The sequence below is a fragment of the Odocoileus virginianus genome, chromosome 3 (genome assembly GCF_023699985.2).
Source record: "Odocoileus virginianus isolate 20LAN1187 ecotype Illinois chromosome 3, Ovbor_1.2, whole genome shotgun sequence".
Classification (NCBI taxonomy): domain Eukaryota; kingdom Metazoa; phylum Chordata; class Mammalia; order Artiodactyla; family Cervidae; genus Odocoileus; species Odocoileus virginianus.
Window position 1 is genome coordinate 64,651,363 of NC_069676.1, and position 135,994 is coordinate 64,787,356.

The window sequence follows — 135,994 nt, forward strand, 5'->3', positions numbered from 1 at the left end:
AACAGAGGCACAAAACCAAGTTTTTCTTAAGTGTCTTTACAATCTTATGGATTCATATCTATTTGTATTGTTTCAAGTCCATTGAATTTTGCAAATTGGTCCTCAGATTGCCCCCTCTTTGGCCAGTGGAAGCTGCCTCAAGTTGGTCCTTTGACACAGCCTTGGCAGTCATAGATAAATAGCTGCTTCTAGGCCTTTCTTTGGGGTCACAGAGAGTTGGACACAACTGAGCAACTGACCTGAACTGAACTGAGGCCTCTCTCTTTTTTTTAATTGAGATATGGTTGCTTTACAAACGCTGTGTTAGTTTCTGCTGTACAAGGAAGCGGATCAGCCATGTATTTACATGTATCTTCTCCCTCTTCAACCTCCCTCTCACAACCCCCCATCCCACCCATCTAGGCTTTTCTTTTGTAGGACAAACCTAAGTTCCAAGCCCAGCTCCACCACTTGCCAGCACTTGACCTTTTAATATAATCTAAATTCTGAGCTTCTGTTTGCTCATCTGTAAAATGGGAATAATCATAGTATTAATACTTACCTTTATAGGGTTGATGCAAGATTAAAATAGTCAAGTGCTTGGCAGTGAAGAGTAAGGGCTTAAAATGTTAGCTTTATTATTATTTGAATTAATGAAGAGAGTTATTGGGGTTTTGGAGCTTATAGATCATTGCATGCTAAGCTGCTTCAGTCGTGTCCGACTCCTTGCGACCCTATGGACTGCAGCCTGCAAGGGATTCTCCAGGCAAGAACACTGGAGTGGGTTGCCATGCCCTCCTCCAGGGGATCTTCTCAACCCAGAGATCAAACCCGCATCTCTTAAATCTCTTGCATTGGGCAGGCAGGTTCTTTACCACCAGTGCTACCTGGGAAGATCATATAGATAAGAAGGCATACAGATCATTATACCCTGAAAAATCCTGCAAAATGAACCTCACATTAATGTAAGAAAGAAGACAGTCTTTTCTGTGGACTGGCAGATGGATGGTTTGGCCGTAGAGCTGAAGACCACACTTAGAATTCAGGGCAGAAAAGAGAGTGGAGAAAGAAGCATTGGTGTGGAGAAGGCCAGAGACCACCCACCCCCGTGAGGCCAGGCACCTGCTGAGGGCAGAGGGGGAAGTCCCTTCTGAGGTCCCCGCGCCCTCCCTGGATGGGACCTTCACTGTTGCCGGAGCACATGACAGGGAGGTGAGTTGAGAGCTCAGAGAGGCGTGAAGCAGTTCTCAGCAGTTCAGCCCCGCCTGCCCTCCCACCAGGCCTCAGGAGGACGCTGGGGCAGCCGCGTCAGCCGGTCACAGCCTGGCCCAGCTCTGCGGTCGCTGGTCCTTTTCCACCCTGGTCTCTCGTTTCCTAATGAGCAAGGCGGGTCCTCTGACACTGAGACTCCAGCCCTGATGCGGGTCTCAAGCTTCCCTGGGCTTGGGGGTGGGGAGGAGAGGGGCACTCACAGGAGCAACAGTCAGCCTTCCCGGAGTTTCCTTATTGGAAATGCCAACCCACTCCAGCACTCTTGCCTGGTGAATCCCATGGACAGAGGAGCCTGGTGGGCTACAGTCCAGGGGGGTCACAAAGAGTCAGACAGGACTGAAGTGACTTTGCACACAAAGGATTAGCAGCAGCGGCTTCTTCTTCTTCATCATCTTTTTATAAAATTCAGTTTTTCAATTTTTGTTCACCTAGTCGACTGTTATTTTTGTTTTATTTGTTTTTTGCTTCGTATAGTTCTGCTTTTGTAGGTAGTAATCCCTGCACTCTCATTTCTTCAAGTTGATTTTTATCTTTCTTTAGGTTTTTGAGCAGAAAATTCAATTCATGTAATTCTGCTTTCTTAGTTTCTGTGAAATGCATCGAGACATTTATTCATGCTCTCTACCTTTCACTTCTAAATATTTTATAATTTCTATTTGAATTCCTCTTTAGCTATGAATAACCTGAGAGATATGTTTTTATAAATTTTCGCAGGCTTGGGTTATTTTCTTTGCGATAAGTTGTGTTATTGATTTCTAATTTTATGGCACGTAGTCAGTGAATATGACTTCTAGAAGGTCATATTTGGGGGAGCTTGTGAGAACTTGTTGTATGCCCTAAATCATGATCATGTTTTATTAATGTTTTGTATAGGCTTTAAAAAATGAGTTTTCTGTTTGCTGAGTGCTGAGTTCTTAAAATAGCAGTTAGCTCCAGATAGGTAAGTGCTGTTTAGAACCTCTTCAACTTCAGTGTCTGGCAAAGTTCTCATCAAAGCCGCTGTACTCTGCCAGGGTTTGAGACACAGAAATGTCCATCTCAGGCTTATTTGCTTGATGTAGCTGACAAAGAATACCATACTTCTAGGCCAAGGAAGACAATGGCGCTAATGTTTTTGCAAATCAGGTTAAATTCTCTGGAGTCTGAATTCTCTGACCCCCAGTTTAACTTCAAACTCTGGTTTCAAGTTGATAATCTTTGGCACTCTTGATAATGGATATTTGTGTTATGCAAGAATTGAAGAGTGGAACTGATAAATATCTCCTCGAATAGCAAAAACTGGAGGTTGACTTTGAGCCATGTCTCAGGGTCAGGCATGTCTTGAGGTCCTTTACTGCTGGTCTCTGTGGTCGCATGGGCATCACGTAACTTCCCTGAGCCTTGGTCTTCCATCGATTATGTGGATGTGATACCACTAGCCATGAGAGGATTGTGGTGTGAGTTTCAGTTGAGGCAACAGACATAAAAAAGTACTTTGTAAATGTAAAGGGGGCTTCCCTGCTGGCTCAAACAGTAAAGAATCTACCTGCAATGTGGGAGACCTGGGTTTGGTCCCTGGGTCGGGAAGATCCCCTGGAGAAGGGAATGGCCACCCGTTCCAGTATTCTTGCCTGGAGAATTCTGTGGAAGTGGAGCTTGACAAGCCTCAGTCCATGGGGTCCCAAAGAGTCAGACGTGACTGAGCAACTAACGCACACACACAAACTGTAAGGACATCCTCAGATATCCCACACAGGTTGAGTGCATCTGTGAAAAAGTAGCAAGGGGAAGTGGTCCCAGTGCATGTCACTTACCTCCCTGGATGCCCTGGAAGAAGCCTGGACTGGGGGGGCCTGGGAGGAATGTTTGGAGGCCCCTGAAACTCTCCGTTTCCTTCTCTTGTATCCCCTCAGCGCGGGCAACGAAACTGCAGCCATGACCACCCACGTCACCCTGGAAGATGCCCTGTCCAACGTGGACCTGCTGGAAGAGCTGCCCCTCCCTGATCAGCAGCCGTGCATCGAGCCCCCACCTTCCTCCATCATGTACCAGGTAAGTCCTCCCAGAGCACCGGGACCAGGATGAGGGGCTCAGGAATTCTGGGGACCCCCTGAGAGGGTTTGCCCTGCAGGCGGTGGGGGGGGGGTTGCTGCCTGAATCTAGAAGGTGAAAGGTGTGAACTGATGGAGTCCCCGGTGCAGTGGTGGAGCTGAGTGTAAGAAATAGATTAGCTAGTAAACGTCTACCAGCGCTATTTCTCTTCCCAGGGGAAGGCTTGTTGATCTGTTCTGACCCCAAATACCTTCCTGGCTGTTCTTGCTGTGGCACCAACCAAGGTCTTGGCAGCTCTGACCTCATGAATTAAATATCACCATTAAAAAACCCCTAGAGCCTGCCTGGGTAATTACTTTTTCTTCATGTATGTGAGAAGAGATCTTCAACTCCCCACAGCCAATAATGGCTTGGGGAAGCTAGTCACAGTTGTTTACTTTTGCCCAAAAGAGGCAAGCTCGTGACAAATTGTGATCAGATTGCTCAAACTGATCCCCACTGGGCATGGTGGGAAGGGTATTGGTGCAGCTGGAGTCAGCCTTGCAAATAGCACCTTGTCTGAGTGTGCTGGGCGAGTGTACCATGTTAAGGAAGAGTAAGTTAATTGTAAATTTTTAGCTTTTTTGCTGTATTTGACCTTTTGAAAGTTCTGGAACTGCTAAATGAGACTAAGAATAAATGCATAGTATATTTTTAATTTCATTCAATGGCTTGATTTATTAAGCACATGCCTGAAGGTTCAACTCATCAAGTTGGTTTATTCACATTGTCTAACCCACAGTAAGTTTTTAATTATGTAGATATCTTTTTATTATAAGCAATACAGCAAAGTATAACAAATAAAAATTTCCCTGAAACTATGTCTGTATATACATGCATATACACACACACATCTTTTTACCATGTAGATATATAACTTTTTTTTTTTTACCAAAAGAGGATGGTAAAAGCCTCTATGATTTGACTTTTTTAACTTAAAATTTATTCTGGGTATTTTTCCTGACAATACTACAATGCTGCCATACTATTTTTAACCAGCACATAGTACCTATGAGCCCATTTTATGGATATGCTATTATTTATTTAGCCTTTGGCTGTTAATGGACATTTGGATGGTTTCCAGTTTTTTTATTACAAAAAATTAGTGCAGTTATTATTCTTGTACAGAGGTATCTGCACCCTCAGGCAAATATTTTTGCAACAACGAAATGAAAACAGTGTATACCTTTCCTTTTCTTTAGTATCTTCACCTTTAAAAACATCTTTAAATTTGTAATGCAATTTTTAAAGGTTACATTTCATTTACAATTATTGCAAAATATTGGCTGTATTCCCAGTGTTATACAATACAACTTTGAGCCTATCTTACACCCACTAGTGTGTACCTCCCACCCCACCATTTTGCTCTTCCCCTTCTAGAAAAAAACCACTAGTTGTTCCTCTATATCTGTGAGTCTGCTTCTCTTAAAAAAAAAAAAAAAAAAAACTCCATTTTTAACAAGCTATTTAGGCTTGTATAGTTTAAGTTTTTACTTGTGAGGCTCTCTGGGTGAACCTGATTACCCATGGGAAGCAGATGCAGCCCCTGTCTGTGGCCAGCTTCTGCCCAGGGGAATGCAGGGTGGGATTTCTCAATGGAAGATGAGAGGGTGGTGTGGAGATAGATTTCCCCGGAGAACTTGGGCATTTGTTGGCAGCAGTTTATTTCCCGGACACCCAGCCATCTTGAACCTGTTTTCCAACCACTAAGTATTCCTATCCTTTAATTCCTGCAGGCTAACTTTGACACAAACTTCGAGGACAGGAATGCATTTGTCACAGGCATTGCAAGGTACATTGAGCAGGCTACAGTGCACTCCAGCATGGTAAGTCTCCGTGACCCTCAGGCACACACACAGCCCTTCCTGGTGGGGGCAGGGCTGTGGGCAGCTTCTCTTGCCAGGGCCAGGGGCTCAGCTATTCCAAGAACCCACTGCCTCAGAAGGATCCATCTCCTCAAGCCCTTTTTCAGGCCCCAACCATCCCCTGTCCATGCCTGAGCTACACTGGTCTGTATCCTCCAGCCTTGCAAATCCTGCTCACCTTTGGGGCCCAACTCTATTCCCACTGTTTGCTTTCCTGAACTTCTCTCTATCTTTGGGGTTAACAGTTGATTAGATCTTGCCTTGTTTTGTACTTTATAGATTACTGGCTGTGTGGAATTTTCGCTCTTGACCAAAGCACAAAGTTTCTCAAAGTTTTGGAGTAACACATTCTTGACTGGAGGAAGCTGGTGGCCTAAATCATTCACAGACAAGGGCCAGTGGTTTGATGGGTCTGTGTCTGACCCACCTGTGTGGGTACCTTCCTCCCTTTGGCTTTCATGATTTCACCCTCATGCATCACTGACATTTAAAGAATTCAGGGACTTCCCTGGCGGTCCAGTGGTTAAGACTGCCCTCCCAGTGCAGAGGGCACAAGTTCAATTGCTGGTTAGGGAACTAAGATCTCACATGCTGCGCACATCCTGACCTAAGACATAAAGTAAAAAGTTTAAAGTTTCTTTAAAAAGAATAAAGAACAGAAGAATTCCACAATTCCTCATTCACAGTCTCTGACTGCAGCTCGGAGGACCTTTCTCACTATATCATCGATAGGCTAAACCCTTGTCTCACCACACCCTGCCCATTCACTCAATAAATATTGTGTGCCTGCTACTTGATCAGATCCTGCTGAATGCTGAAGGGCTGAGGGGCGGAGGTGGGGGAGCACGGCGTGTATGCAGGGACAGGTGGGGTCTTAGTTCTCAATGAATCAAATGGGAAATAGACAAACTTAGCATTTATTGAACATTTTCTGTGCAGGTATTTCAAATGCAGTATCAATTAATTGTCACCTCAACCCTGGGAAGAATGTCTTATTACAATACCCACTTTATGGATGGGGAAAATGAAAGTCCAGAAAAGTGAAGTAACTTACTCAGGGTCCTGCCACTGCCAAATGACAGAGCTAAACCCATATCTGTTTGACTATAAAACATGCTCTAGACAAGTCTTTGCAGACAAAAATGTACAATGTTGAAGATAAAAGACATGGTGAAAGTTCAGAATTTTTAAGTGACCTTGAGAGGGTCAGAGAAAGCTTGTTGCAAGAAGTAGCTTTTGAGTATAGCTTTGTATATTTTGCACACATACACACATTATAACTATATATATATATACTTACATATATATATATTGTACTTTAAACTCTGTAAAATTTTCTCATACATAATATCATTGGAACCTTATTACAGCCTGTGATTTGCAAAGAGATCATTATACACATTTTCGGAATGAGAAAACTGAGACCTAGAGAAGTTAATAAGCAGGTTGCTCACAATCACACAATTAGTAAATCACAGGGCTGAACCTAGAATACTGGACTTATGATTCCCAGCTCTGACCTCCGCTGACCCACCCAATTAGAATTTTATGTCAGAGAGGAGATGGGGAGGGCATACAGCTGGTGGAAGAAGCGTAAGGAGAGGCTCAGAGGAAAAGTCTTCAGAGTTTCCCTGGATTGGAACTGTGAAGTCCATGTAGGGAAACTCTTGGGGATATTCATAACGAATTAGGTGCATAGAGGGTGTCTTAGTTTGCTAGAGCTGCCATAACAAAATGCCACTGACTGGGTGACCTAAATAACAAATTTATTTTGTCCTGTTGCTGGAGACAAGAAATCCAGTATCAAGGTGTCAGCAGGGTTGGTTTCTCCTGAGGCCTGTCTGTGCCTTCTGGCTGTGTCTTCACGTGGTCTTTTGTCTGTGTAGACACATGTAAGGTGTCTCTCTGTGTCCAAATTCAGTCAGGCTGGATAATGGCCTCATGTTAACTTAATCATCTCTCTAAAGGCCCTGTCTCCAAATATAGTCACATTCTGAGGTCCCAAGGCTAGGACTTCAACATATGAATTTGGGGTTGGGGGGTGACACAAGTCAGTTCATGACAGAGGGCTTTCCTTCATTTAATTAAAAAAAAAAGATCAGTAGCAATAGACAGTTTTCATTAATGAGGAAAATGTGAACAGAACTATACTTGAGGAATAAATTTCGCTTGTTAGTTTTGTGCAGAACGAGTAGTAAGGAGGCATGAGAGAAGCAAATACATCAGTTGAGATAAGGTTATCTACCCTGGATGTGTCAAGGGCCGGATGAGGGCAGTGGCCTGAGGAGTGGCTGAGGGGTCAGGGATGTAAGAGGCTCGGGGGGGCGACTCTGCCTGGCTTCACAGTCTGCTGGGGGCTGGGGCCGAGGGGAGCTGGAACAGTGCTGACTGAGGTTTCCTGGAAAAACCAGGCCAGGGGCACCAGTAGGGATGTCAGAGGAGGGGCCAGTGTGGAGAGGGACTGTATTCCTTTTCTATTGCTGCTGTAACCATTATCACAGATTTGGTGACCTAACATAACACAGATTCCCTTGCTTACAGTTCTTTTGGTCGAAGTCTGACATGGGATCTTACAGGATTAAATCCAGGTGTTGGCAGGGCTGCATTTGCTTTTGAAGGCACTGGAGGAGAATCTGTGGCCTTGTTTTTCCAGGTTGTAGAGGCTGTCTGCATTCTTTGGCTCAGCCCCCTTCCAGCTAGCAGTCACACCACTTCAGTCTCCATCCTCACATCTCCTGCTCTGACTGTCTCATCTCCCTTAGGACCCTTGCTATCACACTGGGTCCACCCAATAACCCAGGACAACCTCCCCATCTCGGTGTTGCTAGCTTCATTCCATCCTTTTGCCATGTAAGGAATTGTTTCCATAGGTCCTACGTTTTAGGTTGCAGACATCTTTCTGGGGGCCACTATTCTACTGACACAGGGATAGTGTTGATAAGGTTTTAGGCAAAGTCCAAAATAGGGTGCACTGCTGATGTTCATGGATAATACCCAAACCTCACCTCCTCAACAGTTTCATCCTTGTACCCTGTTCAGACTTTGTCTAGAGTAGCTTGTCAGCAGCAAGAGGCTTCATGAGATGTTCATCTTCTTGTCCTATTCCTGCCCACACTGGGGCAAGGTGGATCTCTCAAAGGGCAGGATAGCCAGAGGAAAGGGGAAGAGGAGGAGACAGTGTGTAAACCATGTAACTGACCAGCTACAAGGAACAGTCAAGGGTTCTTTTCTGGGAGTGAGGTGGGGACCTAGTGTCCAAAGTTAAGTGCTGAGAGGTACAGTCTGCCGGAATCTGAAACTTGAAGTGAATTCACATTGGGTTAAATTACGGACCTACAGGATCTTAAAAATGTAAAGAACATGAGAGAGCCTTAATCCTGCAACTATAAACCTGGGCTGCACATTGAAATCACCTAGAAAGCATTAAAAAAAAAAAAAAAAAAACCACTCATGCCTGGACCCCTCCCCCAGAGATAAAGATTTCATTCCATTGGAGTCCAGCCTGGGCATCAGGAGTTACCCAGGTGACTCATGGGTAGCCAGGTTGTGAACCAGTGATTTAGGCCAGAGATCTCCAACTTCTGGGTTCTAATGCCTGGAGATCTGAGGTGGAACTGATGTAATAATAATAGAAAGAAAGAAAGAAATATAAGAAATATAGAAATAAAATGTGCAATAAATGTAATGCACTTGAATCATCCTGAAACCACCTTCACCCCCCACCTTGGTCCGTGGAAAAATTGTCTTCCCTGAAACCAGTTTCTGGTGCCAAAAAGGTTGGGGACTGCTGATTTAGGCCAATTCTCTGCCTCCAAATGATGAAACCATGACCTTTTCCAGGTAAAAGGTGGGTCCAAGCAGAGCCAAGAGCAGAACTCATATTCCCTGAGGCTCTATCCACCACACCATCTTGACCTCTATATTCCAGGCATGATTATACAACAAACCTAACTGATGGTCAGCTGAACTGCCCACAGGGCAGAGTCCACAGCATTCTTGTGCCCTGGCCTGTTCCTAGGAGGGAGCAATGAGCGCGGATTGCGTGAGTGCTCGGTGAAAGGTTCAGTGGGTGAGTGAGTGGGATCCTAACACCTGCCAGTGGGCAGCTTGATGCTCATAATTAGACACATGTTCCCTACATGTTACTGTCACTTCCCTTTTCTGACACATGTTCTGAAGCAAAGGCAGCAGAAGACCCACAGACTTGATCTTGGTTCTTTCCGGTCTCAAGGACAACATGTTACTGATTTAAAGAGTTCTCTAAATTAAGAATTGAAAGTGTGACTCGTCAGTGACATTTGCTGTTGAAAACAAAACTATAAAAAGGAATAAGCTCCAAATTAAATCTGATCTTGTGCTAGGAAGGTATTATGAAATAGATATGATGTGTGGGATAAAAAATAATTGAGTAAAGGCTCGTTTTTGTATCAGTATGAACATTTACAAAAGAGATGGCCTAGTAATACTATTTTTTAGTTTATTTTTTGAGATGTCCTTCATATAACAGGATTCACCATTTAAAGTGTACAGTTCACTGTTTTTATGGTAGATTCACAATGTTGTACAATCATTGCCCCTGTCTAATTTCTATCACCACAAAGAGAAACCCCAAACCCTTTAGCAGTCCTTCCCAATTCTGCTGTCCCCCAACCACTAATCTGGTTTCTGTTTCTATGGATTTGATTATTCTGAACAGTTCGTCTAAATAGATCGCATAATAGTGGTCTTATGTGTCTGCCTTCTTTCACTTAGCATAAAGTTTTCAAAGTTCACCCATGTTGTAGCATGGATCAGTACTTCATTCCTTTTTACAGATGCGTACTACTCTGCTTGGCTACATCACATTTTATTTATCCGTTCATCCATCGATGGACAGTTGGGTTGTTTCTGTTTTTTTGACTATTAGAATAATGTTGCTGTGAGCAAGTGTGGAGTTTCAGTGTGGACATATGCTTTCATTTCTCTTGAGTATATACCTTAGAGTGAAATTGTTGGATCATATGGTAACTCTGTGATTTAACTTTTTGAGGAACTGCCAGACTATCTTCTCCCTAGTAATACTCCAAGCTCTCTTACAGATTGCCTAGCGTATATGTGTGCTTGTGGGCTTTGCCACTGGTGGCTCAGTGGCAAAGAATCTGCCTGCAGTGCAGGAGACATGAGTTTGATCCCTGAGTCAGGAAGATCCCTTGGAGAAGGAAATGACAACCCACTCCAGTGTTCTTGCCTAGGAAATCCCGTGGACGGAGAAGCCTGGTGGGCTATAATCCATGGGGTCACAAAGAGTCGGACACGACTAAACCACCACTGTGTTATGTTTGTATTCTATTCAGTTCTCACAAAATTCTCTGAGGTTGTTACTGTCATCATCATTATACAGATGACTGGATGGAGAATTTTAGGTTAAGTGACTTCCTGAAGGCCAAAGGGCTAAGAAGTGATGAAGCTGGGACTTCAGCCCAGATATTTAGACCCTGAGTTTAGGGTTCTTTCCACTGAAGCAGTTACTAGGTGAGGTGAGTAATCAGGTTCATTTTTCATGCTGTTGTTAATTTTACCATCTGCTCTGTATTATTTTTAAAAATCTTAATCTTGATCTTAACCATCTTCCTGAGTATGAAATAGCAGCATGGGCTCTTATTAAAATGCAAACATTATAGCACTATGTGAAACGAAAAGTGAAAGCTCCCATTTATCCAGCCCCACAGAGAGCTTGCTCCTCATAGTCTTGATATGTATTCCACCAAGATATTTTTCAATACACAATAATATTGTGGTTACTCTTGAAATCATGTCCAACTCTTTGTGACCTCATGGACTGTAGCCCAACAGGTTCCTCTGTCCATGGGATTTCCCAGTCAAGAATACTGGAATGGGTTGCCATTTCTACCTCCAGGGGATCTTCCCAACCCAGGGATTGAACTCACATTGGCAGGTGTATTCTTTACCACTGGGCTACCAGGGAAGTCCACACAATAATATATTATACTTTCACAATTTTTACTCTTTTTTTTTAAACCTACCTGCTGTGCATTCTGTTTGGCTGCTTGCTTATTTTCTTGCTATCTGGGACAACTTTTGCCGTTGGAACTAGTGGATCTGCTCCACCTTTCTGAGGTAGCTATCTGTCTTTGAAAAGTGTGTCCAGCTGATAGAGCCCTGGGGTGACTGATGAGGATAATTTAGGCCAGTGCTTCTCAAACTTATTTTGCACCAGGGAATGTGAGTTCCCTGGGGATTTTATTGAAATGCAGATTCAGATTCCAAAGGCCCAGGGAGGGGCCTGAGACTCTGCATTTCTAATAAGCAACCCCCGTCAGGCAATGCTGATACTGCTGGTCTGGAGACCGCACTGTGAGTCCAAGGATGTGGCGGCAAGGGGAGCTGTGGAGAAGTCTTCTGGCCCTGGAGTAGTTTCTCTCTGCTGAGCTCGTTTTGCTTTTCAGAATGAAATGCTGGAGGAAGGGCACGAGTATGCGGTCATGCTATACACCTGGCGCAGCTGCTCCCGAGCCATCCCCCAGGTGAGACGGTCCTGCCCCGCAAGCGGTGTCTCCACCCTCCACCCACCCCGCCCAGGTTCCAGACCTTCTCCCAGCGCCAGGGAGTGAAGCGGAGTCTCCTACCCAGGGGGGCTCACTGAACACGTGCAGAGAGCATCCCATAAAACTGACGCCAACTTCAAAAAATTCATTATCCTTTTATTTTGAAAGCAATATACGCTAACTGTACAATACCCAAACCACTGCAGAAAGATGTAAAGTAGAAAGCAAGACAGCCTCACCCCCTCCCTCCACCACCCAAATCCCTTCCTCCCACCAAAGCGTAATCACTATGGACCCTTTGCTGCATGTTCATCTGACTCTCTTTCCTCCAACAACATGAATATTTCTGATTATTATTTTGTAAATTATTGTCATTTACAAAAGCGTGTTGTTCTTATTTATATGGTTCAGCCACTTGCTTTTTTACACTTCATTCTTTATAGCTGACTTTTTTCATGTTGACACAGATAGTATTTTTATCATTATCATATTATATTCATGGGTCCCAGCATCACCAAAGCAACAAACCCCAAGTGTGTAAACAGAAACCATTCCTCTCCCTTGCTCCCAGTCCTAACCCCCAGAGGGAACTGCTTACTAGCAGCTTGGTTCACACCCTTTCAGAGTCTCTGTACCTGTATTATATATGGGCACACCAGCACATGCACTGTTTTGTGTTTTATTCAATAAAAACAGGATTAAATTACCCGTACTTTCCTGCAGCTATTTCCACCCAGATTAATGGTAGCAATCTTTCCATGTCAGGTCAGAGACCTGTCTCATCGCCCCCAACAGTTACATTAATGGTAGTGCATCATATTAATACTTTATCCATTTAATCATCGACCGGTGGATGTTTAGCTTGTGCTACCATTTTCACAATTTCTAAACAATAGTATGAAGAATGTCCTTGTGCTTATTACCCTTTGCTGACTCTTCAGTGTCGATGACCTGTTAGCAGCCTTGTGTGCACATGCTGTGAACACACCCACCACGTGGTTCTGATGTGCCGAAAACCCCTGGGCAGAGAAAACGGGCTCCTCACTGGGCCCAGGTGCGGACACGGGCTTTGCCCCAAGTGCACTCAGAGCCATGGAGAGAACATTCTTCTTTGCTTGGAAAATGGCAGAGCTCCCCGCACCCCACCCCACCTCCTCCCCACCCCAGGGTAGGACTGAGGGAAAGATGGAAGGAGGGAGACCTTGTAGATGAATACAGACGTGCGTACAGCACATGGTGGGGGCCTAGAACAGACTGTGGGGGAGGAGGGCTCCGTTCTGGGAACCAGCTGGTTTCCTTCCTGCAGCCGATGTCTAGGGAGCAGTCCTGCCTAGAAGCACTCACTCTTTATCAGGGCTGCCCCAGCCTCCTCTCACTGTGCAGCCACCATATCACTTCTCATCCTAAATGAAGTGCATTCGAGAGTGAAAACGGGCCCTGTTAATAAGACAGCAGGTGTGAACCAGGACTGCCTGGGCAAACCAGGGTGTGCGAAACCCCCTATCTCCCTGCAGGTGAAATGCAATGAGCAGCCCAACCGAGTGGAGATCTATGAGAAGACGGTAGAAGTGCTGGAGCCTGAGGTCACCAAGCTCATGAAGTTCATGTACTTTCAGGTGAGGGGTCTGGGCGGGTCTGGGCTAGGACAACTGAGAAGGCCCCCACCTTCTAGACACAAGGGTCTGGATTTCTGTGCCATGTTATTCATTCATTTGGCAAAACACTGTCTAGTGCCCCTGACCCACCCCAGGGTGAGCAAGACAGACAAGCACCCTCCCTCCATACAATTCACATCCTAGTGGGCAAAGGAGAGTATTTTGGGGGGGGGAGGAGAGACCGACCATAAACAATACACAGCAGAACATGTGCTGTGAATAAAGTGCAATTAGCAAACCTCTGGCCTGGAGAGTGTTTCCGACATGGATGAACTTTAGGGCCAGCCTCAAGGGAGGTGGCGTTTGAACTGAGATCTGTATGATGTGAAAGAGGTGGGCAGGTGATGATCCAGGGGCAGAGGGTTCCAGGCAGAAGGAACTGCAGAGGCAAAGGCCCTGCAACCTCAAGAAGCATGACGGGTTTAAGAAATGGAGCAAAACCAGGGAGGCTGCATAATGAGCTGAGGGAGTGAGAAAAGGTGAGGTTGGGGAGGTGAGCAGGGACTCAGTCATGTAGGGCATCATAGCTGTGAAAAGAACACTGATCTTCTTCAAGCATTACAGGAAGCTGTTGGAAGTTTCTGGTGACATGATCTGATCAGAGTGTTGAAACAACGTTCTTGCTGCTGTGCAGCTAGTGGGTGGGAGGTGAGGGGCAGGTGTCAAGGGCAAGGGAGCGGAGGTGAGGGGAGAAGAGTAACAGCAGGGACCAGCTGGGAGGCCAAGAAGAGCCAGTGTTTAAAGGAGGAAAAGAGAAAAGATGGCCAAAGACTCCTGTGAGGGACAGGTAAGAGGGCAAGCTGGTCATCGTGGTTTTGTTGGAAGCCATTCAGGAATGCAGGCTGAGCAGTTTAAGCCCACCCCGTGCCTGGGTGGTAGTCCTGCCATGCACTCTCTGCCCTCCATGTGTTCTACATGTATTTATGAGCCTCTTAAGTAGACATGCAAGCACTGGCCCAGGCTCAGCCCTGTGCCCAGCTCTGTGCTGGCCTCCTGGAAGTGGTGGGGAAGATTCAGATAGAGCCTTGAATACAGAGCAAGCCAAGGTTCTACCACCTTCTGGCTGTGACCTTTAAGTCATTTCAGACCTCTGACACCTTCAATATTCTCACCCTCTGGAAAGAATGCCCATTTCACATGTTTTCTTTAAGGATAAATAAGGTCCATTAGTAAAGAGCCCTATTTGTAGAGCCCTGGCTATAGAGCAGGTTTAATAACTCACAGGTGCTATTATTATCTTCATGGACCTGCCTTCAAGGGGCCTAAAAGCTCTTTGGGAAGACAGGTCCAAGATAGCAAAACTACCCAAAAATGAAGTAAGTACTAAACTTACTTGCTTTATTGAGGGCCTCCTGACAAGATGTATTTAGAGAAGGGATGCCATGGAGTAATTGGAAACTCCTCTGTCCAGGACAGTCACCAGTAGCCATGTATGGCCGTCTACATGAATTCAAATTAAATAAAATGTAAAGTGCATATCCTCCTTGGCGCTTGCATTTCCAGTGCTCGGTACTCACATGTGACGTTGTGTTGGACAGTGCAGATTCAGAACATTTCCATCATCCTGGAAAGTTTTGTTGGACTTACACTCTGGAAGGAGAAAGTGGCTTGATCTGGTCTTTGAAGGTCTCCCTATCTCCTTGCCTTGCTTCATTTTTCTCCACAGCTCATACCACATTCTGATATAGAGAATTTATTTGATATTTTGTTTTCTGTCACCCATCACTAGAGTATAAGTTCCTTTGGGTAGAGACTTTTTTTTCTGTTTTGTTCCCCGCTTTACCCCAGGGCCAAGAATGATGCTTGGCACATAGGAGATCCTCAATAAACAGCATCTATTGGATGAGTGGAGCTCTTTCTCTGACGTCCCTCTCACTGTCCATTGCTACCCCCTAATTATCCAGTGCCTGCCCCGTCCTAGGTGCTAGGATACACTCATAAACAAGACAGCATGCTTCCTCAGCAAAGACGGGGTGAATAAATTCATTGGTTTGGCTCACTTGGGGACAGGTTCTGGGCTTCCCTCTAGAAATCAGCTTAGGATTTCAGGACTCCTCCGAGGAAGACCTCTGGGCAGTTTTGCCTTTCTCTAAAAGTCCAGGCTCTGAGGAGAGCCCCCAGAGAGCCTTGACCAGCTCCCCAGCAGGGAGCTCAGCGAGCCGCCCCACCAGGCCGCCCGGTCCTGACCCGCTGCCCCTCTGCCCACAGCGCAAAGCCATCGAGCGGTTCTGCAGTGAGGTGAAGCGATTGTGTCATGCCGAGCGGCGGAAGGACTTTGTCTCCGAGGCCTACCTCCTGACCCTGGGCAAGTTCATCAACATGTTTGCAGTCTTGGACGAGCTGAAGAACATGAAGTGCAGTGTCAAGAACGACCACTCTGCCTACAAGAGGTCAGGGCTCCTCTCCCTCCCCCGCCCCGCCTTCCTGGGCAGCCGGCCTGTGGGAGAGAGAGGACAGAGCCCTCCTAACAGGCTCAGAACCAAGCTCGCCATCCCACAGACACAGCAGGGCTGGGTCTGCCTCTGTTTTTGCAGCTTAGGGAATAAGATACCGAGCTGAGCCTTGGAGAACTGGGTCTTGGCAGGGTTTTCTATCGAGGTGGAATCAAATCCTCATTTACCCCACCAATGGAGCAGCATTTTCTGTGTCCCATGCAGTCTGAGATTATATTATGATTAATATAATCCTAAAATGGTCACAGGAGTCATTCTCTGCAAGAATCAGAAAGCCAGTTCAAACTGCTCATGTGAAAGACGAAACTGGGTTGGCTCCCAGAACAGAAAAGTCCTGGTCTACCTGATCCAGGTACTCAGGTGATGCTGTTGGTCTGGTTCGCTCTGCCTCTCAGCTCATCTTTCCACCGTGTCAGCTTCATTCTAAGGCTCATTCCCCGTGTGGCCTCCAGCAGCGTCCCTCCAGTCAGCATAGCAACCCCAGTTCCTAAGGAAGGAAAAGATGCAGCTCCTTGAAAAAATTTTGCAAAAGCCCCAAGAAGGATTCTCCTTGCTCCAGCTTGGGTCCTGCGCCGATCCCTCCCTCAGACACTATGTATGAGTGTGTTGGGGTGGTGCTGATGGGAGGGGTGCTCGCCTTTGGGGTCAGTTGAGGGTCAGTGTCAGCTCACAAGAAAGAAGGACTGAGGGGGGGAGGGGTCATTCCTCTCCAAAAATTTGCATACAGCCACCCCCAAAGTGGGGGAGGGCAGGTGAAAGTAGCAAATCCACCTGTGTTGCTTGAGGCTCAGATAAGCTCCAAGGTGTCCATACATATCTCTTGGGAAGAGTTTGCTGTGTCATGATGAAGAAGGCCCCTGTCCTTGAACCATGTCCTCCTGGGGCTCCGAGGTAACTGGAGAAAGCAGACAGCAGACTGATCCTCGCTGATTTATCCTCTTGAGTGAACTGAAACCTGTCAGTACCCAGAAGGCAGAGCCCCATTCAGAAATGGCGATTTCACAGAGATCTCATAGACAGCTCATAGTACAGTGGCTTCCCCCCAAACTCTCCCCAGATGTGGTCGATTCCTGCCATCATTGTCACAGCTGACGTGCTCTGGGCACCGGCTGGGACCTTGCTGTGTCTTGTCCGTGTTCCACGGTCCCTGGTGACACGGGCTGCGCCAACTCCACCTCCAGGTCAGGCTGGAGAAGTCCCAGTGCCGTGGTTTCTTCCCTTCAAGGCCCGCCGTGTTCCCCACACCCATCATCCCTTCTGTCCCATCAGGTTAAATGGACTTTTGTTTTCCCCACAATGTTTAGAAACATTGAGATTTTCCTGTAAATAACGTAATACCCAACAAAAACAGAACATTCCGCTGCTTGTGATATTTCCCCATGACTTACTGTGTAGTTTTGCTGGAGGTCGCTATGAGGCTCAGGATGCCCGTTTCACTAGGTCCTGCTCCCTCAGGCTGGCTGATGGGATGCTAGCTACCCTTAAACTTGCCTAGTCTTTGAACTTCAGTGCATTCTTGCTTCTTAATTTCAGGCACCCTTATTACAGGGGTGCAAACAGCTACAAGTGAAATGACTCCAGAACAGGCTCTCCTTCGATATTAGAGTCACTTGTGCCATTCAGAGCCCTGCAACTTCGGGGATAGTATATCTGGGTTAGGTGGGAGCTGAGGCCTGGCTTAGGGCAACTATTCATGAGCATCCCTCTCTACACCACCCCGTCCAGGGCAGCACAGTTCCTGAGGAAGATGGCTGACCCCCAGTCCATCCAGGAGTCGCAGAACCTGTCCATGTTCCTGGCCAACCACAACAGGATTACCCAGGTGATGGCAAACCCATGTCAGTCCTGACTTGGTATCCTGGGACGCAAGCTGGGGCCTGGAGGTTGGGGGACCCACGGGCAGAGGAGCTCCGCCCAGATCATTCATTCCCTCTGCTCTACTCAAGCTTTAAGCTGCAGATTTAAGTGTCTCTTCCCAACCGCAGACGGCCACTTCACCCTCTTCAGTTTGTTCTTAGAAAACCTTATAGCCAGTGTTCTGCCCCGGTATAGGTTGGTATAGGTTGAGAGCTTGGCTTCTGGAGTTAGACTGCCTTGTTTTCTCATCTTGGACCCTCCATTGCCCTGCTGTGAGGCCTTGGGCAAGGTCTCAGCCTCAGTTTCCTCTTCTGTAAAATAGGGCTGTTTAGGATTGCAGTGAGAAATAAATGAGATACTATAGCATGTAGAGCTTAACAGACAAAGACATAAGAAGATGTGGTTATAGTTAGCGCCATGGCTTTCCCAGGATATTCCCACTCAATGGTGAAGGGGCCTGGGATGGAGACCTCAGGTCTTCTTGTATAGGAAGTGTCTTTGTATTGCTGAGTCCTGTACTGGGAGACGCCTGCTGGCCCATTTCTCCTCCACTGAGCTGGGTCTTCCCACTATCATCCTTGGAGACATTTGGGGCTCAGTCTACACACACCCTCAGAACTAAGCCGAGATGACCACAGGCCAATTGCTATAAAGCTGAACTGCTTTCTGTTCAGCCAGAGAAAGCATTTCTAACCATGAGAACTGCCAGGAAATACAGTGGAGGCCCCCTAAGGGGCAGGCCCCTGCCCCGGGTGATGTGCGGCAGTTCTGACCAACCGCTGTAGACTCTGAGAGGTTGCAGGCTCCGCTCCACCTGGTGTGGTCAGCAAGGCCGTGCCCTGCCCGGGGCCCAGCAGTGAGCCATCCCGGGTGCTCTAAGTGAGGAGGATGCAGGGCAGGGGCTAACCAGAGGGGGGCGCTGCTGTGTAGTGTCTCCACCAGCAGCTGGAAGTGATCCCAGGCTACGAGGAGCTGCTGGCCGACATTGTCAACATCTGCGTGGATTACTACGAGAACAAGATGTATCTGACCCCCAGTGAGAAGCACATGCTCCTCAAGGTACAGCTCAATCAGTCACACCCTCTCACCTCCTTCTTATTTAAAATCATTTTTAGAAGTTATTTCTTTCTTCTTGCTTCAGCATAGTGCAGATCTTGCTATACAAAAGGTTTTGTAACCAATTTTTTCCCTTTGATATGTTGTGTACACCTTTCTAGACAGCATTAAGGCTATGTCTACAATGTGACTTTTAATGGCTACCTAGTATTTCATTATATGGGGACATTGTCATTTAACAAATCCTCTATCATTTGGTATTTGTTTGCTAAAGTGCACTGAAACTCTGGGGCACTTTGTGTCCATACTCTTGTTAAGTCAGACATCCTAGAGGAAAATTGCCAACCCATGGGGAAGGCAAAACTTATAGCTTTTACTATATTTTGCCAAAACGGTACTGTTTGTTTCATCAGTTTACACGTTTCATTTTTAAATTATCAAGTGATGTTTATCATTGTAGAAATTCTGAACAGAAAAGCATTAAAAAATCAGATCTCTTATAATCTTTCCACCCAGAGATAACACTTTTAGCATTTTGATGTATGTCTTTCTCTTTTTTTCTGTGCTGATATATTTTCAACATATGCAGTTTACATAAATTATGTATGTGTATTATTTATCCCATTTCATTAAGTGCATTTGGAATAACACGCAGCCCTTAAATAATGTTATATGGATGAGTTTCCATTTCTTTAGCCATTATTCTGTCCTTAGCTGCTTAGGTTACTTCTAACTTCTCTCTGAAAGCAATAGCACTGAAATGAATAATGTTCTCCATATTCTTTATACACTGCATCACCTCTTTTGTTTTTTTCTCCCCTTTCAGAGTTCCCCTGGTGATTTGACTTTTTCTTCCTCTCTATGTCACCTCTTATTTCAAGAATACCAACCCTGTTGGTGTTCCCTTCTTTCCATAGCATCTCGAAGAAGGTTGCAGGAGAGTGTGGCTTTGTGACTCATTCATTCACTCTGGCTTCCTCTGCACAGTCAGAAGTTCAGAGAAGTCACTCAAGAGTTCAGCAGCTCTCTCACACCAGTGCTTTGTCCAGGCAATTACCACAGCTCTGCCCAGAATTGTTGCTTCCACAAGTTAGGTTACTAAACCCCGCTTCACCAAGCATCCTTACATGCTGCTATCAGATTCTCGGCTCTTCATTTCTCTTGCCTGCTTTTAATCCTCCCACATCTCGGCTTCCCAGCCTTCTCCCTCTCAATTCTCAACCTGGCCTCTTGGAGTTTTGCCGTTTCCAGGCTCTCTACGGTGTGTTAGTAAACTCAGATGCCAGCAGGGGGCGCCTTCCACCTTAAAGGGAAAAGTCTGGCACGCCCCCTGCAGCACCGCAAGTACCCATCCCCTAGCCCAGTCCCTTAGGTGTCAGGCATGACTAGTCCCCCGTCACAGAGCAACTGCGAGCCGAGGGAGCTGCTTTCAACCTAGTTGTTCAGGCTCCCTCGGGCTTGCTGTACATTTGACAAAAGGAGCGACGTAAGCCAGCATGCAGGAAACTATTGGGTTGGCCAAAACATTTGTGGTAGTTTTTCCGTTGCATTGTATGGAAAAACCCGAATGAACTTTTTGGCCAACCCCATGTTACATGGACTGGAATGTTTAGAATCAGCTTGTCAACCTGCCTATAGGGCACTGTCAGCCAAAATGTGTTCTTTTGGTTAATGAAGTCACCAATGAGATTCCTTGGGAATCTTTGTTGTAGTTTCCTTGGGGAAAGGGTGAATAGTTTCACATTCATTTACCATCTAGTGAGTATGCATCAAGTGCCCGCAGTGTTTGCCAGGGCCTGGGGATGCAGCAGCAGCATCACTCAGTCTTTCTTGAGAAGGATCTAAGTGCATGTATGTTGTTGTCAGATCCCGGTTCAGATCCTATCTCTGCAGCTTACTATCTGTGTTATCTTGGCAAGCTGTCTAACCTCTCTGTGTCTCCAGCTCCTCATCTGTAGAATAAGGTTATCATGTAGAATTTGACTCATAAGATGGTGAGAATTAAGGATAATGTCTTCTAAATCCCTAAGCATGGACTCTGGCCCATGGGGAGGACTCAAGAAGTGGCCACCGCAATAATAAATGAAAGAGTCCTCTGCTTGTCTTCACAGAAATCAAATTTCTGATTGAGATTAGCCCTACGTGTCCTCCTTTGTGCCAACACATGGGTTTTTGTCATAGAATATGTCACTACAGGGGGTGTGGGTGTGCACATGCCCACGTCTGCTTTTTTTTGGTTTTATGAAACATTTCCAGTGGATGTGACTGGCTTCTGTCTCTGCCTCTTCTCATGCTAGGTAATGGGTTTCGGTCTGTACCTGATGGATGGGAATGTCAGTAACATTTACAAATTGGATGCCAAGAAGAGAATCAACCTCAGCAAAATTGATAAGTTCTTTAAGGTCAGCACCTGGGGCTGGGGCTGGGCAGTGGGCTAGGGGATGGTCTCTCGGGGGAAAGGAATGAAATTAGGCAGCAAAGAGTGGTGCTTATTGATTGAACTGTGGCTCTGAGGATCCCAAGAGGAGGAGGAGGATAGAGACAGGGGCCCTAGCTGCCTTGGGTAGAGGAATCCACGCTATTGAAGGTGTGTGCCCCAGTCTCAGGACACAGCCAGAAGGCCTTGCAATGCTTTCCACACACTGCTTTTACCCTTTCCTGAAACCCCTTGCCATCTAAAGAAAGAGGTATGTCCCAGAAGACAGAGCCTGCTTTAATAAATCAGAGCTCACAATTGCAGGAGGATTAAAGACTGGACGTTACATTGATTCACATTCACAAGCTCACAGACTCTCCTGGTCTACCAGAGGCCTACTCTGCGCCCCGCCTCTGGGTAGAATGCCTTATGGGGTCTAGCCTGCTCTCAGTCCATTCCAGTGCCTCAGAGATTTCATCTTCTGGCCCCAAAGCTTTAACAACAAACCTTGAGGTTTGCCTTTGAGGATTTTGCAAAGGGATTTTCTACTTTGGAAGTCAGTTCCATGTCATCAGTGTATCCTAGCATCAGGCACTTCAGGTGGAATAGAGCCTCTGAGATCAGACATGGGGAAATCAGGCTTAAATTAAAAGTGGATCCCTTTGAAGATGTGGCTGGGCCTGGGTCTCACTGACTCTTGGAGGTTAGGGGGGAAGTAAGTCACCCAAGGGGCTTCCCAGATGGTGCTAGTGGTAAAGAACTCGCCTGCCAATGCAGGAGATGTAAGCGGCGCTGGTTTGATCCCTGGACAGGGAAGATCCCCTGGAGGAGGTCATAGCAACCCACTCCAGTATTCTTGCCTGGAGAATCCCATGGACAGAGGATCCTGGTGAGCTACAGTCCACGGGGTCGCAAAGAGTCAGACACAACTGAGTGACTTAGCACAGATGCACAAGTCACCAAAAGCATCCTAAGGCTTGGCTTGGCTTCTTTTTGAAGCTAGAACTTTCACTTTTCTCTAGGACTGCCCAAAATGAAAACTGGGCTTATCTGGGGGGAACTGGCAAAGTCCACCCCTTCCTTAGATCCACGTAAATGAGATGGGGGTGGAATTGAAGACCACAGTCTCACCTCACACAGACCTGGGTTTTAGTCTCTCTCTTCCACTACATAACTGGGTGATGTTGAAAAAGTCACAGAACTTCCCTGAAACTGAGTTCTCTAACCTGAAAAATAGGAATGTGAAGGGTGTCTACTTAATGGTGTTCCCTTGAGGATTCAGTGAGCGACATAGGTGTCAGAACCCTGGGTTATAATCCTGGCCCCTTGGCTTCTAGCTATCTGACTTTGTGAAAAAAAAAAAAAAAAAAAATCACTCTAGCTGAGTTGTCAAAGCTTCAATTTGTCCATCTTGTTAAACGAGAATAATAGTAGTACTGACCTCACTCCACTATTCTATGGAGTGAGATAACTATTTTCTGTTTTGCCTAATAGACTATTTTTTAGAGCAGTTTTAGGCTCATAGCAAAATTGAGCAGAACAAACAGCCATTTCCCACATAACTCCTATCCCTACTCATACCCAACCTCCCCTGTTATCACAACTCACCAGCAGAGAGGGACATCTGTTTAGTCCATAAATCTGCACTGTTGACAGATCATTATCACCCAAATCCCATAGTGTGCAGTAGGGATAACTCATGGCATTGTGCATTCTGTAAGTTTTGACAAATATATAATGACTATATCTACCATTGTTGTTGTACTTTGTTGCTAAGTTTTGTCTGACTCTTTGTGACCCCATGGACTGTAGTCCACCTGGCTCCACTATCCCTGGGATTCTCCAGGCAAGAATACTGGAGTGGGTTGCCATGCCCTCCTCCAGGGTATCTTCCTGACCTGGGGATGGAACCCAGGTCTCCAGTGTCTCCTGCATTGGCAGGAGGTTTCTTTACTGCTGATCCACCAGGGAAGCCCCTACATCTACCATTGTAGTATCATACAGAATAGTTTCACTGCCCTAAAAGTCCTCTGTTTTTGAAGGATTTAGCACTGTAGTGCCTCATGAATCAAAAGCAGACAGTGAATACCAGCCTCCCCACCATTAGTCCTCCTCTTTGGATGGCAGTCTGCCCTCTGGTGTTAGGTGTTCAAGGTTTCAACTCACCTTGTGGAGTTTCTCAAGAAGGTCACTCACTCCCAGCCAGAGGAATCCAGGCACTCACATCTAGTCCAGAGTTTGAAATAGCTAGGAGCCTTTAATGCAAGAGAAATTAGAGCAGAGAAGACCCTGCCCCGGGAGGCAGGCCATCTGGTTCTCGTTCTTCATCTGTTCTGCCTGCTAGGTAACCTTGGACAAGTCTCTTTGCCACTCTGGGCTCAGATGCTGGAACATAGAGATGGTTGGAGGCAGAGGAGGATCTGTAGGCTGGCTAAGGCTCTTTGTGGTCCCAGGGTCACATGGTAGCATCATCGGAGGCAGAACTAGGGGTCAGCCCAGAGGCACACACGGAGGCCTGGCTCTCCCAGTGGAAGGCAATGCCGGTCCCTCCCTCCGTGTCTCACAAGCTGTGTTTGCTTCCTTTGCAGCAGCTGCAGGTGGTGCCCCTTTTCGGCGACATGCAGATAGAGCTGGCCAGATACATTAAGACCAGTGCTCACTATGAAGAGAACAAGTCCAAGTGAGTGCCTGCCGTAATGTCTCTCGGCTCCCGCGAGGACGCCCAGCCCGGGCAGGGGGCCGAGGGGCCATTTCAGCCCCTCCCCTCTTCCCAGACCCTGGGCAGGTGGAGTCTGTCCATCACTGGCTCCTGACAGAGGGGAGCAGCGGATGGTGATCTGAGCCCTTTTGCACCCGCCCTTTGCTGCCAGGGTTCAAAAGCACTCAGGGCACAGCCCCGCCCCTTCTCCCCCCGCGGTGGCCCATGCCACCTGCAGGGGGACAGCAGGAGTCCTCCTGCCCCCGAGCAGGGGGAGGAGTGCTGGCCCCCGTGGCCAGATGGAGCGAGATGGCCTTGTTCTTCATCCCACTGGTTCTCTTCTCAGGTCTTGTGTCCATGCAGTAAGTATGCCGTGCAGGGTATGGTACCAACAGTTCCAGCTGTGAAGCGTTGGGTCAATGGCCTCCTCCAAGGTTGTTTTATAAACCACCCTGTAGGTGATCTGTGCTAAGATCCGGGGTGTCAGCACCTCATGGAAGTTTGGGGAACACTGGGCTACAGGCTTGGCTACCCCTTTGATCTCTGGCCTTGTTAAGGAGGCTTCTTCTGCCTACATTTCCAACAGAGGGGGACAAACCATGTTTTCATCAGGGATGAGGGTATTACGGCCTCAAAAATACATAAATGCCGAGTCCTTGAACTCCACCAGCTTTGAGCCACTGCACATGAGTCTCACCAGGGACAGCTTCGTAACCCAGTGGCTGCTGGTATGTGAGGAGGTCTTCCAGGAAAAGCCTGGAGTCCTGAATCCTGGACTTATTTCCTGTGTGAATTCTTAGCCACCTGAAGTTGGTTGGAGTAGTGATGTGCTCAGGGTGGGGGTCAAAGGCTTGAGTGATGTGTCCCCAACCCTGCACAGGGAACTCAGAATAAAGGTCATGTCAAAGTATAAGGCATGAGGTAGTGTTCGCCTTCTCAGTATTCTCTGGAGCGCCCTTTCAGAGGTCCTTCTGAAATATTAAATTTTCCCTAAATGTGCATCTGCCTTGCTTGGTGCCCATGCTTCTGTTCACTGGGTCACCCGGCACCCACCGGATGGCAGAGGACAGTGACCAGGGTTGTCTTTTGTTCTGTTGGCAAAGGAGAATAAAGACTCTCATTCATTCATTTCCCCAATTTAAGGTGTTTTCTCAAAGATCTCTTTTTTAAAAATTGACGGAAGTGTTGAGGAGAAAGAGGAGAGAGAGAGGGAGAAGATGAGGGCAAGAAAGAGCAGTGCCTCTCAGGATGGCTGCGGCTTCCTCTCGGTGAAGAGCTTCCCTGTTCCCGGCTTGCTGTTGAAAAACAGACACAACCCCTTTAGATTTTTCCAGTCCCGCCCAAAGGCCTTTGTCAATGCCAGCTTCACCCACACAACATAGTGCTGCCAGGGTCAGTTGACAGATCCAGGAGGTCACCCACCTTGCTTTTTCTTAGCTTGGATTCCAGCCCTTTGTAGCCCTAGAGAGGCTGCAAGTCCCTCCCTGCTCGTGTGACTGGTAAGTACTGTGGACTCCCGTTACCTGGGAAAGTGTGGGATTGGCCCTTAGAAGAGGCCAGCTCCAAGTAGGAGAAGCAAAGTATTTTCCATGCAGCCTGGAGTCCCTACAGTGGAACTTAGCAGGCACTGTTGCTGGTGGGTAGGACACCTCTTGGTTGTTCCCAGTGGAGCCAGTCACATTAGCTGAGCACCAAGACTAACTAGTGGATGGAAGGAGCCTGCCCCTCCCAGGGCCAGGAGCCACTCTGACCCCCTGATTTTCTGCCCAGGTGGACGTGCACCCAGAGCAGCATCAGCCCCCAGTACAATATCTGCGAGCAGATGGTTCAGATCCGCGATGACCACATCCGCTTCATCTCGGAACTCGCTCGCTACAGCAACAGTGAGGTGAGCTTGCTCTGGCTGGTGGGATGGAGGCCCATGTGGGACTAGGGTGAGAAGGGGTGAGGACCTCCAGAAAAGAAATGATCCTAGGGATCCTGGGGAGTGGATGAGCGAGAGAATACATTTGGATGCAGGAGGGCAGAATGGCCAAGAGCCAGAGCTGGAATTGATTCTGGTTCTGCTTCTGACCTTCACAAGTTATTCAGCATCCCTGAGCCTCAGTTTCCTCATCTGCAAAATGGAGCTAATAGTATCTGGAAAAGTTCATTGAGAGGATTAAACAATATGATGTATGGAAAATGCATTGCACCTAGCAGGTAGTAACAGCCCAGTAATTGTTAGTCTGTACGTGATCTAAACACCTCCACCGTGGGTGGCAAGAGAAACAAAGTTCTGGACAATCATGCTCATAACACCATCTAAATATTTTAAAACAATTATAAAAATCATTGTAATAAGCCAGAAAATACAATTAGGAACAGAAGAAGGTCGTAAAAATCTCTTGTGATCTTTCTAATTACATTTTTACTGGCACTGGATTTTCCTGTTCTTCTTTTTTAAATAGGGAAACACAATTAGTGCACAAGCCTCAGAAAAAATACAGATAGACAAAAGAAGGGAAAAACAGTCATGTAAATGCTACCATCAAGAACCCACTATTATTAACATTTGGAGGTATATATATATTATCCTTTGTGGCTTCCCTGATGGTTCAATTCCTGGGTCTGGAAGATCCGCTGGAGAAGGAACAGGCTACCCACTCCAGTGTTCTTGGGCTTCCCTTGTGGCTCAGCTGGTAAAGAATCTGCCTGCAATATAGGAGACCTGGGTTCGATCCCTGGATTGGCAAGATCCCCTGGAGAAGGAAAAGGCTACCCACTCCAGTATTCTGGCCTAGAGATAGTCCATGAGGTCACAAAGAGTTGTACACAACTGAGAAACTTTCACTTTCATATATCCTTCTATATTTCTTTCTATGAAGACCTTGTGATGAATATATATGTTGGTTTAATAAATACAGGTCTGATTTCATTCCCTGTTTTACCTTTTGAAGCTCCAGGATGACTTTGCACTACTCCATTTATGCTCACTGCCTCCACCATGTGGCTAGTAGCTGTAATTACTCTTTCCGAAACCCAAAGTAGGGAAATGTCTGATCAAAATGTCTCATCTGAAATGAGACCAAATGCAAGCAGTATGGTCATTAGATGAGTGGCCCACATTCTTAGCAGGGCTCCTGGTGGACATGGACCAGGGTCAAGCCCAAACCTTTGGCTTTCTTAACTGTATATGCCAGTGAATTGAACATAAGCTAAGCTATGGGAATAATTCAAGTGCTAGGGACACCATTCAATTCTTGTCCAGTTTTGGTGTGATCTAATGGCAATCCACTCCAGTATTCTTGCCTGGAGAATCCCATGGATGGAGGAACCTGGTAGGCTACCAGTCCACGGGTCGAAGAGACTCGGACACGACTGAGCAACTTCACTTTCACTTTCTTTCTTTCTTTCAAGAATGAGTCTGGCTCAAAGGTATTTTTAAAATTATACACATTATACGTGTATATATACAGATCATTCTCAGTATTCACAACAGTTATATTCTATAAAGTGGCCATCAACACTGAATCAGCAAGTAATCGCTCCTCCAGAAAATACAGGGTTAGGTTTCTGTGAGCCTCTGATCACAGTGTTTCTGTCAGCTGATTTTTAATATATAGCCTTGTTTTACATGTGATTCTGTTTAAAGTCACCTTATGTAATATATATTGTTGATTTGTTAACATTAAATCATACCCAACAGCACTATAATTCATGCCTGAACAAAGTTTATCTAAAACACCTATTTTCAGGACTTCCCTGGTGGTACAGTGGCTAAGGCTCCACACTCTCAATGCAGGGGGCCTGAGTTCAGTCCCTGATCAGGGAACTAGATCCCACGTACCACAACTAAGACTTTGCATGCCACAACCAAGACTTGGTGAAGCCAAGCAAATAAATAAATATTTAAAAAGTAAAATACATATTTTCTCCATAAAGCGCATCACAGCCTCCTTTTTTACAGAGGCATAGACAGAGAGTCAGCACTGTGTTTAGGGGCCATTTTAAATAGTGAAATCACCAGTAAAAAGTATAAGAAAGTGGAAAATGAGGCATTAAGTAGATCAGGAAAGAGACACTTGTTTACAGTAAGAGCTGAAACAAGGGGGCAGAGAGTTGTGTTGTTCAGCCTCAGCTGGGAACATGATTCAGATGTTTTTGCCACTCTGCACACATCTGCAAATGACCATGAAAGCACTGCAAGGATTGATTTTGAGGCAGTAAATAAATTTTAGTAAGTAGGGAAATTCACAAATTCAGAACCCACAAATAATGATGAGGACTGGCTCAGTATGTATATGTATACACACACATATATACACATGTCTGTGCATATGCACATGCATACATGCATATTATATTTTACTGTGGAACATATTACATGTTCAAATAGATGTTTGTCTTCACCAATGCTTTTCAGTCAATGAGTCATTTGTAATTGGTTGTAAAGTCAACTAAGTGAAAGAAAGTGAAGTCGCTCAGCCGTGTCCGACTCTTTGCGACCCCATGGACTGACTATAGCCTATCAGGCTCCTCTGTCCATGGGATCTTCCAGGCAAGAACACTGGAGTGGGTTGCCATTGATCTCTGATTAGCATTTTGGTATGAGACAATGGGCAATCAGAGTAGGTCTCAAGTATTAAGCACACAGCTTCTTTGTGGAAAATGTTATTTCGTGTCTGTATTGAATACCTCGGTCAGTATATAGTATACACTTCCTACTGTAAATCACAGACCCAAAAGTCTGAAAAGCCACTGCTCTGCAATTGACCGGGGTCGTTGTGAGTGGGGCTCTGGCATCACAGCACCTGAGTTTGAACCCTCAGTCATTTGCAAGCCATGTGACCAACAAGGGACTTGTCTGAGCTTCAGTTTATCGGTCAAGAGGTATAATAATAGCACCTCCCTTGCAATGTTCTTGGGGGTGGGGGGATCAGTGAAATACAATGGAAAAGTGCCAGGTTCGTTGGCAGTGAAGGTGATGGTCAGTGTTCCTCAGGTGGTGACGGGCTCCGGGCTGGACAGCCAGAAGTCAGACGAGGAGTACCGCGAGCTCTTTGACCTGGCCTTGCGGGGCCTGCAGCTCTTGTCCAAGTGGAGCGCCCACGTCATGGAGGTGGTAGGTGTCCCAGGGAAGAGGGTCTGCCTCTCCCCAGCCCCCTCCACTCTGACCTCTGGTCTCTTGAAATTTGTCTGCCCCTGCCCCTCTCCAACACTTTTAAACAGGTTTATTGAGAGAGAATTCACATACCACACCATTCACCAATTTAAAACATAAATCCATTAATTTTTAGTATATTTCCAGTGCTATGAAACTGCAGTCAAATTCAGAACAACCTAACCCTCACCTGGTACAATCAGGCCCTGTTCCCTGTCTCTACAGCCTTAAACCGTCTCCTTCTGTCTCTGTAGATTTCCCTATTTTGGGGGTGTTTCCTATGAATAGAATCATCATACACGGTTATTTGTGTCTGGCTTCAACTGCGTGTTATCAAGGTCCATCCATTGTTGCACAGATAAATGCTTCGTTTCCTTTCTTGCCTGAGTGCTGCTCCATTGCGTGGACTCTCCCGGTTTAGTTGATCCGCTCACCCACTGATGGACTCCGGGTCTCCGCTCTCTCCCCAGTACTCCTGGAAGCTGGTTCACCCCACGGACAAGTTCTGCAACAAGGACTGCCCGGGCACGGCCGAGGAGTACGAGCGAGCCACGCGCTACAACTACACCAGTGAGGAGAAGTTCGCCTTCGTCGAGGTGGGTGCGGACTCCCTGGGTCTCCTTGTCCCCCACCCGCGAGGTTGCTGCTGAGTGTCGGCCACAGGGCTTCCTGGAGGGGTGCTGGGCTGGCCGGCAGCCCTGGTCCTCGTGTGCATGCATCTGCTCGCCCCTCCGCCCACCCGAATTCATTTCTGTCCCACGTTGTTATTCAGAAATGGTGAGAAAGCCATTCTGGTCTTAAAAAATCCCAAAGAGTCACTCTGTTGGAAACAACAGAAGAGACACATGGCCAGACAAGATATGAGAAATGCCCAGACTGATGAGAGGTCAGAGAACTACAGATTGAAGCTAAGATACAGAGTGTTGATCAGTCAGGATGGTAAAGATCTAGAAGACTGGCGATGTCCGTTGCTGGTTAAAGTGGGATATAGATCTTCTCAGATACTTTGAGTGGCAAGTGTGCATTTTACAGGCTTTCTCTGAGGGCAATCTGATCATCTGTATTCAGATTTTTTTTTTCCCTCCCTTCAGACCGCTTGTATTCAGATTTTTAACGTGCATATCATTTGCCCAGAAGTTCTTCTGGGGAATATATCTCAGAAATAAGCCAACTGTGCCAATCAATACATATGTACACATTTATCACCATATTGTTTATAATGGCATAATATGTGAAACAACTGAAATGTCCTACAATATGGATCAGATAAAGTAAATGAAGGTGCAGCTGTATCATTAAATATGATGCAGCCACTAAAATGGATGTACTGATATGAAAAGATATACACAGAATATTAAGTTTAAAAAAAAAAAGGTTAAAGAGCAGCATGTAAAATGATGCCATTTCTGCTCAAATTAATATACTTTTGCACATTTGCTCAAAATGGAAGGACGTAAGTGTGTGTATTTATATATACCAAACCATTAACAGTCATTTCTGGAGACAGGATTCTGACTTCCTACCTTAGACTATATGATTTGGTTTTTTGTTTGATTACTGAAAGATATTCTATGGGAGTGAAAGGGCACGTTCATACTGGATTGTGAGTGACAGCTACTGTTTTCGCTGTTTCAGCTTTTAGACTATTATGAATAACGCTGATGCATACATTCATGTACAAGTACTTGTGTTGAAATATGTTTCATTTTCTTGGATCTATACCTAGAAGCAGAATTACTGGATCATGTGGTAACTCTTTGTTTAAAAATTTGAGAAAATGCCAAACTGTTTTCCAAAGCAGCTGGATCATTTTGCATTTTCACCAGCAGTATGTGGGAGTTGTAATTTATATTGGGTTTGATCCCTGGATATGTAAGTCATATCCTTGTCATCACTTCCTGTCTTTTTTAAAAATAAATTTGTGCTTTGAACCAAAGAACCTGAACTTTTAAAGAATTTTTTATAATTTTATTTATATATTTATTTTTGACTGTGCTGGGTCTTCATCGGGGCTGCTTCCCTGGTAGCTCAGCTGGTTAAGAATCGCCTGGAGTGCTGAAGACCCCAGTTTGATTCCTGGGTCAGGAAGATCCCCTGGAGAAGGGACAGGCTATCCACTCCAGTGTCCTGGGGCTTCCCTTGTGGCTTCATCACTGCAAGGGTTTTTCTCTAGTTGCAGCAAGTGAGGGCGATGCACTAGTTGTGGTGCACAGACTTCTCATTGCACTGGCTTCTCTTGCTGTGGAGCACGGGCCCTAGGGCAGGAGGGCTTCAGTAGCTGTGGCTCATAGCCTCAGTAGTTGCAGTTCTAGGCTCTCAAGCACAGGCTCAATAGTTTGGAGGCACAGGCTTAGTTACTCCTCGGTATGTGGGATCTTCCCTGACCAGGGATCAAACCTGTGTCTCCTACATTGGCAGGCAGATTCTTTACAACTGAGTTACCAGGGAAGCCCCACTTATTGTCTTTTTTATTTTAGCTATCCTAACTGGTGTGAAGTCATGTCTCATTGTGGTTGTGATTTGCGTATCCCTAATAACTAATGATATTGAGCATCTTACCATGTGCTTATTGGCCATCTATATAGCTTCTTTGGAGAACTATTTGTTCAGATTCTTTACCCATTTTGTTTGGGTTATTTGTCTTTTTATTTTTGAGACATGGGAGTTTTCATATATTCTGTATCAGAAAATCCTGTTAATCCACCATGATTTCCAGGAAAACAGGGCCTGTTTTCCAAATTGAAACTGAATATCTGAGCCAAAATGAAAAAGAGGAAAAAAATTTATGTTGCATCTTGTTTTCCAGAAATGATATCTTGAAAATTATATCAATATAAAAGCATCCAAAAAAATAATTTTTATATATTCTGGATACAAGCCCCTTATCAGACATATAATTTGAAAAGAAATTTTCCTCAATTCCATGGATTGTCTTTTTACTTTCTAGTTGGAATCCTTTGAAGTACAAAAGTTTTTTTATTTTGATGAAGTTCAATTTATTTTTTTCTTTTGTCACTTATGCTTTTGGTGTCAGATTTAAGAAACCATTGCCTAATCCAAGATCTCAAAGATTTACTTCTATTTTTCTTCTGAGATTTTTATAGGTTCAATTCTTACATTTAGGTCTCTGATTTATTCTGAGTTAATTTCTGTATATTGTGTAAGGGTCCAAGTTCATTCTTTGCATGTGGATGTCCAGTTGTCCAAGCACCAGTTGCTGGAAAGAGTATTCTTTCTCCATTGGATTGTCTTGGTGCCCTTGTCAAAAGTCAATTGACTATAAATGTACGGGATTATTTCTGGGCTTTCAGTTCTCTTCCATTTATATATATGCCAATTGCTCAGTCATGTGTGACTCTTTTGTGACCCCTGTGGACTGTAGCCTGCCAGGCTCTGTCCATGGGACTCTTTGGGCAAGAGTACTGGAGTGGGTTGCCATTCCTTCTCCTGGGAATCTTCCCGATCCAGGGATTGAACCCAGGTCTCCTTGCAGACAGATTCTTTACCATCTGAGTGATCAGAAAAACCCATATATGCCAATACCACACCATTTTGATTAGTATAGCTTTGTAATAAGTTTTGAAATCAAGAATTGTGAGTCAAACTTTATTCTTATTTTTTCCTCTGTAGAACTTTGTGGTCTCATCTCTTTATCACTATTTTTCTAAAGTTTCACTGTGAGGCATCGTGATGAGGGCCTTTTGTATTCTTTGGGACAGTGGCCTGTTTAGAGCCATTGCTGTATGGAAATACATGTTCTGTAGATCTGGGAGATTTTCTTGAATTTTAATTTTGGTAATTTCTCCTCTGTTTTCTCTGTCCTGTCTTTCTGGGTTTTCTACCTGGCAGATGTTGGACACCCAGGATTTAGTGTCTAGTTTCCCTATCTTTTCTCTCTTACTGCACATCACTTATTTTTGTTCTGCTTTATAGGATAGTTCCTTAAATTCAGTTTTCAACTCTGTTAGTACTTTTTTTTTTAATTTATTTTTTTTTCCATTTATTTTTATTAGTTGGAGGCTAATTACTTTACATCATTGCAGTGGTTTTTGTCATACATTGAAATGAATTAGCCATGGATTTACATGTATTCCCCATCCCGTTCCCCCCTCCCACCTCCCTCTCCACCCGATCCCTCTGGGTCTTCCCAGTGCACCAGGCCTGAGCACTTGTCTCATGCACCCAACCTGGGCTGGTGATCTGTTTCACCCTAGATAATATAGATGTTTCGATGCTGTTCTCTTGAAGCATCCCACCCTCGCCTTCTCCCAGAGTCCACAAGTCTGTTCTATACATCTGAGTCTCTTTTTCTGTTTTGCATATAGGGTTATCGTTACCATCTTTCTAAATTCCATATATATGTGTTAGTATACTGTAATGGTCTTTATCTTTCTGGGATGAGGAAGCTGTGGGACATATACACCATGGAATATTACTCAGCCATTAAAAAGAATTCATTTGAATCAGTTCTAATGAGATGGATGAAACTGGAGCCCATTATACAGAGCAAAGTAAGCCAGAAAGATAAAGACCATTACAGTATACTAACACATATATATGTTAGTACTTTTTATTTTGCCTATATTTTTAATGTTCAAAAGCTCCATCTTGATGTGTGAATGTTTCTTTTTTTTTTAATTGTATCCTGCTCTTGTGTCATGAATGTGCTATCACTATGAGGAGATCATTGTTTTTTTAATCAGCTTTATTGAGATATAATTACATTCAATAAACTGCATCCATTTAAAGTGTATAATTCGAAAAGTTTTGACAGTTGTTCACACACCTGTGAAACCCCAAACACAAGATACAGACTATTTCAGCCTCACTTTGAGACTTTTTATGCCATATGCAATCCATCCTTCTCTCTGTCCTTGGCCCTAGTCATATTTTTTGTCATCATAGATTTGTTTGCATTTTCTAGAATTTTATATAACTGGAATTATACAGAATGTATTTTGTGTGTGTAGCTTTTTTTTACTTAGTGTAATAATTTTGAGATTCATTCACATTGTTTTGTGTATCAGTAGTTTGTGCCTTTTCATTGCTGAGTATTTTTCCATTGTGTGGCTATTCTATAATTTTTGTATCTATTCAACTATTGATAAACATTGGACCATTTTCAGCTTTGGGTCAATGTAACTAAAATTGCTTTAAATATTTGAGTGTAAGTCTTTGTTTGGACACAGGTTTTCACTTCTCTTGAAATGGTCATATTGGAGGTATGTTTAACTTTTTAAGAAACTGCTGAACAGTGTCCTGAAGCAAGTATACCATTTTATATAAAATTTATATAAAATGCAAATATTTTTTCTAATTGGTGACTTTGAATTTTCATTTTCTTAGGATTGCCTTTTAAAGAGCAACTGTCTTTAATTTTAACAAAACCCAACTTACCTATCATTCCATGGTTTGTAATTTTTTGTGTTCCAGCTAAGAAATCTCTGCCTAGCCCAGAGTTGCAAAGATTTTCCCTTGGGTCTAACAGATCTGCATACTCTTCTGTGTTTGAAATTATTCTGAAACATCTTCATTATCCTGTCCTTCCTTTGTCTCTATTCTCTAGTTTCATTGCCAGTCGGAAGCCTAGATTCTTTTATGACCTCACAGTCTTTTAGAGCTTCTCTCTCATTATTTCTGCACTATAAAGGTTCTCTTCAGCAAAACCACTGCTGTTGGTTCTAGTGTAACTCCTTCCCTTCTGGTCTGTTCTCACCATTTCTCCTGCCGCAAATATTCTGTTTCTTCCTTTGCACTTTAAAAGAAGATAAAGTCTTAGCATCAAAGCACATTCATTCATGTATTCATTACGTTTTCAACAGAACTCGCTTAAGGGCCTTAGGGACCCAAGCCCTGGGATGGGGCTTACACAGCCTGCGGAGCCTCACCCCTGCAGTGCTTAGTCTGGCGCAGAGGGAGGAAATCGAATACATCAGGATGGGTGTGGCGAGTGTGGCAGCTGTCAGGAGGCGCATTTGGCAAGGCTTTCCCCTTCTGAATTCTGAGCCAATCTAGAAGTTAGCACTGAGGCTGATGGGGGCCGAATGCTCAGGTTTGGTAAAGCTAGACTAGAGAACGTGGCTTTACTCAAGGCCACACCGAGCTTCCTGTTCCTCCCCCATTCTATGAAACTTCCCACTGAGAAACAGGCAGAGCAGCTGCATAAATATCCACATCCCTTCCTTGGGCTGGAACGGGGATGATTATTGCAAGGACAGGACAGGCACCCAGAGGGGAGGACATACCCCACAGGCAGACAGATCCCAAGTGAGTGGCAAGGTCACAGTGACAATGTACACACTACAGTCAGCTGACTGTCCACCTCTGCAGAAAGATCAGTGAGCTAAGGGGCTAGTGAGGAGGCATCTGGAAGGGTAGAGTACTTTGCCTCCAAGATTTCTACAGGAATCCTACTTTATGGATTCAAGCTGCAGCTGGCCAAATTATTTCAAAAGCAAAGGTTGTGGAAATTCCGTAGAAAATTTTATGGTTAAAAAAAAAAGAGTTATATTTGTTACTGTCTGTGGATATGTGGTACGTGGAGAGGCCTCTAAAAGTCAGAGTGCTGCTCAAAACATGGTACATGGACTGGCTGCCGATTGTCACTAGTCAGCAGCGAGACCAGGAGCCAGTGCCAGGATAAAAATTCGCCGATGGTGAAGTACAGGCTGTGTGGCTGACATCTTGGCTTTGTAGCAGGACTTTCTTGAGAGGGGAGCAGAGTGCTGACTTCTTTTCTGTACACATTTCCACCCATCTGTGAGCAGGCACTCTCAGCATTGCTGGCGGGCCTCATGCTTCTGGAAGTCTCTGCCAGCACCCTCCCTGAGACATGTCGAGGGTACTGGGTGGATGGGTGTCCTGAGGCCGGTGAGCTCACCTTGATCTGTGCCTGGCCAGGTGATTGCCATGATCAAAGGCCTGCAGGTGCTCATGGGCAGGATGGAGAGCGTCTTCAACCAGGCCATCAGGAACACCATCTACGCAGCCCTGCAGGACTTTGCCCAGGTGACCCTGCGCGAGCCCCTCAGGCAGGCAGTACGGAAGAAGAAGAATGTCCTCATCAGGTGGGTCTTCAGATGGCCTTTTTTAGGGCCATGTCCAAAATCAGGGGTGCTGGGTGCAGGCCACAGAGGATGTTCCTGGCTCAGTCAGCTTCCAGGGAAGTGTCTGAACACACAGACCCTTCCAATGAGTTCCAACAAGTTCTAAGAGGCTCTTTTAGAAGATTGGACATTTGGGATAATTTATGTCCCCATCTCTTAAGTTTGAAGCCCATATCCATACTGTATAGCTGTGTGAACTTAGTTACTTACCTTCTCTGAACCTCTGTTTCTTTCATTTGTAAAACATGGGTAAGAACGATACCTACTCAATAGGCTTTTGGGATAATGCAGTGAGAGAATTCACGTATAAACCTAAGCACTCCACAGCATGGAGCGAGTATGCAACACATAGAAGCTATTATTAAAGTTTTAAATATGCCGAGATTGAAATAGGACTAATGAAACTGTTCTATAAGCAAAAAGAAGAACAGCCATCCTGCTTCACTCAGCTTCTCTCCCACTGTATGGGCTCTGAGTTGAGTTCTCAGACAGCTGGTAGGCATCAGGATCGCTGGGGCACTTGTGAAATACAGACTTCCGGACTGCACCTCGGATCTGTGAAGCCAGCATCCCTGGGGGAGGGGCCCTGGCATGAGCATGGTTCACAGGCATGTCAGGAGCTCTAAGGCACGTGATCCTGGACACTGTGGACTCTGGATCCAAGCTTGCAGCACCTCCTGATGTTCTGAATCCTGGTTCTTCCTTCCCCAGCGTTCTACAGGCGATTCGGAAAACCATCTGTGACTGGGAGGGGGGCCGTGAGCCCCCCAATGACCCATGCTTGAAAGGGGAGAAGGACCCCAAGGGTGGATTTGACATCAAGGTGCCGCGGCGAGCCGTGGGTCCCTCCAGCACACAGGTAAGCGGCTCCAGGCACAGGCCAGTCTGCTGACTCAAAGGCCAGCCAGGCTACGGTAGGTCATCCTGGCTGGACCGTGGGGCAGTGGGGTCGGGAGTCCTCAGGCAAGAGGGGCAGGGCCAAGCAGCTGTTCTCGTCTTTTTCTGTGTTGTTTTGATGTAAGAGGGAGGACCACTAGCATAAGATTCAGGAGACCTGGGTTCTAGTCCTACGTACCTGTGTGACCTCGGGCACGTTATACTATCTCTTTGTGCCTCAGTTGTCTAATCTGGCAAAAGGGGGTAATACCAAAACTGGCTCTCCTAGCCCAGTGAAGTACAGGTTCCAAAGTATAGAGGTGTTTAACGTGGAACCTGTATGCATCTCTCTTGTCCCTTTTTAATGAATCCTGACCTCCCCTCTGCCTTCCCTTGTAGTGACATCCTAGCTTAGAAATTCCCAAATTTCTGCCTCTGACTTGCTGTGTGTTCTTGGGCAAGTGCCTTGACCTCTCTGAGCTCTGATTATCTTCTCTGTTAAATGAAAACTTTGGACAAGATCATGTTACTGACTAAACATCCCTTTTGCTATTCTCTGAACACACCCCAAATCACAAATTGAAAGTCTTTGACCCCTTAGAGAAAGTCTAATGATCAGAGATACTCAGAGTTGCTAACCAGAGCTTTTTGAACAAGAGGTTGTCTGTAGCTTATCCAAAGTAGTTGTAATATTATAGGGGGAAAAAAAGTAAAGAACCTAGGCACCTTAGTTAAATCCTTGCCACCTACTTAAGGATAAATAGTTTCTGGTAGGCTTTTTGAGGTACTGAGAAAAGGCTAATGGACCCATTACAGCTTTTAAAAGTCTTACAGGGCCCACAAGCCCCAGGCTGGGAGCTCTGGCTTCACATAACCCTTATGTCTTATCCCTGAAGTCCTGAGTCCTTGAATCACCTGAGATGAGCCATCTAAGGCTCACCCTGACCCTTTTCACTGTGTGTGTGTCTGTGTCTGGGTACGGGGATGGGGCAGGGAGGTGGGACCAGGGTGAGCTGGGATCACAGCGCTGTCATTGCAGCTTCCCTCAGCCAGCAGGCCCCTTGCACTTATCCTGCCTGCTTGAGAGACGTGAAACTTCTCAAGGAAGCTTCTGCAAACAGTTCTGTGTATATGTCAGGGTCCAGAGACCTTTCCAGTCCAGAACGGCCTGGAGGGGCTGAGCAGGGCTTCTGGGTGCTTCTTCTGGGCAAGGCAAAAGAGAGAATGGAAAAGTAGCAGAGAGGGGCCAAGAGGCAGAGAATGAGAGGGCAACGGGGGACAGGGAGGGAGAAAGGAGTGCTTGTGTGATGTGAGACGAAGTGTCGCCAACAGGCCCCTACCAATGCTCCCAGGCTCTGGTAGGGTGGCGAGGACACACCTGATGGACTCCTGGATGCTCCGCTTGGAATAGCCTTTAGAAACACACTAGTCCCAAACTAGTTGCTCCCCCCATTTTGCAGATGGGGAAACTGAGGTCCAGAGAGGGAACGTGACTTGTCCAAGTCACAAGGTGAGTCTAGGTGGAGGTGGGACGAGAACCAGGTCTCCTGACTCCCACCCCGGGGCTCTGTCAGGGCCCTAGGAGCACAGTAGATGTGGCATCTAGCAGAGCTGGGAGGTGACTGTTCCGGTGAATTAAATGCTCTGCTTAATAAAAGTAGGCGGGGAAAGTGTTTCCCCCTCTTGGATTTCAGGTAGTTAGAATCCGATACAAATCGGTCAGCATCTGCACAGGCCAGATGAAAGAATCTTTTCTTGGAGGACTCCAAAGGCCATCGTGAGAACAGGGCCTCTCGAGTCTTAGGGACGGTCAGCCGTGCCCACCGACAGGGTTGCAGAGGGTGGACTATCTGATGACCCACAGCTCCATGGTTCCTTTACCACAAAGGCGGGTGCTGTGCCCGGGGTGGTGTGCCGCTCCTCTCCGTGGCCACGCTGCCCAGCCCAGCCCAGGCCAGGCGCTCGGTGGGTGAGGTGCTAGAGAAGACCAGAGGATGGACGTGGTGGCAGAGGGAGGTTGGAGTGTCTCAGAGGTGGTCGGCAGGTGGCCTCTAGCAGTCGTGGCGGCTTTCCCACCGTATACAATACCTCTTGCTTTTCTCTCTCTCTCTCTCTCTCTTCTCTCTCCCTCTTCCCTGTCTCTCCTGCCCTCCCATTCCCTCCTCCTCTCTCCCATCTATGTCTTAGGCCTGCCAGTGGTCCCCGCGGGCTTTGTTTCACCCCACTGGTGGCACACAGGGCCGAAGAGGCTGCCGATCCTTGGTATAACACCGCCTGGCTGGGTTGGTTGGGTACACTTCTCCAGGAGGCAGCAGGAATGGACTAGCCTGGCTCCTCACGGCCCCTTCCAGCCCTAAGATTCAAAGACACATGGTGTGGAATTATCTAGATTAGCCCTTGCGCCCTTTGCACTTAAGGCCCTCTGTAAGCAGGAGTTAATTGTCTAGTAGACCTCCTGTAAGTACTGACCTTCACCTGCTTTCCACCCAGCACTTCGGCCGTGCCATGCTGCTGGCGCCCCCGGAGGGTGCAGCACCGCGGCCCCTCGATATTCAGGATTGGAAACGTGAGGTGGTGGGGGGCTCGCTCTGATCCTGCCGCGTTTCACGGTTCCTCCGAATGTTAGAACTGAAAGGGACTGGTTGGAGAAAGCATCTGGTACAACCTCCTCGTGTTGGCAGATAAGAAAACTGAGGCCCAGAGTGGGACTTTGTGCCCAAGGTCACACAGCAAGCCAGTGGCAGCGCGTGGCCCTAAAGCTCCGGCTTTTGACTGTGAGTCCAGCGCTCCAAACCTGGGGCCACATGGCTGTCCAGAAGAGCAGGGAGGGACTCCAGGGTGACGTGGAATGAGGTTCTCCTCTGATGCCCACGCCCTGGTCAAGCAGAGCAGGCGAGAACCTGGGCCTTGAAAGACCTGGTAACCACAGGAGGCCCCCGGCCCCAGGCAGGGCATCCTTCAGGGCTGGCCCATCTCCTTGAAGGCTATACATGCTAAGTTTACTTCTCCAACCCTAAACTGGTGCTTCCTTAAGACAGTGCTTATTAAGGGCAGATATCTACAGGGAAAAAAAAAAAGACTAGAAATACAACACAAAACAACCTTTTCCCCTGGATGGAGGGCCAGCCCGTGACCTTCCCATCTTCCTTTCTTTTTCAAGCTGTACATGGTGCGGACCATGCTTGAATCGCTCATCGCGGACAAAAGCGGTTCCAAGAAGACCCTGCGGAGCAGCCTGGATGGACCCATCGTCCTGGCCATCGAAGACTTCCACAAGCAGTCCTTCTTCTTCACGCACCTGCTCAACATCAGCGGTGAGCATCCTGTTGGGATGGGGAGGGGAAGGGCTCCCAGGAACCAGAGCAGCTCAGGCTGTTGGGCCAGAAGTTGCAGACATGGGATCATCGACCCAAAGGGGCACGTTTTGCCACCAAAGATAAAAGGCACACTTTCCAGTGGATTCTTAGAAAGGCCAGGCTCAGTCCAGCTCTTGTGAGTCAGTTGAATTTAGGAGATATTTGTGGCCAATTTTTTGTGAAGTCTTTAGTAAAGGGGGATCACAAACAGGTAACACACACAGATGCACGTAGGGACCAGGTCAGCTTTTTGCTTTTAAACAGCATCTCTGAACTGATTTAGTGCCTGTTGCTCCTAGCAAAGGGGGCTTCCAGGCTGCACCCCATCCCTTGTTCCCCCCTCCACCTCTCCAGTGGATGGAATGCATGTGCAGATGGGATGAAGGGAAGGGAGAGTAGCATCCAAGGGTCCCAAGAGGGTGATGTGTCTGTTGGTATCGAAAAGGGTGATCTTCTAGGTAGAGAGCAGTCTTTGCTGTTGTTCACTCAGTCATGTCCAACTCATGACGACCCCATGAACTGCAGCATGCCAGGCTTCCCTGTCCTTCACTATCTCCTGCAATTTGTTCAGATCATGTCCACTGAGTCGGTGATGCCATCCAATCATCTCGTCCTCTGTCACCCCCTTCTCCTCCTGCCTTCAATCTTTTCCTGCATCAGGATCTTTTCCAATGAGTCCTCTCTTCGCATCAAGTGAACAAAGTATTGGGGCTTCAGCTTCAGCATCAGTCCTTCCAGTGCATATTCAGGGTTGATTTCCTTTCAGACTGACTGGTTAGATCTCCTTGCTGTCCAAGGGACTCTCAAGAGAGTAGTCTAGAAAGGGACTTTGAGGCCTCTGAGTAGTAAGGAATCCAGAATTATCACTAGCAAGGATCATGGGCCTGCAGTCCAGTCAGAAGTGGACACCTGTAGATCTATCTCGACACTTAACAACAAAGACACTCTGACACTTAGATGTCATGTTTTCAGGATGGCTTTGTACAGACATGATGGAAACTGTAGGGGCATCTAAATCTCTCAACCATCACTGCTCTCCCAGCCTCCACACTGGTGGGTGAACAAACACTGTCTTCTTTTTTTTTTTGCCACACCTCACAGCTTACAGGATTCTAGTTCTTCAGCTAGGGATTGAACCTGTACCCTTGGCAGTGAAAGTGCAAAATCCTAACCAGTGGACCACCAAGGAATTCCCCAAACACTGTCTTCTCAACAGATGTTAGGCTGCCCTTCAGGTCCAGGAGAGCAGGGTCTACTAATGGAGTCGTATTCTTGAGTACCTGCTCTGTACCTAGTACAATGAAAGAAGAATAAGAGGTAAAAAAATTAGAACTAGGATCTTCCAGTGCTTCTGATGTGTAACCCGGGCTCTTTCCCTCATGCTTCCAGAAGCCCTGCAGCAGTGTTGTGACCTATCCCAGCTCTGGTTCAGAGAATTCTTCCTGGAGTTGACCATGGGCCGACGAATCCAGTTCCCCATCGAGATGTCCATGCCCTGGATTCTAACGGACCATATCTTGGAAACCAAAGAACCTTCCATGATGGAGTAAGAGGCAGGGTTGGGCCAGCAAGGAGGTTCCCAGGGTGCTGGTGGAGGGCAGTTTGCTAGCCAGAGAGCCCTGTTCTTTCCAGAACTTTCCAGATGACACAGTGTGTCCCACCCAGTGTCAGGTCACCTCCACATGTGACTCAGCCTTGCAGAAAGGCTCAGACATCAACCAGCCTGACTGCCCTTGCTGGCTTTGTCAGCCTCATCCCAACCGTGTTGGTAAAATGATCATCTCTAAAAATTGGGACGCTGATGTCCTTAATGGATGCCCCACTGCTTTTAGTCCCAGACTGATTTTTTTCAGGCCTCGCATCATGGGCTTTGATCTCTGTGGGCAGACTGTAAAATAAGTCATTTCCTAAGTAGAGCCTGGAAACATCATAGCACGCTTAAAGTGCCTCTTTTTCCCAACGCTGAATCTGTTCACACAACTGTGCATGTTTCCTGAGCACGTTTAAGTCTGCCTGCCTTAAGAGAGACCGTTAGTAAGCTACTTGCCATTGTTTTTCCCTCCTCAGGTATGTCCTCTATCCTTTGGATCTGTACAACGACAGCGCCTACTATGCTCTGACCAAGTTTAAAAAGCAGTTCCTGTATGATGAGATCGAAGCCGAGGCAAGTGACTGCTTTTCCTTTTGTTCCCACCATCATGCTCTGAGAGTCTGGACTTTTCAGATCTCTAACCACGGGCCCAGAGTGGAGTGTCTGTTTGAGCTGTGATAACGAAATACCACAGACTGTGGGGCTTAAAAATTACAGAAATGTATTTCTCATAGTTCAGGAGGCTAGAAGTCTTAGGTCAGGGTAGCAGCAGTCAGGGAATGCCCTCTTCTGGGTTCCAGACTTCTCACTGTGTCCTCACGGGGTGGCCAGGGCCAGGGAGCTCTCTGGGATCTCTTTTGTAAGAGCACTGATGCCATTCACGAAGGTTCCATCCTGATGACCTCACCACTCCTAATTCCATCACACTTGGGGGTTAAGATTTCAGCACATGAGTTTAGGGGGACACAAACATTCAGACCATAGTATGAGCTATCAGTGACTTGCTTTGGCGACTGATCTTTATACATTGTGATAATCAAAGGGAACCTAGTGGAAGGGGGGTATGGTGTTTCTTTTTCAGATGTTTAGTAACGGCAAATAATAGAACTACATGGGTAAAATTAATTCTCTAATAGGTCTTTTACAGTTGGATTAATTGGTGATAACAACAACAACAGGAATACTACCAAGAATTCCCTGGTGGTCCAGTGGTTAAGACTATGTTTTTCCACTGTAGGGGGCATGGGTTTGATTCCTGGTCACAAAACTAAGATCCTACATGCCATACGGCACAGCCAAAAAAAAAAGAAAAACAGTAATACTACCTATTGATTATTATATTTATACCGTTTGCCAGGTACAAAGCACTTTATGGACATTTTAGATAATCTTTACAATGATTTAAATAAATATATACTACTATCTAGTTTAGAGTGTTCAAGTATCATTGCCCCAATATCACAGTTTACAGAGTTTCATTCTAGTACTGCTGGGACTGAAATAGCCATCTTCTCATGTGTGAAGCTGTTGAATTGTCGTTTAATGGCTTTATTTTTGCAATGGTCAGCAAAGGCTAGGATACACTGCAGTAACAAACAATCACAAATTCTTAGTAGTTTGAGACCAAAGTTTCATTTCTCTTTTATGGGTTGACTAGGAGCTCTGTTCCATGTAGTCTTTAATCTGGAACCCATCTGGGATATTCAGTAGTTGCCATAGCAGGGAGATGTGTCAGGGTGAATTTATACTCTGATACTTAAAGCTTCCAGCTGGAAGTGACACATGTCATTGGTCAAAGCAAGTCACTTGGTTATGCTTGCTTTCAAAGAGGAGTGAAAAAGTGCAGTCCTACCACAGGCCAACAAGGAGCAGAAACTGGAGATCAACAGCACTAAGGACTACAAAATATCTCAGTTTTGTCATCTGGAAATTGGAATGAGAGTCTCCACTCAAGTATGTGAAGTTATATAAACACATAATTAGACCAATTATCATTATAAGATTTTCAAATATAAGGTACAAATATAAGATATTCTTATTTATAAAGGATAGATGTGAATATTTTAGGATAAGCATTACTACCAAATTAGTTTGAAAGTTTATATATTTCAAACAAAAGCTAGTAGAGATGCTGCTTTCTTTCTAAATCTTTCAATTGCTGTGGGAGTTGAGAACCTTGGGGAAGCCCAATGCAAATCTGTCCTCTTCTGAGCAGTATGCAAACTTGGGAAGAAAGGTTCCAGCAGACAAGGTAATTGGTTGCCTCTCAACTTTAACAAGTCCATTTTCTGATAAGATTTTAGTTAATCATGTTCTCTAACAGGTTGAAAACAAAAAATCTAGGAGTATCCTATAGACAAGTGACGTTTAAAAAATAAATGGAAAGAAAGCATACAGACCAGCCCAGAATAGCATAGGTGGCCATGAAGCAGAAGTGTAAATTGTCCGCCTGTCTTTTCCCATCCTCAGACTCTGTTTTGAACCTGGAAAGGCCTCTGCGTGGTTCCCCAAGCTCCGTCTCCTACCCCTGCCCTCAAACAATGGCCGTTTGGTCAACCCTGGGCCCTCGGGGTATATATATCTGCAGTGCAGTCCACCCCCAGGGGTGAACCCAGGGCAAAGAGCACATAGGCCCTAGCAGGGGCTTGGGCTATTTGGGCAAGAATATTCAAAGCTGGTTCTAGAAGGGGAGCAGGAGTTGAGCACCCCCACCTGGACCCTATGGATTCTTTGCCTATAGGAGCCCCCCCGGGCACCCTTGAAGCTCAAAGTCCAGGGCAGAGGGCTTGGTTACTCGCATACATTGTTTTTATGTTCAAAATAGTATTTATGGTATGAAATAAAAGATATGAAAGCTCTTTGGATAAAGAGCCTCATGGAGCTGGGAGTTTGGTGCTAAAAGGATGGAAGATTAATCACCTAAATTCAGTCTGTTGCTACAAAGTTATCCCATTATTACCCTGCAACTACCACAGCCCATCTCTTTAACATCCCACCTTTGGCCATTCCCTGCTCTTGCCATCATTGGAGAATTTGGTTTCAATCCCCTGTGTCTAGGTTGAACTTTCTTCTCACCTGAACATCATGTTCTGGTACCGACACGATAAAACACTGAAAAGGCAAGATGGTCTCTTGCTCACCAAAGATTTTTAAGCAAACTTTTTAAAAAGGAGGTTTTTAAATTTTTAATGACCATCAACTTCTTTCTTTGCAATGCAAGGTAAAAATAAAATGAAAGTAAAAGAAAAGAAAGTCTATTAGGAGATGGGGAGACTGATATGTGTAATTACAGGATGTGGGCAGGTACCTTGTAACAGCCACGAGGTGGCCAGTGGGGAGGGCAATTCTTCAACAGCTTTTTGAATCTTGCCTTCTCTGTGCCTGGTTGAGGACCTTGAGAGCAAGGGACCACACTTCCCAAACGTACTCGGCCACAGAATCTTTTTTTTTTTTCTTTCCTTCAAAGCATCATGTTCCCTCTCACACTTTCAGGCAGTCCTACCCCACTGCCCTCTTCAGTTGCTGCAGTTTCTCTAATAAAGTGGGACAGACACCAGTGACATTTCCTGCTTTCTTCACCAGGTGAACCTGTGTTTTGATCAGTTTGTCTACAAGCTGGCGGACCAGATATTTGCCTACTACAAAGCCATGGCCGGCAGGTATGAGAGCTCAGCACTATGGCACCAAACTTTCCTAAGATTGCCACCTGGAAGGCAAGATCCTGTGTTACAAAACCTCCCTTCTGCTTTAGCATCTAAGGAAATCTGAATGATTCCATTAGCCTGGATTGGGTGCTAGCAAGTAGAAGAAAGAGAAATAGGCAGATATGGGGCTAGACCTCACAGAGCTTACAGTGTAGTGAGAAAAATAGACAATAATGAAAACTATTGAATGCACAGTGACAAGGGAGATTCCTATGAAAGAAAATTTATTGGGAATATATAACAGTTAAACCTGAACCAGTCTTTAGGGTGGGTAACTGGAAGGGCTATCCTGAGGTAACATTTGAGTTCACATCTGAAGTGAATAGGTGTTGATTGAGTTAAACTAGGTAAAGAATGGAAACTGCAGGTAAAACAAACGACTGTGCAAAGTCCCTTTGGCAAAAGCATAATATTAATAGCATGCATACCTCGTAGGGTTGTTGAAAGGTTTAATTAAAATTAGTGCATGTAAATATCTCATTCACAGACCGCAGAGTGGTGTGCTGTGTGGTAAAGCTGGGCAGGTAGGCAGGGCCCAGGCCCTGTGGTCTTATAGGCATTTATCCTAGGAGAAGTGGAACACTATGGGATGATTTCCAAAGTATGACAGTGACCTGGTTTGATTTTTATTTTTAGAAGTTTGATGTTTTAAAACATTAAAATGTAGGGAATGGATTGGAGTGAGCAAATACGGGGAGTGTGAAGATCAAACAGGAGACCAGGGAAGAAGTCTAGGTGTGCCAGTTCTCACAGGCTCACTGGTATTGTCAGTATGGGCTGATTTAGACCCCTATGATTTCCTGTGTTCGAGGAACCCTCGATAGTACTGGTCAGCAAAAACCTCTCTCTCTCTTTCTCTCTCTCTCTATATATAGATACATATATGTATCTATATATATACATATGTATGTATATATATAGAGAGAGAGATACATAGATACAGAGAGATACATAGATACATATACATATATGTATCTATATATATAGGGTAGTTCTCTTTTTTATTGGAAATCCAAATGTACAAACCAGAAATTTCAAGGATTGTTACATTTTTCAACAGTTAAAGACTTGCTTCCTTTTGCTTTCAACAACTGGAGTTTCTCTAATGTATTTCAGTCAAGAGTTGGTGTGGTGATGGTTTAGTCGCTAAGTAGAGTCTGACTCTTGCGAACCCATCAACCGTAGCCCGCCAGACTCCTCTGTCCATGGGATTTCCCAGGCAGGAATACTGGAGTGGGTTGCCATTTCCTTCTCCAGGGGATCTTCCCAACCCAGGAATCGAACCCATGTTTCCTGCATTGGCAGGCGGATTCTTTACTGCTGAGCCACCAGGGCTTCCCAAGAGTCGGTGTACAGCACACAAGTGTCTGTTAACACAGAGTGTGCGTTAAATGAAATGAATGACTCTTAATGATGGAAACTATAGAAAGCATATACTTAGGGTTTCAGGGAAGCATAGAGAATGCAGCCTTTCACAAAGGAATGACTTTACAAGGATCTGGATTGGATTGAATTGTATGTGGTCCTACCAGAGAGCTGGGCTTCCAGTTTCTCCAAGATAATTCCAGTTATCTTCAAAATATGCTGGTCCATTGTCTGCGTAAACAAACTCAGACTTGTCAAACCCTGAGTCCTCTATATATTTAGTTTACAAAATATCCTTATCTAAAAGAGGAATCTTGGTCTATATCCCTTCTCATAAGACCTGTGGTTTGTCAAAAATACAGGAAGTTGGGGGAGATTGTGAGAAGTTGGAAGAGTCAGAAAGTGCCAGAGGGACAGAATGATCTAGATCACTGCTGTCCATCAGAAATATAATGCAGGCACAAGTGTAATTTTAATAGTCATATTTTTAAAATTAACAATAATACATTATATAATCTATGATATCTAAAATATTACAATTTCAACATGTAATCAGTGAAAATTACTAAAGAGATAGTTTTTGTTGTTTTTTCTTAAATCTTCAACACCTCGTGTGTATTTTATACTAATAGCGCATCTCAGCGTGGACCCACCATGTTTCAGATTCTTGGGGGCTCAGCTGGTGGGTGGCTGCTGTGTTGGACAGTGTAGATTTAGATGATGTCACTTTCCTGCTTAAACCTTTCAGTGGCTTCAATTATGCTGAGAAAACATTTAACCTCTTTACTGTGGCTTGTGTCATCCCACAAGGATCTGGCCCCTAGACTAACTTGTAAATTCATTTTTGTACTATGCTCTCCAACACACCCCACCCCTTATCTACATCTTTCCTTTTTCTCAATGTACCAAGCTAATCATGCCTGAAAGATTCTTCCCCCAAATCTTTCCATTTTTAGCATTTAGGTCTCTGTCCAACAGGACCTCTTGAGAGAGACTTTCCATGACCTCCTAACACCAAATGATCCTGTTTTGTTATTTTCAGAGCACTTATTGCTCTGCAATCCATGACTCAGTGTGAAAGATCATAATAGAACATCTAATTCTTAGGGTTGTCATGAGATTAAAAATGACTGTGTGCATGTCTATATGCATGCCTGGTGAATAGTAAATACTATGCAGGTATTTACTATTGTCTACTGAAGCGACTTAGCAGCAGCAGGAGCAACATTATTTTATTCCTCTGCTTATTTATTTATTATCAGTCTCTTTTCCCTAGAACCCAAGCTCCACAAGGATGGGAACTTTGAATCCTTGGTACCTAGACTGTTTCCTGGGCTAAACTAAGCATGTACTCAATTGCTTTTATGGTAAAATAAATAAATAAATAAATAAAAGGAAAAAAGCAGCTCAACTTCTGTGTTGCCTGTCTTTAATGGAGAAATTTCATTTCACCTATTGAGCTTCTCCAGGTGAAAAAAATTTAAAGAACTTTGCTCTACAGCAGAAAAAATAATAATATTTAAAATATATAACATAGTGCTCTATGAGGAGAACCTATGGTTTGAAATACATATGGCTGAGTGATTGAACTCCATTCACTGTCATGTTTACTGGTTTACTGGCCTTATTTCACTTTTATCCTTTCCAGCGTCCTGTTGGATAAACGTTTTAGGGCCGAATGTAAGAATTACGGAGTCATCATTCCATACCCACCATCCAACCGCTATGAAACTCTGTTGAAACAGAGACACGTCCAGGTATGGAGACAGAGGGAATGGTGGGAGAGAGGGGCTGTGATGTTAGCCTAGAGATCAGAAATCAGGACCCAGTATCATCTGCCCTGGGCATTGCCCTGTGTGGGCTGCTGAGCATAGGATAACCCAGCCTGAGAATCTTACCAAGAGGCACTGGGCTTCCTTCGGTTCAAGTTCTAGGCTTCTCAGCCCATCTGCTGCTCACTTCAGTTGAAGCGGGCCACCAGAGCTTTTGAATACCCATCGTGAGCTGCCTATCAACTCTGAATATTCCCAGGAAGGATAGATGCTGAAGCTGAAACTCCAATACTTCGGCCACCTGATGTGAAGAGCTGACTTATTGGAAAAGCCCCTGATGCTGGGAAAGATTGAAGGCAGAAGCAGAAGGGGTTGGCAGAGGAGTCACCAACTCAATGGACATGAATTTGAGCAAACCCCAGGGGATTCTGGAGGACAGAGAAGCCTGAAGTGCTTATAGTCCATGGGGGTCATGAAGAGTTGAACATGACTTAGCGGCTGAACAACAACGTGAACTTCAGCCCACCTCCTCCAGTCGGGACTGATGTTCGGAAATGGGAAAGTCTATCCCTGACTTTCCCATTATGGTATGGAGTTAGTCTTCGTTAACATTTGACCCATGATGTAGAGGAAATGCTGCCAGGAGCCCAGAGACATATCCCTGCTTAACAATGTTCATGGGAGCCAGGCAGACAAAATAAGAGATGTTTTCAGTCCAGTTCAGTTCAGTTCAGTCGCTCAGTCGTGTCCAACTCTTTGCGACCCCATGAATGGCAGCACACTAGGCCTCACTGTCCATCACCAACTTCCGGAGTTTACTCAAACTCATGCCCATCGAGTCAGTGATGCCATCCAGCCATCTCATCCTCTGTCATCCCCTGCTCCTCCTGCCCCCAATCCCTCCCAGCATCAGGGTCTTTTCCAATGAGTCAGCTCTTTGCATGAGGTGTCCAAAGTATTGGAGTTTCAGCTTCAGCATCAGTCCCTCCAATGAACATCCAGGACTGATCTCCTCTAGGATGGACTGGTTGGATCTCTCTGCAGTCCAAGGGACTCTCTGACCAACCTAGATAGCATATTAAAAAGCAGAGACATGACTTTGCCAACAAAGAGATGTTTTAGCAGATCTTAAATCCTACTCCTAAGCCCTGTCAGTCACAGGCAGTGAAATGACCTTCACGCTGTGATTTCTGTGTGCTTATCCTATGGTTCACATGTTCCTGGGGAAGACTTGGGCAAAGGGGAGCAGGGCTGAGGCTGAGAAAATGCCCTGGATAGAGAGGAGAGGAATTACCCTGAAAAACCTGAAAAGTCCCACTACTCTGAGAAATCCATGCTGGAAGAATCGTAAGAGGAAAAAGCATTTGCCCATCTGTCAACATCGAAGGCTCCATGAGAGCTTCTCCTTCAGCCTCTCGGAAGTTTCCATTACCAGTGCAGCTAGAATTAGCCACAGGATGTTAATCCTGAGGGCTTTGTGTGTGCAGAAGATGGCTATAAGGAGCCTTAGTCAGTTAGTAGAAAATCTCTCCCAAAAGGGAAGCAGGAAAAAATAAAATAGTTGAGAATAATCCTTAGGCACATAGCAAAGTGCAGTGCACGCAGCAGGTACTCAATAAATGTTTATTGCTATCTACATAGCATCTGTAGTCATGCCCACATCAACCCCAGTGGAAATTAGCCTGAGCTATATTTTCCATCCTGTAATCAGCCCTTCTCCTCGTGCTTTTAAATTTATCCTCATAAAGGTACACAGTAGGCCCTTGCTGGGGTCAGGGGGACGGGGCCTCCCTGGTGTCTCTGAACTACACGATAGGATGGATGCAAGAAGAACCTCAGGGTGAGATTCAGGATGTCAGCATTGCATGGGCTGCTAGAGCGTATCACAAGCCTCTTCCTATAATCTGAATGCACCATATTTTTCCTCAACTTTTTATATTTTAAACCTACAGGATAGTTGAAACAGTAAGACAGTGAACACACATATATACTTTATATCCAGATTCATGATTATTCATGCTTAATCATATTTGCTTCATTTTATTTTTCTCGTGTATATATTATTTCTCATAAATACAGTAAATGTACTTTATGTATTTATAGAATATATAATTTATAAAAACATTTTATGTAAGTAATATATTAAAATATATATTTTAATATACATACTCTTTTCTTAGCCATTTGAGAGTAAGTTGCAGGCATCATAACACTTTACCCCTGATACCTCAGCTCATATCTCCTAAGAAAAAAGATATCCTCTTATCATCCAAATAGTACTATCATACTTGGGAAATTTAACAATACTATTTTCTGCATAGAGTCCCTATATGTCCTGGTCATGTTCTTTATATTTGTAGGACAATTTACTAAATCAGTGCATTGCATTTAGTTGTCATGTGCCTGTGTAAAATTTAAGTAACTTTCTGTCTCTTCCATGCAGCTGTTGGGTAGATCCATTGACTTGAACAGACTCATTACCCAGCGCATCTCTGCTGCCATGTATAAATCCTTGGACCAGGCCATCAGCCGCTTTGAGAGTGAGGACCTGACCTCAATCGTGGTAAGAGACGGGAGCCCTTGGGAGTTCTGTTGTGGGACTCCTCAGACTAGAAGCCTTGTTGGGGAGTTGTTGGTAGCCTGGTACTGAGCTGGTTAAAGAGAAGTGATGAGTCTCTTTCAAATCTGAATGAGCAAAGGGAAAAAAAAAAAGAGAGAGAAATTTTACCTTCCCGATTGCCTGGAGAGAGGGAGTGAAGGGAGGTCTTGAAATCTCTAGAGATGGCCTATCCCGGGACACAGCTTCTTGTCCTTTAGGATTCTACAAATACAGCAAGCAGCTGGATGGTCCTGAGAAAGGAGGGAAAATTTCTCAGTGGGGTCGGCTTCATTGGTGTGCAGTAGGTTAAAGCCCAGAGAGGCTGTTGACTAGTTTAATGCTACATTGTCACCATCTTGGAATTTATAATCATTTTCTAATGAAAACCCCCACCTTTTCATTTTGTGCTGGGACTTGGAAATTGTGTAGTTGTTCCTGATGCACAAGTATGGAACAGGTGTGCCCTCTTCTTTTATTAATCAGCTATTTGAACTACTCTCTGCTAATTATCTTCAAGAATTAGAATAAACTTGATTGGTCAGTCTTTAGGTGAATGAAAGGAAGATTTTAAAGCTTCAAGAGCAGATACATAGAAGGAATAAGAGAAATAGAAAATCACCATTAGAACACCAGAGTAATAATGGTCACAGGCAAGATCCAGTAATAGACACTGAAATTCGTGGGCAGAGCTTTGAGAAGAGTATTTTATGATTTCCTTTGTTCGGAAGTGTCCAGAGTAGTCAAATTTATAGAGACAGAAAATGGAGTGGTAGTTGCCAGGAAATAGGGAGTTCGTATTTGATGGGTACGGAGGTTCAGTTGAGGAAGATTAAAAAGCTCTGGAGGTAGACGGTGGTGATGGTTTCAAAACTGCCTGAATGTACTTAATGCCACAGAACTGTACATTTAAAAATGGTTAAAATGATAAATTTTATGTATGTTTTACCAGAATTTTTTAATTAGTCACAAATAAAATTAAAAAAACTTTTAGAAGAAACAGGATAGTTGTCTAATCTCAAACTATCTCCTTCAAGATACTTACTAATTCCAAAGGGAAGAATAATAACTTTACAGTAAGGAAACCTGGGAGGCATCCTCTTAACCAAGCCTGAAGGTCAGTATCACCAGTAAGAAAATATATTCATGTATCCCCTGAATTGGCTTCCCTGGTAGCTCAGACAGTGAAGAATCTACCTGCAATGCAGGAGACCTGGGTTTGATCCCTGGGTTGGGAACATCCCCTGGAGGAGGGCATGGCAACTCACTCCACTATTCTTGCCTGGAGAATCCCCATGGGCGGAGGAGCCTGGCGGGCTACAGTCCAAGGGGTCATAAAGAGTCGGAAATGACTGAGTGACTAAGCACATCACAGCACACATCCCCTGAATATGTATGCATAATGAAAAATGCGTAATCTCAATCTAATTGTGATTATATATCTAAATCAAATGGCATTCAAAAATGAACAATGCTTTTCAAAAGCACCCAGAACATAAAAGACAAAGAGAAAACTGAAAACTATTAGAGATTTGAAAAGACAAGGAGACATGACCACTCAGAGAAATGTGGGTTAAGACCTTCCTGGAAAAACTGGTGAAATTTGAATAAGGTCTGTCATTCAGTTCATAGAATTATATCAATTATAGTTTCCAACTTTAGGCAATTATACTATGAGTATGTAAGAGGTTAACATAGGAGAAACTAGGTCAGGAATGTGCAGGAGGTCTGCAGTTAACAGCTTTTCTGTAAGTCTAAAGTTATTTCAAAATAAAAGTTTTTTTTTTTTTTAAACGGACAAAGCAGTTTTTAAAAAAGGGTTAAGAACTAGGATTCTAGCATCAGAAAGACCGTGGGGTCCCAGTTCTGGGTGATCTTGGGTGAGTCACTTATCTTGTACAGAAACCTGCAGTACGTGGAGGAAATATTAGCATCCACCTCATAGACATGTTCAAGGATGAAATGAGATACTGCCTGGAAAGAGCTTTGCATAGTCCCTTCCACTCGATGAAAATATCTTATAAAGAAAGAGAGGAATGTAGAAATTTTGAGCTGCCACAACCAGGACCCGGTGCAGCCAAATAAATAAAATAAATATTTTTTTTTTAAAAAAAAAAAAATTTTGAGCTGCAAATGAGGCACTCTCAGGGTAGATTCTCAGCAGCATTTCCTAAGAGGACTTGACCTAGCTGCCCCAACTCTGTCCTGGGTCACGGACTTTGAGAGACTGTGATACAGCACAAGTTCTTCTGGGAGATCTACTTTGAAGACATGTTTTTCTTTGCCAAATGTTTGCAGTGATTATGTCCAAGAGGTGGGATTTTTGCTTTTCTCTTCATTGTTTATCTTTATCTTGTAGTTTTCCAGTAATGAATGAGCATACACTATGAAAAAACTGGCTTTAGTGTGTGGTGGGTGTCCATGGCCTCTTCCCAGTCCTTGAAAGGCACTGAATGTTCTTTTAGCTGGGAACAAAATCAAAACAAGCAGTGAAAGCCTGAGTTTATCAGGTGAGGGCTGCAGCCGCCAAGAGAGTAGCCACATTCCCTGAAGCCCGTGAAGAGGAGAGCCCAGGATGCTGTCTCCTGGGAGCTCAGGAGGCCCCCACCGCCTTGGCTGAGAACCTTCTGCCTCTCCTGAGAAACAAAGAAAGGAATGTGCTCCCCGCAGCCCTTCCCTCCACCTTACCAGCTCCGTCCTAAGATGGGGAGGGGGTAGCTTGATGCCCAGCTGGGAGGATTGTAGCAATTTCATCAGTTAGTCTCCCTCCTCCTATGCAGCTGAGCAAACAGATTCTCCAAGGGATCTGATGCCAGAGTTGAGAGCTGGCAGCCTGAAGTCTGTGTTTTGCTTAGGCTGCAGAACATATTTGAAAATTTGAGGCAACATTTAACATTTGGGAGAATTCGAATAAAACTGCAGAAACCCCGGCAATGTCAGACCTGCCTTCACATATGGCAACAATTGCCTAGAAATGACTAGACGCCCCATCAGCTGGGCTGTGCTCTCTGGGGCTTGCCGCAGGCCTGGTGCACTTCGTTCATGGGATGACCTAGTGCCTGAGTTTGAGATCGCTCTTCTCTGGGCCCAGGCCACAGAGAAGGTTAAAGGTCAAGTGTGCTGCCACCCGGGATTTCTGGTTCCCATGGAAACGCGCTTCCCTCTTCCTCACAGAAGTAGCCCCTCGGGTGTTTTATTTCCCGTGCTGCTTCTCTGAGTTGCCCCCCAGTAAGCCGGCTTTACTCTGTGGAGCTGACCTCCTCTCTGAAGGCACATCGACCACCCTTGGGGCCTTCTAAACCTCTGTGCCTTGAGGCACTGAGCCCTGCACCCCCCACAGGCAAGTGCCCTCTTCGGACTGAAAGGCTGGAAGAAACGGCTGATGCAAAACACCATTTGTATTGCATCCCGTGGCATGGCGGAGGAAGTGGACCTGCATTTCGAGCATCCCCACGTCAGCAGTTGAGAGCTCTCTTCTTCAGGCTCAGATGTGCATTTGTGAGGCCATTGAAATCACAGAATGGAAATTGTGTCCCAGTTTCTCATCTGCAGCTGTCTTCGTGGTAACAGGGCACCGCCATGTGCTACGGGTACTTAGTGATCTTAGAAATAAACTCATCCACATTCCTCGCATTTATTTATTTACTTACTTACTTACCCATCCTAAGTGACTGGGAACAAAGATGCCATCTGGCAAGGCAGGCCCCAAAAGATGGAAGCAGACAGCTGATTCTGTATTTCTGCCCTTCATATATTTCACAGTGCACAATCACTGGAAACTTATTCTTCCACCTACCATTCCAGAACTGAAATCCAGACTTTGGCCTTTTCCAAGAGATCAGAGGCTCTGCCATCACTTACCCCTTTCCAATGCAGTAACAAACAATTGGATACCATGGTATAGCCGCTCCACCTTTATCTGGCAATGGCTCTCCAATTTGCCATGGACAGCCCAGCCCAGGCTCCCTCCTGCCCCAGCTTGTCTCACTCCAGCCAGTTAAGTCTGCAAACTTTGATCTAGTATTTTGCCCCCAGTTTAGAGCCACCGAATCTGAATTTCAGAGAGATGAAGCTCCAAGATTAGAAGTGTGGTCTGGTTCCACCACACTCTGGACCCCAACCAGAGTCAGAGGGGTCCTGTGGCTGATGAGAATAAAACTGAATCCCTGATGCAAGGCTTCCTCCTGTGACTTTAAACAGTTGGGCTCCATGTCTCAGGTCTTACAGCTGGCCCTCTGACTGCCCCACCTCCTGGCCACACTCTGGGGAACAGTCATTGCCTATGTCCTTTTAGCTTTTATGTTGTAAAGCCTGTTCAAAGGACTTTCTCAGTAACTGCTTATTTATTCCAGGCAGCTGCATCCAAGGACCAAATACACATGATTTTATTAGAAGACCTGGGAGCACATCCTAAATCCTGTTCTATATTCCCTCTATGACCTTTATTGAGTGAGTTGTTTCTCCCTCTGAGCCTCAGTCTACCCCTCCTTGAAATGGACAATCATACCCATCACAAATAATGGCTTAACCACTGCAATTTAAGAGTGTCCTAGAGCATTACAGAGGGGGTACTTTCTTTCTCTGCACAAGTTTGTGCTTTGATTTTGATAGCAATGCAGCAAAGAACTAAACCCAGCCCAAAAGATTTTACCTTCTTTTCACTTCCAAGCAAATGCAGTGACCTGCTATGTCTGGATATTATCCACTCTGGTCCCATTCTCTGCCTGAAGGTGGCATTCCAGATGACCAGGGCCTGTAGTTCATGCAAGTCCTTGGTCCATGGCTTGCAGCCAAACTTTTGCCAACATATTTAACCAAAACCCGTGTGACTGGGGGACGCAAGAGGAGTCGAGAGGAGGAAACATTGTGCCCCCAGCTGTTTTTTAAATTCTATAGTATATAACAGTTAAGAATGTGAGTGTCAGAGCCCAACTTCCCGGATTTGAAGCCGAGTTACTGCACTTCTTAAAGCCTAGTTTCTATGTTTGTATAAAATAAGAACAGCCATCATGCTGACCTTATAAGGGGGTTTTGAGCATTAAGTGAGTTGACACATATTAAGTGCTTGGAATACTCCTTGGCATGTATTAGGTTGAACCATAAGAAATTACTAACATTGGATGGTGTTTGACATAAGAAACTAGTAGCCTCACATGGACCAACCTGGTTTTAAGTACTTACCAGGGGTTAGCTCTTTTGCTTGCTTTCTGCAGGGTAGAGATAGAACCTCAGTTATAGATGGACAGTCACAATTTTCTTTTACTTTACTTGCGTCTGTCAGGGACAGGCTTTTTCCTTACCAGCATAGAAACTGGAAAGCAAGTAGCTGTGCTTTTCTCTCCAGGGGAGTGCAGACAAGGGATTTGCACATGATCTGTGGACCCCTTCTGGGTACAGGCATGCATTCTCCCTTGGCATGGTCTGGCACTTCCTTCGCTCAAAAGAAGGGGATGTTGCCACATACCACTGCAGGAGTCCTAGTCCCCATACCAGCAGTTAGGAGGCTGTCTGAGGGGCTCTTGCCTGCATGAAAGGCATCTGTCAGGTAGCAATACTGGTGTGCAAGGCGCATATGCAAGTCCTCAGCAGCCTCGGGCTCTCTCTCCGGGCAGGAGCTGGAGTGGCTGCTGGAGATCAACCGGCTCACACACCGGCTGCTGTGTAAACACATGACCCTGGACAGCTTCGACGCCATGTTTCGGGAGGCCAACCACAATGTGTCCGCCCCCTACGGCCGAATCACCCTGCACGTCTTCTGGGAGCTCAACTTCGACTTCCTCCCCAACTACTGCTATAACGGCTCCACCAACCGGTAAGGGGGTCTCAGGGTGAAGTGGCCTGGGGTGGGGGTGCGCGTGCATGCTAAGTCCCTTCAGTCTTTGAGACTATGGACTGTAGCCGTCCAGGCTCCTCTGTCCGTGGGTTTCTCCAGGCAAGGATGCTGGAGTGGGTTGCCATGCCCTCCTCCAGGGGATCTGCCCCACCCAGGGATCTACCCTCATCTCTTACATCTCCTTAATTGGCAGGTGGCTTCTTTACCACTAGCGCCACCTGGGGGCAGGGGCAGAAGCAGCCAGCTCTCCTTTAGAGGAGGCGCTCTCAGTATCATCAGGGCCTGGCTCATGGCTAGCTTTGAATAAATATGTGCCAGATGCAGGAAAGGGCCTGGGAAGAGTCCACACACTTAGCAAGATGGGCTTCCGGTCCTCTAAAGATTTGGGAATTTCAATCCTCTTGACCAGAGATCTGCCAACTCCAGCCCACAAGCCACCTCTAGTTGTCAACCGTTTTTGTTCAACCCATGAGCTAAAAATGGTATTGATATTTTTAAATGGCTGGGGGTGAAAAATCCAAAGAAGAATTATAATTTGGTGACAGGTGGAAATTATTTGACATTCAGAAAGTTTATTGGAATTCTGCCATCCGTGCTCATTCATTTACGGTTGTTTATGGCGCTCTCATGCTACAGCAGAGCTGAGTAGTTGCGACAGAGACCATCTGGCTTGCAAAGCTGAACATATTTGCTATCTGGGGCTTTACAGAAAGAGTTTGTAGCACCCTACTCTTGAGGAAACCAAACTGGGTGAAGGGTCCTGGAAAAGGCTGTGCTCAGGCTCAATTCATTCTCAGCTTTCTTGGCCACTGTTCTCAGCAGCTGTAGGCCCAGAGTTGAGCCTGTGAACCTGGACTGCTGTGTTCCCATTTGTCCCCTTAGCGACCCCATGGACTGTAGCCCACCAGGCTCCTCTGCCCTTGGGGATTCTCTAGGCATGAATACTGGAGTGGGTAGCCATACCCTCCTCCAGGGGTCTTCCCAACCCAGGGATGGAACCCAGGTCTGCCGCACTGAAGGCAGATCTTTACCACCGGAGCCACCAGGGACGCCCTCATGAAAAGGAGACAGGGGTTAAACGGGAGTTTGTCTCAAGAACTGTATAGGCAACCGCCTAAGAAACAGTGTGGTTGCCCCTGGTCAGGAAGGGCTCCCGCTCTGTAACCCGTGAAGAATGTTAGGGCCCAGTTAACTCCTGCCGCATCTCTTTTCTCCTACTAGTTTTGTCCGGACTGCCATTCCTTTCACCCAAGAACCACAGAGAGATAAACCCGCCAACGTCCAGCCTTATTACCTCTATGGGTCCAAGGTGAGTGGTCTTGCCTGTGTCCCACTTCTGAGAGGAACTAGTGAGCAAAAGAAAATAGAAAAGTGTTCCCCGAATCAGAAAGGCAAGAAGCATGCAGATAGAGAGGCAGCAGTGAGGTCCAGGCAGAAACAACTGCAAATATATTCATCTTTATTTGTTCACAACTAGCAAGACTGGGGTGAGCGCAGACCTGGCGGGGCTGGGTTCTGGGTGGGAATGGGGAAACAGGTGAGAGGGTCTCCTTGTCTTGGAGTCCCATCTCCTCCTGTTCTCAGTTGATTCATTGTCGTATCATCCTGCGATTCTGGGATTTTGTGCTCTGTAACTATGAGGGGTTTGCAGCCAGGAAGCAGTTGGGAAGGTGGAACTTTGAAGGAAATCCCAGATGGCCAGAACTACCTCTACGAGGTCTCATCCTGTCTCTTTGCTGCTTGGTTCACAATGCTGATCCCGACACTAGTGAAGCCTCCCAGGCAGTGTCTGTTCTGGACCTTCAGTCCTTTGCCAATCATCAAACGGATATTCCTTAAGCCCTAGAACATGCTGGGCAGGGCCTCCATGCTGGAGATTTAGCAGAGATCGAAGCAGACTCATCTCCACCCTCCTCCACTTCTGTTTCCTCCCTGGGGGGTGGGCACAGGGGATCACCCTCCATAGATTCACCAACACGTTGATGTGTATAGGAGATTGTCTCTTACCGTGCGGGTTTGTGTGTGAGAATGCCATGGAAGGAGTGCAGAAACAGCTAAAAAGCCTAGGTTCTTTTTTGTGATGGGTAAAAATGGCCACTTCTGACCCCATTTTTCACAACATAAGCACAGATGGACTTAGCAGTGACCGGATAAGTGTAACATGGTTAGACAAGGCACTCCTCTAGGTATGGGAGCCCTGGTTTGGGAAGTGTAAGGAACCAAGATGAGTGCCCATCACTCGGGCCTGAAGGTGGGAAGGTGGGGCTTAGAAAGTCTCAGGCTGATGCTGAGAGACAGCAGGTGTCTCCTCCAGAGCAGCCCGTCTGGTCAAGGCTGCTCTCTCAGGGCACCCTTCCAGACAGTCTTGTGGACAGTTCACAGGCATGGCATGAATTCACAATGACTCACAAAAGGACTCCCTTTTCTATTCTTTTTTAAACCTTGCTGATGATATCAGGAGCAAGTCTTGAGTTGGTGTCAAAATGTCTTTAATAGCTCTCCAGCAATTGCTAATTTCCCTTTTTATCAAAGAGTGCAGACCCTAAGCTCAGAGTCCTTAGATGGTAATAGTATCCAAGTCAAATTTTTAATATGATTTTGTTTTCATTCCACTTATTATGTCTCTTTCCTTCTATTTATTATAGCGGAAGGGTGCTGGTTTTTCATTTGGGGAGTAACATGGGCTTTCTTTTAAAAGAAGTTTTTTAAATGACTCAATATAAAGAAAATGCATTGTTAATAATAGTACTGATAGTCTGTGGTTTAAAAAAAAAGTGAAGACGGGGTACAAGTGGTGTGCAATTGGCTGAAAGTAGCAAAATACTCTGGAGCAAAGTCTCTCACATCTTTCCAAAATAATCCCCCCACCCCTGTAAGAGCAAAGGAGCCTGGACATTTGCCTCAGCTGACTGAAAGTGTAACTAAAGAGCCTATCTTCAATTAACTCAACAATGTCCTTGAAGTGTGTTTTATTTCAGTCATGTCAGTTTCACTTTCTAATCTATAATATACTAATGGTTGTTTTAATTTTAAAATAGTGCTTTTATTTTCTAACTGAGCCCTGCTGCTCTAGATGGACCCTCCTACGAGATGCCATCTTCCTCCCCTTGCCCACCAGGGGTGTGTGTGTTTTCCAGCTTGAAAGGCTTTGTCCAAGGGCACTCATCCAACCAAGTAGCTCACAAGACCTCAGTCATTTGAGGGAAGATGAGTGGGTAGTCTACAGATGCATTTTTACAGGAGACCTATTGCATGGAGGCCTTGATCATGGAGCTACATGATGTGGGGTGCCTCCTCCCCACCCCTCACTACCCAAAACGAGGCAATGCAGCCTGACCACCTCCCTCCCTCTGCAAGGCACCCACATCAGGGGCATGCCGGCTGGCTTCCACTGCTGCTGCTTCAGCGGCTGGTCCCGCATCTTCTCCAGAGTTTTTGCGTGGCAGCTCCACCAGGGGGAGCCCCTGCAGCCCTTCTTCCCCCTGACCTAGCCCCGGGGCCTCCTCTGGCCATCTCACCAGCCCATTGGCCTCCTCCATGTGGCCAGCTCTGTAAGACCATCGAGGTTCGTGGCACCGGATACACCAGAACTGGAGGCAGATGAAGGCTAAGACTGCCGTGAAGCAGGCCAGCAGAATGGCCATCAGCACCCAGAGGGAGATCTGGGGGTCCACCAGGGAGCTTCCAGCGGCCAGTGGAGTCTTATCCAGGGTGTGGAACATGGTGCAGTAGTGCCTGTAGGGGAAGAGAATCTTCTTGCAGCTGATGCACAGGAAGTAGAGGGTGGAAGGGGTGAGGTGTTCCAGCACCACGGAGCTGATTGTTCGAGGTACCTTCTCCTCGTGGTGGAAGCTGTAGCGAAGATAGCCAGAGAAGATGCTGTTCCAATTGGGCCTATACATAATATGGTAATAGTCCTCCAGGCAGGGCTCCGAGGACGACCAGGAAATGATGGCTCCCGTATAAGAAACGTTCCCAACCTCGATGTTCATCTCGATTCTGAAACCAGAATCAAAGTGAAGAGTGACATGTCCTCATTTAAGTGTTGATTTATGATAATCACAGCTACCGTGCATTGAGTATTCAACATGGAGGCTAATATTGCCCCCGTTTTACAGACTGAGAGATGGAGGCCAAAAGGTGACAATACTCAGCTGGGCATAGCTGAGGAATGGCAGAACCACAGTTCAGATCAGGGCCATCTCATGCCAAAGCCAGGGACTTGCAGGCCTAGGAAAGATGCACCCAGATTGCCCCAGCCCCATGCTGCCCTGTCTCAGAATCCTTAAATACAACATGGTTCCCAAACCTTTTAAAAAAAAAAAGAAAGAGGGAGAAGATAAAGGAATGAAGGTGAAGCCAGCACAGCCTCAGGGTCCCTGTGTTAATCCCCATAGGCCTGTGACCTCCAAGCCAGATGATTGTTGCACCTAAATTTCCCTCTGGACCTCCTGTTTCTCCCCCAAGTGCTGTGAGTTCATTCATCTAGAATGTTCTGGCCACTGTGTTTTTAGCCTCGCAGTTCTGTTGCCCGTGGCGAGAGGCGCTTTGCGTCAGTCGCTCAGGGCCAGCTCATTTCTCCCCAAAGCCTCTGATCATGTTTTGTCCATTTGTTTGCTTTTTTCAAAGCTGTATTACCCAGGAAACTCGTTTCCCAGGTCAAGATAATCAGCTCCAAATACCAGCAGAGCTGCTCCTGTTTGATACTGCTGGTTCTGTGACTGTTAACGGTGGTAATCACCAGTCACAGTTACCAAGCAGTTGCTATGTCACAGATCATGCTAGAAGCTCAACATACTGTAACGAATATGCTTTATTCATCACGACCCCTGAACTAGATTCCCATTTTACAGATGAGCAATCTAAGAGAAGCCATCAGCTAACAAGACCCAAAGCCACGTAACCTCTGGATTTCCAGGTTTAGTAGTAGAATGTTATCACAAAATGAGGTGCAGGTACTAAGACTGGCTTGCTGCTTTTTCCAACACATCAAATGATCCCTCTTCTGGCTGCCACCCTCTCACTTTGGTTAAGAGTGTGCCATCTTCAAGCTTTTTAGTTTCTTTTTAATTCCGTGTATTTGAGAGAATTCAGTTCTTCTCTGCTGAATTGCCCTTGAGTTAAAATTCTAGAGACAGCCATAGTCAACCTGTGTATGTTCACAGATAGATATCACCCAGCCCAGTCCTCTGCCCCCACTCTCTCATATGAGACAGAGGTTTCATTTCTGACTGCAGCAGCATAGTAAAAAAACAGTTGATCAGATTTTAACCTGAATTGGATACTAAGCCAGACTGGTTCCTCATGAGCTTATTTCTCTCCTCCCTGCCTCCCTCTGACCTCCTATTCTCATGCCCTTGCTCCTAGAGAAGGTGAGCTGCAGAAAGGTGCCCAGCAATGAGTGATCCTCAGTGCTTGATTTTCTTATCTAAAGATGACAGTAAACTACAGTGCTCAGGAAGAGGAATGAGTTCCTTGCCATTTGGCTGGAAATGTTTTCCCAGAAAAATGGGGAATGAAAGGGACGAGGCAGGGGTGCTCAGATCCCTCCAGGAAGAGAGTCTTTTGCAGAGGAGCCTGAGAACCTGCGTGCCCTCCGTGGGTCTCCGTACATACACACCCGTCCCAGTACCTGCCATGACTCCACAAATATACTTCCAACCACAATGAAAAGAGCTTAATTCATTACTTGTGCTACAGAGGCAATAGCCCTCGTAAACCCCTCCATCCGAACTGATTGGGAATCCTGTTTCCTGTCATGAATCTCTCACATCTGCGCTGGCTATCTTTGCAGACTGAGTTTTCTACAGCAGACATTTTAAAAAGCTTTCTGTCAAGATGTGGCATTCACAGTTTTTAGGATTAGATGTCTCCCTGTATTTGTTTTTCTTCTTCTGTCTCTCAATCCCCCCTATTTTTAGCTACTCATATTACCATTGCCTGGCTCTCCTCCAAGCAGAGTGTGAAAGGAAAAGCCATTTCCATTCCCAAGAAGAGCCGTGTATGTCCCTTACCTGATGCTCGCAGTGATCCGGTTATTAGGCACCCTTCAGAGGCAGAGTGGATCAGAGCCCAAGGATGCTGCCTTCTCCCCTCCTCTGCTTTGGGCTCTCTGGGCTCTCCTTGATGTCTCTCTCACCACTGTCTGAGTAATTGCACTGTCGCCCCCAATGCTCACATTATTCATTTCTTCAGATCAGCATCATTCACCATGGCAACCAGCAGGCATCTGTACACACGATGTTTCAGTCTGGAAAGGCTTTTGCTCATTGAGAGGAGCTCTGATTCCTTCAGCCCAAAAAAAGGCAAACAGTCCTCTCCATGTTGATGCTCAGAATGAAACGAATTCCTCAAAGGCCCCTAAATTGTCTCTCTAATAAGCTAGTTATCATTTTTATCCCTCATCCAGACCTTTTTTTGGACAGTGGTTTCAAAGGTGAAGATGCCATTCTCTGTTTTCCCACAAGTAAAGAGATAATTACCTCCTCATCCCCTCCCAACCCAGCCCACTGCCACTCCACCTCTGTGTCCTCTTACTTCTTTATTCTTGTCTCCTGGGGCATTACCTAGTTGTATGACATTGGTCAAGATGTGTTTATTCTCTGGGGCTTAGTTCCATCATCTGTAAGGCTAATGGCTTGGGCTGGATCCAGATGTCAGATAGAAAACATGAGTACCACCCTGCCCCAGTCCTGAGCCCACATGAGGTATGCTTGCTAAACCATCAGGACACTTGTCCTGAATTGGTTTGAGTGTTCCCCACCCCCACCCTACCAAATTCAGGTCCGCCCAGAACCTCAGAATGTGACCTTTGTTGGAAGTTGAGACTTTGTGGATTTAATTAGTTAAGGACCTAGAAATGTTATCATCCTGGATTTAGGGTGATTCCAGTGATTGGTGTCTTTAAAAGAGAAAGGAAAGGGGGAGTTATACACAGATGCAAAGGGTAGAAGCCCATTGGAATGATGCTGCCATAAGCCAAGGACTGCCAGAAGCCAGAAGGAACTGGAAGATACAGGGAAGGGTTCTCCTCTGGAGCTTTCAGAGGGAGCACGGCCCTGTCGGCACCTTGATTTCAGGCCTCTGGAACTGTGAGCGATTAAATTCCTAATGTTTGAAGCCATCATGTTTCTGGTAATTTGCCACAGCAGCCCTTGCTGAGACAGATCTAGGCCTGAATCGTATAACACAATAATAAAACGCAAGCTAGGTGTTTTAAAAAGTCATCTTTCTCTGCTTGATTTTTGGCCAAAGTATCCAAGTGAACCCACGAAAGTCTCCTTTTGATTCACATCAGTGATAATCAAAGAGTTATAAAAGCTGCCCAGTGAGTCACAGACCCCGCCCAGGCCAAGGGTCTCTGTGAGACGTGGGGTGTCGGGACACCGGGTGTCCATCAGTTAGGCACTTGCTCTGTGCTTCCTGTGACATTTGGTCTGGCTTCCCTGCTTCCCAGGGGTCTGGCTGGAATCTGCTGTGATGCGTGCTAATGGTGAGTCCCTGCCGAGCCTCACAGCGTCCTCCTCAGAAAGGCCAGTGCAGTAGTGTGCAGATGCCTTTTGAAAAGGTTATTTTGAGGAGAATAAAAATACCAGAGTTAGGGGACCTGTGGAGTGACAAGATGAAGCTCAAGCCTTTGCCACCAAAAACGAGAATTGATTTTTAATGCTCCTGGATGGCATTTTTCACACTGAGCTTTTTATTTGAGGAGCTGAGACACTGGGAGAATGTGCGGTCTAGATGTCCTCTTGGTTCACAGATCCTGAGAGAAGGAAAGGTTTCCCCAGGCCGGGGGACTGATGAGTGGCAGAGCCAAGAGGGGAATCCGGGTCCAAGGAACCCTGACTCCAAGGCCAGGGCTCATCCTGCTCCCTTGGGTCATCACCATTCCCCAGCAGCACCCAGAGCGCCCAGCGAGCCCTTCCGCAGTCACCCGAATGGCGGCCTCTTCAGCTGTCAGGCCTGGGGGCCTCTGGTTGGTTTACACCAGCAGTAAGTCAGAGGAGACCAGCCAAAAGCGGGGTCCCCGCTCCCTCCCTGAAGGTGGCAGTGAACGGACAGTTGCGAGGGCATGCCCTGGCCCCAAAACTGATTGCCACCCAGCAGCTGAAGACCCCGGACTGGGTTCAAATCCTGCCTCTATGGCCTTGGACAAATTTTCTGACTGTCCCAGGCCTTGGTTAACTCTTCTGTAAAAGACAAATATTAATACGACCCGCTTGACGATGCTGGAGCAGTGAGATGAACCCATCTCTGTAGTGCTGGGCTTAGGAATAGTAGCTCTTATTATTTTTTTTTCATTTATTTTTATTAGTTGGAGGCTAATTACTTTACAATATTGTAGTGGGTTTTGTCATACATTGACATGAATCAGCCATGGATTTACATGTATTCCCCATCCGGACCCCCCTCCCACCTCCCTCTCTACCCAATCCCTCTGAGTCTTCCCAGTGCACCAGGCCCGAGCACTTGTCTCATGCATCCAACCTAGGCTGGTGATCTGTTTCACTATCCCTATTAAGCTCTTATTATTTAGTAGACAAGACATGGACACGATCCATTGCCTAAGTTGCCTGTAGCTTCATCCAGAGGCTGTGATGGACAGAGTGTGCCATCTGCATGATGCTTCCTTCCCTCTTTCTCTCCTTAAAAACAGTTATATTTTTTAAATGTGTGTCCTCATTGTACATAAAAAGTATGAAATAGTTCAAAGACAGTAGTCAAACACAAACTACTCAGAAATAACCACTGAGAACATTTTGGTGTGTTTTACATGTTTTTTCTCATCTTACCCATGGGGAGCTCTTTGAGGTAGGCCCTCTTACCATCACTGTATAAAGGGAGAAACTGAGGCTCAGAGGGATGAACTAACTTGACGAGTATCACAAGGCCAGGCAGTGGCAGCGCGGGTCCCTGCACCGAGGTCTGTTGGTCCAGACCCCAAGCTCCCAGCCAGCCTCTCTGAAACCAATCTTCAGTCAGTAGTGGTCAACAGTAGCTCTTCACCTTGTGGTTGACTTCTCCGAGAGCTGGAGATGGGACTTTGCAATTTGGTGGATTCCAGGGTGATGGGAACAGAAAAGAAACTAAAAGATCTCAGAGGGAATATCCAGTCACCTGAAAGTAGCAGGTAGAAGCGAGGAGAAAATCAGCTCCATTTGAGAAATACAGTCCATAAGTGTTTCCTCTTCCAGAGTCTGGAGTCCAGGTTCCCCTGCCTAAGAGTTGCGTCACTTAGGGTTAGGGGTAATACTAAATGTAAAAAACCTTTAGCAACTGATCACCAAAATTAGTATATGAGTCAAAACTTTAAAAAAAATGTTATTCTCTAAGTGAATTGTAGAGTTCTATCATAATACAGCCTCCCAAGTGATATAGATTGTGGCACAAATCATTTCTTAAATTATACCAATAACTTCTCAATTGTGTTTTGGTCTTTGGAGATTGGTGGTATGATCTTTTGCTTGATTTGGCTGCTGATATCTAAACAGTGCCCCAGTGTGAGCCTTGATTTGACCTCAGGGAAATTCATTCTACACTTGCAGTGCCTCTCCATGAAGCCATAGTCCTTGGGGTCTAGAAACCAGGGATTGGCTGCAGCAAGCTGGATGCATCTCAGCCTGCTCCATACCTGGGCGCCAGCACTTCACATGGGGCCCGAGCATGGGAATCTCCCTTGGCCCCACAACACCATCAGCAGCGCCACCAGATTTCCTACCCCTACCCTGCTATCTTATCTGTGTGGCACCTCTCCCAGGCTATACAACATTATTTATCCCCCAGTCCAGAGGAATTTTGTTATTTTGGCAGTTGGTAGATATGGCAGAATATCATCTTGTATTTCACTGCAGGAGAGTCACTTCACTTCACTTGGGCTTTCTGACTTTCCAAGTTTTTTTTGGTTGCACTGAGTCTTCATTGCTGTGCATGGGCTTTCTCTAGTTGCGGCGAGCGGGGACTACTCTTCATTGCAATGCATGGGCTTCTCATTGCAGTGGCTTCTCTTGTTGCAGAGCATGGGCTCTAGGGCATGCAGGCTTCAGTAGTTGTGGCACATGAGCTTAGTTGACCTGAGGCCTGAGGAATCTTCCCAGACCAGGAATTGAACTCATGTCCCCTGCACTGGCAGGTGGATTTTTTTTTCTTTTTTTTAAATGACACACACATATTATTTATTGCAACATTATTGGACAGTATTTCTCAGGGAAAATCGAGTGATGATAACATAGATAATCAAGAAAGGTCATTTGATAGATAATAAGTAAACACAGGTGATCATGTATATATACTCTAGGAAAAGGAAATACTCTTAAAAGTGAATATGAGGTGTTAGATTTTATATATTTTAATATTTATTAAGCATAGGAAAAAGATGAAATCTTTTTTCTATTGTCTACTTTTTAATTTATATTTATTTTTAATTGATTGATGATTGCTTTGCAATATTGCTTTGATTTCTGCCACATATCAACATGAATCAGCCATAGGTGTACATATGTCTCCTCCCTTTTGAACCTCCCTCACACCTCCCACCCATTTCCACCCCTTTAGGTTGTTACCGAGCCCTGGTTTGAGTTCCCTGAGTCATACGGCAAATTTCCATTGGCTATCTATTTACACATGTTAGTGTATATGCTTCCATGCTACTCTCTCCATTCATCCCTCTCCTTCCTCTCCTCGGCCCTTGTCCATAAGTCTGTTCTCTATGTCTGCATCTCCACTGCTGCCCTGCATATAGGTTGATCAGAAGCATCTTTCTAGATTCCATAGACATGCATTAATATACAATATTTGTTTTTCTCTTTCTGACTTACTTCACTCTGTATAATAGGCTCTAGGTTCATCTACCTCATTAGAACTGACTCAAATGTGTTCCTTTTATGGCTAATATTCCATTGTGTATATGTACCACAACTTCTTTATCCATTCATCTGTAGATGGACATCTAGGTTGCTTCCATGTCCTAGCTATTGTAAATAGTGCTGGTAGGCAGATTCTTAGCCACCAGACCACCAGCGAAGTCCTTCACTTGGGCTTTAAATTCATTCTCTGCTAAATGGGGACGATTGTACCTGCATTACGTGTTCTCAAAGGCTGCTTATGGCCCCCAGAGATACCAGATCCTAATCCTAGACCTGGAAATGTTGCTTTATTTGGGAAAATGGCTTTGCAGATATGATCAAGTAAAGGCTCTTGAGGTGGGATTATTATCCTGGTTTATCAGGACGAGTCCTAAAGGCCATCTCTAGTGTCCTCATGATAGAGAGGCTGAGGAAGGCTGCACATACAGAAGAGAAGGCCAGATCTCAGCAGAAGGATTTGAAGATTGCCATTAGTGATGCAGCCACCACCCAGGGAATGCTAGCAGCCCCCAGAGCTGGAAGAGGCAAGGAAAGGATTCTTGCCTCAAGCATCTAAAGGAAGTGTGGCCGTGCTGACCTTGACGTTGGCCCAGTGATACTGATTTTTGGTTATGACTTCCAGATCTATGAGAATAAACTTCTGTTGTTTTAAGCCATAAGATTTATGGTAATTTGTTACAGCAGCCATGGAGAAACAAATACAACTGGACAATTACAAAAGAATTATGTAAAAACATTCATAAACAGGGAACTATGATACACTTGTGTATCATCATACAAGTACAGATTTTTTTTTAAAAAGCAGTATCATTGGTTTCCTCCAAAAAACTTTTGGCAACTCTAGATATTGTAGTGTTGATAGGGTATCTCAGAACAGGAGGGTTTGGTTCCTATTCTCCCTCTTGCCTTCTCCAAAAGACTTTATTCATGGGACAGAAAACAGGAGAAGAGTTATTTCTTAAGGTCTTTACTTGGATCTTTCAACCTCTGAGCCGAGAAAACTAAAAAGACACCAGGATGTTGGAGAACCAGCCTTATGGCTCACCAGATGTCAAAAAGGGACAGACAGAACATCAGCACTTTTACCTGCTCCCTCGCAATGGATTTGAACCTGTAACTTAGGATTTATCAGTTCTTTTAATCATCTCATTCTGTGGTCTTCCCATCAAAGATGATATTACTGTTTTATTCATTTACCTGCATCCTCACTTACCTGCAGGTTTTAGAGTGAAGCTCCAGGTCTCTCCCTCTCTGAACTAGAGAGCTATGTTTGTGTTGGTGGGCTGATGGCATTCAAATTGCTCAAGGGACATTAGAGAAATTGTAAGTAAAACAGGAAATTAGAAACAGTTTTAATTCCTCTTGGGATCTCTGAAAACAGCAATTGTGATTCCAGAAAGCAGAGATGCAAATTGCTTGCAAATTTGATTTGCCAAATAAACAGGCTTCCCTGTTTGGAGTGAAAGGTCTTGTTTATCATCTGGTGAAAGATAGACACTTGATGACTAAAAGTCCATCTACTACACTTCCGGATGTTAAAACAGAAGCTTTTATGTTTTGAATATTTTATCACATTTTTTTAAAAAGTCCACTTATAGAGAATATTACAGTGCCCAGAATCTGCCAGATCAACTGAGCTTTTTTTCTCTCCTTAAAATGCTATTTCTCTTTTAAACAAATATGCATCTATGTCACACATTGATATTATGGTTCCAATTCCTGAATCAGGATTATTTCTTGAGATCTCATAAAGGTATCTATTCTGAGCAAGATAGTTTTAACCAAGCTTAATTTTAAGCAAGACATCCTAAACAACGGACATAATTAGTCTCTAAATGCAGGCATTGATTGTAACCCAAGTCAGTTATCAGGATTGGTTCTATATGAGAGATCTGTAGCAAGTTTCCAACGTCTCAAGTCACGTTGCATTCCTGTTTTTCCTTGCCAAACCTCAGAAAATGCCCCGGCTCCCATATTCCCACATTTTCTCAATAGGGCCCAGCCTCCTCCTGAACCAGCAGGTCAGATGGGTGCCCTGTGGGGGTGTGTGCATGTACTTTCCAGCATGTGTGTGTGTTTCCTCCTGCATGGGTGTGGTGTGTTGGGGGCGGCGGTTGGGGAATGAGGGGAGCTTGTTCACTTAGAAGGAGGATTTGAATTCTGCTCATTTCATGCTGGTCCTTCCTGAGCTTGGGCCACCAACTGAGGTCTGAATGGTCCAGACCAGAATCCAGAATCCAAGAGTAATAGAGGGATGTCAGCAAGAGGCCTCCTGTGTGTGGGTTTGTAAGGGGGATTTTGTTTTTTCAGCCCTGTGTGTGATTAAACAATTCCAAAATTCTTCTCTGCTTAGAACTCTGGCGAGAGCTGCTAAAGAGTTTCCATCTACCCAACTACATTTTTATTTGTGCTTGCCAGGAAGTGCCAAGGGAAACTTGTATTAGAAGCTCCTTGGGTGGGTGTGGCAGCTAAGGAGGCTGCTAAGAAGGATGAGCAGAGGGAAGGCCACAGTGGAGCTTGCACCTGTGGAGGGAGTTAATAGCACATCTGCTCCCACCCTCTGTCCCCGGCAGAGCGACCTTCCAACATCCCTGTGTCACATGACTCAGTCTCCACTCAGTGCAGCTCCTATTTTTATAATGTTCCAAATATTGAGCAAAATCTCCATTACTTTTGGCATCTTCCATCAGCTGGTATCAACTCTGCCCCCTGTCACATCTGTCCCCATGTAGGATATACACTGTGTTGTTCAAAATTTTACCCCATAGATATACTCTCCAGGTTCAGAGAATCGTGACTATAGCGAAAGCCTCTGGGAGAAATTTGATCAGGAAGCTGTATTTTCTTAGTTTTTACTTTCCAATTACCAAAGGGAAGGAATATGAAGGGCTGTTATTTCAGCCAGTGTTTCCAGCATGCCTGTGTATGTCACCTCATTTAAATCTTGTACAATCCTCCCAGAGTTGGTATTATTATCTTTACTTAGGGAGTGAAAAAACAGTGAACATGTTAGTTGCTCAGTCATGTCTGACTCTTTGCAAATGCATGGACTGTAGCCCACCAGGCTCCTCTGTCCATGGGATTCTCCAGACAAGAATACTGGAGTGGGTTGCCACATCCTCCTCCAGGGGATCTTCCTGACCCTGGGATTGAACCCGGGTCTTCTGTGTTGCAGGCAGATTCTATACCGTCTGTGCTACCAAGGCTAAGAGAGTTTAAATAATTTGCTCAGGATCATCTGGCTAATAAATTTATGGAACTGGAATTTGAACCCAGGTGTGCTCACCTCATTAAATAACTCTGGACTCAGACAAAGCAAGAAAAGAAATCAGAGAATCATACAGGGGAAGAAAGTAGCTGATTGCTTTCTGTCCCCTCTAGGAATATCCATTTGAAAGTTCCATGCTGTTCAAAAATTCCCTTCACAGGATATTTGAAAAAACACTGAATATGCTCAGAGCTTTACTGGGTTCAGAGGAGAGTCCCAGCTCCAGGTGGGGAGGGTGAGGAGGAAGCTCCCCTGGGGATGGGTCCATGCAGTACCCCTCGGACTGTGAGTACAGCCCAGCCATCCCTCTCCTGAGCCCGTGCAGGCTCAAGCTGCAGCCTCTTTGGGAGGAAACTCAAATGAGGTTTTTGTTTTTTAATCTTTAAAAGCAAATGTTGGGAAGTGAATTAGACTATGATGTACCCCAGTGGGCTTTTTAATTTACTTTTGTTATTGAGATATAATCATAAGCAATAAAATGCACTGTCTTTGTTTAGGCTGCTGTAACAAGAATACAGTAACTGGGTAGCTTAGACAGCAAAGATTTCTCACAGTTCTAGAGGCTGGGGAGTCCAGGATCAAGGTGCTGGCAGATTCTGTGTCTAATGAGAGCCCGCTTGCTGGTTTGCAGATAGCCTTCTTCTCCTAGTACATGTGGAGAAGAGAGGGGAGGTGCAGGTGGGGAGGGGAAAAGAGAGAGAGGAAGGGGAGGGGGAGAGGGAGAGGGAGAACATTTTCACATGTCTTCCTTCCAGGGCACTAACCCCATTGATGAGGACACCACCCTCATGACTTGATTACCTCCCCAAAGTCCCACCTCCTCATACCATCACAATAGGGATTAAGATTTCAACAAAAGAATTGGGGGGTGAGGGCACAACCATTTAGTCAATAACATGCACAGATCATGTGTACATATAGTTTTGTGAGTTTTGACAAGCATATACATGTGTGTAGTCAAAAATCCAGTCAACATGTGGGACATTTCCATCATCTAGAAAGTTCTGTCCTCCCACCACCAGAGGGAGGCCATGGTGTGCCTGCTGTTTTTACCCTCCTCTCATCCCTGGAGAGGGAGCAGAAGACTATGGAGTGGGCTTTGATTACAGAGCCAGAGCTGAGATGCGCCCACTTGGAGGGGGGAGTACCTTCTGCCACGTGTGCCCTGGTGCCTCACTCCCCTCTCTGGTCCCTGCCTGTTTGGCAGGGTGGCCTCTTACAGAGACACTAAAATGGTTTGCTCCACACACAGAAAGTTATATGGCCTGGCTCCATGGTTGACTGTATCAAACTCAACAATTCCTATACTCCAGGATTTGCTGATCATCAGCCCCTGTGAACATCATGCTTCTAGTCAGTTATATTTTCCCTCCCCACATAAACTGCTCCTGCCCTACCCCATTTAGAAATCTTTAGTAACTACCTACAAGGTGTCCCTCCTCCAGGCTCAGGCAGAGTTTTACTATGACAACACACCAGTGTTGCGTGCAGAACGCTGTTTTCTCACACTCTGCGTGTGCATGCTCAGTCACTAAGTCATGTCTGACTCCACCAGACTCCTCTGTCCATGGGGTTTTCCAGGCAAGGATATTGGAGTGGGTTGCCATTTCCTTCTCCACTCTAAAACTCCAAACCTCTCCATGTATAGGCATTAACTTAGCAAGAGAACTGTTATTCAGCCTGCTGGATGAGTGGGCTTGTGATTCCTCATGAATTCTTGTTGTTAGTGGACACTCTAATTGTGTTCCTCATGTATCCTTCTTATTAGAGGATACCATGATTGTGATGCTTGTTGGTGAAGTTTACAATATAGTAAAACATACTTGATGCAAAACCTAGTCTGAATATAATCGAATCTTCCCTGATGGCTCCAGACGGAGCTGAGAATCTTGCAGAACTCCAGAAGCACCATCACAGTTCCTTTTTAATTCATGTAGGATTTCTAATTAGCCAGCTAATAGATTATCAGATGTGATCTTTTCATATTTGCATGCTCTGTATACAAGAGTTTTACAATTCCAGATAGGAGAACTGTACCCAAAACTAAGGTTAGAAGTGAAGTTTTTTTCTTAAAAAAAAAAAAAAGTTTATGTAATAATTCTGCTTCCAAAGTTCACCTTTGTAGGCAGAGGTTAAAAACATGGGCTTTGGGATCATAACCACCTGGGTTCAGATCAGGGCCCAGTTACCTATGAACTGTGTGACCTTGAGCAAGCTACTTAACCACCCTGAGCCTCAGTTCCCTCATCTGTGAAATGGGGCCTAGAATAGTACAGATCACAGATCACATACATGGGTTGTGTGAACTAATTGAAAATGCACTTGGAGGGCTTCATGAAGCCTGGCATGAGGTGCTCCATAAGTGGCAGCATTTCAAAACAGAGTCAATGATAACTTCAGTGTCTCACCTAGCTAAGTGAGACCAACTCAGAGCCCTTTATTTTGGTCCTGTGTTCTCAGACAGAAAGACCTTAAAGAGATTCCACTAATTCAGCAACAGCATCTCATGAGGTCCAGAGGACAGTGGAGATGGCCCTTCAGTGGTCAGGGCTCTGGGCCCTCAACCAACACCCAATCAGAACATCTCAGCTTTTGTCTGTTTCCTGTACTTATTTCTGTGACATCTTTTTTTTTTTTATTGCTACTCGAAAAGCTTCAAAACCAATGTTCTAGTCCAACCCACTCATTTCATAGATGAAGAAACTGAGGCTCAAAATTCCTGTATGGTTTTCCCACGTGGTCAGCAGAGGTCTTCTGCCCCCCCAGACCTCTTGGTTCTCAAGACCCCACCCTGTGATAGATGAAGACATGTTGAAGTAGAGAGAAGGCAATGATGAATCAGCTATTGAGGTTTCACCAAAGTTCTTCCAGCCAATTCCTAGCACTGAAAATGCCCCTAGAGAAAGAAAAGCATTTGTTTTACCCTCGCCCCATGGCTCAAGAGTGGAAGTCCTGGTTTGTGTGTAGACAGTCAAGTGTAGCATGAGTCGTGTTTTATAAAAAGATATTTGCCTGGAGGCCCTTTCTCCTGTATTGTTAGGGAACTGCTGCCCCATGAGATGCTCCATCGTGTGGTCACTGACCACCACTCTCTATTAGCATCTTGCAAAATGTATTCATAGGGGTTTCCCAGTGAGAGAACAAGGACGTCAAACTTCTATCCTTCTGTGATCGAAACCCCTCCTGCTAGGACTCACATATGTGCATTCAGTTCTCTGCCTCTGACTTGGCCACATCCTCTGTTTTCCAGCCTCTCAACATCGCCTACAGCCACATCTACAGCTCCTACAGGAACTTTGTGGGGCCCCCGCATTTCAAGACCATCTGCAGACTCCTCGGTTACCAGGGCATTGCTGTGGTCATGGAGGAACTGCTGAAGATCGTCAAAAGCTTGGTGAGGAAGGGGCCCTGGGAGGGGCCAAGTGGGGAGCAATGAGGCCTGCTTTTACTTTTTACCTGGCCTGAAAAATCCAGCAACAGGCTCTTCAGCTGTGTCTGTAGAAATCACCCAGGGAATGCTTTGCCCTTGTCCCCTGATTCCTCTCACCTATCCCCCTGTAACATTTCATGCATTTTCTGACCTGTGGTTTTTTTGCCTCTCCTTTTCTGATGCCGAGCTCACTTCTAGAACTTGCTAACTGAATTCAGCAATCTGGACTTTGACTTTAAGGCCTACTGGCGCTAGTGGTAAAGAATCCTCCTGCCAATGCAGGAGATGTAAGAGATGCAGGTTCGATCCCTGGGTGGGGAAGATCCCCTGGAGGAGGGTATGGAAACCCACTCCAGTATTCTTGCCTAGAGAATTCCATGGACAGAGGAGCCTGGTGGGCAACAGTCTATGGGGTCACCAAGAGTCGGGCGGGACTGAAGTGACTTAGCATGCATCATGCACGCAATGACTGCTCATACCCACCTCCTGTGCTACATTATCTTATTTGAGCATGACAAATCCATGACACATGTGCTGCCATTTTTCCCACCCACACCCTTGGCAGATATCACTAATCAGTTACCATGCTTCTTCCCCTTGGGATTCCTTGCTGAACACTGATACTGGCCTGGAATTGTGTATCCCTTTTCCATCATTCTGTATCCACGCTAAGTATGGTCATATGAGCGTTCACTTAACCAGGATACTGCTGCAGCAAGGCTTAAACATTTAAATAAGACTTTCTTGAAAGTTTGAGATGATGAAAGAAATAAAGTAAAGCATATCTATGTCAGGAATAGCAAGCAGAATTCATCTGCTAACTTTAGTCCTCTGGTAGCAACTGTTATAATGAGGGGTTGTTCTAGGTTGTGAAGCTAAATTTAAAGAAGAAAATATGGTAATTGATTAAAGGTGTCTGTGACAGACATGGGAGGGATGAATGAACCATGAATTTTCTGTGCATAAATTAGATGATGTGTCAATCTTCATAGTTCCCTGGTCCCATTTCATCTTACATCTTAGTTTAGCTCTCATGTAAGTGCCCCAACCCCAGGAAGGACCCCATGCCTAGAAATTGCCCCCCCCTTGAAGTCTGTGAGCCCAAGGGAATAATGAGAGTGTCCCCTTTTCTGTCTTATAAAGGCCCACGTTCCCTTACAAAGGGTGATGGGGCTGGCCCACTCCCTTAGGAGAAATCCTGCTGGTCCTCTTAGGGAGCAGTGCCCCACTGTCTTAGGCAGCTTGGGATGCTATGACACATACATTGACACATACACCATAGACTGGGTGGCTTCAGTGACAGATGTTTATTGCTCAAGGTTCTGGAGATTGGAAGTCCCAGAGCACAGAGCCAGCATGTGAGGACCATCCTCCTCCTTCACAGACAGCTGCCTTCTCACTGTGTCCTCACATGGCAGAGAGTGTCTTTCTCTTGCTCCCCATCCTCTCTTCTTTTAAGGCATTAATCCCTTCATGAGGGCTCCTCCCTCGTCACCTAATTCCTTCCCAAGGCCCCATTTCCAAATACAACCATACTGGGGATCAGTGTTTCAACATATGTATTCGGGGGAGAACAGATATTCAATCCATAGAACTTACCCACAGGTCTCAGCTGAACCCCTGTATACCCCCATTGGCCCACCATTCGGCCCTGAGACACTCATATGCCACAGCCGTGGATTACTCACTCATCTTGTACTCTTCCTTTGTCAGCTCCAAGGGACCATCCTCCAGTACGTGAAAACGCTGATCGAGGTCATGCCCAAGATATGCCGCCTGCCCCGGCATGAGTATGGCTCCCCAGGTGGGTGATGGGGAACCAGGAGCGGGGTGTGGTGATAGGAAAATAATCCAGACCCATCGCACGGTGGAAGGGGGCGCCGGCAATCTACCTTGAAGTATTTGCTTCTCTGACATGGCAGCAGGCTGTCACAACACTGGGTTTGCACCCTCTCTCTGCCACTAAATTGCCCTGGACCATTTTTAATCCCCCTGAGCAACAGTATCGTCTTCCATCAGTGAACAGAAGTGGTGCCCACTGGGCCTGCTTCACAGCACTGCCCGGAGGCTGGAAGAGGTCCACAAATGTGAGACCCGTTAGGTTGTGAGCATTGGGGTTTAGTTGTAAAGATCTTCCTTCGCTCAGCACATACACATTCCTTCCTCCATGTGCCTATTTGGAGGAGACTGATGCCCCAGGCGTGGCGTAACGTGGCATTTCTAAGGTAAGTCAGGAAATAGGAGTTTTCACCACTCAATCTCTGGGCAGAGAAGTCAGTCGGCCTTCCCTTCCCTGATAGTGATGGCACCTGGAATGAATTTGGAGCCTGGGGGATGGGGAAGGGTGGAGACTATGAGTTTGGTACCAGCTGTTTTTCCTAAATACCAAGATGTCAGGTGCTGGGTCAGCGTGAGTCAGAGCAGGAAAGGGCTGGGGCTGATGGCTCTAGTTTTCATTCCCGGCTGCCCCGCTTACTGGCTGTGTGATCACTTACCCTCTCTGAGCCTCGTCTGAAAAGAGGGGTCACAGTGCCTGGTCCAGGGTGTTTTTATGAGTGTCACATGAGCTATTGCAGATACAGTGCTTAGCATGACCCTCCCACTCACCCTCCCCCTGCATCTCCCAGGGATCCTGGAGTTCTTTCACCACCAGCTGAAGGACATCATCGAATACGCAGAGCTCAAGACCGACGTGTTCCAGAGCCTGAGGGAGGTGGGCAATGCCATCCTGTTCTGCTTGCTTATCGAGCAAGCTCTGGTGAGTCCTGAGCCCCAAGGAATTGGCGTGTCTCCAGGCTGGAAGGGTCCCCCCACCCCAACAGATGCCAGAGGCCCCTCCAGCGCATCCCACCTGGGAGCCCTGCCACTCAGCTGTGTGCTCTTCCAGGGCGGGCACGCGCTCCTTTCCATTCCATTCAGACCTCTCTGACGCCCAGATCCTGGGAGAAGCCGGTCCTGAGTCAGAGGGGCCTGGCCTTCCCCCTCCCGCCCCCGCCCCCCTTCCTCTAGCAGCAGGGCCTCAAAGTCTGTCAGAGTCTGGGTTTCCATTCGCTCATCAGACACAAGATAACTCCTGGCGACCACAGGCCAGGCCCCGCGCTGGGGGATGCAGGGCAGTGTCCCGGGTAGTGGAGAGGAGACCTGCCCTGAAGAGTGTCTACACGGAAACGATGTGTTTACTGTCAGAACAAGTGCTGTGAGGGGCGATTGCCAGGTCTGGAGGGTATACAGAATCTGGTGTGGTCTTGAGGGTGGGGGAGGACCTCCCTGAGGAGGGGACCTGAAAACTGATCAGGAATTGGCCTCGTGGAGAATCAGGGACAGCTGTTCCGGGCTGAGGGGAGAGCACAGAGTGCTTTCTTCGTTTGTTGTCATGGAAGACAGGGATTCTAACCCTGCAAGGCAGTTTAGAGGCTGAAAGGAGGTAAGACATGAAAGTGAAAGTTGCTCAGTCGTGTCCAACTCTTTGCAACCTCATGGACTAAGTCCGTGGAATTCTCCAGGCCAGAATCCTGGAGTGGGTATGGGTAGCCTTTCCCTTCTCCATGGACTCTTCCCAACCCAAGGATCAAACCCAGGTCTCCTGCATTGCAGGCGGATTCTTTACCAGCTGAGCCACAAGGGAAGCCCCAAGACATGTAAAGTAAGAGCTAAATAATTGATAAATAATTGGTTTAAATTATGCTAATGGACAAAAACATGAGTCCCTGTGTTTCTGCATCTTGGGGGCCATACAGAACTTGTTCATGGCTTGCTCATGGAGGCTGCGTTCTCCACACCCTCCCAGCACTCTCCACTCGGCTCTGGTCCCGTAAGGTGTCCACAGGTGGGCCTGGCCCTCTAGGCACAGGGTAATGGGCAGAGCCAGTGCTGTGGAAGGAAAGGCATGTCCTCAGGATGCAACAGGAACATCTTTCAGCATCCATTCCTGCCATCCTCTGTCCACACACACATTCAGCAGAAAGGTATTGAGAACCTGCTCACTGCCAGGTGCATCCCTAAGTGGCAGGTCAGTGGCCATGAATAAGACAGACAAATAATTACCATTTTTATTTCAGAGAGGGTGACGATAGAATCAGTAAACAACCAGAGACATGAGTGCAGATGGCAGGTGCTGTGAAAGAATAAACATGGAAACAGAATAGCTCGAGAGTCGCAGGTGCTGGGAAACATGTGCTGTTTTTGGACAGGATGAGGTCTCTGAGAAATGCTGAGAACCCTGGAGTGAGCTGGTGTGAAAAAGCAGAGTGGATCAGTTTGAGGCTGAGGTGGGAGAGGCCGGGGCCTCAGTCCTGGGCCAAGGGGGCACCTCGGGAAGCCTTGGGATGCTGTGAGTAGTTGGTGGGGGGTGGATTCTGATTTATTTTTTTAAAGGCCCTTTCGCTGTTTGGAGAAGAAGCATCCAGAAGGTGAGTGAGGGGCCAGGCTATTTGTAGTTGTCCAGTTTGGCAGGGTCGTCTTGGAGGCATAGAGAGAGGGGCAGAAGGAGGAGGAATTTGGAAGGAGGTGAAGTGAAGGTAGAGGCAGCAAGGAAACAATGAGAGCACGAGCTCAGAACGAGAGCCCGAGAGGGTTCCTCCTCTGGACGTGTGAGCTGCAGCGAGCCGGCCCCGTCCACACCTTGGTGCCTCATCTCTGCAGCCAGGGATCTGGATCAGCTCTTCTCTCAGACACTGCCCGCCTGACAGTCTCTGAAACACAGTCTATTTCATGGGGAGTAATAGCCTCTCTGTTCCCCTCGAAATGGACTAAGTGTTCCTCTTCATGGTAACTGGTTTTTAAACATGGCTCAGCGGGCCTGGTTGCTATGGCAACATAGCCGTCAGGCATCACAAGGATAAGACACACAGGAGAACCCACTCAAGGCCTCAGGAAGATGAGGAGACATGCAGGTGGGGGAGCGCAGGTCCCTGAGGCCCCAGTTCCCAGTGTCTCTCATGAGCACTGTTCTGCCTGAGGAGCATCAGTTAACTTCCCCCATACAGACCCCCAAGAGGCAGACTGTGGACCGGGCCATGAGGAAAGGAAATCCTGTCTCAGGCATCCCTGCCTGCGCGGTCAGTTGCAGATACCGCTGTGGCCAACAGAACACTCACATCAAAAGCCTTCAGAACTAAGAGAGACCCCAGCAGTTTATATGGCCCAAGCTCCTCTATGCATAATTAGGAAAGGAGAATCAGAGAGGGTGCAACTCACCTAAAGTCACACAGTACATCAGTAGCAAAGGTGAAAGAACAGAAGCGTGGGTTTCCAGTACCGATCGTCGTCGTCCTTAGGGGAATGTGAGTGGGGAGGAGACATAGCAACAATCAGGGCTTGGGGCTTCCCTGGTGGTCCAGTGGTTAGGACCCTTCGCGCTTCCACTTTGAGGACACAGACTCAACCCCTAGTGGGAACTAAGATCCCATGAGCTGCATGGGAAGCTGTGAGCTCTGCTTTCTACTTAGACAGCTGGGGAAATCCCCAAGATAAGACAGTGCTTTCTGAGATTAGAATGAGGCAGGAGCTTTTGGGAACTTTTTAATTTATGAAGCCAGAATAAATATTTAAATGACATATTGATTATTCTTATTAAATAGGAGGACTAACAGGAAAAAAAGAAAGAAAGGAGGAGGAAGGGAGGAAGGAGATTATCTATGTCTGTAGAGGAAAGGCATTTAAACTGGAATGTCTGTCCAGTGGAGAACTGTGTAACAGTCAAAAAGAATAAAGCATGAAGGTGTCTTTGCGCATACAATATAGAAAATAGTGAAAGACATAGCAATGAGTAGAAAGAGAGTGAGTTCCATGATAAGACATACATTATGCCGTACAAACAAAGCCACAAAATAACCCTGCTTTGGGGGGAAAAATCTGGGAAAATCATCCTAAATAGTTCAGTCATTTTTCTCTAGGTATTAGAGAGGGAGCTAGGATTAGAGGTCAACAGAGACATTTGCTGTATCTGGAATGTTGAATTTTTTATAAGGAATATATATTCCTGTATTATCATTGACTAAAAGTTAATTAAAAAGATACAAGTAGTGTATCATAGTTTCAGGAAAACTGAAAGTATACAGAGAAGTATAAGATGAGAAGCCTTTTGCCCACTGGTCTCTTGTATTCTTCTAATAGCTTTACAGAGTTTTGTCCTGTTGTGGGGTCTATATCTGTATATATGTACAAATACCTTCTCTTGCTTTGTGGCTTGCCTTTTTAAAACAGATTATTAATATATCATTGATTTGTAGATGGATGGAATATAAATTGAAAAGATTGATCTCCTGGACAAAGATATGTATTCTGTAAGCTCGGTGCTTATAAAAAATTAAGGATGCAGTAGCAGAAGAGAAATGCATACACCCGTGGGGTGGGTTCTTGTTTGGTGAGTTGGTGTTTTTAATGAAGGTCTAATAAGCATGCTGGCTCAAACGGTAAATAATCTGCCTGCAATGCAGGAGACCTGAGTTCGATCCCTGGGTTATGAAGATCCCCTGGAAGAGGGAATGGCACCCCATTCCAGTATTCTTGCCTGGAGAATTCCATGGACAGGGGAGCCTGGCAGGCTACAGTCCATGGGATCGCAAAGAGTCGGATACGACTGAGCGATCTTCACAAGGCACAACAAGCATAGAGTAATTCAGTTGACCCTAGAACAGCACTGGGACTAGAGGTGCCTACCCTCTCTGCAGCCAAAAAGTCATGTGTAGCTTTGCAGTGAGCCCTTTGTATCTGCCGTTCCATATCCACAGTTCCAATCTGTAGATTCAACCAACCATGGGTTATAGTACTGTGGTATTTACAATTGAAAAGTATCTGTGAATAAGTGGACCCATGCTCTTCAAACCCATGTGTTCAAAGGTCATTTGTGTATGGAGTATGCAGTATTCTCATTGCATAGACTAGTTGGATCATCCATTTTACTGTGGATGGATGTTTTGATTGCTTACTGTTTGATATCACTATGAATAAAGATACCATGAATATTATTATATATTTCTTTTGGCAGATGTATGCTCTCATTTTTTAATTATTAATTTTAAATGAATAATTATTTTATTAAATTGTTACTCTAGCATATACCTCTTTTTTCTAAGACCATTTTTTAATTTTATTTAGTTATCGATCTTTTTTGGCCATGCAGTGCAGTATGCCAGAACTCGGTTACCCAACCAGGGATCAACCCTGTGCCCCCTGAATTGAAAGTGCAGAGTCTTAACCACTGGACTGCCAGGGAAGTCCCCTGTGTGATCTCATTTTTATTGAGTAAATACCTAGTAGTGGAATAGCTGGATCGATGTGGAGACATTATGTTTAGCTTCAGTGGATACTGCCAAAAAGCTATACAAGGTGGTTGTACCAGTATATACTCCATTCAGCGATGTGTGAGAGTTTTAATTTCTTCACACCCTCATGAACAGTTGGATCGTCTGTCTTTTCAGTTACAGCCATTGGTGGATGTGTTGTGATATCTCAGTATGGTTTTGATTTCCCTGATGACTAAGGATGCTGAGCTCTTTCCATATGGTATTCCCATTTGGACAGTCTCTCTTGTGAAATGTTGTTCAGTATTTTTGCCTATTTTATTACTGAGTTATCTTTCCTGTTGATTTGTAGCCATGATTTATATACTGTCTGTGAGTGTGTCAGTCACTCAACCATGTCCAACTCTTTGCAACCCCGTGGACTATAACCTGCCAGGCTTCTCTGTCCATGGGATTCTCCAAGCAAGAATACTGGAGTGGGTTGCCATTTCCCTCTCCAATATACTGTAGATACATGTATTACAAATATATTTCTATGGCATGTATTTTGATGAACAAAGGTTCTTAAGGGGTATTGTATTTTGTGTCTATATTTTCCTGTGTGGTTGATACTCTTGTGACTTGTTTAACGAGATCTCCCCTATTTTTAAACCATGAAGATAAGTTATCTTCTGAGAGTTTTACAGTTTAGCCTCTCCAGGCTCAATAGACCTTTAAGTCTGTTATTCACCTGGAATGGATGTTCATGTTGAGTGGGAGGTAGAAAGCCAACTTCATTTCTTTCCCAGTTGCCTCAGCAGCACCACTGATTGAAAAGCCCTCTTTCTCCCTGGTCTGCAGAGGTAGTTCTGTGTCTGTCATTTATCAAGTGTCCACACAGGGCTGGTCATGGGAGGCTTTTAATGAATACTCGAATCAAATCTGAAATGAACCATATTTGTTAGGTATCTATTTATGAACCTATTGTGTTTTTAAAGGAAATTCTATTACTAGTGACTAGTATCGCCTCTACTATCTTTGACTCTGAGAAATCATAAGGGAAATATTCCACAACACGAACTTTTGGTACAAATTTTGTGAGGTTTTCAAACCATCAGCCCATTGCTTGCTATGCCCGCGCACACCAGGAGAGGGAGCGAGGAGCGTTCACGGGAGCGAGGGAGGCCTGCGTCCCTGCCGAGGAGGCAGCCCTTCTGTTTGCCTTTCGCTGCCGGACCTCCTGTCTAGGACTTGAGAGTGTTCCCTGCCTTAGGCCCTGTTGTTTATTTATGTTCTCATCCTAATAACTAAGTGAGCCATAGTCATACTGGTCAGTCATGAGAGCGTTACTTATCCTTACAGGAATTGAGGACATTTCAGCCCCAAACTCATAGATCTGAAGACGGGTCAGAGGTGCTGGTCAGAGGTGCGAGAGTCGTCAGGGGCCATCAGGGCAGGTGTCTTGACCTCAGCACCACTGACATCGAGGGCCAGATAGTCCATAGTTGGGGCTACCTCCTGTGTGTGGCAAGTTGCTGAGCTGCATCCCTGGGCTGTGCCTGCTAGATGCCAGGAGCACTTCCCCAGTTGTGCCAACCGAAAATGTCTTCATCTACTGCCTAATATTCCTCTGGAGGACAAACCCTCCCCCTTGTTGAGAACCACTGATCTGATGCAATCCTAGTTCCAGTTTGCAGATAGGACACTAAGGCCCTAAGAAGGAGATAACCTTCTCAGAGCTACAGCTGCTCAGCTAGTGCAGGAGTTAAGACAAGAACCCAAGACCCTCACAGTTCAAGTACTCAAGGCCAGAGAGCTGCTCTGCTGAGCTTTGCAAATTGCTCTGTTGGCTTTTGTTTTTATTTTTGTTTTAGTTCCAGCTCCATGTCTAACCCCTCTATTTCCTGCTTCCACTGTGTAGTCCATTTTCTTTAATTTTGCTTTTCTCACTGCATAACTGAAATCAATTCATTGCTAGAAAACAGAGAGGTTCAGAAAGAAGAAAACAAAAATCATAGTGCCACACCAAGATAACCATTGTTCACATTTCAGTGTGTTCACGTTCCAGCATATTAATTTTCCATATATATGTATATATATATACACACACACACATATATATATACACATATTTTTTTTTTTACTTTGTTTAGTTATAAAAGTAATAGTCACCAAGCTGAAAAAAAGAGTTTACCTCTGTGGGGTGTGATGCAGGCAGGAACAGGCGATAGGAGTTCTCTATACTGTACATCTATTGTTTGAATTCAGTGCAATAAGATTTATTGTTTTTCTTCCTTAAAAGGAAATACACCCATGCTTAAAAAATATACATGGTCCTGATGCATGGGAAATCAGAAGCAATCCCCCACCACCACCCCCCAACTCAGACTCTTACTCCATATTCCCACCTCTACTTGATCCACTTATTTTGCCCCTCACCCTGAAAAAAGACACCCCCAGCTACACAGGACATGGATTCTGTCCCTACATCCAGGCACCATCAAGTGGCTCCCCTCCCCCTGACTGTATGAGAGTTTCTTCCAGCCCAGACCCTGAACCCAGTGGCTTTCTTGATTGGAAATGTGCCAGGATTTGTGGGAAGAAAAGCAGAATCTTTGCAGGTAGGCCCCCGGCTGAAAGCTCCGCATGTGACTGTAATGTGCAGCCAGGGAGGAGAGCCCCTGTTCTAGAGGTTGTCTTCTCAACTAGCATTGCCAGACAGTAGTCATTGACATGTTGTCACGATTCTTGCCGTATGTGCAGACCCCTGCTGCTGTTATTTATGTAATAATTGTATCTGAAATAACTTTTTACCTTAAACTTCTTTAAAAAGGAAACTTCATATCATTTCCATTTAAAAAAACCATTCTCTCTTGCTGTCATTAGAAAGCAACCTAAATAATAAATCCAATCAAAACAAAAGATGATGACATAATTCTACTTGCTGCCTGCCTGGGCCCTGAGTGAGGCCTGAACATTTTCTCTGTTAAAAACAGACATTAGCAGACATTACAGAAGTAGGAAGACCTACCGCTTCCAGATGGAGACCTCATCATTGAAGTTGTCAGAAAGATTAACAGGAAACTGAAAAGGAAAAAGACATTCTCACTGTGACTCCCGGTTATGAAATTCCACTGCCCTGGACCCCCTCCTTTCCCGCCCTTTGGAAAATGCCAACCTTGGGAGACGTTAACATGCATTTGTGGAAAAGGAAAAGCTGCTTTCTGGGTCAATTTCTTGGCCATAGATCTTTCCTAGTTGACCAGACATGATTCTAATCTAGAATAATAATAATTCATTTCCCCTTGATGATTCAGGGGCTGGGGGAAGGGGTAGAGGGTGAGACATAGTAATATAGAGTGTTTTCATTATTCAAGTAAGGCATAGCCTGGTAGGGAAAGACCACCCCCACACACACGCGTAATCAGATAAAGCTAAGTTACTGATTTATTCAGCCAGGGCTACAGAGAGCTCCTGGAAGTGATGGAGTGGGAGCCGATGGAACAAACCTCAAGTGAGCTCTCCACTGCACCTGGAGTCCCCAGTGAGGAGCTGGAAGCGGCAGCTCATACTCTGCATATAAAGGAGGTCCGTGGTGGATGTGGGAAGCCTCCTTTCATGACTGTTCCACAGGCCCTGTATCCTTGGGGCTTAACATCAGTTCGCAGGAAGTACTGACACTGACATCTATATGCATCCTTATAAGGGAATGTTTAGACGGCTGGGCCCTCCGTCAGGCCCTGTCCTGCCACCCACAGCCTGCGGGAAAGCCAGAGCCGGGGTTCCTGTGGGGTGCTCCACCTTAAGTTTTCCAGTTCATTTCTCCACACCCACTTGACAAAGACAAAACAAAAATGTATTCATGTCATTGTCTTTGTTGTGTCAAGACTCAGAATGTTATTTAAGAAAATACTGTTTTGAGAATGGTTTGATGCTTCTCCTTAGGAAATCAGCTAAAATGGGTACATAGTTTCTCACCCAGAAGCAGGTCCTAAAGGTAGAATCTAATGCTGTTCTACATGAATCTGACACATGTAGGATCACACGTTTTTTAAAAATACATATCCTGAATCTTTATGATGTCTGTTAACCAAGAGATATCAAGTTCCCAGTTAGCCTCCTAGAGTGAGTGAGTTGGGAACATGAAGTTTTGTTGTATTTCATGGAAATCCCTCATAGTTCATCAATTTTAAATTAAATAAATAGAAAAGGAAAATATTAAGACTGAAAGCAAAATAAAATACTTATCCCTTGAATTTTTATGTGGGTTTCTTTCAGTAAAGTATTTTTGCATCCTGACTCCAGAAACCTCTTAATTTTTACTTGCTCTATTAACAGAGAGCACTTTTACAGTAGCTCTTGATTCTTACTAATCATCTAACGACTACTTCTCTTAGAAGTGTAATACGTTAGTGGCTGTCCTAAGCAATAGGAATAATAAGCATTGGTGTGGCACTTGGCAAGTGTAGCAGCTGTCACTCATTAGCACCTCCCAGGGAGGACCCTATGCAGAAGCAGGAGCGCAGAGCAGTTCCCAAACGAGAGAATCATTAGTGTGCTTTTTGATAGAGCAAGGCTTTCCCTGGTGGCTCAGATGGTAAGAATCTGCCTGCAATGGAGGAGACTTGAGTTCAATCCCTGGGTTGGGAAGATCCCCTAGAAAAGGGAATACCCACTCCAGTATTCTTGCCTGGAGAATTCCATGGACGGAGGAGCCTGGCAGGCTACATACAGTTCATGAGGTCGCAAAGAGACAGACACAACTGAGCAACTTTCACTTTTCACTTGGTAGAGCAACTGCTTCATCTTTACACTTTAAAAAACTCATCATGATTGGATCCTGGATCCCCAAAAAAATGCCGTAAAAAGACTCCTTAAGAACAGCCAGGAAATGTTAGTATGTTATATGATAGCAAGAATTTTTGATGGTGGTGCTCACATTACTGAGGTTACATGGGAGGATGTCCTTTTTAGGAATTGTGTGCTGAAGTATTTAAGAATGATTGATGCAGTGGCTTCAGCTCGCTTTCAGATGATTCAGTAAATCAGAGAGTCAAAGCAGATATGGTAAAATGTTCACTAGGACTCTACATCAAGAGTATAGGGGTGTTCGTAGTTCTTTGAGATGTTTGTATTTAATATATCTGACATTTTTCATAGCCCAAACTTGAGGGCTGTGTGAAGGAAACTGCGTCATAGAATCTGGAAAGTTAAGAAAAAGGGTCACTGGGCAGACAAGGTCATGAGGTATAAGAAGGAAGAAAAGTTATTAGGGTTTTTTTTTGTTGTTGTTGTTTTTAGCTACTTCTGCTAGTTGGTGAGATTTATTCTTGGTAACAAAACCCCAGAGCTATTTCTGACCCCATTTTTTAAATTTATTGAGGCATCTGCTAGTGCCAAACTCAGCCACGACTCTCACAGTGCCCATCTGTTTGATTTGTGAGCAGGAAATAGCAGTTCAGGACCATAGAAAGCCAAAGCTGGGGAAGCTGGCCCGTGTGAATTAGGAGGAGGCCACTCAGGCTTGTGAGCACCGCTGGGAGCACACCCAGAACACCACTGTCGGCTGCCCTGCCCCCAGGGTCTATGACGGCGAGACCCTCCCTCTGCTTCTGGGTCTTTGAGAGAAAAGAAAACAGTAGCACCTTTTCCCTATGCTCAACTTAAGAGACATGTTTCCATGCAGCTTCTTTGATGGTCTCTCTGCCTTTCCATTCTTGCTCTGTGGGCAGTTTGCTAGTAGGTAAAGCATCAGAGAGAGAAAAAGACAGAGCTGATCTGCCCATGTAGCAGCGCGAAGATTTTCATGCCATTGTAAACCCAATCATGCTACTCTCCAGCTTCAAACTGACAGGTAGCTTCTCGTTACTGATAAGTCTTTATTTTTAATTTATCAAATGCAGTTGATTTATAATGTTTTGTTGATCTCTGCTGTCGTTAGTACTAAAAATTCAAAATCCCGACTTTGCCTTCAAAGTCCCAATAATGGCCCAGATTATTCAGCCGTACCTTTTCCTTCAACCTCGTCTTTCATTGCCACTCTCTCCCTGGCTACCAACCTGACCCTTGAAGGTCAGGCTAGAGATGAGAAGTCTGAAGTTCCCCGAAGACCTGCATCAGGACCAAGGCTGACTCTTACTGTCCTTGGCTTCTACTCTAATGCTTGTGACATTTACCCCCTTGGCATTTATAATTCGGGGACAACCAGAGCACCCCCAAAACAAAGCATCTCTTCTACTTTCTGTCACAGTGTCTGAAATTCTGCTACTAGGGGCCTACTTTGTTGATTTGAAATGTTCTTTGATCTTTAGAAGCCAGCTAAAATACGAAGTCCACTGAGACTGGGAGATAGATAATGCTGTGAAAGTCAGGTCTTCGACGGGTATTCACCTGCCAGGTAATTCTGAGGAGTAGGAAGATCACTCAGGAAAGGGTATAGCGGAACAAAAAGACCTCCTCCAGGCAGAAACAAACAAACCAAAGAAAAACACTGCGGTAGAAACTCATAGAAACTCTGTACTGTGCTTGGTGAAATGTTGAGAGTATACACTAAGTGATAAAAAGAGTTTACAGAAGAGTGCTATTTTATATTCCATTCTTATTTTAAGATATACGTTTAAATCAGAGAAGGCAATGGCACCCCACTCCAGTACTCTTGCCTGGAAAATCCCATGGATGGAGGAGCCTGGTAGATTGCAGTCCATGGGGTCGCCAAGAGTCGGACGCAATTGAGCAACTTCACTTTCACTTTGCACTTTCATGCGTTGGAGAAGGAAATGGCAACCCACTCCAGTGTTCTTGCCTGGAGAATCCCAGGGAGGGGGGAGCCTGTTGGGCTGCCATCTATGGGGTCGCGCAGAGTCGGACACACGACTGAAGCGACTTAGCAGCAGCATACGCTTGAATGTATTATGCACAGTAAAACCTGGCTGGACAGACCCCAGCAGGTTATTAATGATGACCCCCTACATGATGAGGCTATAAATTTTCCTTTTATAAAAAAAGTGTATCTGCAATTTCTATTTTTTCAAAAATAACCAAAAAGAAAGGGGCAGAGTGACAATTTTAGAAACATATCTAATGTTCTGCACAGTGACTGTGTCTAACAGTAGTGTATTGTATACTTGAAAGCTGCTGAGAGAGTACATCTTAAGTGTTCACAACAATAAGAACAAAAATGGTAATTGTGTGAGGTGAAGAAAGCATCAACTAACCTTATTGTGGCAATCATTTTGCAATATATATGTGTATCAATTATTGTGTCATACACCTTAAACTTACACAATGTAGTATGTCAATTATATCTCAGTGTATCTGGGGAAAAAAGCTCTGTACGCTAAATTAATAGTTTTTCAAAGGATAACCTTTTCCTAGAGGCTGAATTAAATATTGGGTGCATTTCCAGAAGAAAATGACAAATGTCGGTCCAATCAAATAGCACATAGAAAGTGATTAAAATGTCATTGTTGCTGATGGCTCTTGGAAATCAAAGTTGACAAGTCTGTAACCTAAGTGCCAGTGGCCCTGTTCTAACCTAAGGCAGATATTCGTAGACGCTCCTGCTAAGTCTGATGTTAGAATCCTCTCCAGGAGCACCCACTGTCTCTCAGTCATGGTTGCTACTTGAGATGACCCCGGGACCATCACTAGCACGTATGTTGCCTTCAGGCAAATCATGAAAAGGTATCTTTTCTCGAGATCTTATGCTTTCTTCTTTTGCAGTATTAACTTAATATATTGATTTTTTTTGGAGACCAAAATACATCTGTTATAAAATCATTAGAAACAGCCCATATCTGATGTCTCCCATATGTTTGACACCCCCTAGGATGGGATATCCTTGGGTAGTATACTATCTTCATAAACCATTCACAACAACCCTGGGTGATACCTTTTTTGGTCATCTCTACTGGAGATCTACCCCCTCTGCTAAAATAAATCCTTATCACTTTCCCCCAGAAAGAGTGGTCTGAGACTGCTGGAAATGGCCCAGTTGTCCTGACATGCTAGCACTGGAATTTGTCCTACTTTGGTATGTAGGAGGCAACTGAACTGCCCCCTTCCTCTTGGTCAGTTGTACAGTCAATAGAAGAAGACGATATGGCAAGACATAGGGTGCTAACTAGATGTTATTAGCCAGTCAGCTGTTTCCATTTCTAGGCAAAGTGATGGAAGGAAAACTAAGGGTCTTTGTTCCAATTAAAATTCAGACTTCATTCCATTTTTTCCCAGTCCCTGAATTTGCTAATTTCACACTTCAGTGATTTGCAATGAACACAGTTCCCTGGGGCTTTGCTGTTGCATTGCAGACTGTATTGCAGTCCAAGCCTCTCCCTCCCAACACGTAGCAGTTTAGGTGTGCAATCTGAAGATGTGTCCTAGGTGGTACAGTCCACTGGACTTCATGATGAGTTTGGGAAACTCAGAAGGTGAGGGCATTTTCCACCCAGAAGATTGTAACTGGTCTCTTAGACTTTTGAAATCAGCGTTTCCTATTTGAGACGTGCTACAGTCACATGGGAATCCTCATGCCTTGATGCCTCTCAGGAAAGACTTTTTTCCACTTTTTCCATCCAAGGCTGTAAAATTCATCTAGTGGAGTGCAATGAAAGAGCAGGGTGAGGTTGGTTTTAGAGAAAATGATTGTCCTATAGGCCCAGTGACCATATTAAATAAGAAGTATTACCATATTTATTTGTACTCTGCCTATATCCAAAAGAATATGCAATACATTATAATTAAGAAGCTGTTTCACTGAGTCTAGAGACCATTACACAGAATAAGACCAAAAAGCATTAAGAGGCAGAGGAGATGACTGGTTTGATCTCCTTGCAAGTCTCTCTCCCTCTCAAAGAGTGTTCTCCATCACCACGATTCAAAAGCATCTATTCTTTAGTACTCAGCCTTCTTTTGGTCCAACTCTTGCATCCATACATGACTCCTGGAAAAACTGTAGCTTTGACTATACAGACAAAAGTGATATCTCTGTTTGTTTGTCATAGCTTTCCTTCCAAGGAGCAAACGTCTTTTAGTGTCATGGCTCCAGTCACCATCTGCAGTGATCTGGAGCACAAGAAAATAGTCTGTCTTTGTTTCCAGTTTTTCTCCTTCTATTTGCCTTGAAGTTATGAAACTGGGTGCCATGATCTTAGTTCTTGGAATGCCAAGTTTTAAGCCAGCTTTTTCTATCTTGGGTGGCCATGCATAGCATGGCTCATAGCTTCATTGAGTTACACAAGCCCCTTCGCCATGACAAGGCTATAATCCATGAAGGGGATGAACCACTGGGGAAATGATTAAATCCCCCAAGCTTCTGGAGCTAGGTCCATATTTCTCCAGAGGCTTTGTATGAAATGAGGTTACTAGAGCCCCTTCCCTCCTCTTCCCACAGCCCAGCAAGGAGCTTTGACTTGCCTTCCCTGGAAGTCCCCTAATACAGAGGCATCTGACTGCCTGCAGCTCACCAACCCACCCCTCCCTCACTCACCCACCAAGTGAATGATCTCCTGCTCTGTATACACCAGTCATCTCATCTCTGATCTCCTCTTCCCTGTCTGATTGCATCTTTCCCCACCCATCCTCCCAGGCCCATCATTACCTCATTCCTGCCAGGTCTCATGTTCAGCACACACTTTATCAAACGCCTATTCTCTGCAAGACACTTGGTGTTATTTCTCCCTCCTTTGAGTCTCCAGAGCCCTTGGTTGCCAGTTTGTTTTGTACCTAGTGATTCTGTTTATTTCCCAGTCACAAGTGTCCTTAACCCTTTTCCTCCATTAAATTACAAATTTTATCAAAATCTAGTTTTTCCAGTCTTAGCTGTCATCATGTTTCCTGCAGCATCCAGGCCCCACTCCGGTCAGAAAACAGTAAGCACTCCATGAATGTTTGATGAACTGAAAGGAGGAAGGGAAGAGGTAACACTCAGTGCCTTCTGCCCCACACCTGGCTGGAAAGGTGGCCTGCCGTCCCTATTCAGTTTGTGTGCTGGTAGATGTGGACGTGCCCCAAATTTATCAGTCTCCCCTTCATCACAAGTGCCACTGTGCACTTTCTCTGGTCTCATAGAGTCAGAGAAATTGAAATATCTGGAAAGATCCAGTCCCCTGGAGAAATGCCCACTCAGACCTTGCATTTGTGTATTCCTTTCCCCTGGAGTCCATTCCATCCTCATGTTGATGATTCCCAAGTTTAGGTCCACTTTGTGGACTCCGCGGGGCCCTAGACCTTATGTCTGCTTGCCTTTTAGACATCTTCTCTTGGATGTCCACAGAAAATCACCTTGCCCAGATCTGTTCTCAGCTTCCTCCTACCTGCAGTCTCGCTGTGTCTTCTGACCCTGTGAATGGCCCGGCACACATGTCCTTCCTCTCTCTCTGCTGACACATCCAGTCTGCATTTGGGTCTCTGGTATCTGCTTCCCACTCTGTCTCCTTGGCCACTACTCCAGGCCTTGCTATCTCTTGCTTGACCTATTCCAGCACCCTGTTTGCTCCCCCACCCCACAACCTCCCACCATGCTGTCTTTCTCTCTTGCAGCCAAAAGGTGTAACTACACATGGGATCATGCCACCTCCCTGATTAAAACCATCAGGATAGCATCCAAACATCTAAGCAAAGCTTACAAGATTCTGCTCAGCCCTCTTTCCTTATCTCATGCAACCTTCCCCCAGCACTGAAAGCTTCAGTCTTATTCAACTGTCAGCCCTTGTCCCACTGCAGTCCCTCTTGCTTTGGGGCCTTTGGCAGGTGCTGTTCACTCTTACCTGTCCGACACTTAGCCTTGGTTCACATCTCAGCATTTCCTTCTCCAGAAAGTCTTCCCCATCTTCCTCCCCAGAAGTCTGGATCGGTTGCCCCTATTACATATTCCCACAGCTTCCACATACCCCAATACAGCACTTACTAGAAATGCCCATGTGACTCACCTCCCTCCTCTTCTTGGTAAGGACCATGCATTAGGTCTGCCTCACTGCCTATCATAGCTTCACCTCACAGAGCGACGTAGTATAGCAGATGCCTACTATTTGCTGAATAACTTGATTTCTGCTCAGGCTGCATCCTAGTCAGAATGAAAGTGTTGAGAGTTTGGCACCTCCTTATTTGGTCTCTAGATAATATTATACCCATGTTCTCTGTAGTCCTCTGATGGCCTTTCAGAGCAGGTGAAGTGCAGGTCCTGCATGTGGTTGGGCCCTCTAAGAAGACTCTTGATAGCTGTTTGCATAAGATATGAGATGCTGCTCGGATTCTCACTCAGAAGTATCCTGGGCTGGGGCTGGATTAGAGAGCCCAGCCTACAAACAGCTTGGTGGGGACCTGGATGAATAAGCGTGCTGATCAGTTTTTAAAGAGAAAAGCTACTGGAGACTGAAGGGGCTTGGAAGACTCCTAGATGCTGAATCTTTGAATGGAACTTTGCAGGGTGGACAAGAATAAGTAGAGTGTGGTTAGGGAGGGGGTCAGGCAGAAGGAATTTATAGGAAAATGTTGAGCACATGAGCAGTCCAGTTATTCACCTTGGAATCACACCAGCAGAACTTCAAAAATTAGTTGCCTGCAAGGAAATCATTTACACAAATTCAGTTTAGAAGTAATCTCTGGATTTTAGGAAAGAACTGTCAGTTATCACCTATTTTTTCAGCTAGAAGATGACATGAGACTCTTCATTCTTCTTCAAACTGCGTATATATGTCAAAGCTGTTTGTTTGTTTGTTTGTTTAGTTGAAAGAATGTTAGTTGGTAGGACCAAAATCCCAGTAAATAAAGCAAAGAATGATGTGATCTTATCAGATATGAATGTGTTAGTCGCTCAGTTGTGTCCAACTCTGCCACCCCATGGACTGTAGTTCACCAGGCTCCTCTGTCCATGGGATTCTCCAGGCAAGAATACTGGAGTGGGTTGCCATTCCCTTCTCCAGGGGATCTTCTCATCTTCCCAACCCAGGGATCGAACCTGGGTCTCTAGCACTGTAGGTGGATTCTTTACCGTCAGATATGAGTGAGGCTAAAAAGCTTCTCAAGAGTGAGATTTTACAGTCATTTCCTTCTGTCTCTATTTTTAATAATTAAATGTGGTTTTCATAAAGTGTGTGTGTAATGCAGGGTGCAGTATTTCAAGCTTTCCAAGGCTTTGGCTGCATGGGTGGCTATGGAAAAGCAATGGGTGTGGAAGTGAGGTAGCCCTGGGTCCCAGCATCAGCCCTGCTGCTTCCTTATCACTGTGCAGACGTGGTTGGACACTCCATCTCCCAAAAGTCTCAGCATCGTAGGATAGGGGTTATCAGACCTGCATCATAGGATGTTTGGAGGGGTAAAGCAGAAACTGGGTACAAAGAACCTGGTGCCGAGCCTAGGGAAGGACCCTTACAGACCATTTAATCCAACCTCTTCATTTTGTTTCCTTTAAACTGTTCTTAATTGCACATGATAAATAGTATAAATGAGCTTATGATGAAAAGCTTTATTGGCTCCACTGCACCTCCCCTCACCTGCATCTCCATCCCCAAGGCAACCTGCTTTAGTCATTTCTGTTTCTAGTTCTAGTTGTTATATCCATAATCTGTGGTGATACGAGGTTAACCTCTATTTCTTCATGAGCAACTTTAATAAACTGTGCTTATTGACTCCCTAACTGTAATGATGAAATTTTAGGTCATTTATTTCTGTTCCCTCTCTTCCTCTCAATATTTGGTTATGTCACAATTTTTAATTTATATTGTCCTATCTCATAATCAGAAATAGTATACTTACACTTCTTTCAGTAACGTTATTTAGTATCTTGACTCTTTCCATGAAAGATGAGGAAATCAACAGACCTCACTTCCTTCTAGACTTCTATCTCCTACTTCCTGTCGGCTGCCCTTTTACTTTTATATTGTCACAGCTGCATTTTCTGTAACATTTGTATTTTGCTCTTTATCTGTGATTTTCCCCTTAACTTTAGCCTAACAAAAGGAGTAAAAAACCAAAAGCAAATACTTTTTACATTATTAATCCGATGCAAGTATTGTTCTGTGCTGGACCAAGTGCCATGCTAAGATTTTATTTCCTTCCCTCTGATTCTAGGATCAAGACCCCAAAAGCTCCTTATTTTAAAATTCAAAAGTACTTTCAGAGTTTCTTCCAGTTTAATTTTTTGAAATAATAGATGCATAGTAATAATTTAGTAAATACATACAAGTAGGAAAAAACTGGGAGGAAGAGAAAGAGGAATAGAAAATAAACACCTGAAAATCCTGCCATGTGGAGCATTTCTTAGAAGTGTTCACACAGAGTAATCAGTAACATTGAAGAAAAAATTCTTCCCATAGTGATAAGGGAAAACATCTAGACCTGTTAAGGAAACCCAGGATAGGAGAGATTCTGTTCTAAGTCTAAATTCCCTTATGTGCCACAGACTTTCAACTTTTATTCCACATACTCATTAAGCATTTGCTATCTGCTAGTCACTGTGCTTATTCCTGGTAATAAAATATAGTCAAAAATAATCATTGTCCCTACCTTCATGAATGTTACATTCCAGTAGAGGGAGGTAGATATTAATCAAATAGTTACATATAGACATGTACAATACAGACTGAGTTCAAACGCTAGAAAGGAAAAGAGCTTGGTTCTTTGAGGACATATAACAAAGGAACCCTGTGGGCAGAGAGGTTTTGGAGGGATCCAAGAAGTCTCCCTGGAAGGAATGATGCTTAAATTGAGATCTGAAAGAAGACTGGGGATTACTAAGCAAAGGGCAGGGAGATAGGTTAGTGAGCATTCCAGAGAGAAGGTAGAAATTCAGTGATGAGTATGCAAATGGTGGATTCAAATAATAGAAAGCTGCTGTCACTGGTGCAGAAAGAGCTGGTGGGGAGAGGAGTTGGGAAGAAATCCACTCTGGGTGGCCTTCCTAGGCCAGGGGCCAGATGGTTTCCCAGTAGAGTGGAAAGCCAAGTGTGGTCCTTTGGAATAGAGACTGGACGGGAGTTGGTCAGTGTTAGCATCGGTGTCTACTGTGAAGCCTGTTCGGATCCCCGACACAGGCCTCGTGTGCTATGAACTGGACATTTTTATCAGCTGTGATGGCCTCAGCTCATGAACGCCAAACAAATACCTTCCAAACCTTGCAGAGTATGTAGCCACCTCATCATGCAAATGACCACATAGTTCATCCTTGGGAACCTTCCAGACAATGCTTTCCCACCTCTGTGAGGAAACCACACCCTTCTCTTTCCTCACCTTCATTAACAAATGGCATTACAAGGTAGAGGACACACAAGAAGCATGCTAACAGGAAGCACCCCCAGACAACCTCTGGTCCTGCAGACTACAAACCTGAGGGAGAGGCAGGGTGCAGAGAAGGGTAACTGGAACACTCCTGTCTCCCCTAAGGAAATTGAAATGGAAGCTCATCATGTGAAATTAAAGCAGCAGCATTTGTCTTGTTTTGAGGTCCCAGAGCCTTCTTCCCCTTTCTCTATCTCCTAAGGTGGTTCCTAAGGTCATTTTTTTTATTGACATTAACAAAACAGAAAATTGATAGTTCATGCAAGGGGTAACTTTTCTAGTAAGAAGGCATTTCAAGGAGCAAAGACATTTTTAGGAAGAAAATAAAGCAAGAAAGATAAAACTTAGCAAAGAGGGAAAAAAAAACATAGCAGGAGGGGTATGTATACCAACCCTCTGCTTGAAATACTTGAGTAATCTCTCATTGCACCTGAAATAAAATCCAGGCTTCATCCCATGCTATGAGACTTCACATGATCTGATCCTTCCCTACCATTAGGAACTCAGACTGTACTATGATTACTTGCATCTCTATGCTCTAGTTTATTTTCTGCCCCGGGACCTTTGCACCTCATATCTACATGGCTGGCTCCCTCTTTTTTCATCCTTTGCTTAGATAACTCCCCCCTCAAAAAGCTTTTCCCTAGCCTCCTCTCTGATGTAGTCCCTTCCCCACTTCCAGTCACTCTAGCCTATTACCCTATTGTGTCTTACCACTATCTGAAACTTTTTGGTTTGTTCACTTGTTTTTATCTCTCTCAATTACAGTGGAATTTACATGAGTGCAGAGATCTACTCTAACTTGTTTAGCATCATATCTGCAAAGCCTAGAGCAATGCCTGGTACTCAATAAATATTTGTTGGATAAATGTATGTAATAATATTCTCATATTTGGAAGATAGTCATGTGGATAAATAAATTCATTTATTCATCTAAGAAACATAACAAATATGCACTCATTTAATAATTATTGCGAGACTGTTATGTCCTGGGCACTGGAGATAAAAAGTAGAACTAGAGGCAGACAACATTCCTCCCTTTAATGAGCTCATAGTATTGTGGTCAGTGTGGAGAAATGTGGAGAGAATTCAAGACATAAGGACTTACTGGTCATGGGAGGTGAAGAAGAGCAAGAAAATGAGCCCCAGATCTTAGACTTGAGCAGATGAGGTTATTGTGCCATTCTAGGAGCAAAGGAACCTCAGATAAGAAAGGGAGGAGGCCAGCTTTAGAAATGTGACACTTTGGAAATATCTAGCAAGGAGGTAGATATCCAAATCTGGAGCTTGAAAGAGACACCTGGCTGGAAATAGAGTTGACAAATCAAAGGCAGCGCTTATAGACTTGGGAATAGGTGAGACAAACAGGGTAGAATAAAGTGAGGAGAAGAAAAGAGGGACCTTGGAGAAAACCAACATTTAAAGAATGGTTAGAAGTCAAACCTGCAAGAGAATCTAAAAAAGAGAAATTGAAATAATGGACACCGGCAGAACTCATTGTCATAGTACCTAACGCATCAGGAGGACTAAAAATTGTCCACTGCACTTGGTGACAGAACAGTAATCTCTGCCTGAGCCATGGCCATGCCATGGTACAGCAGGCCATGATATTTTTGTTTGCTGTGACAGGAAGTGAAGACTAGGAAATGGAGAGAGAGGTAAAAGGCTCCTATAAGCTGCTTGGCCCTGAAAGGAGGAAAAAAATGAAAGGGGGGCTGAAGATAAAGGCTAGAAAAACACATTCATTAATACTCTAAAGAGCAGAACAAGCATATTGAATGGAAACTGCTGGGAAGTTGCTTTGGTTTAAAACTCTTAACCATTAGAGTTTTAAAATGGATTGGGCTACCTCCAGAAGCACTGAGATCTTGATTATCAGAGGTATCAAAGAAGACCCTGAATGTTATGTTAAGATAGAGTAAGGTGTTCAATCAGTAATGTAGGCTTCCACTGTAAGAAACTGGAGGAAGAAAAACAAATCCAAAACAAGCAGAAGAATGGGCATAATAAAGATATGAACAGAAATCAGTAACATTAATGCAGAAAAACTATAGGGAAATATACATGAAACTAAAAGCTGTCCCTGTTTCATTTCTTATACTGGTAATTTGTGTCCTCTCTCTTTCTCTTTTTTTTTTTTTTTCTATCTGGCCTGGACAGAGGTTTAGCAATTTTATTATTTTTTTCCCCCAGTGAATCAGCCTGAATAATCAATAGCCAGATTTTCAGATTATATAATGAATCAAAGGATCTAAGCTTAGACAGCAAGGAAGACCAAATTGCTTAATTTTCTGGTTTGGGTTTTAATTAAGAAAGGAAGGAAACTTCCCCCTCTGGCTAAGAAACTGAGAATTACACCCAGATCAGGCAGATCCCTCTGAGAGTTCAATTGTCCTCCATCTGTTATCCTCACTTCAAAAACTGAAGGGAGTTTAGGAGTTTCTTTCTTGAGCAGCTAGCTGGCCTGCTAGATTTCCAGGATGGCCGTGTTCCACCCGTGCCTGGTAAAGAAAGCCAAAGGTACTCATGATTCTGATTTTCTCAGGTGCTTAGAATCCAAGAATATCAGAGTTGAAGGAAGGCTGGATTTTACCTAATTCAAATCCCCACAGTTTAAAGAAGAGAAACCAAGGCCCATGGAGGGTGGCTTGTCTAGGTGGCCTCCATACCCTCTTATCTGAAATCCAGTGATCATGAACTGGCCCTGGGACAGACAGTAAGCCCATTAGACCGTATCTTCCAGGCTCTTGGAGAAGGAAATGGCAACCCACTCCTGTATCCTTGCCTGGAAAAATCCCATGGACAGAGGAGCCTGGCAGGCTTACACTCCATGGGGTTGCAAAGAGTCAGACACAACTGAGCAAGTTCACTTCACTTTCCAGGCCTGCCTGCTCCTAATCGTCATAGTATATGTTTGCTTTTAAGCTTACTTTTATGCATAAAGAGTCCCCATGAGAACCTGTCTGTCTGGGCCCTAGTCCCTCTTCTCTCACCCACTGGAGTCAAGATGGAGAAAACCCACCAGACCCAGGCCTTCACACTGAGGCATCCTGCCCAATGGGATTGGCTTGAGCCCGTGCGCCTGAGCTCACCACCAACCAGCTGAACATAATCTGGGTCCATCATTCCTATCTGATCCCACTGCAACTTTGAATTCTTCACCAAATTCCTTGTAAGACTGTAATGAAAATGTACTACACCCTCAGTATGTCCAGGTCTATGCTAGGAGGCTATACTTTCTCTCAGTCCTACTCAATAAACAGGTATTGTTCTCATCCTCATTTTTCAGGTAAATAAATAGGCTCAGAGAGGTTAAGCAATGTGCTTAAGATCCCACAATTAGTTAAGTAGAGGAGTCAGGGTTTGAACTCAGGTCTAACTGACTCCAGTGTTCAAACCTTTAGTGAGAAAATTCTTCCTGATTTAAAATGAAAGTTCTCTCTCTGTTTGCAGTCTCAGGAGGAAGTCTGTGATTTGCTTCATGCTGCACCCTTCCAAAACATCTTGCCTAGAGTCTACATCAAAGGTAAGAAACCTCTGAAAGCAGCTAAATACTTGCATTACCATATGTAAAATAGATCGCCAGTGGGAATTTGCTGTGTGACTCAGGAAACTCAAACAGGGGTTCTGTAACAACCTAGAAGGATGGGGTGGGGAGCAAGAGGGAGAGAGTTTTAGGAGAGAGAGGACATATGTATACCTGTGGCTGATCCATGGTAATATTTGGCAGAAAACAAAATTCTCTAAAGCAATTATCCTTCAATTAAAAAATAAATTCATTTAAAAAAATAGCCATTTGAATTTGAACCGTATGCTCACTTAATCTCAGTAAACTCAAATCTGCAGTCAGAAAAGAATAAGGTTAAAGCCTTGGGCAGCTGTTAATGCTGGAATTGGAAATGATGCTCCAGGCCTGTTCCTTGGGTCTTCTAGAACATCCCTAGTATGTTGCTGTCTCGGTTAGTCTACATCCTTCAAGTGATGAGTAACTCACCACCCCATGAGGTAGATGATTCCACTGGACAAAGATAAAAGAACCTGTTTCCTTATAGTGAGTCCTGAACACCCTTGTCAGAACCACGGAAAACAGCTCTACATGCTCCTTCCAAGTGCTGGAGTTGCAAGTACATCCCCAAGTCCTCTGAGAGCTCTTTCTTTCCCATTTCCCCCGGTGTGCCCTGAATCTCATTCTCTGCCTACCATTCCTTTTGCAGAGGGTGAGCGTCTGGAGGTCCGGATGAAACGCCTGGAAGCCAAGTATGCCCCACTTCACCTGGTCCCTCTGATAGAGCGGCTGGGGACCCCTCAGGTACGATCCTCCTGTCATGGACTCATAGAACCTAAAGGAACTTTAGAGGGAAAGAGAGAGCATTTGGTCCAGCCTTCTCCTTACAGATGGGAAAACTGAGGCCCAGAGGGAGAAACAGAAAGTCTAACAGCACACAGCCTGGTAGTGGCAGGGGCAGGTCTGGAATGAGATTTGTTGACTCTCAGGCCTACACCCTCTATCATCTGTCCTGCCAAGAAAGAAGGAAGTCAGACAAGTATCTGTTACTCCCCGTTAAGTATGAAGAATTCTGCTCTTATCTCTCAAAATTAAAACCACCCACCCTGCAGGTCGACAGTTCACCTTTGGGTGCTGTGCTGGGCTGTACTTAGTCTCTTGGTTGTCTGACTCTGCAACCCCGTGGACTGTAGCCCACCTCTGTCCATGGGGATTCTCTAGGCAAGAATACTGGAATGGGTTGCCATGCCCTCCTCCAGGGATCTTCCCAACCCAGAGATTGAACCCAGGTCTCCCACGTTGCAGGTGGATTCTTTACCATCTGATTCACCAGGGAAGCCCTATCTTTGCTAAAGAAGAAAAAAAAAAATTACAGGAATACAAGATGTTTACCACAGCATTGTTTGTTAGAGCAAAAACTGGAAGCAACCTAAATATCAATAGTAGCATGTTGACTAAATAAAATGGGGTAAAATCATTTAAGCGATGAATACCTACCAAATCAAAATGAAAAGGGGAAGTCAGATCTAGATACATCAGTGTGGACAGATCATAAACACACGGTTAGGTGAATAAAGGAAGTTTCACAACAGGTCATGGAGTTTCATGCTATGTGGATTTTTTTTAAACACATACCAAAAAACCATATAAAGTGAAACTTTTCCTAGGACATGAAAGTGCCCAGTTCATAACGGTGGCAACTTGTGAAGAGAGATGAAAGAGACAGAGATGGATAGGGAGATCAAACACAGCTTTATCTGTAATGTTCTCTCATTTTCAAAGGTGAATGAGCTCAGGTGTTAATTCTGTATTTAAAACTCATTTTTATAAGCCTGTATCTATATATGGAGATGAGTGAAAGAAGAGGACCCCTGCCTTCAGAGAACTCACAGACCGTGCAGGTAGTTGGGAAAAAGACACTGGGAGAAAGGAAAGTACCAGGAAGCATATATTGTCTCTTTTCAAGTTGATTCAAGTTGAATCAGGCTTTTAAGGGCAGGGGGCAGGGGTATTCAGGAAGAAGAGAAAACGGGGCACTGTAGTGAGACATACCACGATGGCTTGTTTTGTTCAACAAAACCGACTATTTCAAAGGTTTAGGATTCAGATCCACTCTTGGACTTACATCCCTGAGGTCCTCTGTCCTGTCACAAAAGCTCATGAGTCAGAAAGCTTCATCCTCCTCAGAGAGCAAAAGGCAGTCTCTTCTCTCAAAATCCATGGCAAGTGTTGGAACCCAGGGCGGAGCCCCATCTGCCCAGGTGTCAAGCTCATGAGCTTGACAGAGCCAGACCCCCTGTGGGCCACCCACCTCCGACAAAAACAGTGACTAAACATTTAGTGGCATTTGGGTTCTTAGTCACTACCAAGAGAATTTAGATACCGTGAAATATGAACATTTTCTTTTTTGGCTTTCCGGAGCTGAACACAGAAGATCCTCTAAAGATTGCCTTTTAGGGAGAAATCCCCCAAGCCAGCGACATATGAATGTGTCTGCTTCAGGGTTGGTGTCATCCTGCAAGAATCTGGCCTCTCGCACCCAGGCTTTGGCATGTGTTTCCACTTAGAAGTATGTGAATTCCTTCCCTGTTCTGGTGAACACTATTTCCCTGGGACTGGTGGAAATCTCAATTTGTCAAGTGCTGATATTTAACAAACAAAAGCCTAGACATTCTGCCGGAGAGGAAATGCCAGTTGTATAAGTCTCCCAGCCCTTAAGGAATAGTCCAAAACTTAGTCCTCCTGTAGAAAAAAGAAAAAAATGTTAAATATTAACTTCCAAGCTTGCTAGGGTTCAGGGAACTCACAAAACTTCTAGGTCAGTGATAGGGAAATTCTACTACATATTTAATGTGGGAAGGGTTCAACTGTGCTACATTGCTTGTATTTGTTTCTAGGAAAAACTGAGGTGACCTGGTTTGTTACCCAGTGCTATCGTGAAAAGAATGTTCTGTCAGGGAGTTGAAGGACTCTTCTTCCCAGCTTTATCCCTGAACTGTTGTATAATCTAGTGCTAGAATTTAATATCTTTGATCTTTGTTTTCCCATCTGTAAAATGGGCAAATAGCTGAGCTGCCTTTCACAATCATTATGACAAACAAATAAGTAAAAACTTACAAAAAACAGAAAGGAAAGAGTGGGCATGGAATATTAATCTTCTCCAAAGTATCTTAAATGTAATCAAAGTACTCCATACAGAAATCTATTTCCACATGATTTCACAGATGCTTTCTGTATACCCTTAATTAACAGAAAAGAATGGCAGAGAGAGAGAAAAAAATCCCCCATTGAGTGGAACTGAAAGGAAACAGCTGAAGTTTATGTTAAACACACATATACACACATAGTATATATTAAAAACACAGCCACACATTGGTGGTATATGTGATAATAATCTATAATACACTTTTTCAGAGCAGAAAGAAAAATCATATCAAAAAAAACAAGGGCAAGAAAGAAAACTCAAAACATAAAAAATACAAAAGAAGCAACAAATACAAGAAACAAGCGTAAGAAAAAGCATTCTGCCTTACAGTAATCAATGAAATGTGAAAGAGTGGGGTATAGCTATTCATCTCCCAAGTTTGTTAAGAACTTTTCATGATAATGAAGTATCAGATTTGGCACAGAAAGATGCACAGCGGTTCAGCTTTTCTTGGGACTAGTTTGTTACTAGGTAGCAAAAGCCTTTTACAACTACTTGTATTCTTTGAATAGTTGTAGGATTTTAGCCTAAGAAAATAACCAGAGAGAAGCTCAAAAAGTGTATCTAAGTGTGTATGTGTATATATATATATATATATATATATATATATATATATATATATATATATAAGGAAAACAGGGCTTCCCAGGTGGCACAGTGGTAAAGAATCCCCCTGCCATTGCAGGAGACACAAAGACACAGGTTTGATCCCTGGGTCAGGAAGATCCCCTGGGGAAGGAAATAGCAACCCCTCCAATATTCTTGCCTGGAGAATTCCATGGACAGAGGAGCTTGGCAAGCTACAGTCCATGGGGTCGCGAAGAGTTGGACACAACAGCATGCATGCACATAAGAATATTTACTTATGATCTGTCTATAATGTTGAAAACTTGTGAACAATTTAAAATAACCAACAAGAGTAGGACTAGAAGGAAGCTCTAGAGGGAGGGGACATATGTATACCTATGGCTGATTCATGTTGATATATGGCAGAAACCAACACAATATTGCAAAGCAATTATCCTCCAATTAAAAATAAATTTAAATTAAAAAAAATTTTTAAGAGTAGGACTAAATAAATGAAGTATATCAATGGCTATTTTATTTAGCCATTAAAAAACCATGTCACTGAAGATATTGAAGGAACTGGTGTTTTATAGTACTAATATCTTGAGAAAAAGACAATATAGATAGTATGATGCAAATTTTGTTAAAATAGATACCTACATATAATCATATATATACACACAAATCATACATAAGTTATCTTAAGAAAGTTTGTCTCTTGGTGATGGGATTCATGGGAGGTTTTTTTTTTTTGTAATTTTTTTAATAACATTTTTACAGTTTTTTCTTTCTGCACTTTCACTTTTTTTTCCCCACTTTTTTACTTTTATAGATCATAGGAAGACCCGTAAAGGTAAACTCTTTTCCAAGAAAGGGACAAAGCCCCTGACCATTTCAGTCAAAGCCCTTTGATTGGCTGTAGTTCGGGGTCACCAGAGTTCAAAGCCTGTCTGCAGATTTATTGGGTTGGCCAAAAAAATCATTCGATTTTAAGTAAAAATAAAACACATTTTTCATTTTCACCAAGAACTGTTTTGAACGACATAGTCATTAACCAACAGAACTGTTTGGCCAACCCAATATAAGCCCTGTTGCTAATTCTTTAGATCCTCCCGCAATTGTCAGGCCCTGAGGACTGATTCAGATAAACTAAATGCACAGGAGATTATCTGGTAAACCAGAGCTCTCTATGTTGGCTTCTGAAGGAGAATATCCATGAGTCAAGAACAAGTGTGGGTTCTTTCCTTACAGAGCATCTCTGCTGTACCAGGCGCTCTCTTTCTAAAGTAGGAGCCCTGCCGGGGTCTAGGCTCCACCACAGAGCATTGCCTGGTGAGGGCAGAGTCAAGCGTGGGGACCAGGGCTTTTTAAAAGAGTTATTTCTGGAGAACTGTGGCAGCTCTCTGCTCTGGAGTATTCTTTCTCTGCCCCTGGAACTAAGATGAGTCACCGTGAGTCAGGGTTCCCTCTCCCTCCTGTTTGAAACACAGGTTGTCAAATTCTTCTTCCCCAGTTCACAGTTTTGTCTGAGACTTTTCAGTTTATAGCTGTCATGACAGCTACACTCCTGATGCACATTCCTAACAGGCTCCAGCATTGGTGTTTCCTGACTTATTTCCCTTCATGGATTAGTTTAATTGAGGCTGCCCTCTTTCTCTGGGCTAGAGGGTGGGAGCTCTACTGGGAGGAATCAGGCTGGCTCCCCCCATCCACCCTGAACTCTCTGGGGAGCTGATCCCAGGAGTGCCCTGGGGACCCCTCAGTCTCAGAAGCTGGCGCTTTTTAGCTTTGACCCTAGATCTGGAGATCTTATTTTGACCTTAGATGTTAGTATCTCTCATCTTTGCATTTGGTTTTAGGGTCTCTACTCCCAGATATTTTTTCCTCCTACAGATGGTAATGTGTTTTGATGTGCTAGTCTAGCCTGCTGATTATTAGAGATGCAGTAACTAGAAACCAGATGATCAGCCAGTTTAAATTCTTAATAGAGATTGTTGACAGTGGTGAGAGGACTTCTAACTGGAGGAAATAATTCTGTAAAATTAGTGGTAAATTTTTAAGAGTAGCATATGCTCATTGTAGCACATTCAACTGTACGGAGTATTTGTGGTAAAAAGTGAATACCCCACCTACTTCTCCAAGCCCATCTGTTCTCACAACTGATGGTAATCCTTCTAGAATGTTTTACACTTTCACACAACCCCCACACACAGAGTTCTGTGTGTCTGTCTGTGGGATTGTGTTATTGATGTCTTTTAATAGGATTCTAGTGTATGCACTTTTCTGCAACTTGCTCTGTTCACTTAACCATTTAATCTGCATATCTAGACTGCTGCTGCTGCTAAGTCGCTTCAGTCGTGTCTGACTCTGTGCAACCCCATAGGCGGCAGCCCACCAGGCTCCCCCGTCCCTGGGATTCTCCAGGCAAGAATACTGGAGTGGGTTGCCATTTCCTTCTCCAATGCATGAAAGTGAAGTCGCTCAGTTGAGTCCTACTCATAGCGACCCCATGGACTGCAGCCCACCAGCCTCCTCCGTCCAGGGGATTCTCCAGGCAAGAGTACTGGAGTGGGGTGCCATTGCCTTCTCCGAGACTACTGGGATTCAAATCCCAGCTTTTCCACTCACTGACTGCCTCTCTGAACCTCAGATTCTTCAATAAAATGGGGATAATAATGACATCTACTGCATGGGGTTTATGTGAAAAGTAAACCAAGTCAGTACTTAGCAAATGCATAGAACAGGGCCTGGTGTATTACACACACAGTGAGTGTTCACTAGTGGTAGCAATAGTTCAGTAGTAACAATAATACTAGCAGTTGTATCATCTAAGTCTTTTCGGAGGCTCCCTAGCATTCAGGTAGGTTGCTGTCGTTCAGCCGCTCAGTCATGTCTGACTCTTTGTTCAGTCAGTTCAGCCGCTCAGTCATGTCCGACTCTTTGTGACACCATGGACTGCAGCACTCCAGGCTTCCCTGACCATCACCAACTCCCAGAGCTTGTTCAAACTCATGTCCATCAAGTTGGTGATGCCATCCAACCATCTCATCCTCTGCCGTCCCCTTCTCCTCCTGCCTTCGATCTTTCCCAGCATCAGGGTCTCTCCCAAGGAGTCAATTTTTATCATCAGGTGGCCAAAGTATTGGAGTTCAGCTTCAGCATCAGTCCTTCCAATGAATATTCAGAATTGATTTCCTTTAGGATTGACGTTTGATCTCCTTGCAGTCCAAGGGACTCGCAAGAGTCTTCTCCAACACCACAGACCACCTTACCTGACTCTTCATAGATCTACTTGTATCACATAGGTAGATTTAAACATTTTAAAATTATTCCTCTATCGATGGCTCCTAGATTTTACTTACCCAAAGACTTCCCTGCAGTTGAACTAAGGTTTATAAACTACCTTGCCTGCTTTGGGCAAGACATTAGTTCTAGTGAACAAATTACAAATGCTGCCAGCTTCAGAGTTTGGGAATCTTGGGTGAGAGGTGGAAAATGGGGTCTGAGATGTGACGGGAAGGTCCATGTACTCTCCTGTTCCCAGCAAATCGCCATTGCTCGGGAGGGCGACCTGCTGACCAAGGAGCGACTATGCTGCGGGCTATCCATGTTCGAGGTCATCCTGACCCGCATCCGGAGCTACCTGCAGGATCCTGTCTGGCGGGGCCCACCACCCACCAATGGTGTCATGCATGTGGATGAGTGCGTGGAATTCCACCGGCTCTGGAGTGCCATGCAGTTCGTCTACTGCATCCCCGTGGGAACCAACGAGTTCACAGCTGAGTGAGTAGCCCTGGGAAGATGGGGTCACCCTGCAACCTGTTCATCCTCCTAAGAGCCATCGTACAGCCAGAGCTCAGTCAGAAAGGAGGGCAGGGGTGGGATGGTCCAACAGCAGTTCCCTGAACACATGCTTTATGTTGGTCAGAGTGCTAGGTGCTGAACGTAATCCAGTGCCAAGTGAAAGTAGAGACGGTTCCTGGTGTGGGGGATTCACAGAGCCTAGAGGAGATGAAAGTATAGACATAAGGTGGATTGAATGAGGCCACTTGGCAGCAAGGATAGGAAGGACAACAGATTCCCAAGAGGAGAAACAAGAGGATTCAGTTAAGTCTGACTTTGCGACCCCATGGACTGCAGCACGCCAGGCTTCCCTGTCCTTCACCAACTCCCGGAGGCTGCTCAAACTCATATCCATCAAGTTGGTGATGCCATCCAACCATCTCATCCTCTGTCGTCCCCTTCTCCTCCTGCCTTCAATCTTTCCCAGCATCAGGGTCTTTTCCAGTGAGTCAGTTCTTTGCATCAGGTGGAAAAAATATTGGACAAGAAGATTATTGGAATTTAATTCACAGACTACAACTGAGCTGGAACATTGCTTAGGATGCAGCTCTTAAAGGGGAAAAGGAGACCTCCCAGGAAAGGCTCCAGGTGATTGGAGGCAGAGATGGGGTGTGTGCACATCAAGGCCTTGGACCTCTAAGGTTCTGTCTTCCCGAGACAGGAAGGTGGGCTGATGGAAGGGGCAGGAGGGAGCCCAGGCAAGGGCTCGGCATCAAGACCTCACTGCACACTGCCATCTCCCCCAACAGAACCCCAGGGCTCATAGAACAGAGAAAGGCTCCAGCGGCAGCAGCTGGGCCCCACCTTCATGAGGCCTCTGCTCCTGAAAAACAGGGAGAGGGACCCAGTCCTGTCCTCAGAAAAGACAGAAGCAGAGCCCCATTTTCCCGTCACTTGCCCAGCTACAGAGCAAAAGCAGAGTGTGAAGAGAGCGGACCAGGACTGTCCCCCGGAGCCAGGAGCTCGGGAGGGAAGGCGCATGGGGCCACAGAGGTCCCCCTGGGGGAGTGGGATGGGAAGGCTGTTTTTCAGAGAGGCTGCACTTTCAGTGACAGCAGTGGGGAAGCTCAGAACCTTTGCAGTGAGATTCGGCTGCTGATGAAGAATGAGAGATTCAGCCGAGAGATGCCCCACGGCCTCCAAAATAGCCTGCATTACTATTGAGAGTTGTGGGTGTGAAGGCTTAGCTTTACCAGACCTGAGAGGACTGGCAACCCCCCACATCAGCAGCATCTGCTCACGGCCCACTATGCCCCCCGCCCATCCCTGCCTTCTCAGCCTACACTGGCCAGTTGGTCTGGTTCAAAATGGCCCTTCACCTCACAGGTTTCCTCTGATTCTTGTCCAGAGCCAAGACAGCATCTCTTCAGAATTATGATTGGTTGAATAAATCTCAAAGGCTGGTTGGATTTTTTTTTTCTTGCAAATTTGTCTTCTTCAAAGCTGATTTTTCTTATGTCAGTGGGGTGACAGACTGACACCTCTTTGTGGTTAGAAGGGCTTATATTATAACCTCAGTCCTGGGAACAAATGAATCCATACTCGCAACTTCCCTTGTACCCATTTTACAGATTAAGAGAATTGGCCCAGAGATGTCCAAGATGAGGGGTCCTCCCCCCACCTTCCCCACCTCTCACTCCAGCTGCTTCCTCTCCCACTCCCAGGCAGTGTTTTGGAGACGGCTTGAACTGGGCTGGCTGCTCCATCATTGTCCTGCTGGGCCAGCAGCGTCGCTTCGACCTGTTTGACTTCTGTTACCACCTGCTCAAAGTACAGAGGCAGGACGGGAAAGATGAAATCATTAAGAATGTGGTAAGCAGCTCGTGGCTGGGGCCTGGGAGAGGGGGCCAGGCCTGACAAGCAGGCTTTCATCTGCCAAGGAGGGTGAGCTCCTTGTGGAGGCCAACTCCCCACACCGCAGGTAGGTGCAGGGACACTCAGCAGCTGGCAACCTTCTCGTTGGAAGCCGTGAGTCACTCGCTTGTAAGCCGCCAGGATGAATCAGGTCACCCCGCAGGGCAGGGCCAGCCCCCAGAGCTGAGACACACCTTCCCTGTGCTAGTCAGAGTCTGCTCACGTGCTTTATCATCTGCACAGACACTGTTGTGCAGGCATGGGGATGGGATGAGCATTGTGGTGGGGTAATCAGGGCTGCTTGGGAGCATGAGGAAGGGCCAGCTAAACCAGGCTGAGGGGCTGGGGAGGGGCCTCAGAAGGCGCCCCATAGAGGCGATGCTTGGGCAAAGTCCTGAATGACCAGCGGCAAAGAGACAGGCAGGAAACAGGGTGCAGACTGGGGGAGGTGTTCTAGACAAAGGGGCCGGCTAGAGCAAAGGCACAGAGGTGTGGAGATGGATGGCTGGAACAAAGGGTGGGTCTCCAGGACCAGCCAAGAGGGAAAAAAGGCAGGCGCCACTTATAAAGGTGACAGTTTTCATTGAAGTAGAATATATGTAACCTAAAATTTTTCTATTTTAACTGTTTTTACGTGTTCAGTTCAATAGAGTTTAATCATTTTGAACTCTTTACTGCATTAAATACACTCACTTTGTGCAACCATCCCCCTATTTTCTTTTTTCTTGCTGTTATTTAATTGCAGGAGTTCTTTCTGGATATTAATCCCTGATCACATACATGATTTGAAAAGTTCTTTCATTCTTTGAGTCGCCTCTTCACTTCACTCTGTTGATAGTGTCCTTTGATGCATTTTTAATTTTGATGGATTCCAATTTATTATTTATTACACTCCATCTCCAGAACTTTTTGTCTTCCCCAAATGAAACTCTGTGCTTGGTTAACACTAATTGGTCATTCTCCCTCCCTCCAACCTCTGGTAACCCTTCACTTTCTCTATGAATTTGACTGCTCTAGGTACTTCATATAAGTGAAATTCTTGAACTCAGCATAATGTGTTCAAGGTGTACTGTGTTGTATTAATAGCATGTGTCAGAATCATCTTCCTTTAAATTGTATTCCATTGTATGTGTACATAGCATTTTGTTTATCCATTGGTCAGTTGATGGACACTTGAGTTGCTCTCACGTTTTGGCTGTTGTGAATAATGCTGCTGTGTCATGAGTGTCCAGATAACTGTTCCAGACCTTACTTTCATTGCTTTGTGGTATATACCTAACATTGGAATTGATGGATCATGTGGTAATTCTGTCGTTAATTTTTGAGGACCACCATACTGATTTCCACAGGGACAGCACCATTTTACTTTCCCACCAGCAATGCATAAGAGTCCTAGTTTCTTAATATCCTCTCAGCACTTGTTATTTTCTGTATATTTTTGGAACTAGCCACCTTAATGTGTATGAAGTGATATCTCATTGTGGTTTTGATTCATGTTTCCTTAATGATTAGTGATATTAGCATCTTTTTGTGTGCTTATTGGCTCTTTGTTTATCCTTCTTTGGAGAAATGTCTGCTCAAATATTTTGCTCACTTTTTAATTGGGCTGGTTGGTTTTTTGTTTGTTTGTTTGTTTGCTGTTATTTAATTGCACGAGTCCTTTCCATATTCTGGATATTAATCTCTAATCATATACAAGATTTGAAAATGTTCTCTTTCATTCTTTGAGTCACCTTTTCACTCTGTTAATAGTATCCTTTGATGCAAATGCTTTTTTAATTTTGATGAATTCCAATTTATTATTTATGCTTTGGTGCCATATTCCAATAAGTCTTTGCCAGACTCAGTGTTATAAAGCTTTTCGTCTGTTTTCTTCTCAAGGTTTTATAGTTTTTGCTCTTATGTTTAGGTCTTTAATCTATTTTGAGCTTATGTTTTGTGTATGGTGTAAATTAAGAATACAACTTCTTTCTTCTGTGTGCCAGTCTTCCAGCACCATTTGTTGAAAAGGCCATTCTTTCTCCATTGAATGTTGCAGGCACCCTTATCAGGAATCATTTGACCGTATGTGAAAGGCTTTATTTCTGGGTTGTCTAATCCATTGGCCCATATGTCTGTCTTCATGTTAGCACCACACTGTTTTAATTACTGCAGCTTTGTGGTAAGTGTTGAAACTCATGTAGAGGGTTTTATGGTCAAGTTCACATTTCATTGTCAAACTCTGGGCTCCCATAGGAGGCCTTTAAGCAAGGGAGTGGCATTACCATTGAAGCATCAGGACTCTGGAACCCAAACCTCAGCTATATTCTTCCCTTGCTCTCGATCTCCCTACCCCACTCCTCCCACTTCTAACCTACATGCCCCTGTCCTTCTCTAGCCCCTGAAGAAGATGGCAGACAGGATCAGGAAATACCAGATCTTGAACAATGAGGTTTTTGCCATCCTGAACAAGTACATGAAGTCTGTGGAGACAGACAGTTCCACCGTGGAGCATGTGCGCTGCTTCCAGCCACCCATCCACCAGTCTCTGGCCACCACCTGCTAGGCGGAAGGTCCTGCAAACCTCTAACTGGAGGAGAAGAAGCAGGAGAGAGAAAGCCACGGCCAGCCTGCAACAGGGTCCGACTGGACAATGTGTGAGATGGACCTGGAAGCACACAAGAACCTCCCCAAACACCTCTGCACCTCCCGAGGGCTGGGCCTCTGCATGCTCTCCCATGACATCTCCATGGTGGTTTTTCCATAGTGTAAATGAAAAGAAAAGAAGAAAAGAAACAGGGCAGTACTTGCTTTTTTCTCTTTTTCCCCTCAGCTGTGTTAAGAGCCCTAGTTTCACCCTTTCTCCATCTCATGGTCCCCACATCCGTGGTTGCTACCCAACACCTCCTCCCCTGATTGTGACCTCCTGCACAGTGCCCACATGCAACCCCAGGACTGAAGTCTTAGAGATGGAGAAAAGAGTGTGGCCATTCCCCAAGATGTCAGCCTGGCTTGATGGGCATGCTTCCACTTCCAAGCATCTTCACCTCCTCTGGCTCCCTTCCCCCACTTCCCACGGTGTCATCTTGTCCTGCTCCGGATGCCAGGGATTCAACAACCAAGTGTACTCCTGGACCAGGCACTGAGAGCCGTGGTGGATGGGAGACGAGGTTCCTGGTATCAGTACCGTAGCAGATGGTGTTGAGATGTTGCCTTTGGCCTTCCATGGACTCTTAAAACCACATTCTGACTCCCCTCTCAGGGCACTCCTAGGGAGAACTCAGAAATGCATTCACGGCTGGAATGAGTGAGTGGAATTGGGGTAGGAAGATGGTCAGGCCTGCTGTGTAGAAGCAGTATATATGAACACAGCCAGGAATTCTATAGTCCAAAACAGAAAGCTGTTAGAACACTTCATCAGGTGGATGGTGAGAGACTCCTTTATTCATTGAACAAATACTTAGCACCAAGTCACAGAGAGAGTGAACACTGGACTACTGGCCAGACATGCACTGCCCACAGCATTAGCCAGCAACCAAATTAGGGGCCACTTCTTGGCACAGAATCTCTCATCAAGAAAAACCCTAACAAGAAAGAAAGTATTAAAGGGTTATTTTAACAGAATCCAGAAACACTTTGGGGTCAAGGAGGTAAGGAGTGTAAATAATACTTATCAATGAGCTTTTAATACCAACCGACCCAGGGATCAAACCCACATCTCTTGCATCTCTTGTGTTGGCAGGCAGATTCTTTACCACTAGCACTACCTGGGAAGCCCCTTCAATACTAAAATACACCCAAAGAAGAACCCTGTTCTAATGAATCGGGATTTTCTTGTCCAAGAAGCTGAAAGATTCTGGAGACATTTGACCTTTGGCTTCTATTCTTTGATGTTCCTTAACTTAGATTCTGAGATACGGGTCATATCTCACAGGGACATTGTTTTTATTCAGTTGCTCAGTCATGTCCGACTATTTGCAACCCCATGGACTGCAGCACACTGGGCTTCCCTGTTCTTCATCATCTCCCAGAGTTTGCTCAAACTCATGTCCATTGAGTCAGCAATACCATCCAACCATGCCTACTTCTATTTCCCAGAATGAATCAAAATTCCTTGCAGAATCTCTTACTGAGCATGGGGAAGCTGTTTAGAAGGACAGAAGCCTTTGGGAAATGAATGTCTCCTTACAGAGCACGTTATCATCAAAGGGAATCTGTGAGTCTGAGCTTGTAAGAACATATAAAATGAGACAATTTGGTACTTCTTCCCTTGCCCAGGAAGGAAAAGAGAGAAAACAAACTGATAATGATCGCCTCACTCAGGGCAGATGAATGGAAATTGTTCCCATTAACCAGATGGCCCATTTAATCCCCAGGCAAGAGCAAAGAAGTGTCCATAGCAAGCGGTTTGTGTTACCCACTCATGCTTACCAGGGAGGACAGAGGTGGGGCTTGCCAAGTGTGGTCCAAAGGCCACCTCCATCAGGACTTCTGAGATTAGCACATTTGATGCAGATTCCTGGGCCTACCTCAAACCCACCAATCCTGCATCTCTGGGAGCAGAATTGAGAAATCTGCACTTGCCACAAGCTGGATTGTTCTGTTACACATCAGAGTCTGAGGACCACTGCCGTAGAGGCCCCCTCCACTGCTAACCTTGGGCTTTGAGCTCCCTCTGAGCCGTGAAAGAAAATAATTGTAGGGAAGGAAAGTGAGTCAGGGTACAAGTTGTCAGATCCTCCTGTTTGGAGCTGCTACTTCCCATTCTCATAGGAATAGTATTTCTCTCTCTCTCTCTCTTTTTTTTTTTCCTTCTTGAAGATTATACATGTGTCCCAGAGGCAAAAGTGAGGGGTTACACCACATAGGGGAACTACATGGTAAAACTCACCTTCAAAACCCACATAAAATTTCTAAACTCCAGAGTCTTCTGAGTCTTCAGTCCTGTCTGGGTACAGTAGCTGGCTCACTTTCTCAGCTACTTGACTGTCTATTAAGTCCTGGAGATCATTCTAAATCCTTGACTATTGCTTTGTGGAGATTTGGATCACCCTTTTGATGAGATTGCTATTTCAACAGCCTGCCCCTCCCATCCTATCATAGCCCTGACTTTGACCCTTTGGGTAGAATCCCATTGTCCTCAAGAGATTTTATCTCAGTAAATTGAGGTCTTCACCTTTAGGAGAGATGTTTCATTTCCCTGGCTCACCAGCAGCATTGATTTACAAATACAGAACGGGTTTAATATTCTTTCCCTCCAGGTGTTACTGCCCCTCTTTTAATTTTTTGTGTATCTAAGAACCAAGAAAAATAAAATCTTAGGTTTTAAAAGGTTAAAAAAAATTCTGTTTCAGAAACTGTCAAATGTACCATATTTGTATTAAGAGTTGTCGGGGATTTTTGTACAATGAATTTACATTTATTTATGGTGACTTATATTTACGCTTGTGATCAAATAATGATGTTAAATTCTTAAATCATATTTGCTATGCAGCTGAAGATGATATTTTGCTTTGTATTTTGGGGTACCTGTGTTGAGTTGATAAACATTTCCATCTCCATTAAAACTGCTTCCAAACTCGTGAAATGAGTGTCTTGTCTTGATTCTGGTTCATATTCTAGTCCTAGTTACTCTGTGGAAGACCACGGGAAAACTGGTTAACTAAGGAGACAACCTGAAAGAGAATGGAGGAACATAAAGAATATAAAGATGCTGCACCCTGAACTAATGGCTTGTTTTGCTTTCTTATTGGGAGAATTATATCTTTGTAAACACTCTGGGCTTGATATTGAAGATAGTTCCTGAGCCTAGGGCTTTCTTCGTCTGACAGTATAATTCTACAGCCTAGATTCCTAGTGCTGTTTTTTATTTGTTTGTGGTTTTTGTTTGTTTGGGGTTTGGGGTAGATTTCATTTTTTTAATTGGAGTGTGGTTGATTTACAATGTTGTGTTAGTTTCAGGTATATAGTAAAGTGATTCAGTTATATATATATATACTCTTATTCAGGATCTTTTCCATTATAGGTTATTTTAAGATACTGAATATAATTCCCTGTGCTATACACCTAGGCCTTTGTTATTTTTAAGCTTTATATATATATTAGTAGTAGTGTGTATCTGTTAATCCCAAACTCCTAATTTATCCCTCCCTACCTTTCCTCTTTGATAACCATAAGTTTGCTTTCTGTGTCTGTAAGTCTATTTCTGTTTTGTAAATAAGTTCACTTATATCATTTTTTAGATTTCACGTATAAGTGATATCATATGATGGTTTGTCTGACTTCACTTAGTATGATAATAACTTGGTCCATCTTGTTGCTGCATATTGCATTATTTTGTTCTTTTAATGGTTGAGTAATATTCCATTGTGGAATATTGTGTATATATACATATACACGCACACACACCTTTCATGTTAATGGACATTTACATTGCTTTCATGTCTTGCTGTTATAAGTAGTGCTGTTATGAACCTTGGGGTGCCTCTATCTTTTTGAGTGAGAATTTTTGTCTTTTCTGGATATATGCCCAGGAGTGGATTGGTGGATCATATGGTAAGCATTATTTTTAGTTTAAGTAAGCTGCATATTGTTTTTCATAGTGGCTGCAACAATTTATGTTCCTACCAAAAGTGTAAGAGGGTTTCTTTCTTTTCACATCCTTGCTGACATGTTTGTGTTCTTTTTGTTGACAACCATCCTGGCAAGTGTGAGGTGATATCCCCTTGTAGGTTTGATTTGCATTTCCCTGATTATTGTCAATAGTGAGCATCTTTTCATGTGCCTGTTGGCCATCTGAGTGTCCTCTTTGAGAAAATGTCTATATAGTTCTTCTGCCCATTTTTTTCAGTCAGGTAATTTATTTTGTTGATGTAGAATCATAAGAACTGTTTATATACGTTGAATGTTAACCCCTTGTTAGTTATATGATTTGCAAATATCTTCTTCCATGCAGTAGGTTGTCTTTTCATTTTGTCAATAGTTTTCTTTGCTGTGCAAAAGCTTTTAAATTTAAGTAGGTCTCATTTGTTTACTTTTGCTTTAGGAAAGGAATCCAAAAAACATATTGCTCTGATTTATGTCAGAGTGTTCTGCCTGTGTTTTCCTCTAGCAGTTTTATCAATCTTACATTTAGGTCTTTAGTCCATTTTGAGTTTTTTTGTATATGTTGTTAGAGAATGTTCTAAGTTTACTGTTTTACCTGTAGCTGTCCAGTTTTTCCAGCACTACTTATTGAAGAGATTGTCTTTTTCTCCATTATATATTCTTGCCTCCTTTATTATAAAAGAATTTACCATGAGTACATGGGTTTATGTCTTGGCTTTCTATCCTATCTCATATATGTCATTTATCAATACATCCCTAGTTCTAAGAGGAAACATGACATTAATATGTAATAAGTCCTGATGTGTGTGGGCATCATGTAAATTCCATTCATCCATTCCTTTGAATCAACCACAGTCACTGTGCTAAATTCCACCTTTGACAGAGAGACTATGCAGTGTGTTTATTTTCACGTGGTTACTCAGTGACAGCTAGAATTTGAACCCTGTTCTAAAGGCTCGGCTTTTCCTGTTATACTATTCTAAATCAATCATTCAGGCTGGACCTCAAAACTGGACTTAGGAGTTTGATTACTGGACTTTGGGGGGCTTCGGATAAGTAAGATGGAGTAAAACCAGCTATAAGGAAGGGCCCAGCATAGTGGCAGGGAAGTTCTCAGGCTGAAGGCACCTGGGGACTTCTTGCACTCATCAGAAAGGCTGGCACTCGAAGATCACTAGAAGGATGTGTTTAAGACCAACACTGGTACTGGGAGCATCACAGCTCCCAGATTTACACAGTGTCACACAGCACCAGATTTCCCAAAGTCCAGCCAATGAGATGAGTCCTAGGGAATTCATTAGTTACCCCCTTCATTGCTGCAGTCTGGGCTACCCTTGAATTTCTCGGGGCCTCAGGTTGCTTATCTTCAAGGTTGACAAAATAACCCGACATTCCTTCCAGCTCTGCTATCTCCATACTAGGTCATTTCCTACTGGTGTACTTTGAGGGGTCTGACTACTTCACAGACGTAAAATCTTTCTCAGCCATGTGATATCACCTCCAATTCTCATCATTAGGGCTGGTGTATTTGATCTAGTGTCATTGGAGCACTATTAGTCTGGAGAGATGTGCGGTGAAAAGAAGATTCCATGGTCAAATACATTTGGGGAATGTGTCATGCTCTCTCCCCTCTTGAAGATGGGCAGTGATTGGAGGAGTCTGGTAGAACATAATTAGCCTGGACTAACACCATGTCTCCCAGATGGCTGTTACTTTAGACACTCCTTTCTCTGCAACACTAATGATTCTCTCATGGAACATTCTTTTAAAACCATTGGGCTCAGGATGTGGAAATCCATGTTAAGATAGTTTTCTAAATTCCCACTAGAGAAGGACCACTTACACATCGGCAATCATGACACTTGGGCATGGGATCCAAGTGGGAAGGGAAGCAGGAACTTGACAAAGTATTGAAGGAATTCAGGTGGAAAAGGGAAGCATTTTCATGATGGAAGAACATAGGGTTGTTGTTCAGTCGCTCAGCCGTGTCCGACTCTGCGACCCCATGGACTGTATCATGCCAGGCTTCCCTGTCCTGCACTGTCTCCTGGAACTTGCTCAAACTCATGTCCATTGAGCCAGTGATGTCATCCAACTATCTCATCCTCTGTCATCCCCTTCGCCTCCTGCCTTCAATCTTTCCCAGTGTCAGGGTCTTTTCTAATGAGTCAGGTCTTTGCATTGGGTGACCAAGGTACTGGAGCTTCAGCTTCAGCATCGGTCCTTCCAATGAATATTCAGGAGTGATTTCCTTTAGGGTTGACTGGTTGGATCTCCTTACAGTCCAAGGGACTCTCAAGAGTCTTCAACACCACAGTTCAAAAGCATCAATTCTTTGGTGCTCAGCCTTCTTCCGAAAGGCAAGGGAGAAAAGGAAAGATATACCCATCTGAATGCAGAGTTCCAAAGAATAGCAAGGAATGATTAGAAAGCCTTCCTAAGTGAACAATACAGAGAAATAGAGGAAAACAATAGAATGGACAAGACTAGAGACCTCTTCAAGAAAATTAGAGATAACAAGGGAACATTTTATGCAAAGATAGGCACAATAAAGGACAGAATATAGCATAGCTGACTATATTCACATAGCAAGTGAATACAGATTTATACAGGATTGTCATGACCAAATACCACACCTCAGGTGGCTGAAACAACAGAAAAATGTATTTTCTTACAATTCTGAAGGCTTGAAGTCCAAGATCAAGGTGTCAGCAGGGTTGGTTTCTTCTAATATCTCTCTCCTTGATTTACAGATGCCTGTCTTCTCCCTGTGTCTTCACATGGTCTTTCCTCTGGGTCTCTGTCATAGTCTCCTAAGGACACCAGTCACATTGGATTAGGGCCCATTGGTTATGACCTCATTTTACCTTAATTACCTCAATAGAAGCTCTGTTTCCTCTAGAATCCCATTCTGAAGTACTGGGGGCTAGGGCTTCAACACAGGAATGGAGTAAAATTCCTATCAGTTGAGGAACTCAGCCCATAACACTGAAGAAGAGAAGAATAAATCTGGGAAAGGTGCAGATTTGCACTGCTCTGAGAAATACTTCTTAAACACTCACTATTTTCAAGCCTTCAAACAGAGGTGTGTGTGTAAGAGAAAAGAGGGCTAGCCTATGATAATGGCATTTTTAGCTGAAAACCCCTGAGTAATTTTTGTGCCATGGACAGCACATAGTTTGAATTTATTACTAGGAAACATGGCTAAAAGTGTACCTTTATTTTTTTTTTTTTGTACCTTTAATGTATAAAGATTATGTACAATATTTTATGGAGCTGTTAAAAAATAAAACATTTGGTGAAACATACCAGATTTCTTATTAAAACCTATTTCATACACCAATGGAATTGGTGACAAAATTCTGTTAAAGTAGTTAGACTTCGTTTAGATAAGGTAAAAGAAACACTGGAAGAGTTTCATCAAATCACAGAAGATCCGAATAGAATGAACTGTCTTGGGGGGAAGTAAAATTAGCTTTGAATTTGTAGTCACTTACATTCACTATGAACTATTGCTTGCTATTATTATCACAAAAAGTCAAAGGTATCTAAATTTGTCTGAGAGGATCAAAGTATATCTTTATAAATTTTAGATAAATGACCTTCCAATTAAATATAAAGACATGGAAACAATGAACTAAGTATTTTGCATGACTGAAAAGACTCACATGTGAATAATCCCAAACTGACTTGTTTACAAACTATTTTTCGGCCATTATAGGTCAAAGTATAGTCTCTTTCTTTAGCTTAAAAAAAATTATGAATTAATGTTTTTATTTATTTTTATGAGTTAGAATCACAAAAAAACAAACTTGATGTGAAACATATCTTCATTATTTTTTGTACCTATTGTCTCTTTCAGTATCATTTACTATTTTAAAACATTCTTCCAATTTTATTAAGATATAATTGACATACAGCAGTGTATAAGTTTAAGCTAAACAGCATAATGATTTGATTTACATAGATCATGAAATGTTAACATCATTTGTGAAATGTTAACATCATGAGATACTCACAAATTTAGTGAACATCAATCACATATATATATATATATATATATATATATATATATAAGATGAATAGAAAAAAATCTTCTTGGTGGTGAGCTTCTTAGGATTTACTCCCAGTAACTTTTGTATGTAACTTACAACAGTTTTATTTAAACTTCATGTTGTACATTTCATGGCTAATACTTACTTATCTTGTAACAAAGTTATACCTTTTGACCTGCTTCATGCTGTTCCTTCTCACTGCAAATGTCTTCCATGAACGTGTTTGTTTTTGAAGTATAGTTGAACTGCAACATTATGTTTGTTCCTGGTATACAACATGTCCTTTTTGCTGTTATTTAGTTGCTAAATTATGTCTGATTCTTTTGCAACCTCATGGACTGTAGCCTACCAGGCTCCTCTGTCTATGAGATTTCCCAGGCCAGAAAACTGGAGTGGATTGCCATTTCCTCCTCCACAAAGTATAGTCTTAATTGAGGGAAGTCAGAACAGATTGAGCCACATATTGTGTTTAGGGAGGTTTCCTCATAATATTCCAGGATTGAAAGATTTAAAAGAACAATTCAAAAAATACTGTAGGCTCTAGATACTGCTTTATAAGGCAATGAGAACTGTAATGTAAGGGATATTTATGTAATAAATTTATATAATAAAATGTGAATGTATGATATTTTCTGTAATGACAATATTTATATGTGACCCCAAGAATAGTTGAATATCATATATAAAATGCATTATTCTTTTCTGAATCTAAGTATTGCTTTAAAAATCTTATTGATAACTTTGTGTATTATCCCTTATCAGAACAGTATTTCTTAATATTGAAATTAATTTTAAAGCTCTCTGATTTACAAGCTCTCTGACTCAAGAAAAGTCTCATTTAACATTATTGACAAGAGAATACAAATTAGATAAAAATCTTGATTAGAAAGAGTAGGTTTTGTATTCTCATCATACCAAAATGATTAAAAAGGTAACTGTGTGAGGTGATGGATGTTTAAATAACTTGATTGTGATGGTCATTCACAATGTATTTGTATATCAAAGCATCACTTTGGACACCTTGAATATGTAACATTTTTATTTTCAGTTGTATCTTGATAAAGGTAGGGGCAGGGGGAGTCTTGTTTTATTTTGTTTTCTACCCGTGCAAATCCTTTATTAAAGCAACAACCAAAGTACAGGATGGCTCACATGTTTTGTTTTTGCTGCTATATCAACTTAAATATCATCTGTTCATGCATTTATATTATTTTTAGAAGGTAAACATTTATAGCTCACAGATCAACAGAGTGACATTTCCACCCAGATGCATTTTTCCATCTTATTTCCCAGTTTTAACAACAGACATTCAGAACAAGAGGGACGGCACATCAAATCTAAGTGCCAGCACCTTCTGTGAGCAGTGCTAGGGTGTCTGAGAGATACACTGAAGGTTTACATTCCTCATTAAAGAAAAATAATTTATGCTGATATCTTCTTAGACCTGTTTGCTTTCGTTTTACATTCTCTATGAGCTTCAGGTTCCATGGTGGCATTCTAAACATTAGACCCCTTACAAATGACATCTCTGAAAAAGTCTTAATTAAAAGTCATTATCACTGCCATATAATATTTTCATGTATAACAGACACCCAGTCATTCAGAAAGCAAAATAAGTAATTCTGTTTTGTTCGATTTTTCCCCCCACCACTGATTTGTTTAATCCAAATCTTGTTAATCACTGTAGAAACCCTATAAGTCATTAGGAAGATGAACTTTGTTATCTACTAGAGGATTTAAAAATGAACAGGTGAATGTAAAAATGACTAATACCTTGAAGATGGTGGTGGTTTAGTTGCTAAGCTGTGTCCAACTCTTCGCCATCCCATGGACGTAGCCTGCCAGACTCCTCTGTCCATGGGATTCTCTAGGTTGGAATACTGGAGTGGGTTGCCATTTCCTTCTCCAGGGGGATTCTTTATAATTGAATATAGTTGATTTGGGGGCTTCCCTGGTGGCTCAGTGATAAAGAATCTACTTGCAGCGCAGGAGACAGGGGGACATGGGTTTGATCCCTGGGTTGGGAAGGTCCCCTGGAGAAGGAAATGGCAACTCACTCCAGTATTCTTGCCTGGAAAATCACACAGACAGAGGAGCCTGGTAGTCTGTAGTCTATGAGGTTGCAAGAAGAGTCAGACAGAACTCAGTGCCTGAACAATAACAAACATAGTTGATTTACAGTATTATATTAGTTTCAAGTGAATACCATAGTGATGCGGTATATTTACATTATATTCCATTGAAACTTTTTACAGGTTAATAGCTATAATTCACTGTGCTATATACACCATGTATCCTTATTACATACGTATTTTATACCTAGTAGTTTATCTCTCTTAATTCTATATCCTATTTTGCCCTTCTTTGCTTCTCTCTTCCCACTGGGAACTACCAGTGTTTTTTTTTTTTTCTTTTTCTGTACATGTGAGTCTGTTTTTGTTTGGCTATATACAGTTGTTTGGACTTCCCAGGTGGCTCAAGTAGTAAAGAATCCACCTGCCAATGGGGGAGATGAAGAAGTGGGTTCAATCCCTGGGTGGGGAAGATTCTGTGGAGGAGGAAATGGCAACCCACTCCATTATTCTTGCCTGGAGAAGCCCATGGACAGAGAAGCCTGGTGGGCTACAGTCCATGGGGTCACAAAGAGTCAGTCACGACTGAACACACACACATACAGTTCTTTGTTTTTTGTTTTAAATTCTATGTATAAATGATATCATACAGTATTTGTCTTTTTCTGTCTGACTTACTTCACTAGGCATAATGTTCTTTAGGTACATCCATGTTGCTGCAAATGGCAGGGTTTTGTTCTTTCTACGGCTGAGTAATATTCCATAGTGTGTGGGTTGTGTGTGTGTGTGCGTGTGTGTGTATACACCATGTCTGTTTTATCCATCTGTTAATGGACACTTGGCTTGCTTGCATATCTTGGCTATTTTAAATAGTGCTGCTGTGAATATTGGGGTGCACATATCTTTTAAAATTAGTGTTTTCATTTTCTTCTGGATATATCCTCAGAAGTGGAACTGCTGGTAGTTCTATTTTCAGTTTTTTTGAGGAACCTGCATACTGTTTTCTGTGGTGGCTGCACCAATGTACATTTCCACCTACAGTGTATAGGGTTCTCTTTTCTCCACATTCCCACCAACGTTTGTTATTTGTAGACTTTTTAATGACAGCCATTCTGACAGGTGTAAGGTGATATCTCTATGGTTTTGGTTTTCATTTGTTTAATAATTATTGATATTGAGCATCTTTTCATGTACCTGTTAGGCATCTGTATGTCTTCTTTGGAGAAATGTCTATTCAAGTCTTCTGTTCATTTTTTGATTGAGTTGTTTATATTGAGTAGTTTGAGCTATTTATGTATTTTGGATATTAACCCCTACTGGTCATACTGTTTGCAAATATTTTCTTCCATTCCATAGGTTGTCTTTTCGTTATGTCAGTAGTTTCCTTTGCTGTACAAAAGCATTTAAGTTCAATTAGGCCCCATTTGTTTATTTTGCCTTCATTTCCTTTGCTTTTGGAGATAGATTTAAAAAAATATATTGCTACAATTTATGTCAAAGAGTGTTCTGCCTATGTTCTCTTCTAGGAGTTTTAAGGTTTCAGGTCTTATATTTAGCTCTTTAACCCATTTTGAGTTTATTTTTGTATGTGGTGTGAGGAAATGTTCTAATCTCATGTCCACTTTTTCCAGCACCACTTATTGAAGTGGTGACATTGTGTATTCTTACCTCCTTCATTTAGATTAATTTATTATAGGTGCATGAGTGTGGGAATCTTGACTATAAAAACATAACAATGTTAAAATGAAGGCAAGAAAAATAAATTTTATAGAATAAATACATATTAATTTAAGAATTTCATGTCTTTATTTTCGCCAAGCAAATATCACTGTCCAACAACAAAATGCCCAGAAATATGCAGTGATAATTAAATTCAGTCATCTTTGGTATTTTTACCAACTTGCAGTCATAAAAAACACATGACTTTATATATACCTTGTTTTGTGTTATAAAAGTTTGTTTTATCTTCAGGATGACAGAGCATATTTTATAACAGTTTAAGAATTCTTACTTATTTAAAGACATCTGGTATGTGGTATTTTTGCCCCTGACCCTCCAGGTCAGATTCTGCCTTCAGTTCCCCTCCAACAAATAAGGCAGAGGTGGGAAAGGGACAGAAAGCCACGCTTCCCTCTGGTTGAGGAGAGCCAGTCTCCACCTCCCCATCTGGTTTGATTTACTCTGATTTTCTCAGTCTGCGCTCCCCTCTCAGCCTTTTCGCCATATTCCCAGATGTGTTGTCTGGCTCACCCAGAGCTTCCGGCAGAATGGGGAAAGCAGAGGGTTTCCCTGGGAAAGTATGTTGTGAGATGCTATCAGAGCTAAAAATATACGGCCCCTAAGCTCCACCCTCATTAGTTAGAATGAAGCCCAGGGACTTCTGCCTTCTGGAGTTTCAGACCAACATGAAAGGGGGATATCAAAGAGCCCCTAGTTGGGGCATTTCTGAAACTCTTCTGGCAAGGAGCCCAGCCCTGAGCTGGAGGGAGATTGCGGGACTCACTGCAGTGGGGCAGGGGCTGGTCGCCTGGATCCAGCCCATCCGCAGCTGCTATGTATTCTTTCATTTCCTCCCCCTGTCATCAACATCCCCATCCAATACTCAAAGATCCGGGCTCAGAAAGCAGTACAAATTAAACAACCAACCACACCAAGGGCTCTTTTCAGTTCGTCCTGGAGTCCCAGGCTCCCCCTTGTCCCTTTGAGATGCTTACACCTGCCTTTGTCTGTCAAGAATGCACCCCTACCTCACTCCCACCTCCCCCTCTTCATAGTCTCAGACCTTCCATCATCCTTCAAGCCTCACTTAAAATACCCTTCCTCTTGGAAACTTAGGTCCCATGTGCTCTGTTAAATACTCTCTGAGCATTCTGTACTTGACGTGGTTATTTATCAAAATTATATTTCTGTGTTGTGTGACCATCTCATGAATACAATTCATGAGTATAGAGATTTTATCTGTCTTGCTCAGCACCATAGAACCTGTGCCTTAAACAGCAGGTAATACATTTAAAGTGTTTCACCTGTCTGCTGATTGTGTCAATCGCCCATCCCCTCAAAAAAGTTTGCCATGTAATTGGCATCAACAAACTGGTTAGTTGGTTTAGCCAGTAAGTTGTGTCCCACTCTTGCAACCCCATGAACTGCAGCCCGCCAGGCTCCTCTACCCATGGGATTCTCCAGGCAAGAAAACTGCAGTGAGTTGCCATTTCCTTCTCCAGTCAACAAGTTCAGTTCAGTTCAGTCCAGTCACTCAGTCGTGTCCGACTCTTTGCGAACCAATGAATTGCAGCTTGCCAGGCCTCCCTGTCCATCACCAACTCCCAGAGTTTACTCAAACTCATGCCCATCGAGTCGGTGATGCCATCCAGCCATCTCATCCTCTGTCGTCCCCTTCTCCTCCTGCCCCCAATCCCTCCGAACATCAGGGTCTTTTCCAATGAGTCAACTCTTCCCATGAGGTGGCCAAAGTACTGGAGTTTCAGCTTCAGCATCAGTCCTTCCAATGAACACCCAGGACTGATCTCCTTTAGGATGGACTGATTGGATCTCCTTGCAGTCCAAGGGACTCTCAAGAGTCTTCTCCAACACCATAGTTCAAAAGCATCAATTTTTCAGCACTCAGCTTTCTTCACAGTCCAACTCTCACATCCATACATGACCACTGGAAAAACCATAGCCTTGACTAGATGGACCTTTGTTGGCAAAGTAATGTCTCTGCTTTTTAACATGCTGTCTAGGTTGGTCATAACTTTCCTTCCAAGGAGTAAGTGTCTTTTAATTTCATGGCTGCAATCACCATCTGCAGTGATTTTGGAGCCCAAAAAAATAAAGTCTGACACTGTTTCCACTATCTCCCCATCTATTTCCCATGAGATGATGGGAACAGATGCCCTGCCTTAAAACAGCAGCTGTCGTAAATGAGAATAAAGGACTAATTATCTGGAATTGACCGTGGGCCTGATGTTTATACTATGGGCATGATGGCTGTACTATATAGGGCAATAGGGAGGACTAGAGCTAGGATAGGGGGCAGGGGGGCAGAGTCTAGAAAGGAACAGAGTAAGGGATGGGCATGGAGTCTGGGGTCAGGCATGGGGACAGGGTCTGCTGAGAGCAGTTCATGGTGGTGGTAATTTTCTCTTTCTTAGGATCCTCCTTAGTCAATAAAGCGGGCAAAAAGAAGTAAGTAGTTCAAAAGCTGGGTTCTTGAAAACCCAGCTTGCTAAGAACTAGAGAATTCTTTTTTTTTAATTAATTTTTATTGGTGTATAGTTGCTGCTTTACAATGTGTTCGTTTCTACTGTACAGTAAAATGAATCGGCCCTACTTACATATATATGCTCTCCCTTTTGGATTTCCTTCCCTTTCAGGTCTCCACAGTACATTAAATAGAGTTCCTTGTGCTATACAGTATGTTCTCATTAGTTATCTATTGTATACATAGCATCAGTAGTGGATATGTGTCTCCCAATTCCTTCCACATACCCCCTTTCACCCTTGATATCCATATATTTGTTCTCTGTGTCTCTTTTTCTGCTTTGCAGAAAAAATCATCTATACCATTTTTCTAGATTCCACTAGATGGGTTAATATACAGTATTTGTTTATCTCTTTCTGACTTACTCTCTGAACGTCAAGTTCCTTATGGATGAGAATAGTAAGTTACAATACCTATTTCTGCTATTACTGCAGTAACCAAATGATAGTATGCGTGCTTTATCTTATCACAGTGTTTGGAAAGATTTGGGGAATCAAACACCTGCCTACTCTCTTGGTGTAAATGACAGAGGCTGTAGTTCTGTGTAATTACTGCTTTAAAAACTTATTACGAATTTAGTGGCTTGCAGCAACACAAACTTATTATCTTACCATCATGGACATCAGAAGGTCAAAGTCTTCCAACTTAATCACTAGGCTAAAATCAAGGTGTCAGTATTTCCTTGGGGCTTTGCAAGAGCTGGAGATGTTCTTTATTCTTATGAGGATGGCAGTTACAAGGGTATGTTCATATGTAAAAATACATTGATCTTCACACATTACTTTAATATTTGTGCGCTATTTATGGGGTGTCAGGGCTTCCCTGATAGCTCAGCTGGTAAACAATCTGCCTGCAGTGGAGGAGACCCCAGTTCAATTTCTGGGTTGGAAAGGTCTGCTGAAGAAGGGATAGGCTACCCATTCCAGTATTCTTGGGCTTCCCTGGTGATTCAGATGATAAAGAATCTGCCTGTAATGCAGGGAAACCCAGTTCACTTCTTAGATTGGGAAGATCCCCTGGAGAAGGGATAGGATACCCACTCCAGTATTCTGGCCTGGAGAATTCTGTGAATTGTATAGTTCATGGAGTCGCAAAGAGTCGGACACGACTGAGCGACTTTCACTTATGAGGTGTTACTGCAATAAAAATGTGCATTAAAAAACTTAGGATTTTTTTCCTATGGCCAAAAGCCAAGAGTTATTAACCTCATTGCCCCTGAAATTCAGTGCAAAGTGGTGTGTGTAGGTTGGTGTGTGCATCTTTTAGGGCCAAAATGTTCACAGTTTTTTTGTTAGATTCCTAAAGGGATGTGGGGCCTTAAAAGGTGAAAAATTACCAGTGAGGCCCTTCTCTAAATGAGGATCACTTGCTCCTGGTTCTGCTGGGGTTTACTCAAGGTCAGACCAGTCTGTGCTAACCAGGCATTCTGGAAATGCAGGATGGAGTTGAAGAGGCATAAATATTATTATCGGACCTGTCACAAAACAAACACTGACATTTTTCTTTGGGCAGCAAAATGTAGATAATTTTTAGTTCAGTTTTTAAAAGGCATGGCTTTTCATTAGCCCAGTGACTTGGCCTGCAGGCAGTCCAGAGTCAAGCAGCTCTGTCCCCCCACCCCACCCAACCCCTCCATCCCCATCAGGGCGGAGGTCCTCCAAGGTAGACAGGTGACTTAAGCCCTGCCCTAGCTGACAAACCATAAGGAAACCTTAACCCACGCTCTGGATTCTTTAGGAAACTCTCATCTAGGCCTAACTTGCAAACTAGAATTTCCAGTGTGCCTGGCAGTAAGTTAATTAGCAGTCTATGAGGACTGAGTGCTCTCGCCACAGTGGCTCTATCCAAGGGCGTAGGGCAAGGCATCTGGTCCTCTTTCTCTCTCCTGGGTGAGAAGCAAATGGGAGGAATGCAGCTCAGAGACTGGAGGCCAGTATGGGAGGAAGAACCCTTTAGGGTGGGAATCCGGAATCTGAAACCCCAACCCCAAAATACATTCATTACTTGCATATATTGAGTGCTTAGTGGGTGAATGCCAGCTCTGTGCTATATAAAAGCTTTACATGACAGAATGAACTCAATCCAGACAGCCTTGGTGTGAATCCCAGCTCTGTGGCTTTGTAGCTGTGTGGCCCCAGGGCCAGTTGCTTGCTCTTATTGGGTGCTTGGACCTTCCTCTGTAATATGGGTCTAACAGGAGTTTCTGCCCTAAATTCTTCAGCGTAGCTTTGAAGCAGGCTCCTACCTAATTCTCTGATTTTTTTTTTTTAATGAGGTACAATCCATTTACCAAGGTTTATTCTTTCCAGTGTACAATTCAGTGATTTTCCATATATTCAAAAAGTTGTGCAACAATCACCTCTAATTTCAAAGCATTTACGTCATCCCAAAAAGTACCTAAACTGTACCCATTAGCAGTCACGCCCTATTCCTTGTCCCTGCAGCCCTGGAAGCCATTCATGTTTTGATCTCTATTTCAGTACCTCATTCTGAACCTTTCATAGAAATGGAATCATATAATATCTGGTCTTTAATATGTGACCTCTTTCACTTAGCGTAATATTCTCAAGATTCATGCATGTTGTACCAGGAGGTATCAGGCCCTCATTCCTCTTTATGGCCAAATAATATTCCATTGAGTGGATGTACCATGTTTTGTTTACCCATTTATCAGCTGATGAACATTTAGTCTTTCTACTTTGGGGCTATTGTGAATAATGCTGATTTTTAATGCTGTGAATTTTTATATACAAGTTTTTATGTGCACAATTGTTTTCTCTCCTCTTGGTTATGTACTAGAAGTGGATAATATTGTCTTGTACCGTTATCCCACCCCTTGGCAAAAGGGCCTTTCTTCTGTCACTGTCAAAAAAACCAAGCTTGCTTATACCTCAGGGCCTTTGCACTAGACATTCTCGTGTCTGGAAGGCTCTTTCCCCAGATATTCCCATGATTCACTCCTTGTCAGTCATAAGAGATACTTTCTTATGAGAAAAAGGTAATTTTTCTTAGATCAGACAGAATTCTCTTTCCTTCTTTTCACTTTCTGCAAAGAGAGGGACTTACAGACATGCATGGACCCCTTCAGGTCTGTAGGAGACCTTTGCGGGATTTAGTGTGGAAACAGGAAAGGGAACCCATTTACTGTGCTGGGTCTGTGCTTATGACCTAGGTTGTCTTTCATGATTTTCAACACGCCCTGTTGAGGCAGGTTTAATTTTAAAAGGTGGTATATTGTAGGTGAAAATACTAGCTTTGGAGTCAGACAAAAATGAGTTTGGTTTGCCTCTTACTCGTTTTGCCATTTAATAGCTGGAGCTCTGTGGACTTGTGCAAGCTACCTCGCTTCTCTGTACCTCAGTTTCCATGTCTGCAAAATGGAGAATATGACAGCTACTTCAGTTCAGTTCAGTTCCTTAGTCGTATCTGACTCTTTGCGACCCCATGAATTGCAGCACTCCAGGCCCCCCTGTCCATACCAACTCCTGGAGTTTACCCAAACTCATGTCCATTGAGTCAGTGATGCCATGCAGCCATCTCATCCTCTGTCGGACCCTTCTCCTCCTGCCCCCAATCCCTCCCAGCATCAGGGTCTTTTCCAATGAGTCAACCCTTCCCATGAGGTGGCCAAAGTATTGGAGTTTCAGCTTCAACATCAGTCCGTCCAATGAACACCCAGGACTGATCTCCTTTAGGATGGAGTGGTTGGATCTCCTTGCAGTCCAAGGGACTCTCAAGAGTCTTCTCCAACACCACAGTTCAAAAGCATCAATTCTTTGGCGTTCAGCTTTCTTCACAGTCCAATTCTCACATCCATACATGACCACGGGAAAAACCATAGCCTTGACTAGATGGACCTTTGTTGGCAAAGTAATGTCTCTGCTTTTTAATATGCTGTCTAGGTTGGTCATAACTTTTCTTCCAAGGAGTAAGTGTCTTTTAATTTCATGGCTGCAATCACCATCTGCAATGATTTTGGAGCCCAAAAAAATAAAGTCTGACACTGTTTCCACTGTCTCCCCATCTATTTCCCATGAAGTGATTGGACCAGATGCCATGATCTTAGTTTTCTGAATATTAAGCTTTAAGCCAACTTTTTCACTTTCCTCTTTCACTTTCATCAAGAGGCTTTTCAGTTTCTCTTCGCTTTCTGCCATAAGGGTGGTATCATCTGCATATCTGAGGTTATTGATATTTCTCCTGGCAATCTTGATTCCAGCTGTGCTTCTTCCAGCCCAGCATTTCTCATGATGTACTCTGCATATAAGTTAAATAAGCAGGGTGACAATATACAGCCCTGACGTACTCCTTTTCCTATTTGGAACCAGTCTGTTGTTCCATGCCCAGTTCTAACTGTTGCTTCCTGACCTGCATCTAGGTTTCTCAAGAGGCAGGTCAGGTGGTCTGGTATTCCCATCTCTTTCAGAATTTTCCACAGTTTATTGTGATCCACACAGTCAAAGGCTTTGGCATAGCCAATAAAGCAGAAATAGATGTTTTTCTGGAACTCTCTTGCTTTTTCGATGATCCAGTGGATATTGGCAGTTTGATCTCTGGTTCCTCTGCCTTTTCTAAAACCAGCTTGAACATCTGGAAGTTCATGGTTCACGTATTGCTGAAGCCTGACTTGGAGAATTTTGAGCATTACTTAACAAGCATGTGAGATGAGTGCAATTGTGCAGTAGTTTGAGCATTCTTTGGGATTGCCTTTCTTTGGGATTGGCATGAAAACTGACATTTTCCAGTCCTGTGGCCACTGCTGAGTTTTCCAAATTTGCTGGCATATTGAGTGCAGCACTTTCACAGCATCATCTTTCAGGATTTGAAATAACTCAACTGGAATTCCATCACCTCTACTAGCTTTGTTTGTAGTGATGCTTTCTAAGGCCCACTTGACTTCACATTCCAGGATGTCTGGTTCTAGGTAAGTGATCACACCATCGTGATTATCAGGGTCATGAAGATTTTTTTGTACAGTTCTTCTGTGTATTCTTGCCATCTCTTCTTAATATCTTCTGCTTCTGTTAGGTCCAAACAATTTCTGTCCTTTATCAAGCCCGTGGTTGCATGAAATGTTCCCTTGGTATCTCTAATTTTCTTGAAGAGATCTCTAGTCTTTCCCATTCTGTTGTTTTCCTCTATTTCTTTGCATTGATTGCTGAGGAAGGCTTTCTTATCTCTCCTTGCTATTCTTTGGAACTCTGCATTCAAATGGGAATATCTTTCCTTTTCTCCTTTGCTTTTCACTCCTCTTTTCACAGCTATTTGTAAGGCCTCCTCAGACAGCCGTTTTGCTTTTTTGCATTTCTTTTCCATGGGGATGGGCTTGATCCCTGTCTCCTGTACAATGTCACGAACCTCCATCCATAGTTCATCAGGCACTCTGTCTATCAGATCTAGTCCCTTAAATCTGTTTCTCACTTCCACTGTATAATCATAAGGGATTTGATTTAGGTCATACCTGAATGGTCTGGTGGTTTTCCTTACTTTCTTCAATTTAAGTCTGAATTTGGCAATAAAGAGTTCATGATCTGAGCCACAGTCAGCTCCTGGTCTTGTTCTTGCAGACTGTATAGAGCTTCTCCATCTTTGGCTGCAAAGAACATAATCAATCTGATTTTGGTGTTGACCATCTGGTGATGTCCATGTGTAGAGTCTTCTCTTGTGTTGTTGGAAGAGGGTATGTGCTGTGACCAGTGCGTTCTCTTGGCAAAACTCTATTAGCCTTTGCCCTGCTTCATTCTGTACTCCAAGGCCAAATTTGCCTGTTACTCCAGGTGTTTCTTGACTTCCTACTTTTGCATTCCAGTCCCCTAAAATGAAAAGGACATCTTTTTTGGGTGTTAGTTCTAAAAGGTCTTGTAGGTCTTCATAGAACTGTTCAACTTCAGCTTCTTCAGCATTACTGGTTGGGGAATAGCCTTGGATTACTGTGATATTGAATGGTTTGCCTTGGAAACAAACAGAGATCATTCTGTCATTTTTGAGATTGCATCCAAGTACTGCATTTCTGACTCTTTTGTTGACCATGATGGCTACTCCATTTCTTCTAAGGGATTCCTGCCCACAGTAGTAGATATAATGGTCACCTGAGTTAAATTCACCCATTCCAATCCATTTTAGTTCGCTGATTCCTAAAAATGTCGATGTTCACTCTTGCCATCTCCTGTTTGACCACTTCCAATTTGCCTTGATTCATGGACCTAACATAGGAACATCCAGGTTCCTATGTGATATTGCTGCTTACAGCATTGGACCTTGCTTCTATTACCAGTCACATCCACAACTGGGTATTTTTTTTGCTTTGGCTCCATCCCTTCATTCTTTCTGGAGTTATTTCTCCACTGATCTCCAGTAGCATATTGGGCACCTACCAACCTGGGGAGTTCCTCTTTCAGTATCCTATATTTTGCCTTTTCATACTGTTCATGGGGTTCTCAAGGCAAGAATACTGAAGTGGTTTGCCATTCCCTTCTCCAGTGGACCACATTCTGTCAGACCTCTCCACCATGACCCATCCGTCTTGGGTGGCCCCACATGGCAAGGCTTAGTTTCATTGAGTTAGACAAGGCTGTGGTCTGTGTGATCAGATCGGCTAGTTTTCTGTGATTATGGTTTCCGTGTGTCTGCCCTCTGATGCCCTCTCGCAACACCTACTGTCTTAGTATTTAAAGGGTTTGCTGATATAATACCTAAGAAGCCCTTGGATATAGAAAGTACTCAGTAAGGGGTAACTTTATTATTATCATTATCACTGTCTCTGTTTTACAGAGAAGACAACTGAGGCCTCGGAAAGGTAGTAACTTGCTTAAGGCCACACAGCTCTCCTGTGTGGCCAGGTTGTGGCAGGGGCAGGGGGGCTCCTTCCAGGGCCTGGGGGTGGGCTCTTGTCTAACATTCAGAAATAACTTGTCCAAGGAGACACAGGTGCTGACAGAGCAAAGAGACTTTGTTGGGTAGGGGCACCCAGGTGGAGAGCAGTAGGGTAAGAAAACCCAGGAGGACTGCTCTGCCATCTGGCTTACAGTCTTGGGTGATGGGGTTAGTTTCTGGGTTGTCTCTGTCCAATCACTCTGACTCAGGGTCCTTCCTGGTGGTGTGAGCATCACCGAGCTAAGATGGATTTCATAGAGGAGGATTCTAAAGGGAAGTTGGTAGGACATATGGACTGGCGTCTCCTCTCTCCTTCTGACCTTCCTTGAATTCTTCCAGTTGGTGGTAGCTTGTTAGTTCTGCATTCCTTATCAAAACCTCCTGTTATAAGGTAAGTCATGAAAGTGGTTAATATCTTGACTGGCCAGGGTGGATGGTTTTGGCCAGTGGCTCCCCTAATAAGGCCAGATGCTTAATACCACCCCTAACCTGCTCTTCCCCCCAGGATCCTTGAAGGAGGCTGCACTAGTCCCCCGCTTGAAACCCCTCCCCCACCTCACACCTCCCATTCCTCACCACCTGGAAGTGTGTAGGAATTTCCTCTGAAACTCAGATGGTACTACCCACCTGCAGCATTGTGCCTGTGTCCCCAGGCTCTGACCAGTGTCCCTGGGAATCTGAGATGACCCATGGGCATCCCTTCAAGAGTCTCCCCAGCAGGGAGACAGCATGGAGGCCAAGGGACAAGTTTCCAAGCTCTTGCCCTGAATCAGTAAGAGAAGCTCCTTTTTAAAGAGGTTTATTTGTTGTCCTTTCATGCAACTTTGGAAAAAAGGTTTTGATGCCTCCACACCTCCCCCCCGCCAAAAAAAAAAAAAAAAAAATTACTAAAGATCTTTTATTTTCATGGCACATAATGAGGAACCTGAGACCTGCATAGGAAAGACCAGCCTTAGGTCCCAGCATGTTAGGTATAGAATGGGGACCAGGACTCATATGGCCTGACTCTTTAATACCAGCCTCTCAGGCATCAGAGTCCAAGATGGGTGTATTTTTTAAAATCCAAAAGGGGAAAACAGCTTAAATGTGTCCTTAATTTTCTAGTTGACTGTTCCCACTTTAGGATCTGTCTTCCCTCTGGCCACAAAGCTCACTGTCCCCTACCATCCTTGTTCCCATGTGCCAGGTGCTACAGACCCCAACAGGCAAGGGGACTGGTGTCACCACAGTCCCCCAGATCCCTCACCCTGAGGCTGCTGACCTGAGCAGTGACTCAGATCAGCAAGAGGCAGGAATGAGGATGAGACCACAACCAGTGCTCTGAGGACCCACTTGAATCCCAGCCTGGCCACTTCTTATCTGTGCGACCTTGAGCAAGTCCCCAGACCTCTCAGAGTCTCACTGTCATCAGGCATAAACCTAGAAGAACTCCATGTACCTCGTGAGATTGCTGTAAGGATTACAGGTTAACGCATGCAAAGAACCTGCAGCACCAAAGCCGTGCAGCAAATAAGAGTTTATATCAGTATTATTTAACTCCAGTTGGCTAAACTTTGATAAGATCTGAAGTTCATTTCCATACACGAAGTGCATTAGGCTCTCTGCACACCCATACCAAGGCCAAGCAATGCTGCCCTTCCACATAGCATTCCTTGGAGTGAGCTCTGCCCTCTGTTGTAATGTGGAACTCCTTCCACCTGTAGGTGGATACTCTGATGGAGGACCCCATAACCAGTGTGATCAGCTTGAGAAGAGCGGTTGAGAAATAGCTCTAGGTTCAGGCTTCTGGGTTTCATCCTAGTCCCACTATTTAACTGCAGACTAGTTATTTAACCTTTCTGAGCCTTATTTTTCTCATCTCTAGAATGAGAATCATAGCAGTACCTAACTCAGGTTTACTGTGAGGAGTAAATGGGATAATGTGTATGAAAGTCTCAGTGCACTGGCTCAGCCTTAAAAAGTGGCCAGGAAGTAATACCTCTTATTATTTGCCCTCAGGTCAGCACTTTCGGCCCAGAAAGAAAGCTTAGTAGGAGATAAAAGTCACTGGATTGGGATTCCAGTGACTGTGGGTGAAGCATTGATTCTGCCACTAATTAACAGAGTGATGCTGGGCATGACCTCACCTCTCTCTGTGCCTTGGTTTCCCCACCTGCCAGCTCAGAAGGTGGGTTCATTGAGCCCTTCCATCTCTAACTCTGAAGGATGGTTGATGAGAAGGTTGTATGTCTGCTTCATATAGTTCCTGGATGGTGCCAATCTTCCCAGCTGTCCCACATAGAGCAGGACCAGGAAGAGGTCTGGGAAGAAGTCTCTGGGCTCCTTAAACCAGTGCCTGGGTTAAGAGCACTACTCTGGGGATGCCCAAGCCCAGCTTGAAATTTGGTCCCTGCCTCTGTGTGTGACCTTGGCAAAGTCCTCCCACCACTTCTCTGGACTGCAGTTCCTTCATCTATAAAATGGGACTTAAAATGGTACCCAGTACCCAGAGTCAGGAATTACAATGCCCAGTGCCTGCACAGAGCTTACCATAGAGAGGAAGGATTTGATGTGCTGTTTTAATAATCATGATTGATGCCAGTTGCCTGTGGACCCCATCTCTGGGCACAGTGCTCATTCTTAGGGCCAGTCTGAGTGCACTTGTGTCCATTCTAAGCATTATTTCTTAGGCACTTTATGAGTATAAGACAGTAAAGCTCTCTTTGAGGCCAGCAACCATCCCGGGGAACCACCTAGAGAAGGAGAGTGGGCTGGCCTCTGCATACCAACCGTCGAGATTCCTATGATTCCAGGTCAGCCTGGAGGAGGTGATAGCACTCTGTCTATCCCCTCCGTGCCCTGAAGACCAGCTCTGCAGGACTGGAAAGGACCATAAGCTGCATCTTTTCCAGCCCCTTTACCTGGTTTAG

At 44.5% G+C, this 135,994-nt stretch overlaps 2 protein-coding genes across 3 annotated transcripts; one reads left to right on the forward strand and one right to left on the reverse strand.

The window, feature by feature from the left end:
• Nucleotides 1-3,143: 3,143 nt before the first annotated feature.
• CYFIP2 (cytoplasmic FMR1 interacting protein 2) lies at nt 3,144-114,805 on the forward strand. Of its 2 annotated transcripts, XM_020893445.2 has the most exons (31): nt 3,144-3,282; nt 5,058-5,147; nt 11,633-11,710; nt 13,246-13,347; nt 15,595-15,776; nt 17,565-17,661; nt 18,627-18,755; nt 21,050-21,154; nt 23,757-23,848; nt 25,637-25,754; nt 28,851-28,970; nt 29,480-29,605; nt 35,910-36,076; nt 36,827-36,974; nt 39,179-39,253; nt 40,152-40,305; nt 41,737-41,893; nt 42,415-42,511; nt 45,521-45,597; nt 48,656-48,764; nt 51,223-51,342; nt 56,988-57,187; nt 58,430-58,517; nt 74,589-74,732; nt 76,482-76,572; nt 77,396-77,526; nt 99,719-99,791; nt 100,480-100,574; nt 107,087-107,325; nt 109,050-109,197; nt 111,617-114,805. In XM_020893445.2, the coding sequence occupies exons 1-31, from the start codon at nt 3,166-3,168 to the stop codon at nt 111,782-111,784; spliced, it is 3,837 nt and encodes a 1,278-aa protein (XP_020749104.1). In that variant the 5' UTR covers nt 3,144-3,165; the 3' UTR covers nt 111,785-114,805. The 2 variants fall into 2 exon arrangements, with proteins under 2 accessions (XP_020749104.1, XP_020749105.1); XM_020893446.2 differs by lacking the exon at nt 39,179-39,253.
• FNDC9 (fibronectin type III domain containing 9) lies at nt 58,635-63,464 on the reverse strand. Its single transcript, XM_020893447.2, has 2 exons — nt 63,223-63,464; nt 58,635-61,207 (listed from the first exon to the last, which is right to left on the reverse strand). The coding sequence occupies exon 2, from the start codon at nt 61,198-61,200 to the stop codon at nt 60,517-60,519; it is 684 nt and encodes a 227-aa protein (XP_020749106.2). The 5' UTR covers nt 61,201-61,207; nt 63,223-63,464; the 3' UTR covers nt 58,635-60,516.
• Nucleotides 114,806-135,994: the final 21,189 nt, after the last annotated feature.

Excerpts from the sequence above, each read along its gene's own strand:
- CYFIP2 (XM_020893445.2), top strand. The coding sequence starts at position 3,166 with ATGACCACCCACGTCACCCTGGAAGATGCCCTGTCCAACGTGGACCTG. Across the intron at positions 51,343-56,987 it reads AGGACCTGACCTCAATCGTG|GAGCTGGAGTGGCTGCTGGA; the intron begins GTAAGAGACGGG and ends CTCTCCGGGCAG. Across the intron at positions 109,198-111,616 it reads ATGAAATCATTAAGAATGTG|CCCCTGAAGAAGATGGCAGA; the intron begins GTAAGCAGCTCG and ends GTCCTTCTCTAG.
- FNDC9 (XM_020893447.2), bottom strand. The coding sequence starts at position 61,200 with ATGAACATCGAGGTTGGGAACGTTTCTTATACGGGAGCCATCATTTCC.